We start from the raw sequence: 144,179 nt of genomic DNA on the forward strand, positions 1-144,179 counted from the left end.
CTCAGTTTGGGTGTATTACAAGACAATCAAGGTTCACCACTTTGACCCCACCACCTCCACCAGGCTGGGTTCTGAGAGCCAAATTTAGTACTTTCAAGGAATGATGGTGGGATCCAACATTTACACTGGTTACAAAAATAAGCAGTGGTACAAAAATGTTTTCTTTGTTAACTGGGAGTCCTGCATTCACTCCTCTGGGAGTTGTTTGGCCTCTTCATTTTGTCAGAGGCAGGCAGGAATCAGGGAGCATCCCATAGAAGTGATACAAGACTGCAAGGCAGGTCTAATGCTGGTCTTCTGCCTAACCAACCCCCTCCCCTGCAGGATGAGCTCTTGGGGTCTGGGTACTGGTAAGACTTCCCTGCTGGCAAACATCATGACTGGAGCTGGATTGAAGCATAGGCTAAGAGTTGGAGTCAGGTACTGGCTGGAAGCTCTGTCCAGAGCACAGGCTCCAGGCTATATACAGAGCACAGGCTGTGAGCTGGACAGAACAAGGACTGGACAAGGTCAAGATAACACAGAAGACCCGGAGGCCAATAGGCAGAAGACCTGAAGGCCACTAGGCTAGGCAGAAGACCCAGAGGTCACAGGGCTAGACAAGTTAGAAGGCCTGGATGCCACAAGGCTAGGCAAGGCAGAAGGTCCAGAGGCCACAAGGCTGGCTAGGCCAGAGCTGAAATGACTCAATGAGAGGCACTGAGGGACTGGACAGACTGGGTAGACTGGGTTTAATAGGGATGAGGCTTGGGCATTGTGTAATCAGAGGGAAGGTAACTGGCAAATCAGTGAGCAAGGCTTACTGAGGCCCCTTGGTGATAGGAAGATTGCGCAGATCTTGGCACAGGGAGATTGCATTGCTTGTGAAACCAGGACACCTATGAGACATAAAAATTATACGTGTCAAACTTCCCAAATAACATCAGAAACTTAACTGCTCAAAAACAAAATGAAATTCATCCAGGGAGAAAAGACAAGTTGCAGGAAGCTAAAATACAGGAAGCTTTCTATTTTGTTGCGCCATTGCCAATAAATGTCATTAACTGGTATTGCTTTTACTACTATGATGACTCCTCTCTCTGCTTAGGCTCCTTCATTTTCAGTTTTTATATTATTTTTCCCTAAAATTTATCAATGTTTATTAGACAGACAAAAATGGGAGAAAATCAGTGAAAAAGTCATTTTTTTCTACTAGTTTTCTCCCAGTTTTGTTTTAATAAACACTGAGAAATTCCTGGGAAAAATAAAAACTGAAAATGAAGATCTTTACCTATGCTTCATGCCTGGTTCTGCTTTCTTTTTGATACTATATGAAGGTTGGACATCTTTTAATTACCTTTCTGGGAATAAAGATGGTAATTTAAAAAAAACCCAAATAGTGGTATAGTCTGCACTAATGCTATGAGCCAGGTGGTACCTTTTAGATGAACAATTTATTGAGGAATGGGCTATCCCTCTGAAAGTCTGCACTGTGCAGGGGTCATCCCCAAGCAATCAGCAGACCACAAGGTATTGCATCATCTGCCTTTGAGCATCATTGCAGGTTCCAGGTCAGCTGAGTATTCCTACTTTTTGCATGTCGACTTCTGAATTGCCAACCTTGGCTACAGAGATGCTTTAGAGCCTTCCAGGTGGTCCATTCCTCCTCTGCCCCTGCAGAAAGCTTCTTGTTAGCCTTAGAAAAGCACCCAACTTATTTGCTGATTTCTATTAACTGCTTTTCCATTTGGCAGGCTAACACAGTTTTCTCATTCTACTTAAAATGCTTGTAACATTGTTAATTGATTACCTTGTAACCTGCCCTGTGTTGCGCTTGGAGGTGGACCCTTGACTTGGAGCAGTGGAGAATGGCTCCCTGGTAGGGACCAGGGAGCACCTGCCCCCAGGGGGCAGAGCACAGGAGGAGACAGAGGCTAGGATGAGCTTCACCACTGGAAGCCCGAGGTCCCCCTGGGTGGAGCCCGTAGGGACCCAGGCCGCTTGGACTTAGTTGGGCCTCACAGGGTCTCCCGGAGAGGTAGTAGAGAGGCGCGCCCACAATCAGCAAGGGAGCGTGGTCGGACTTCACGATGTTGGCCTGGAGAGGCAAGGAAGGCCCAACCAGCGTGGGCGATGACAAGGCAAGGGACAGAGCCAGAATCAGAAGACGTGGTCAATGGCAGCCGAGGTCAGAATCCGAGGATCAGTCTGAGGAGTAGTCAACGAGGCAGAGGTGAGGTTCCGGAGGTCAGACGAGATCACAAGGCAGGCAGAGGTCAGGATGCAGGCAGCAGATAGGAAGGTCAAGGAACAGGCCGAGGTTAGTACCAGAGAGACAGTCCGAGGGTCCTAGCTGGGAACAGGAGGACGCTAGAACAGTAGGATACTGGAACAAGGCTGGAACAGTAGGATCCTGGAACAAGGCTAGAACAAGACTGGAACAAGACTGTGAACGCAGAGGCAAACTAGCACATAATACAATGCCGACCCGATTGCCAAGGCAAGGAAGTACAGGCAGGGACTTCCTTATATTGCTCCATCAATCAGGGCACGCCGCGGAGCTAGGACCCGCCTCAGGCCCTACAAGAGTCCGGGCGGTCCGCGCGCGTGTAGGGGCGTGGCCGACGCCACTGGAGACGCTGTACTCCAGCGTGAGGCCTGGTGCGCAGTGGAAGGCCCAGCGACCACCACCGTGGGATGCCGAGGCCTAGCGGAGCTTGCGGCTGCTGCTGGGGAGGCCGACCCGTGACCTGCAGATGAGCTAGCAAGGTGAGCAGACCTGTGCGTGGGCCAGACGTGGACGGGGCACGCAACACCCTGGGCTTAAATGAAAGGGCAAGTAATCAAATGAAACAAAATAAATACATTTTAGTAAAGTAGAGTTTCTTACTAGATTTCTGGAAATAAGGCATAGTTTTCGGCTTGTTAATACTGTACTTTTTGTCTTCAGGTGGAATTTCATCCTAGCAAGAGTGGCCTTAGTCACTCACTGCTTCTCTCCACTTTCCAGGGCCAGGTTCTTTCTGATCCTTTTTTAGCTGTTCAGATGATACAGTCAAATGAACCATCAGCACTATGGCAACAAGCTAATAAGAAATAGTTTCCAGTTTGCTAACGCATTGATTTGTCTGGCTCTGATTCTACAGCTCTCTCTCTGTCTCTGTCTCTCTCTCTCTCTCTAGAGTCAACAAAACATTGAAATGAGGTTTTTATTGCCATAGTAACTGCAAACTGTAATTACTAGTAAGCCTGCCAACTTCCTGGGGTCAGTAACAGAGAGAGGTGGTGTCAGTTATAGTGTGAAAATCTCTGTTGCACAATTTCATAGTGTGATGTGGCAGATTTGTACCAAAAAATAAGTAGTGAGTCTATTGCATTAAGAATAATCAATATTGCAACTCACAGCACACTCAAGAAGCAGGAATAAAGTCTCAATTGTCTCAGCAGACTTGAAAGCCATCACAATGAAACAAAAAAAATCTACAAGGAAAGCAAAACTATTGACACACTAACCACAGCAGAGAGCAGCACTACTAATATGACCATTTTAGCAATTTGTTTGAAATGCTATTGGAACTTGAATAGGTCTGACAGCAGAAATATATGTGTGCTTGTTTGCTGACCTAAAGGACTTATTGCTTGATCTATCTAATTTGACTAGTTCCTCAATGTTTTCTTTTTATTATATTTACAAACTCTCAACCTGAAAAGTGAAACAAAAGGCATTCAATTTTTGTGTTGTGAAATTTAAATGGCTGCTCTTTGAAGCAATGCACTGCCATACTCAAGCCTAATATACATAAGTACATATTTGCCATACTGGGTCAGACCAAAGGTCCATCAAGCCAGGCATCCTGTTTTCTAGGTCACTAGTACCTGGCAGGATCCCAAAAGATCGATAGATTCCATGCTGCCTATCCCAGGGATAAGTAGTAGATTTCCCCAAGTCCTAATAATGATTTATGGACTTTACTGCTAAAGTTTGCATTTAAATTTCAGCTGACCTAGGGGTAAAGCTCTTAAGGTTATCATCTATATATGAGATGTGCCTCCATTGACCATAACTTTTTCCCATCATCACGTGATTACACACATTTTGGGGTTGATTTTAATTCACTTCACATGCAGAATTCTCTGTTTCATGTGTGTATATCACACTTTGAAAATCATCCCAGGGTTTCTGCGTGTAAAAGTAAGAGTGAATCCTGATTTCATGCATACTTTTACCAGCAGTTGAAGTAGGTGCCTGGAGTTAGAACAGGGACAGGGTAACTTTGTGCATGTATGTACATGTGCATACCTCGCAAATTCACAAATTTTCGAAATGGACATGCATATAAGTAGATAATTCTAAGTGTGATAAAAAGAAAAGAAAGGGCAGTAATTCTAAGTGTGCTTTTCTTTCCTTCCCACCCCAATTCCCACCCATCTCTAAGCAGATTATTTGATTTATAGACTCTTATCCCATTTAGGACAAGCTACATTTTTACACCAAAAATCAAACAGCAATTTATCTAAAAAAAAAGGAAGTGACCTAGCCCTTATCAATAGATTAATTGTCCCCTTGCAGGCCTTTGTCAAATTGACATTAAATGCATCACATAAATTAAAAGAACTTTACACATCCCTATTCCATTAGCAACCTAAGGGGGGTCATTTATCAAAGTGCTATATGGTGTTTTCGCACGCGTTAAGGCATTCTCGCATGCAAAAAACGCCTTTAACGTGTGCGAAAATGCCATTAACGCATGCAAAAGCACCATAACGCATGGTATGATGCAAATGAGAAAAAGGGGAGGATATTGGGGCAGGAGTTTTGGCCAAGTGGGCCAAGTGCAATGTTCTCTCAACCTAGCTTGATGGACTCTCTACCTAGGTAACATCAAGCTAGATTGAGAGAACATTGCACAAATCTCATCTTTGGGTGAGTTTCCTCACTCTGAAGGTCATCAAATTTTCACAAGAAAGCACTGTTCTGTTCATACGTCTCACTTTGAATGTCAAGGTGGCCGCTAACCCATACACTAATACCTAAACCGCACCTCGAGTTCCTAGGTGGGCCTCCCATAGAGATATAATACCTATCTAGTGGGAGGGCATTATGGCTAGGTTCTCTCTCTCTCATAGCTAGGCTGACTCTCCAGGTGCTTAAAACAAGTTATTGCAATTTGCTGCTAAAATAGCACTTCACATAGGTATTAGCACCTATTACCATAAAAGACACCCCTTTTCCTATCGCATGTGATATTTAGTGCATTTTGATAAATCCAGGCCTAAATTAACTAAAAACACAACAATATTAAGATGCAGACAGCAGACCATCAATGAGATGGGGGCTTTGCAGCCTTTTACAATGAGTGCCAGTTGGTGTATATGTGCATCCGTGCAAAAAGATCAGGTCCAATCTCTAGAAGAAAGAGTGGCAGACATGGAGGAGTGAGTCAGCCAGAGAGGTATACAGAGACGACCTACAGGGACATAAGCAATTCTAGACTTGCAACCCAAGTGCTGCCTTGGAAGAGCAAGATCATCTGGACAGAGAGCATCAACTTCATGTAGCAGGAAATGATCCTATAGCTAGGACCTGCTCTCCAGGTCATGTATTAATGTCTCGCATCGAGGATGGGTCTCCAAGGGCTTATTCCCAGGAGGGAAGGGTTAGGTCCTCGTCATAGCTGGTGATTTGATTATTAGGAATATAGATAGCTAGTGGGTGGCTAGTGGATGTGAATATCGCTTGGTATCTTCTCTGCCTGGTGCAAAGGTGGCATATCTCAGGCATCGTGCTGGGGAGGAGCCAGCTGTTGTGGTATATATCAACACGAGCAACATAGGAAGGTGTGGGAGAAAGGTTCTGGAAGCCAAATTTAAAATTTTAGGAATAAAGTTGCATTCACTGAAAGGTTCTGGAAGCCAAATTTAAAATTTTAGGAATAAAGTTGCATTCACTGAAAGGTTCTGGAAGCCAAATTTAAAATTTTAGGAATAAAGTTGCATTCACTGAAAGGTTCTGGAAGCCAAATTTAAAATTTTAGGAATAAAGTTGCATTCTCTGAAATTATTCCTATTCCACATGCAGGGAGCTATATTAGATTAATTCTTAGTGGAATGCAGGATTTGGTGAGAGAGGTAATGGTGGTGGGGCCATTTGGCAATAGTGATCATAATATGATAAAATTTGAACTAATGATTGGAAGGAGAACAATATGTAAATCTACAGCTCCAACACTAAATTTTCAAAAGGGAAACTTTGATAAAATGAGGAAAATAGAAAAAAACTGAAAGGTGCAACTGCATAGATTAGGAGTGTACAACAGGTGTGGACAAAAATACCATCCTAGAAGTGTAGGCCAGATATATTCCACGCATTAAGAAAGGTAGGAGGAAGGCCAAATTGTTACTGGCATGGTTAAAAGGCAAGGTGAAAGAGGCTATTTTAGCCAAAAAATACTTCCTTCAAAAATTGTAAGAAGGATCCTTATGAAGAAAGTAGGAAACAACATAAGCATTTTCAATATATTTATAAATGATCTGGAAAGGGATATGAAGAGTGAGGAGAACAAATGTGCAGATGGCACAAAATTAATCAGAATAATTAAATCACTTGTGGATTGTGATAAATTGCAGGAAGACCTTGCAAGACTGAAAAATTGGGCATCCAAGTAGCAGCTGAAATTGAATGTGGGAAGTACAAAGTGATACATATGGGGAAAAATAACCCATGCTGTAATTACATGATGTTAGGTTCCATATTAGGAGTTACCACCTAGGAAAGGTCATATTGGATAATACATTGAAATTGCTAGCTCAGTGATCTGTAGCACTCAAAAAAGAAAACAGAATGTTATGAATTATTAAGAAGGGATCAGTGAATAAAACAGAGAATGTCATAATACCTCTGTATGGCTCCATGGTTAGACCACACCTTGAATACTGTATGCAATTCTGGTTGCTGCGTCTCAAAAAGATACAGTTGCATTGGAGAAGGTACAGAGAAGGGCAACCAAAATGATAGAGATGATAGAAGGGGTCCCCTTTGAGGAAAGGCTAAAGAGGTTAGGGCTGTTCAGCTTGGAGAAGAGAAGGCTGAGGGGGGTGGGGGTAGGGAGAGATATGATTGAGGTGTATAAAATCATGAGTGGACTAGAATAGGTCAATGTGATTTGGTTATCTACTCTTTCAAATAATAGAAGGAATAGGGAGCACTCCATGAAGTTAGCAAGTAGCACATTTAAATCAAATTAGAGAAAATTCTTTATCACTCAATGCACAGTTAAGCTCTGGAATTTGTTGCTGAACGATGTGGTTAGGGCAGTTAGTGTAGCTGGGTTTTAAAAAGGTTTTTGATAAGTTCCTGGAGGAGAAGTCCATAAACTGCTATTAATCAGTTTGAGTTAGGGAATAGCCGCTATTATTGGCATCAGTAGCATGGGATTTGTTTATGAACAAAAGAAGTTGCCATACTGGGTCAGACCGAGGGTCCATCAAGCTCAGAATCCTTTTTCTAACAGTGGCCAATCTAGGTTACAAGTACCTGGCAAGTACCCAAACATTAAGTAGATCCCATGCTACTCAAGCTGGTAATAAGCAGTAACTATTCCCTAAGTCAACTTAATTAATAGCAGTTAATGGACTAATATATCCCACTCTAGAAGAGCAGGATATATAAGCTAAGCGTTTTTTATATACAAAATAAAAATTAAAGAATTTTTTTGTGAACTATTAAAAGTAGATTTTAACTTGGGAAAAGGTATATGATGTAAATTGAATGCTTGATTAATGATACTGGTTGAAACCCATTTTGGGAAAAGGTATATGATGTAAATTGAATGCTTGATTAATGATACTGGTTGAAACCCATTTTGGGAAAGAGCCTAAAATTAAAACCTATAAGCATTAAAATTTCTGATACCATTTCTTCTCAAGGGAGATTTATATATTTGAATATTTATATTACTGAACAGACAGACAGGTATAGCTTTAGAGGCCAAGCCTTTGTAGGGACGTAAGGCCTGGACAGACAGGTACAGCATTAGAGGTCAAGCCCTTGTGGGGACATAAGGCCTGGACAGACAGGCACAGCATTAGAGGTCAAGCCTTTGTAGGGACATAAGGCCTGGACAGACAGGCACAGTGTTAGAGGTCAGGCCCTTGTAGGGACATAAGGCCTGGACAGTGGATGGACAGGCACAGCGTTTGAGGTCAAGCCCTTGTAGGGACGTAAGACCTGGACAGACAGGTACAGCATTAGAGGTCAAGCCCTTGTGGGGACATAAGGCCTGGACAGACAGGCACAGCGTTAGAGGTCAGGCCCTTGTAGAGATGTAAGGCCTGGACAGTGGACGGACAGGCACAGCGTTTGAGGTCAAGCCCTTGTAAATACCCAGAAGCTATTAACTGTACTTATACACTTCAGCTGATGACAAAGGAACTTGAAGAGCTCTCAGAAATAAGAAAACTGCTACTCAAGTCCAAATCTTCAATATCAACCTATGTTGACTTTGTGCCCTACAGTGCCTCTGTAAATTATGGGAACACAGAGGATGAACTAGAGTACAACTACCACCAGTTTTCTATAGCACTAGAAACATTAATGTTGGCATCTAAGAAACATCTAGGGAAAATGGCCCGTATTATGAAGGTCATGAAAACTATTGACCATATGAAATATGCAAGCTCCAAACATCTTAAGTCAGCTTTTTATGTTCTTGCATTCCAAATGTTGCAAAACAGGAAAAAGAATATTCTGTAAAGAAATGATGCACAAATACATGAAACTGAAATTAGAAATACTAGAACTAAACTCAGACAGGCACTGTGTTTGAGGTCAGGCCATTGTAGGGTCGTACGGCCTGGACAGTGGACAGACTGGCACAGCGTTTCAGGTCAGGTACATGTGCTGATATTATCTGGAGCATAGGAGGCAGTTGGAGCTGCTGCAAGGCTATCAATTGCTTTTATTCATCTTGCCATTCACAGGGAAAATTTGGAAACCCAAGCAAAGGCATGTTTATTTTCAAAAACACTAGCATTTCCATCAACTCTGGTGCTAGCCTTGAGCGGTAAGGGCTCATGATATGTCCTGTCATTGAAAATACACATTCACTGGGCACACTGGTTGGTGGACATGACAAATATTGCTGAGCCACTTTGGCTAGGTGTGGCCAGACAGTCGATTTGTGTACCCATTATGCCAGCAGATCTGTCTGCATGTCCTCTATGGGCTCTGAGAGATACTGTGTCACTGGCATTTGTGCTGGTGTCTCCTTTGCTTGGGTGGGCTGAGAGCCCATCATGCCAGCTGCTTTCTCTCTAGCCCGTTCCAGAACAGATGCTTGTTTATGGGCAACATGGCTTTGGCGTATTGAAGTGGAGGAGGAAGTACTAGCTGTCACTGACAGAGTGCTGCTCCTACTTGAGCTAGCACTACTCTCTGAAGTACCTGCTGTTTCCTCCTCTGCTTCATGCCTAATCCGTCTCTGCCTATGGCGCTTCTGTTCACAGACTTTGACTAACAGCAGGTTCTTCACAAATATGAGGCAATCGGACTGTAGGGCGAGTTTGCCTTTCACACGGGATCATAGACTGTGGTGAGCATGTATGTATGGTCTTCTGTTAAAGGTCTTACTCTCTCTTGCACCTGCTTCTGCAAAAAGTCCAGACAATGCAGTACCTCTGCTGTCATTCCCTCTTCCTGTTTAAAGCCCTCTAAATTTTTCTTCAGAAAATTAACTATAGGGATGATGTCAGCCAAGGTGGCACTTCTGGAACTCAGCTCCTCCATGGCATCCTTGAAGGGCTGCAGGATTTTTAGCAGCTGACTCATGACTAACCAATCATGATGCCCTAGGGGACTATGCATACCTATCTCCATTTCCAGAGAAAGGTCATGAAGGGGTGTCTGCTGCTCCACTAACCTCTGCAGCATCATATAGGTGGAATTCCATCGGGTGGCAATGTCTTGAATGAGACGCCTGTGAGGCATCTCCAAATCAGTCTGCTTTTGTCAGAGAACCTGCCCCGCCTTCACACTTCTGTGGAAGTGCACTGCTATATTCCTGCACTTGTGTATTAAGTCCTGCAGGTATTCATTCTCTTGGTGCTTGGACTCCAACCCCAAAGCTGACTTCACTACCAGGTACAGAGTTTGTGCAAAACATTGGATGTTCTGAAAGCCCCCGTCGGATATTGCCTTTATCATGTTTCCACCATTGTCTGTGACAAAGAACCCTGCCTGAAGAATCCTGTCTCGCTGGTGTAGCTGCCAGCCTGCCAGCATCTGTCTGATGCATGCTAGAATATTGGCTGAGGTATGGGCGTCGTCCATCAGGTGGGTGTGCAGTAAAGCCCACCTCCACCCTGATACTTGTTCACTAATAGAGCTGCTGCCTGCACATGCCTCAGCCAGGTCCCACCAGTGTACTATCAGGGAGAGGTAAGAGTGTGCAGCATTCAGTGTGGTCCAGATATAGCAGGTGAAATGCACACTCCCCTGTGCCTTAGTTAGCAGCACTTGGATGCGACTGCGACACTGGTTGTACAGGCTGGGGATGACCTTTCTGCTAAATGTGGTTCTGGAGGGGACTTTGTAATTTGGAATTAAGACCTTCAGCAAATTCTTGAAGCCCACATTCTCCACTATCTGCAAGGGCTGATCATCAAGGGCAATCATTTCCCCAATGCTCCTGGTTACAACTTTTGAGGTTGCCTGCCTCCTTCCCTGGGATAGTGTTACCGAACACCACCCCATTTCCTCTATGGTGGGTTGTCACTTCTGACACATGGCAGGGGGCTACTGGCCTGCCACCTGACTGCTAGAAGGGGCTGAGGGTGTGGGGTGACTTTGCTCCTTTTCAACTACTTTACGCTGACTGGAAAAAGGGGTTCCCTGACAGGTACTGCCACCATCCCCAGATGGCAGTACTGTTGGGTGTTGCTTCTGCATGTGATGCATCATGCCAAAATTAGTTAGATGTCCCATTTGCTTGCCTCTGCTAATAGCCCTGGCACAGTAATTACACTGAGCAAAACGCAGGTCCTCCGTCACTTTAAAGTGGCTCCAGATCGCAGATTTCTTTCGTGATCCCTTCTCTATAGCCTTGGGGTGGATGCTGGCACTGGAGCTGAAGTAATGGGTGCACCCTGTGAAGCAATACCAGGGGCATCAGTCACACTCTGTGCCTGCAATGACTGCTCTTCCTCCTCCTCATCAGTTTCATCTCTCCCCTGCAGCACTGAAGTGGAGGCTAAGACAGAACTAACTAATCCTCCTAAACCTTCTTCAGCTTTTACTTCTTCCATTTCTGATGATGAGAATCCCACACAAGATGATTCTTCATCGGAATCAGAAGCAAACAGTGCCTGCACTACATTTTCAATGTTAAGTCGAGTCTGTTGTTACACTGCTGCTTTTGGGTCTCGCCCTTTTGTCTTGCATGACTCAGCCTCCCCTTCCCTCACCTCCAAAACTACAGAGTCAGAAACAGGTGGTGGCAATGCATCATCTTTAAATTTCAGTACTTTCTGGATGGAACTGCCTTCCCCTCCAGAGATTTTAGATTGGAACAGGTTAATTTTTAACATTAATGGGGGACTGGCACTGGCTTTTGAAGTGCCTCCTCTGCCAGTCCCAATCACTCAACCACATCTAGCTTTCCCTGACATCATGGATTTAATGTCACTACCTACTAGGAATTTCAATTAAAAGAATTATTTACAAAAGAGGCCTACTGGGGATTTGGCTTCAAAGAGCACCGCTATCCCAATATATGTGAGTCTGCAAAACTGCCCACTGATGCCCAGTGCACTCCCTTGTTGGCTTAAAAGAGCACTGCTGTACCAATATATGTGAGTTTGGAAAACTGCCCACAGATGCAATGCCTTGATGTACACTACAACTGGGACCGCTGTATGTGCACACAACAAACTTGTAACTACAAAAGAGGCCTACTGGGGATATGGCTTCAAAGAGCACTGCTGTCCCAATATATGTAAGTCTGCAAAACTGCCCACAGGTGCAGTGCCTTGATGTACACTACTGTATACACACATAACAAACGTGTAACTACAAAAGAGGCCTACTGGGGATTTGGCTTCAAAGAGCACCGCTATCCCAATATATGTGAGTCTGCAAAACTGCCCACTGACGCCCAGTGCACTGCCTTGTTGGCTTAAAAGAGCACTGCTGTACCAATATATGTGAGTCTGGAAAACTGCCCACTGATGTCCAGTGCACTATCTTGGCTTAAAAGAACACTGCTGTACCAATATATGTGAGTCTGGAAAACTGCCCAGTGACACCCAGTGCACTGCCTTGTTGGCTTAAAAGAGCTTAGAGAGACAGTCTGAGTTCAATTAAAAAAAAAAAAATCTGCAGTTAAAAAAAAAAAGCCTGGCTGGCACAGCAGGAAAAATGAAGAAATATCTTTTTCAATGGAAAATTCTATCAACGTAGCTAGCAATTGAATATATCTCCCACCCACAACACACAAATCCTGCTTGCAGCCTACCCCAGGGGGGTAAGATCAGCAGCAAAATGACACTGCTAGCAGCTTGTCTCAGTGGGAGAGACAGTCTGAGTTCAATTAAAAAAAAATGCAGTTCAAAAATAGCCTGGCTGATACAGCAGCAAAAAGGAAGAAATATCTTTTTCAATGGAAATTTCTATCAAAGTAGCTACAATTTAATACAGATTTGAGACTCTCAGACTAGCTCTGAGTAAAGCCACTATCCACGGACTACCTCCCTGGACCACCCCCGCAAAGAAAGAGTGTGGCACGCTGCGTGCTTAATGTATAAATAGTGCAGCATCATCAGGAATAGCGTCACAGAGCACTGAGTGAGAGCGGCGATTGGCTGCATTAGAAAACTGCTTAGCTCTGATAGGTTGCATTCTTGTCTCCTTGCCAACCTGTCTGACCCACTCTTTGACAGGGCTGTGAGGTCAGTTATGACTCACAGGAAAGGGCTGGTTTTTCTTATGGATAGTCCCACATGGCTTTCTCCTATTTCAAATGGCCGCTAAGAAATCACTGTGAACCAAAAGAATGAAACTAATATGATATGTTTTATTGGTAGGGGATCGCCATGCATTTCGCGAACCCACAAATACAACGAATAGGGACTTATTCATTGCGGATTGCACATTTGTGGAAAAGGAATGCACATCCCTACAAAACGAGGAACAAATGGAGAATGACACAAAGAACAAGAGAACAGCACAAAGAACAAAGGAAAAACACAAGGAAGACCTGGGAGGGAATCCAAGGTGGGATCAGGCTGTAGCAGCAATCATCAGGTGGAGTGCAGGTGCCTCCTGCAAGTCGTGGGACCCCAACCTGGAATTGTTGTGGGAATGAAAAAGTCTGGATGCAGGCGCCTTCTGCAGGTCGTGGAATACAGACAGCTGGTACCTCCAGCAGGTTGTATGAGAGAAGTCCCAAAAAAAAAATTCTGGGGTCCAGAACAGAACCTGGGGCAAGGATAGTCCCACCGGGCACAAGGCTTCAGCAATTCTGTTGCGCTGCCATGTGACGGAGTGCTACTGGGAGCTCTCCAGTGTGGTACGAGGAGAGTATTTGCCATTGTGGTGAAACCAGTCCAAATCTGGGAGGCTAGCACAGGCAAGGAAAGTCCTTGAAGACTTGGAGCAGGTGTAAAGAATTGGAACAGACGTGAAGACTTGGACATAGACGAGGAAAGTCCTTGAAGACTTGGAGCAAACGTGAAGACTTGGAACAAATGTGAAGACTTGGGCAAAGACACAAAGGGGGTGAGCAAGGCCCTAAGGCACCCTACACAGCCCAGAGGCTGGTCATGGACCACGTCCCCAGTGCACAATACACAGCCCAATGGTTGGTCGCGGACCACGAGGGTAGTGGGACAGGCTTGGGAGGTCTCATAGCACAGGAGTGAAACAATCCCTTGGATCCTCCAGAGTCAGGACTGGATTCAGGAGCAGATAAAATGTGAAACTTGGATTAAAAGCAAGGAACCTCCAGAGGCACGGGTAGTTCAGGACCTGGAACATCAGGACCAGGACGAGACATCAGAAAATCAAGACTGGAACGGAACATCAGGACTGGAACAGAACATCAGGACTGGAACGGAGCATGCAAGAAGATCCATGGATGAAGATCAGAGATGCCAGGCAGGAGCTGGAGGCAAGGAGTCCTTGGGAGGACTAAGCCCCTTGCCGAAGCAAGGACTGAATGAGCAAGAAGCCCTTTTATAGGGCTGGAAGAAGGAAGACCCCAGGGAGGAGTCCAGATGGAGCCAGTGGGACCGCTCCCTACTGGCCCTTTAAATCTGGTGAGGAGACACAGGCCCGCCCCTAGAAAAAAGCTGGGCAGGACCCTGGACAGAAGCCATGCTGCCGCTGTGGAGCTGGGCCGCAGGAAGGCCCTGACGCTGGGAGGCGGCTTCCAAGCCGCAGAGCAACAGGTATCACCGGCGGCCTCCCGCCACGTAGGTGAGCCCCGGTGCGGCAACAGCTGCTGGAGAGTAGGCATCCTGGCCTGCAGGGAAATAGCAATGGCGGTGGTCCGGGCCGCGGAGCGGTGAGGGCATCGGTGGCTCTGTACACGGGAAAAGTGAGGTGATAGGTGGCTCATGGCACCGGCCACAGGCCAGATTGTAACATCATATACACAGGTTAATTAATTGTGTAGATCTGCTCGCAGCCATATTCATGCATATATGCTGCCATGCATATTTGTTTGAAAGTTATCCTCCCTGCATACAATAATATGTATCTGCCTATTTAAATTTATAGAGCTTGTGCATACTTTTATTTACTTCATTTGTGTTTGGAAAATTATATCACTATATATGTGATTTGAAAATCAATAAAGTATAAATTGAAATAAAAAAAGCAGTCAGATGGCTGAAATAAGTATGCAGAATGGCCAACTGTGCAAGCATCTGTTTTGTTCATGTTAAAAAAAACAAAAACAGAGGCCTTTGGAAGCCAGTAGGATGTCCCTAGTGACAACTGTGACCTTGGACTAGTCACTTCATCTCCCATTTCCCCAGGTACCCTCTTAGATCATAAGAATCTGAGAAAGGAATTCATTGTATCTACTGAATGTGCAATCTGTTCCAGTTTAGGTTGCTAACTAAGGGGTAGATTTTAAAAAGCATTTACTCGAGCAAAACTGGTTTTTGCTCGAGTAAATACACTTTTCTCAAGTAAGTGGGCTTTTCAAAATTGCTACAATATATGCCATTGAATTGTCCATAGGATTTACTCAAGTAAGTGCACTTTACTCGAGTAAATAGCTTTTGAAAATTGCTACGATAGTATGTCACATTTACATGCGTAACTCCTTTGAAAATGACCCCCTAAATGCAAAAATAACCATTTCACTAAGAACGGATCATCATTTTGTAGAAATGAGACCTTCAGATTGACTAGATGAGATTATTCTATGACTTCTAGTTCATACTTGTTGTGTTTACTGGTAAAATAGATAAATAAGTAAAATATTTAGAGAGGGGTAACAACATTTGGGATTAAAATCTCTCCTTTCACTTCTCAGATAATCAGGTGGATTGTGAACTGTATGCAGTTATAGGGTATTTATTTTTTTTACATTAGCATCAAATCATTGGCATAGATTGCTTTGTGTTTGTTTTAAAATTTTATGTATGCTTTATTGTAAACTGTTTTTATAATTTGCACTGGCCATGCGGTACATAAGTAAATAAATAAATTAAATAATCTCTACTTTTTTTATGTGTACATATACCATATATGAGAAATGCATTAGGACTAAGGGCAATTCTTTCAGGCACTGACAGCATTGAACACTGCCTTCCTATTGTTTGCTGATGCCAGAGTGACAGAAAGAAACCTCTGGGGCTTTGTATTCAGTTTGTAATTGCTCCTTTAATCAGAAGACCAATTAATTCCCAAGCTATATTTTTATCTCCTTGAGGAATCTTGCCAGTTTATTTTCAGGCATCCTGCCCAAAAATGTCGGTAGTCAGTGTAAGCATTCATTGGCTGAATGTGACTGCATGACATAGCAAGATAGTGCACTGAAGAAAAAAGTAAGCTAATGCAAATATTCAATTGGATTGAGAGCAGACTCAACAGAGGTCATAAATCCTCAAAAAATATCCCAATTCACTGATTTAACTGTGCAGAGTATTCAAGACAATCACTTCTTGATTTAAAAATATGCAAACATAAAGAGCACTAAACCATGCAAACTTTGGCGTGACATAGCTCTAATCACTCAGATGGGACATTTAATAGCTAGATTTCGGTGGAATTTACAACGCTGACCTAAATTCACAATTTTTCAACCCCTTTTCCTTGACGGACTTGGTTTTTAGCAGGATGAGCAGGCATTGAGATTCACAGAGGAAGAAAAATGTTCTGTGTGAAGAACTAGAAGACACATGGAACACTGGGAAAAGACTGGCAGGTGTCTCATTTCATTTTCACTTTATTCCATTTATGAATCGCTTTCCAGATAAAATCGCCCACAGCGATGTACAAACAGGATATATATATAATAATGGAAAGCAGCAGCAGACCTAGGAGTGAACTAGCTTGTTACCTCTTCTGGTTTCTTATCGATAATTTACTATCGAAAGCTATGCAGAATCTTGACAGCAGTCTTTTTAGCCAAGATGTATTGGCTTAACAAAACTGCTGCTTTATTAGAAATGATACTGTACATTAATCTTTTGGGTACATTTGACTTCTTTGAAGCACACCTTACAATTCTGAGAGACATAAAAGCTGAGATGCTATAAACTCATTGAGTAATAGTAAAATTTAAAGCAAAGATTTTTACCTGAAATAGGTATTCTCTGAAGACAGCAATTCTGTGGTCACACATGCGGGTGATGTCATCCAACTGCACGGATAAATGAACACATCAAACCCCCCCCCCCTCCAACCCCACTCCTAACCCTGTAATTAATCCGAAAAGCTCAGTTCCAGCAGCTGAGGAGGGGGTGGGCTGTGTGACTGAACTGCTGTTTTCAGAAAACACCTGCCATGGATAAGCAACTTTGCTTTCTCTGAAGACAGAGATTACCATAAACATGTGTATGGGACTCCTTATTTACTTATTTAACTTTAATAATTGTAATTCTACAAAGGAGGAAATATGAAGTACAAAGTAAACAGATAACAATTGGTATGGTTTCAGCTGCTGTGCAGCCTCCCCTTCACCAGGTGACCCTGAAGTGCATACCCTCCAGGCTGGCTAAGCTCCTCCCTCCTGCCTGCGTCACAACCAGACTCCAGCACTACACAAACTTGCCTTGGCTATCCCAAGATACTTCTGCATCGAGTCGCCCTTGGCTTCTTGCTCTAGCCACTCTTACCTTGCGGCTTACCCAGGCCTATCCTTGTCTTGCCTCGTGGTCTCTGGGCTTTCTGACCTCAGCCTTGCCTTGCCTTCTCTTGTGGACTCCGGGCCTTCTGACCTTAGCCTTGCTTTGCTTTCCTCATGGCCTCTCGGATTTCTGATCCTTTGTCTTGCCTTGTCTTGTAGCCTCTGGGCCTTCTGATCTTAGTCTTGCTTTGTGGTCTATCTAAGCCTCTCCTTGTCCTGCCCCTCAGGGATTTCCTGTATTACTGTGTTCAGGCTTTATGTTCCATGTTCTGTGTTGTCCTTCTCTCACCCTGTACTGTCTGTCCCTGACCAAGCCTCATTCCCAGTCTTACCTGCACTCTGTTCCAGTCCAAGCCTTGGTTCCAGTCTTACTTACAATCTGTTCCAGAACAAGTCTTGCACCAGCCTTTTACCTCCACCACAGCTGTCGATCATTCATCCCCAGGAGTGCTGATGATGTGCTTCAGTCATCAGGTAATGAAAAGAATCCTGCGGTGCTCTTTGAACCACCAGCTGTCCCCTGCTCTGGTTTCAGAAGAAGCGGTCCAAGCAAGTATGCCAGAAAGACGCTGATCCTACCCTCCAGTGTCAAGAAGTTTCAAGCCCAGCTCCCCAGCTGCTGCATGACTCTGAATCGGCACCCCAGCCAGGTAGAGATTTTAAGCCTGAAATCCTGCAGCCAGATCGAGGCGCTGTGGGTTCTCTCTTCCATCCTCAAGGAAACCCTGTGCCAGGGGTCCTACCTTCCACTCACCCTCACCAGTGGTCCAGTCTTCTCAGGATCCTGAGACAGCGGCCTTACTCTCCAGTCACCCTATGCCAATAGTCCTGCTTGTCGGGCACCCTGAGTCAACAGTCCTCTCATCCTTGCTCCCTGACTGCCCAGCAAAGGGCTCTTACCCAGATGCAGCCAGTCTAGCAGAGGGCTCCAGCTCTGATCCAGTCAGCCCAGCAGAGGGATTTTGCCCAGAAAAAGTCTGCCCAGCAGGGGTCGCCAGCCCACAGCCAGTCCACCCATCAGGGGGCACCTGTCCTGACAAACAGTTTCCCAGCCAAGCCTCGCCTTGTCTACCTAGCTATATCTCCCATGGAAATGGAACCCAGGAGGAGGGAGTCTTACGGGGGGTGGGGGATTACTGTTACAATTTCACCTGCTATGCAGCATCATTGTGCCCTGACTATGATGCTTCACCACCAGCAGAGGTCTCCTTGGAGCTCCATTCCATGCTATTTGAGCTCCTCAAACTCAGTCTGTGAGGCAGCCTCCTAGCCACCAAGAGTGAACCATGTCTTAAGCCTTGCCAAGCTTCTCCTCCTTGCCTGCACCATACCCAAACCTCAGCCCCACATAATCCAGCCTTGCCAAACCCTTCTCACTTTCAGATCAAGTCGCCCTTGGTTCCTTGCACTAGCCAATGTTGTCTTGCAGCTTACCCAGGTTTATCCTTGAATGCCTTGTAGCCCCCGAGCCCTCTTGTTTCTTGCCTTGCCTTATGGTTTAAGGTAGGGATGTGAATCGGGCTTCGGACGATTGAAAATATCGTCGATATTTTCAAAATCGTCAGAAATCGGGGGCTCCCCCAAAACGATAGGAAAACCCCACGATATTTTTCCGCCCTCCCCCTTATTTTGGGGGAGGGCGGAAAAAACGGCACACAAAAATAACCCCTAAACCCACCCCGACCCTTTAAAACTAACCCCTTAGCTTCTCCCACCCTCCCGACGCCCCCAACAACTTTTTACAGGTACCTGGTGGTCCAGTGGGGGTCCCGGGAGCGATCTCCCGCTCCGGGCCTTCCTCCCGCTCCCAGGCCGTCGGCTGCCACTAATCAAAATGGCGCCAATGGCCCTTTGCCCTTACCATGTGACAGGGTATCTGTGCCATTGGCTGGACCCTGTCACATGGTAGGAGCACTGGATGGCCATCTTGTGCTCCTACCATGTGACAGGGGCTGACCAATGGCACCGGTAGCCCCTGTGACATAGTAAGGGCAAAGGCTATCGGTGCCATTTTGATTACTGGCAGCTGATGGCCCAAGTGCAGGAGATCGCTCCCGGACCCCCGCTAGACCACCAGGGACTTTTGGCAAGTCTTGGGGGACCCTCCTGACCCCCAAAAGACTTGCCAAAAGTCCAGCGGGGGTCCGGGAGCGACCTCCTGCACGCGGCTTAAGGGTCTTCTTACTCCTTGCCTTGCTTTCTGGCCTATCTAGACCTTGTGTTGTAATTGGTGAGGTTTGGGTGGACCCTTGGACACTGTGGCAGCTGACCATGCCCACGGGGGGGGGGGAAGTCCCGTGAGGGGCCACAGGTCAGGCTCAGCTGAAGACACACAAACACAGAGATTGATCTTTTATTAAACAATGAGGTGTAGCCACCAGAAGTGGCAGTGATGAGTAGTTGAAGTAGCCCAGCTGGACTAGTATTCCTCAGGCGCTGGAACAGCGACTCCTCCGGTAGCAGTGCTGTAGTGGAAAAAACTGAGAATAGTGAGTACAGTGGAATATGCACAAGCCCCAGTATGGAGAACCCCAGGATAGGAAGATCTGGCCCTCGAGGAGCGAGTACCTGATCCCTGAGAGCCGAGAGGTTTGTAGGAGATGTACTCACACAGCTGTTCCACATAGGAGATAGCATCAGGGATGGAACGGAGGCAGGCCCTCGAGGAGCGAGTACCTGGTTCCAAGGAAAGCTCTGAGGTGAAAATGGTAGTACTCACTGGTGATGAAGGCAGCGAATCCTTCCAAGCAGAAGAGAAGGTATGAGCAGGCAGTGAGTCAGGGAACATGGGCCCTCGAAGAGCGAGTACCGGTTTCCTGATAGCGACCTGAAAAGCAAGTGAGGCCCCCGAGGAGTGGATACCCCGTTAGCATTAAGAGTCCAATAGTAGATTGGAGGAAGAGTAGCAGGGTATGGAGAGCGAATCCCATCCATAGGAATTCCCCTTGCTAACTCAAAGGCTAGCAAACAGTGTAGGCTTTAAATACCCGGGCAGCGTGACGTCATCACAGGGGGATGCCCCTGAGGTTCACGCCAAGTAGGAAATAAGAGTGAGGGCTGCACGGCACGCTCGTCCTAAGGTACAGACGGAGCATGGCGGGAGGCAGCACCCAAGCCGGTCCGGGGATGCCGAAGAGGATGGCAGGCAGATACCGTGGCAGCTAGGTATCCATCAACAGCAAGAGGAGGTGCAAGGAAGGTGCAAGGAGGTACAAGGAAAGAAAGGTAGGCAGAGTGAAGCCATCGGGAAGGGATGGTTGCAACACCTTGTCTTGCCCCTTGGGGTCTTCCTTGCCTAAGGCTGCCTTTAGGCCTTTATGTTCTATGTTCCACATTGTCCTTGTTTCGCCCTCCTGTATTAGTCTTGCTCCAGTTCAGTCCTTGTCTGCACCCAAACTCCATTTCCAGACCTTGCCTGCACTCAAGCTCCAGTTCCAGTCCTTGCCTACACTCAGCCTCAGTTCCAATCCTTACCTGCATTCTGTGCCTGTCCAAGCCTTGCTCTAAACTCACCATGATATACTGCCACAAAGCCCTGCTGGTCCCCAAAACCCAAGAGCTTGACTTGTGGGGGATGATTAGGCAGAAGACCAGCCCTAGCCTTGGCCTGCAGTTCTGCACCACTCCAAGGGTGGTATTCCCTACATCCAGCTAGGATCCGAGCTGTAACATCAATAGTGGTAGATGGGCGCCTGACTCAACTATGGCCTAACCAGGGCTGGGTTAATCTTTTAAGAGCTCTTAGGCTAGGTGGGGATGTTCCTGTCCAATGATATAGGAGTGGAAGTGGAGGGGTGTCTTCTTCTGAGCACATGGCACTTTCTTACAAGCTCTGCCTAACCTGATTGGCAGTGCCCCATTAAACATACCCTCTTAAAGATTCAGGGGTGGGCTGGTGGTGATTCTAGTTTACAGTGTTCTGACTGCTGCTGGTATGGGAACCCATGTGCATTTGAGGTGGTCAGGTATGGAGCACTACCGCTTAGGTTGTGATGTGCTTGTGATTAATACTGCCAGGAAAGAGAAGGAGATGCCCTTTTCAGCCTGGTGTACTCATGTAGCTGCCTACTTTACCTAATGGGAAATCCAGGTCTGACCCTAACATTATGGGCCTTGACATACCCTTCTAAGGTTAAACTTGATTGGGTATTTATCAATCATTTATTCGGACACATTTTAATCAATTAACATAGAAACATAGAAATGACGGCAGAGAAACACCAGTTGGCCCATCCAGTCTGCCCAGCAAGTTCCCACACTTATTTTCCCATACTTATCTTCCCACCATACTTATTTTCCCATACTTATTTTCCCACCAAGTTCAGGGCCCTTGTTGGTAACTTTTTGATTCAAATTTCCTGCCACCCTCTGCCAGTGATGCAGAGAGTAATGTTGGAGTTGCATCAAAGGTGAGCATAAGGCTTAATGGTTACGGTAGTAACCGGTGCATCAGGCAAGTTACCCCGATGCTTGTTTACCCAGACTGCACAGATCAATGCCTTGTTGTCTGATTGAAAATCCTCTTTTCCACATTCCTCCCTTCTGTTGAAGCAGAGAGCAACGCTATATATGCATTCAAAGTGAAGAATCAGGCTTAATTGGTTTAAGGTAGTAACCGCCACAATAAGCAAGCTACCCCCACGCTTATTTGTTTACCCAGACTGTGTAGTTAAGTCCTTGTTGGTTGTTATCTGAATGCAAATCCTCTTTTCCACATTTCCCCTTGCCATTGAAGCAGAGAGCAATGTTGGAGTTGCATTATTTGTGTGAAGGCTTTTTGGGTAAAAGTAGTAATCAAAGGTACTAGCCAACATTCCAGCAAGCCGCCCCCTTGGCTCTGCTCTTCATTCCCATCCTCTAGCCTTTATGGATCCAGAGTGTTTATCCCACGCCCCTTTGAAATCCTTCACAGTTTTAGTCTTCACCCCTTCCTCCGGAAGGGCATTCCAGGCATCCACCACCCTCTTCATGAAGAAATACTTCCTGACATCGGTTCTGAGTCTTCCGCCCTGGAGTTTCAAATTGTGACCCCTAGTTCTATTGATTTTTTTTCCAATGGAAAAGGTTTGTTGATTACTATAGATCATTAAAACCTTTCAAGTATCTGAAAGTCTTTATCATATCACCCCTGCTCCTCCTCTCCTCCAGGGTATACATATTTAGGTTCTTCAATCTCTCCTCATAAGTCATTTTATGAAGACCATCCACCTTTTTGGTCACCCTTCTCTGGACCGCCTCCATCCTGTCCCTGTCCTTTTGAAGATACGGTCTCCAGAACTGAACCCAGTACTCCAGGTGAGGCCTCACCAAGGCCCTGTACAAGGGGAACATCACTTCCTTTCTCTTACTAGATATTCCTCTCTCTTTGCAGCCCAGCATTCTTCTGGCTTTTGCTATCGCCTTGTCACATTGTTTTGCCGACTTCAGGTCGTTAGACACTATCACCCCAAGGTCTCTCTCCAGCTCCGTGCACTTCAGCCCTTCACCCCCCATCAGATACCGTTCTTTTGGATTTTCACACCCCATATGCATGACTCTACACTTCTTGGCATTGAATTTCAGCTGCCATATCTTCGACCACTCTTCCAGCTTCCTTAAATCCCATCTCATTCTCTCCACTTCTTCCGGCATGTCCACTTTGTTGCAGATCTTAGTATCATCCGCAAAAATACAAACCTTACCTTCTATCCCATCCGCAATGTCGCTCACAAAGATATTGAACAGGACCGGTCCCAACACTGATCCTTGCGGCACTCCACTTACCGCTCTCTCTTCAGAGTAAGTTCCATTTACCATCACACATTGTCTTCTGCCATCAACCAGTTTGCAATCAGGCCATTACCTCGGCCCTCACTCTTAAGCTTCTCATTTTACTCACAAGCCTCCTGTGCTGAACTGTATCAAAATATTTTCTGAAATCCAAGTAGATGACATTGAGTGATCTTCCTCGATCCAATTCCCTAATCACCCAATCAAAAAAGTCAATCAGATTTGTCTGACAGGATCTTCCCCTGGTGAATCCATGCTGCCTCTGGTCCAGCAATTCTTCTGACTGTAGATAGTTCACTATTCTTTCTTTCAGCAGTGACTCCATTACTTTTCCCACCACCAAGGTGAGGCTAACCGGCCTATAGTTTCCAGCCTCCTCTCTGTTCCCACTCATGTGAAGCGGGACCACCACCGATCTTCTCCAATCACTCAGCACCACTCCCGTTTCTAGGGATCTATTGAACAGGTCACGCAGTGGACCCGCCAACACATCTCTGAGCTCCCTCAGTATCCTGGAATGAACCTCATCAGGCCCCATGGCTTTGTCCACTTTCAGTTTTCCTAGCTCTTCCCTTACATTCTCTTCTGTAAACGGAGTTTCATCTACTCCACTCCCCTCTAGTTTCTTGTTAACTAGTGATGGTCCTTCTCCAGGGTCCTCTTTAGTGAACACCGAACTGAAGTATTTGTTTAATATTTCTGCCATTTCTTTGTCTCTTTCCACACATAGATCTTTTTCACCTTTCAATTTCATTATAGCACTTTGGACTTTTCTCCTTTCTCTGATGCATGTGAAAAATGTTTTGTCACCTCGCTTTACCTCTTTGGCAATCCTTTCTTCTGCTTGACTTTTTGCTATCTTGATTACTTTCTTCGTCTCCCTCAATTTCACCAGATATTCTTCCTTGTGATCCTCCCTTTGGGATCCTTTATATTTCTTAAATGCTGTTCTTTTAGCTTTTATTTTATCAGCCACCTCCTTTGAGAACCAGATAGGTTTCATTTTTCTCTTGCTTTTCTTTACTTTTCTAACATATAGATTAATTGCCTTGGTAATTGCGCCTGTTAGTTTGGCCCACTGTTGTTCCACATCTCTCTTGTTCTCCCAGCCTTCTAATTCTTCCTCCAGGTACTTCCTCATTTCAACAAAGTCCGTGTTTTTGAACTGCAAAACTTGGGTCTTTGTACGACTTCTCCGTATCCTATTTGTGATATGAAACCATACCATTTGATGATCACTGGTGCTGAGGTGGGCACCCACCCGGACATTAGAGACATTATCTCCATTAGTGAGCACTAAATTGAGTATAGCTCCCTCCCTCGTGGGTTCCATTACCATTTGTTTGAACAGAGCCCCTTGCAGGGCATCTACTATCTCTCTACTACTGTTAGATTCTGCAGAAGGGATTCTCCAGATTAAAATCTCCAACAATCACTACTTCTCCCTTCTTTTGGATGTCTTCAACCAGATCTCTGTCAAGTTCTTCCATTTGATATGGAGGCCTGTAATCCACTCCAATAAAAATGGATGCCCCATCATCTTTTTTTAGGTCGGCCCATAGTGCTTCTTCTTTACCCCCATCTTCCTTGCAGCTCAGATGCTTGGATATTGTTTTTGGCATAAAGAGCCACTTCTCCCCCTTTTCTGTCCTCTCTTAACAAGTTATAGCCCGGTATGGCCATATCCCAATCATGAGATTCTGTGAACCATGTCCACGTCTGCCTCCACCATTAGGGCTTGCAGATCTGGGATTTTATTGCCCAAACTGAGAACATTCGTGCTCAAAGCTTTCCAGCTTTTCTCTTTCGGGTTACTGCTTTTCTTGGACTCCTTTTGTGACTTATTTAGCTGAGTTTTGTTATCCACTTCATCCTTTTTCATTGCATTTATATTTGGGGGGTGACATTCTAATTTCCTTCTGCCACCCCAGCATCTAGTTTAAATGCCTTATGACATAGGATTTGAATTTATCTCTTAGGATCCTTTTTCCTGCCACAGATAGATGTAAGCCATTTTTGACAAACAGCTTTTTACTGTTCCATACACGGCCCCAGCCCCCAATATATCTAAAACTTTGTTCCTTACACCAAGGATTTGAGCCATACATTGAAGTTATAATATGGCTTAACCTCTCCTTCCCCTTTCCATGAACAGGTAACACTTCTGAAAAGGCAATGGTTGTTGCCATGTGACTAATCTGCTTCACTCGAGACTGGAAATCTCTCTGTACCACTTGGATGCTGTTTCTACAAGGTCGTTGGTTCCCAGATGGATGATAATATCAACTTTAGAGTCTTTGCTTTCTTCTTTGATCACTTTGACTATCTGAATAGCATTTCTGCTAGCAATGATCCTGGGAGGCTTTTAACTGTAGTGTTTCCCTCGAAAAGAGTTCCCAGATTAGTGCCTCTGATGACAAAATCACCCAGCACAATGAGCTTTTTTAATCACACTAATGCTCAAAATGAAATACAATATTTACAAAAAAACAATTACAACATAACAAAGTAAGAGGTCTATTTACTAAACCATGGTATTTTCACAGAGGGGAAAATACTGTGGGATTGACAAAACTGCAATCGGTGTTGCAGCTTTGTCAATCCTATGGTATTTTCCCGGACATTTTGGTTAGAAGAACTGAGAGGAAAAGTTTTGATGTCCCTTCCTACCTTGTCAGCAGGACATCAAGATTTGTGTGTTCCATGTGGATCCCTTCCATCCTGGGATTTGGAGAGAGAGTTTGATTGCGACATTGGAGAACTTTGAGTAAGACTAAATTGAGATCTATTGAGGACCCTCACTTGAAATTTTTACTCCTGGGGAGAGAGAAAATTGGGACTCTCTATTCATAGACAGTTTTGCCAATTTTACCGGCTTGGGAGGGTGTTTTTCCTGCCTACACAAGGATACTCTGTCCACTTGGGAGCCTCATTTGTCCATGCCTTGGAGGGTGAGTATTTTCCCCTGCCTGATAGTAAGAGACCCTTGTGCAGATAGAGGAAGAACTGTGAACAGAAGAGATAAAATCTATGGTGTTAAGACTGTTTTGAACTGTGCTATTTACTCATCTGATTCACCCTCAGTAAAGTTACTTTTGGTCACTCAAATAGAGTCTCCTGTATATGTTTGGTACCTTACAGCACTCACAGCAGTAAAAAGAGAAAACTACCCCCTGTCATTCTGGGTCTTGAAGGAGGAATCCCTTCCCCCACTACTAAAGAACTCAGACCCTGGGGAAAAGAGACTTGTGAGAGAGCTAATATGAGAGAGCCAGCCCTAAAGGATATAAAGTCTTTTATGGCCCCATTGGTAGTGAGTTGCTACCTGAAAACAGGTTTAGAGAAGGAATGAGACACACTACTTGTGCCAGTTACCGTAATACCAGGAGTGTAATTAGTCACGCCGAAAGAATAACACATTGTAGCCATTTATTTTTGTCCATCAGCTTCCCTCTGCTCCTTTGGACTTCAAGCTCAATCTAAACTGGACTCTTTTTGGGCTACAGTATCATCAGCTCTCATTAGTACTACCAGGGTTTCTTCATTTTATTTTTATCCCCTTACCAATTCAGTGACGGTCCTTAGCCAGGGGCCACAAACTGCAGCTCCCTCCAGATCCTGGCTGATGTGGATTTTAAGTCTGTGCACTGCAGCATCCCCAGAGTCCAGGCTGGCCTGAGAAGCAGAGGCTAGATCTGAGACTTAAACCCAGATCCTCCACACAGCAGTTATCATTTATTAAACAGGCACGCATCTATTGCAAGTATGCAACTTCTCTCCCTATCTACAAACTCACAATTATAGAATTGTTGTTACAGTTCACAGTGTAATGATTTTCATTTTGATAGAATGTGTTGCTGCTTTTGTTTAAGGTGTTTGCTGACCTGAGAAAATGTGCTGTTAGTAGTAAATGGAAAAGATGAACCATCATAAGACTGAGCAGAAAGGGCATTTTCAGTTTTTCTGTAATTATTGATCTATCATACCATCTAAAGCAGGCCTCAGACTTTGTGTCTCCAGTAATTATCAGTCGTTCTCACTTCTCCTATCAGACATTACAGGATCAATTCCAGTAAAGGGAGAACCCATTCCAGTAAAGGAGCAAATCGTTTCAGATATTCAAATACCAGCTCTCCTGCTAACACATGCTTGGGATTTATACAGCTTAATTGCTATGATAAATGCTAGTGGCAATGGAGCCTAACAATGTCTGGAAACAGAGGGTATTTATACTAAAGCATATTCAGCTCCAAGTAAATTAGTGAAACTAACTTCAAATGAGTTGAAAGTATCTGGCAGCAATCTTGTGGATCAACCCAGTTTGTCATTTTATTTTATTTATTTAGATTTCGCTTGCACTTTTCATTGGTAACTCAAGACAAGTTACAATTAGGTACTCTAGGTATTTTCCGTGTCCCCAGAGGGCTTAAAATCTAAAAGAGTCCTTTACCAAGCCGTAGTATTTGGAAACCATGCATTTTATTTCCTGGCTGTAAAATTCAGTGTAGAAAAAAAAAACCACTTGGTAACAGCTGAAAAAAACATGATGGTAGCGCCTTAGTTCGGGGTTGCCATGTTCCTAAAGGGCTGTGAGACTCCCACCCACCTCACCCTACCCCCGCAACCTCAAGAGGCACTCTCACTAGAAAAAAGCAAAAAAAAATGTTTTGAAGTCGTGTGACTCCCCCTGCACCCAAATCTAGAGCCATAACCACCAGCCTATGGCCGATTGACTTCATCAAGCAGGGGCGCCATCACTTTCAAAATGTGGTAAAGGATCCGCCAGCCTCCCTCCACCGATAGAGCTTTGGTGCCGAGGGGAGAAGAGCTGCTGAAGCTCTGGGGTGGGGGGAGTGGTGCCCTCCCAAATCCGGACAAAAGTTTCACCAACACTGCCCCTCGTCTGTGTGCGGAGCTGCAAGAAGCAGCATCGGCCTCCCAACCCCCGACATCAGGAGTAGCGCTCCTGCAGAGCAGTGTCAGCCTCCTCCACAGCATGTAGGGAGATCATGAGCCATGGGCCAAAAAAACAAACATCAATCTCCCACCCCGACCCAGCAATCAGAAGAAGTACAGCTTGCGGAGCTGCATTGGCTTCCTACATTGCCTTGGCAGTCAGAATGAGTGCGGTCTGTGGAGCTGTAAGAAGCAATATCCACCTCCCATCCCCGGAAGTCAAGGGGAGCCAGCCTTCAAAACAGCGTTGACCTCCTCCACTCCCCTCATTTAGGAAGAGCGTGGGCAGCAGACCAAAAAAGACACAAAGACCTCCCACCCTGCCCCTGCAGTCAGAAGAAGCACCGCCTGCAGAGAGAAAGGAGGAGCATGTGTGTGTATGTGTGTGTGTATGTGTGTGGTGAGACAGCAAAGGACCATATGTGTGGACTATAATTTGTGTATGATTGAGCATGTATGATAGACAGCAAACAAGCATGTGTGTGTATGGTATGTTGTTCGTGAGTGCATGTGAGAGAGAGAGAGAGACAGCACAGGAGCATGTGTATGTGTGCATAAACATGTGAGAGCAAGCAAATGACTGTGTGTGCATGATTGAGCATGTGAGAGTGAATGAGCATGTGTGTGTGTGTGCATAATTGAGATTATGTATGTGAGAGAGTAAATGAGTTTGTGTATATATGATTTAGCATAGGTATGTATAACTGAGCATGTGTTTGTGTGAGAGAGAGAGAACAAAAGAGCATGTGTGTGTATAATTGTGCATGTATGTAAAAGAGAAAATGCGCAATCATATGATTGCGCATATGAGAAAGCAAACGAGTATGTGTGTGATTGCGCATGTGACAGAGAGTGAAAGAGCCCATGTATATGATTGTGCATGTGAGAGAGAGTGAGCGTGTGTGTTTGATTGAGCATGTGACAAAGAGTGTGAGCGAGTGTTTATGACTGAGCATGTGAGAAGATAAACAAGCATGTGTGTGAATAACAATATGTGAGAGTAAATAAGCATATGTGTGTATATGACTGAGTATGTGAGAAAGCAAATGAGCATGTGTGTGTGATTGAGCATATGAGAGATAGAGAGTGAACATGTTTATGTGGTTATGACTAAGCATGTGAGAGATCGAACAAGTGTGTGTGTATGATTGAGCATATGAGAGACAGAGTGAACAAGTTTGTGTATGTTTGTGTGACTGAGCATGTGAGAGAGCAAACGAGCATGTGTGTATATGATTGTGCATGTGAGAGAGTGAATGAGCTTGCATGTGTGTGTATATGAATGAGCAATGAGAGTGAGAGAGTGAATGTTAGAGAAGAGAGAGGACAACATTTGTCTGCCACAAACATACCCCACTGCTCCCCTCCTGCTAATCCACGACAATCTCAGGGCATCTGGAAATCAAAAGTTCCCAAGTATGAAAAGCGGGGGCTTTCTTAATCCTTACTAGATTTAATTATTGGGTTTATTTAATGTATCTTCTGTTTTGAAATATTTTATTGCCATCTGGAAAAGTTTTATATGAGTTTTTAATTATTGGATGCTGTTCTATTCATTAGCTGTTTTGAAATATTTCTTTTATTAGTATGGTTTTACTATTATGATTAATGTTTTATATTTCTTGATTTTATTCTTTGATGTTTTATGAGGACTAGTGATGTTTCTGTTTTGCCCTTGTTGCACTGCATGCAGAGTCTTGCTTTTTGTGGTTTCCAGTTCATTTTTTGGCTGCCTGCTTCATTTTATACTTTATGATCTCTTTATTTTGTATTTAGTGAGGGTCTGTCTGTTTTCTGCACATGTGACAAAAATGAGGTATTCTGCAAGCTTATAGTTTCTGCGTAGGGATCTAAAGCAACCTGGTTTGTTTTGTTTTCCTAATAGGAGATATACTGGTGTTTTAGGATCTGGTTTAATATTTACAGAGTTGCCTTTTCACAGGTAGGATTGTTATTGTTTGAGTGCTGGCAGTTAGGGCTGTAATGGTATGGGAGTTTATAATATTGTAATTACATGACTTTCCCAGGGCTAAACCCACACTCACATCCAACATACATTGTTAAAGGCCTAATACGATATAGGTTCCAAGTGTCTTATTACAAGTTTTTTGCAGGGTTGGCACCACAGCAGTGCATGTAAATATTATATTCATGCTGTAAGTGATATTTTTACCTCAGAAAGTCCTTTCTCATGTAAAATCTGTTATTAAAAATGCAAACATTTTAATTGTGTGTGGGGATGGCGCAAACCGGGCAGGAAGGGGCTGCAAGGCCTTAAGGTTCAGCTAGGGTGCCTAACACCCATTCACTGGACCTAAGGAAGAGTAAAAGGTATGATTGGTTGGAAGATGACTATGGAAGATGAGAGAGGGGGAGGGTCAGGAAGAGGATTTGGGGGCGAGAGAGTTTCAAGAGAACAAGAAAGGATGCAGCTGTTGAGGGGAAGGACAAGGGGGCCAGATAGCTGGAGATGGTAAAAGGATCCATCTCAGTGAGGGGAAGATGGAAGACAGGAAGGGGGCAATAGAGGGGGAGGTGTAGGATTGGCACAGAGGACTGGAGGGAGCGAAGGGGGATGAAATCTAGATGAGTGGATAGAGAGGCAGAGAGAAAGAGAGAAAGAGAATGAAGAAAAGGGAAAGATCAGAATTAGATAGAGGTATAGAGGAGGAATTGAATAAGACAGGAGGAGAGAGATGAAGTGGAAAATGAACAGGAGACTCTGTTATATGAGTTAAGAGCCCAAGAAGAGGAAAACAGTATAAAGAGATGAGGACCAAAGTGATTAAAAAAATAAAACATCCAGAGAGCAAGGGTAGAAAAAACCATTTCATATTCAGTTTAGTGAATGAAATATGTCAACTTTGGGAATGTTCAGCTCATGATCTCTTATTTTGCACAATGCAAGAAGAAACATATTTCTGTTTCTAGTTCTCTGGCGTTGCATGGCATGCAGAGTCTGACTTCTTGGGGTTTCCAGTTAAGTTTTAAATGAAGGGTTATGGTTCCATGATCCCTATACTGGTTCCAATTGAGCTGTAATCCCAAAGGAGCAGGAAGAAATGCTGGGTCAAAATGAAAATAAAAGCACCCTACATTTAACAGAGTTTCCCGGCTCGTGGTGGAGTAAGTAGGTGCCCTGTTTTACTTGGCCATTGATTCCAAATGGCATGGCTACAGATCTGCCCAAACTCCCCTTTCCAATACATGGTGCCCCCAATCCAAATGCCTGCCAACTCTTTCCCCCCCCCCCCCGGCATTAGCAGCTAGCCACCTCCTCCCATTCCTCTGACCTACTCTAGCTCACGACCCTGATCATACCTTGTGGGCTAATAAGGTCCAGAGCGTCCCTAGGCTCTGAGCTGGGCTCTTGCTCTAGTCAAAATGGTGCGAGCCATCCGTCATACTGGGCATGCCCCCTAAAATGCACTACTAATGAGGTGCTTTACATAGCATATGCATGCAAAGCAGCTGATTACCATTCCAGTGTTATTTGGGGTTAAATAAAGCATGGTATTTAAAATACTGCATGTTATTGCTGTGTTAGGTTTTTAATGCACAGTAAATACTGTTTAATGTGTGTTAAACACCTAGGGGGCCGATGCAATTAAAATGCGCTGAAAGCGGGTACTGAATACTCAGCACCCGCTTTCCTAACAAGCCCCCAGGCACCCCTCCTAGGGGTGCCATGCAATATTTAAATTAGGGGTTGCGTTGTCAAGGAGGCGCTAGGGTTGCTTGCGCGCCCCTAGCGCCTCCTTGAAAACGGGGGGGCCGCGAGCAGTTGGCTGTCGACCGGTTTAGAAAATGGCGCACAGTCAGGGGTTCAGGAAACAAACGCTTGTTAACTGAGTGTCCGCTTCCTGAACCTGACTGCAGGCACTTTTTTTCAAACTTTTTTTTTTTTTTTAAATTTGTTTTAAGATTTTGTTCCTCCTTCTTAATATCGCAACTATATTAAGTAGGAGGATGTACAGAAAAGCAGTATTTTCTGCTTTTCTATACAACTTTTGAGAGTGCTCAGCAATTAATGCCTGCTTTAGGCAGGCCAGGCATTAATTTTTGGGCGTAAAGTTTTTTTTTTGCACTGCGGGTGATTGCTAATCGCCTCATCAGCATGCATTTGCATGTGGTGAGCGCTACTAGTTTCACCGTGTGTTGGACGCTCATTGGGGAGGCGCTAATCCCCTTATTACATAAGGGGATTGGGTAGAGCCTATACAACCCGTGACCAACTGCGGGTTAAACAGTGCGCTCGGCTGAGCACACTGTATTGCATCGGCCCCCTTATGTGGTTTAGTAAACAATCCCTAAGGGGTAGGTTTTAAAACGTGTGCATGTGCGTCCATGTGCGCGTGCCGATTTTATAACATTTGCACGCCGATGCGCGCATGTTCTAAAATCCATGAGCCGCGGGCACAAGTATGCCAGGTTTTATAATGCGCATGCACATATGCGGGCGGCGGACACAGGGGGGCCAAATTTTGTAAGAGTATCCACGGCAACGCAGTCGGGCCTCCCTGAGTTCCTGACCCCTCTATCCAACCTTCTTTCCCTTTCCCCTCTCACCCCCACCCCTAACCCCTACCTAGCTACTCCTAATTTTTTTATTTTTTTTACTCACTGCTCCTTGGGAGCAGAAGCAATTTACGCGCGCCGGCCGCCACCGGCACGCGCTTCCCCAGGACAGCGTACATTGCTCCCGGCCCACCCCTTTGAAGAGGCCTGGCACTCGTGCGCGCACCGGGCTTTACGCGCTTGGCTGGGCCTCTTTGAAAATGTGTGTGCTGCGCGCAAGGCCCGGCCGCGCACGTAAACCCCGGGATTTACGCGCGCAGGCCTTTGAAAATCCGGCCATAAGTGTGCGTCTGAGGCAACGGAGAGCAAAGTGGCTTGCCCAAGCACCCAAGGAGTGGCAGCAGGATTTGTCTGCTGGCTTCTCGAATCACAAAGCTGCTCTTCTCATACTTTGTAAAATGCTCTCTTTATTCAGCATGGGCCACAGAAGCTATTTTCCTTTTCCAAATGTAGTAAATCTCATCCAATATCATCTATAACAGTAAAAAAACATATTTCTTATAACAGACCCACTGAACCTTTTATAGATATTTTTACTTTCTTATAGGGAAGTGGGTTGAACACAAAATTGAAGTGGTAGAGAGTACAAAGGGAAATTTAAAATTCAAAGCTCTCTAAAAGAGGAATCCTGCTGTGGTTTAATTTTTAATTTATAGTTACAATGTGAAAGTTGTAGGGTCAGACTGAAACAGCTGACATTTGCTTGCAACAATGGAGCAAAAACAATGATGCATCAGAGGTTTCAAGTTATGTTGTGAATATTGTTGCACAGTCAGAAGTTGCCCAGTCAGAAGTCATGATATATAAGTTGCCCAGTCAGAAGTCATGATATATAAAAGCCAAACTGAGATTAGGTAAAGTAGATTGACTGCATGATGATGATGTTGGTGATGTCTCTCACATTTCTGCCCTCTTACTGTATTTCTACACTTGGCAAGGTCTTGGAGTGAGATTAAAGTCTTGGTTAAAAAAAATTCCAAAAAATGAGGTATTTACCTATGCAGTGAATTTTGGGTGTTACCGCTTTTCACGTTTCTTCAAAAACTTGGATTGGTTCCGGACCTCAACTCTGTAAAGTAAATACTACGCAAAAAAAAATCTTAAAAAATGATACAAATCCTTTAATGTGCACAAATTTTATTGCACAGAAGAAAATATTGTAAGGACATAACAGAAATCATGCATACTAAAAGGTGCACACACAGCATTGTAGTGCTTTTCTGAAACTCTTCTATCTGGCCTCTGAAGATTGTTCTTTTCATTATTGTGTTGCTACCATGACAATATCGCCCATCAGTTGCTATTATATTCCTAGTTTACTGAATAAAACGTTTAGTGTGCTAATACTTCTATGAGCATAAACTGGTTGTTTGTCCATAATTTTGGTTTCTATCATAAGAAAAGCTGTTTGGTGGGTTGTTGGGTTTTTTTTAATTAAAATGTGGATAATGCTTGCTGCCAAAAAGATATTATACCGGTGAGCAATATTCAAATTTCTCCTCACAACTCTGCTCAGTTGTACCTCACTTCTGACCCATTATGACTTCTGACATTCTGGCTCTGGGTCTTCCTTAAACAGAGACTTCTAGTGGCATGCAGCTTCTGTGACATAGACAAATGTCTGCTAGGGAGTAGTTGCGAGTATTAAACTGCTTCACTTAAGAGCTCAGTAGAAATTTTGAATCTTTTTATTGGTGAAATACTGGAGTACTAATTCTCTGCCTGGGTTGATTCAGTTCTAGCTGTTTTGGCTTCCAGGAACTGAAAGTGGCTGAAGATTGGGTTTTCCTGAATATTTACTGTGGGTAAAAGGGAATATTGACTACTATTCAGGTAACTTTCAGTCTTCTGACAGTTATTCCAAAGGGCTTGCACAAAGACGGAGCATGCAAGAGGTGAAGCCCATCTATAATTTTCAGTATCAGGCTCCCCTTTGCCTCCTCTCCCCTTCCAATAATGGCTATTCACCCGTCTTTATTCACCTTTCCAAGGTCTCTATCCCCAATATATTTACTTCAGCTCAGAGCAGGAGCAAATCCAACTAGTTTCCCTTCTCGCCACATACTTTCTATTACTTTCTATGTGAGGAAAAATGTATTTCTGAGCATTTCATAATGAACTGAATGTGCCTATTAGTTTCTGTTTGTCTGTATTCATATGTAAGGGGGGGGAGGGGCACAAGGTTTCTCCGCTTATTAGAGCGGATGCAGATCTCTAAAGATCTCTACAAGCAAGTGGAACATTATGGTATTGTGGAGGTATAGTGACAATACAATAGCAGGAGCTGGTCTGCAGGGTGGTGGCTCCTCGGAGCCAATAGGCCTGAGGTGTGTTTGATTGTGTCCGGTTTTTCGTGCTGTCAGGAGACCTTCTTCCCTGCAGATTCGGTGAGTGGTTCATTGAACAACAGAGTAAAAGAGGTGTGTGAGAAGAAACTGGCTAATGCCCTGGAACTTGACTGGAAGAGCAACAATCCCCTCTGGAGAAAAAAAAAAAAAAGGGAGCCTGTCTGCTCGTGGTTTCTGAAGATGTTTCTATTCGGAGAGAGAGAGAGAAAATAAATCTGAGAGACCCCAGAAGGTTTGGAAGATTTTTCAAAAAGCATCCTCTCTGTAGCCACTTGATGTGAACTGCAACTTGCTGCTATCCTTTTGCATCATTTGGTTTTTATGGACTGGTCCTGCATCGGTTTTCAGTAAATAAATTATTTTGTGCCCGTGCAGCCAAACCCTAGTCCAGACATTTGCTGTATTGAGCTGTGGCTGTGCTTGCTGACAGAGAGTGCTGGAGATCAGAAGAGGGACATGAACCATCTTCAGAGGTAGGGATCTGGAGCATGTCTTCTCCCATCCAGCACATGTCCTGGGTATGGAAAATGCCGTTCCAGTCCCTACCTTCTGAGACACCCTGGTTACCACCACAGATAGATACCGGGACCACACATATTGTGTGTCAGGCATATGTTGCTTAAACGTGCATAATTTGTGCTATGAGGATAGCAAGTGAAGCAGATACATAGTGGTAGAGAAGTGACAACTAATAACATGGATATAAAATAATATAATGAAAGCTTCTAATAAAGATTAAACAGTTTATGGTAGGACATTAATATCAAGTAAATATAGAGTAGTAATATAATCACAAATATAAATCACAAGCAAATTTCAATCAAATTGAAAGTGAAAGAATAAACTTCAACTGGTTATTTATAAAAACTTGGCATGACTGTGTTTTAGCTCACCTGCTTGCATTAGGGGCAAACTTTGTTAAAGTTTTTGAACAAATAGCCCAGAAATGTGGATTATTGGGAGGGGGGGGGGGGGGGGAGGCTGAACCTCCAGGACCCAAGGCACAGGAATAAAAATCTCTTCTCTAGGTGCACTTAGGGTGTAATGGTGGTTACTTAGGTGTAGGTGCAGAATAAAACAGCAGCACACACTGGTTGGGTGTTCCAAAATTAACTTTACTAAATGTCTTCTGGTTTATCTTATTACATCTAGGTTCTTAAATTACTTCCAAAGACAGTTCCTCTTCCTCAGACGGGGTCCTGAGTGGGGCTCACCTTTCAGGGATTGGACTGGTGAGTATCACAGCTGGACGAGGGGGGCCTAGCTGTAAGTTAACCCTCTCCCATCTGAGGTCCAGGGGTGTAACAGTCCTCTTAAACTTCCACAGTCCTCTTTTTTTCCATGGGTGGAGGCTCTGGTGGGGATCTCCAGCTATTCTAAATCTTTTACTCCAGATTCTTCCTTTCATTGGGCAGGTAGGGTAACAAGGCCAAACTTCCTCCCAAGAAAAAACCAAAACAGAAAAAATACAAAGTCTCTCTACAAAATACCAGCAAGGGATTCTTCTGCAATGAGCCACCACTGAGTTGTGAGATTGTGCCAGGAGGTCTTCCTCACCCCCGGCCCTCCCAGGGAAAGGATTCCTCCGTGCCCTTCCCCGAGCCAGGGACCTCGTGGAGATTCCACCACTCCCAAAACTCACTGGGAAAAATCAATATTGGAGACGACCCCACCAGCCAGGTTGCGTACTGGAAGGGATTAATTCTTCCACCTATGCAGGGAATTGTGAGGACTGGTACTAACAGCGCCTCTCAAAATTCATCTAACCCTGCCGCACCGCTTTCCCACTCTGCATACGTTTATTTAGGCTGGGCTGAGCAGTCCAGCAACCTCCCAGGTGCTGCTGTTCAAGGAATGCTCTGCCCCCCGCCCCCCTTCCCACCTAGCAGTCATTTTTTATGGGTTATCATAAGGCTTGGGGATAACTGCACGGAGTGGCAGTAACATGCGGGTAACAGGCATGGAGCGGCAGTTACTACCATAAGAAACTCGCTGGGCAGAGTAGATGGACCATTTGGCCCTTTTCTGCTGTGATTACTATGCTACGATGTGACCTCCAGTATCTTAGCCCAGGTTTTCAGCTCGGGTAATCTAGCAGTATAAAAGATGGAAATGTTTGCCACAATGCTGCAGAGTTTTCTAATTTCTGCTACAGAATCTACCCTTCAGCTGCTGCAGGGATCTATGTGACTGTGCCTTAACCCTTATGCTCTCTGTTGTCTGACCTTATTCAGGGGGGGGGGGGGGGGGGGATGGGAGGGAACAGCACCAACAGTGCCTAGGGGTAGTAAAACCCTAAATCCATTACTGGCTGGTTTCCTTCCTGTTTGGCTGCCATCAGTCCCTTCCCACTCTCAATTCTTCTCCAACATCTTTTTGGTCCCTGTCACCCTTTCTTTCTTTCTGCCTGGCACCTATCGCTCTTTTTCTCTTTCATCTATCACCCCTCCTCTTTCACCTTCTCGGCACCTGACACCTTCCTCCCTTCCTTTTTGGAAGCAATCATTCCTGGCTTCTGTTAACTCCTATCAGTCCATTGTTTTCTGGTTCCTTTCAACAGCCATGTTCTCCGTAATACCTACAATCTCTCTCATTGCCTCATCTCTCTTTGTTCTAGAACAAGATAGGAGGCTCCAATGGAGTAAACTCTAGAGCAACAACTGAAAATATTACTTCATGGTGAAGGTAGTGAACCGGGGCTGGGATTAGGCGCCCTAGGCGAGCCTTCTCCCTTGTGCCCCCCCGTGCGCTGCCAGCCCCCGGTCTTGGCCCCGATTCCTACCTCATTCTCGATCACACCCACCGACTGTGTAGTTTTCTGGGTCACGAGCAGGTTGGGCACTGCTCGCGGCCCGCCAAATCTCCACTCCTCTTTGCCACCGCTTGCGGCCCCATATGACTCGCACCCAGTGGTGCACCAAGGGTCTCCGGCACCCGGGGGCCAATGCATTTGTGTGCCTCTCCTGCATCCCCCCCCCCGTAATCCTTCTTGTACTAATGCTTAAGGTCACAGAAAATCTGTGGTGTCTCTAGACAGAAGAATGTTTTTTGGGGGGGAAACCAAAATGACATTTCTTCATCACATCCACCTCTATAGCATGGATCCTGCTTTAAAATTGGTTATAAAAAAAAAGTGTTAATAAAAAAAGTCCAAAGGGTCTTCTGCGTAATTTTAAAAAGCTGATGAGTTTCACACTTCTAGTAAAACTACTATAAAATTATTTGATAGCCTCATTCAACTAATTCTATATGGATTATGAGAGTGAAGTCTGGAATATATAGGAAGGGACAGAATGTCAATACAAATCCTGCACCTCCAGTTCTCTAACTCTGTGCATCCACTGAAATTCCCCCAAACAATGGAGCTTGGATGTTTCCCTTACAGCTCATCATAAGAACATAAGAAATTGCCATGCTGGGTCAGACAAAGGGTCCATCAAGCCCAGCATCCTGTTTCCAACAGAGGCCAAACCAGGCCACAAGAACCTGGCAATTACCCAAACACTAAGAAGATCCCATGCCACTGATGCAATTAATAGCAGTGGCTATTCCCTAAGTAAATTTGATTAATAGCCGTTAATGGACTTCTAAAAGATATTTTCAAATTCTGGTGTCACCTCACAGTAACAGCAGCACAAACACCTTCCACTGACAGACACATTGTGAACTAGCACAAAACCCCGCAAAAAAAGACACTCAACATCTATACTGCAATCCCATCATAATATAACAGTAATAACACCAAGGACTCAAACAACAATAAGCCTACCTGTGAATAAGCAAGGGTAAATATTACACTGGGTCCTAGAATACCAATACACCACTTACTGAGAAAACAAAACAAACCCGATTGCTATAGATCCCTATACAGACACTACATGCTAGCAGAATATCTCATCATGATCGCACACGCAGAGCAGAGACAGACCCTCACCAAATACAGAATACAAAATAAAGGAGCACAAATTAGAAAAAACTGAAATGGAAACCCCAAGAAGCCAGACTGTGTATTAACAATGGAAAAACAGAACCACCATTCCTCATAAAACAATAAAATCAAGAAACATAAAGCATCAGTTATAATAGTAAAACCATACTAATAAAATAATATTTTAAAACTACTGATAAATAGAATTTTTATTAATTAAAATCATATACATTTTTTACAATTTCCCAAACATCAATAAAATATTTCAAAACAGCACATATATCAATTAACACCAATAATTAAAACTAATAAGGATTTTAAAAAGCCCCTGCTGTCCATACATGGGAGCGCTTGATTTCCAGTCACCCTGATATTGTCGAGGATTAGGAGGTTATCCTCTCTCTTTCACACATACTCACATGTGCATTCTCTCTCACACATACTCTGTCACATACATACACATTCATGCTCTTAAACCCCCATAACCTCTCGCTCTCACAGACACTGACACACTCTCAGGCTGTAAGACACTCTCTCCCTCTCCACACACACACCCCCTCTCACACTCTTACTCCCCTGGATTTTCTCATACACACTCATGCTCTCACTCTCACTCTCACTGGCTCCCTCACATACACACAAACACACACACCTAGGCAAGCTCCCAATCATTCTCACACTGACCCACAGGTAGGCTCCCATTCATTTTCACACCACTCCCTCCCCATCCCCCAGGCATGCACACATTCATTCTCTCACACACAGACCCCAGGTAGGCACCAATTCATTCTCACACACACATACACCACACACAGGCAGGCACCTATTCTCACAGATACAAACTCCAGGAAGACATCCATTCATTCTCATACACAGACATACCCTCAGGCAGGCGCCCATGCATTCACACACATACACCCCCAGGCAGACTCCCATTCATACACATGCACATACTAAAGGCAGACACCCTCTCTTTCTTTTGCCAGCAACCTCAGAGCCTCTCTCATTCCTCTGCTGCCACTGTCACTGCTGCCACCTGACTATTGGGGAGGTGCTTATTGCTGCTACTGGCACTGAAGCCCATTCTGCTGCCTCCTCTGTGCTGGCCCCATGGGCTTACACTTCCTCCATGCTGATCTCGTACATTGTGAGATCCGCATAGAGAAAGTGCTACTCTTGCACATTCCCAAAGATTACATGTGCCAATCAGTAAAAAGTAAATTTTTTTTTTTACATTTGCTATCTGATCTTAGTTTTCTAATCGGTTGGTCACAGGCTTTTTTTTTCCCACCTTCCCTTTCTTATTTTTATGCCAATTCCTTTTAGGGGATAGTGAATTACCTATTGTACGTTATTGTAAACCAATGTGATATCTCTTTTTGAAATTAAATTCAGTATATAAAAATCGTAAATAAAATAAATAAATAAATAAATATTGTCTTTTCTTTTCTATTTCTTTTCTTTCCATCTGTCTTCTTCCCTCAAACACACAGTCAGGTTCTCATTCTCACATGCTTTCTCTCTCTCTCTCACACACACACACACACAGGCTCTCACTCTCACATTCTCTCTCACACAGTCTCACTGGCAGATGCTGTCTGACTCTCACACACACACAGGCTCTTTCTCACTCCCACATGCTGTCTTGCTCAAGCACAGGCTGTCACTGTCACATGCTGTCTCTCTCACACACACAAAGGCTCTCAGATGCTGGTCTCTACAATCATTCAGGTCCTCACTCCCACACACAGTCTCTCAACTCACTCTCACACACACACACACACACACACACAATCTCTCAACTCATCTCATATACGCACACATACACACTCTACAGGCCCTCAGCCTCTCTCTTACCTCTGGGCCTCCTCTTCACGGGTCGCCGCAGGATTGGCTCTGCAGCGGCCCTGGTCTTCTCGGGCTGCCCACAATGTGGGATTTGTGGCGGCCTGTAAACGCTGCTCCTCTTCTGCACACGGCTGATGTTCCTTCTTCTTCCTGCCTGCGTGGCTCTGGCAACATTTTTCTTCCGGGGCCACGCAGGCAGGAAGGAGGAGGAGGAGGAGCACCTGCAGGTTTAGAAGCGACCTTTTTCTTTGGGCCGTCGTGACGGGAGCTCCACCACGGCCCTGCCGATCTTCTTGCTGTGTATATCCGGCATACAGCACAGCAGTAGTTCACTGCTCAGCCGCCAGTGGGATGAAGTCCACTGGCAGCTGCATGAGCCTTCATGTCAGCCATCAGCGGCTCGGCGCCCCCTAATGCTCGGAACTCTAAGTGATCGCCTAGTTTGCCTAGTGCTTCCACTGGCCCTGTAGTGAACAGCTTTCAGAGGAAGTAGTATAGACATTAACAGTAGCAGAATTTAAGAAAGGATGAAATAAGGCACAAAAAGTGGAAGAAAACATGATATCATGGCATGCATCAGGAAGTAATTTGGGAAGAATAGGTGAGTCCTGCTGTCCTTATCTACTGCCATCTTCTTATGTCTGAATAGATTGCGCCTTCCTGACAGTTCTCAATGCCCTTCTCCTGTCCCTCTTTCCTTGATTCCTGTCATCCCTTTTTCCTTTTCTTACATCCCTAGCACTTCCCCCCAAGCATCTATCACTTCCTATTTTAGCTTGGCACCCTCCCTCCTTGACTCTATTAATCCGTTCCTCATGCACTTTGTGATTCTAATAAATTCTATTCTTCCCTCCCTGTGTCCTGTCATCCCTCCCCCTCTCCCACTAACCTTCCTCCTCCCTGATTAATTCCATCCCGTTCCTTCACGCGTTTCACCATTTCCCTCTCTTCTGTTACCCCTGCACCCTCTCCTTCTTTGACGCCTGCCTCCCCATTACCTCTGGTTTCTAACCTACAAACGCCCATCCTGTTCCTATTCCTCTTCTACCTGCTTCCCTGTAATGTAGCCATATCGAAAGTACATATACAACTTTTGATGAAGGGTGACATGAAAGGCCTAAGGAAAAATGATGAATCTGTTTATCATAAAATAACCTTTCATGTGTGTTTTAAAATATTACTCATCAGGGACTCTGACCCTAGCTTTTTAATAAATAGTGTATATAATTAATGTTTATTATACATGCTTCTGTCAAGTTCAAAAGTCTATATCTGGTACAGGGGAAATAACATGGCAATCCATGCACCCAAAAAGATCTATAGAACTAGCAATTTACAAGACTTAGCACCATAGAAACTGCATTTTGAGACTGGTTATTACACTCTGGCAGTAAGCATAATGACAGTTTTATTTTATCATTATTATTTGTTTTGCAGAACACTAGAAAGAGGAAAAAAGGAACGCTATAACTTTCATCCTCCTTCAACTTTAATCCCCTCATCCTGTCATGTGGCAAGCATTTCTTCTTTCCAGAGAAAATAACACTGTTTGAACAAAATGTAAGAAACTCAATGTACTTGATCTAAGTGCCAATGGACCAAAATCAGATTTTTTTGTTTGGTATATGTCACCTGCATGGAAGGGGTTAATACACTGAAAAAACCAGAAGTAATCAAACTAATTGGTTAATTCAACTTTGGTCTGGTAAGTGAAGCCTTTCTAAGATGGATATCTGCACACGTCAAAGAGGTTTGAAGTAGGTTTTATGGGCATAATAACCAAGACCATTGGCCTTCAATTCTGCAAAATTTTTGAATCACATACATGACTTAATATCTGGATATATTCACCTTACAGCATTTTTGAGGGATATTCAGTCCTGATCTATGGACCATGAATATCCCCAAAATATTTTGATCTCTGGAGATTGAATATCTTAAAAGAACAAAATTGTAATTGTTGTAAAGATGTTTGGTAGAAACGTGTCAACAATACTATATATTGATCAAGGCCTAAAAAACATATTCAAAATTCGCAGGAGGAAACCACCAGAGACACATTATTATTTCTTACAAACATGCCCACACTCAGTCATCCAAACACATCAGTATCCTTTCATCAAAATCTTTTCTTCTATTCTAGTGCATAATAGCCCTAATTAAATGTAACAGTTTCCCCTATTTTAACAGTGTGTTCACATTTTTGCATGCATGCCCAATGTTTTTCTTGTGGGGCATCGCGATATTTGCTGTTTAAAGCATTCTGCATTAGCAATCAGGATTCAGTCACTTTCTACACATGTAACTCCATGTTCACATATGCACTTCTTGACATCACACATAAGAATTGTGACTGCTGTAGATTTTTCTGTACTGAACATTAGTTGGAAGTTACAGATTACAAGATTTTTAAATAAATAAATATGGGCCCACAGTTTTCCAAACTTTTAGGGAGATCAAATGACACATACACACTGCACAGATACATAAGCAAACAAGACTTAATTGCACAGAGAACTCATAACAATGGGAGATAATGTAGTCCAAGAAATGTAGCACATCCTGCTCAAAGGTACACTTTTCAAGTTTGGCATATAAGAGATTTTTCAAGCCTCTGCAGCACTTGTTTCACATGCTCATGATGTTGTACCAGGGAGTGTGTAAAAATGAGAATATCATCCAAATACACTAAGACATGATAAAAGAGAAGGTCTTTGAAGATCTCATTGACCATGTCTTGGAAGATGGCAGGGGCATTGCAAAGGCCAAATGGCATGACAAAGTATTCATAATGTCCATCTCAGGTGTTGAATGCTATCTTCTACTAGTTACCTTCCCATATCTGGATGAGGTTGTAGGCTCTTCTGAGGTCCAATTTCTTAGATTTATACTCATGCAGATGGTCAGAGAGTTCTGTAAATAGGGGCAATGGGTATCGGTTCTTGTGGGTTATGACACTGAGGTCCTATAGTCAATGGAGGGCCTGAGGGAGCCATCCTATTTGCCTACAAAGAAGAATCCTGCCCCTGCAGATAATGACAAAGGACTGATGAAACCCCGCTCTACGTTTTCCTGGATGTAAGTGGACATGGGTGCTGTTTCCGGAATGAACCGTGGATAGACCCTGCCCCTAGTGGCATCTTACTGTTGTGTCCGTCGCTGTCCGACGTCTCTGCTCTGCCCGCCTTACCTCGTTGGCAACTCCCTTCGGGGTTGATGGAAGGCTAGCTGCTGCGGCGTCTCCAGGCCATCCTCCTCCGGCATTTCTGGACCGGCTCGACGCTGCAAGCCGCCATGTTGACCAGATGCCTAAGGACGCCCGCGCGCGGCCCTACTGATGTACCTGTGTTGGCGCGAACCTCAGGGGCATCCCCCTGAGTTGATGTCACCAGCTCCAGATATTTAAGGTCTCAGTTTTCGCTAACAAGATGAGTTAGCATGGGATTGGTTACCTAGCTTCCTCCTGGTCGCTGCGGATGGGATTCGCTCTCCGCAACCCTAGCTACTCTGCCTCCTCAGACTTCATTAGAGGTACCCGCTCCTCGGGGGCCTCGCTTTCTCTTTCTCTTTGCAGGTCGCAGTCCGGAACCGGTACTCGCTCCTCGAGGGTCCATGTCCTGGACTTGCTCCTGAATACCACTTCTGCTAAGAAGTCATCGCTGCTTACAACATTGTGAGTTTCCATCTATCTTTTGGAGCTTTCCCTGGGTCCAGGTACTTGCTCCTCAAGGGCTTAATGTATACCATCTCCTGGGCTGCCTTAAGAGACTATTGTGTGAGTGTTACCATCAAGGACTTGTTCCAGAACTCTGCATATCCTATCCACTCACTTTCTTAGTTTCTCTACAGCTCAGCCACCCTGGGATTGCTGTTCCAATACCTGAGGGACTATAGCCCAGCCGGGCGCTTCCAGCTCACTACTGCCACCTCTTGTGGTTTACTATATTGTCTAATAAAAGAACTAGTGTGTGTCTGTCTCCTACACTAAGCCTGACCAGTGGTCCCTCTCGGGATTTCCCCTGAGGGCGTAGTCACCTGCCACTGGTCCAAGGATCCACCCACAACTATTCTAAATAACTACAGATTGCTAATACCAGCTTTATCAACAGAGCTTTCTGACAGATTGCTAACTCCCAGCTTTCTCTACAGAGCTTTGTTAACAGATTCACATCAGATTGCTACTCCTCACGGAGAACACATCAGATTGCTAACTCCTCACGGAGATCACAACAGATTTACAACACTTACTTGGGAGCAGGTTGATTGGGCAATCATAAGACCTGTGGGGTGAAAGTGTCTCAGTGTGCTTTTTGCTAAAAACATTAGCAAAGGCTGCATATTGAGAAGGAAGGCCTGGGTGGTCAAAGACCTGAGTTCAGGCAAGAGGTATTGGCACAACTTGGGTAAAAAATGTTGCTGGCAGGAGGGCCCCCAGTGGACAATCTACAGAGCCTGCCAATCTATAGACAAATTATGGAGAATCTACCAAGGCCTTGGATAGAACGTAGAAGGAGATAGGTAAGGTGACCAAGGACAACTGTCCAGGGAGGGGTTCACCATAAACAGAGGATATGGTAACTGGTTCATCCAGTATCACTGTGAGAAGGTCATATGGGTGAACCAGGGCCTTGTCAATAAAATTGCCACCGGCACCTGAGTCCAAGAATGCCTCAGTATGCACCTTGGTATCATGGGAGGTAAGGAAAACTGGCACAAGCAACTGAGAAAAGGATGAGGGATGGCCTAGGGTTGTCTCTCCAACCAACCCTAGGCTTGGAAGCTTCCTCTCTTCTCGGGACAATGGCTAGTGAAGTGCCCCTGAGCAGCACAATAGAGAAAGAAGTTGAGCTGCTGACCCCTCTGCTTTTCTTCCTCTGTGAGGTGAGACTTGCCAAGTTGCATGGGTTTTTCAGGGGAAGTAGCAGGTAATGCATCTGTGGTAGGGACCAGAAGCTGCTGAAACCTCGGCACCAGCCTGAAGCACTGACAAGAAGCCTCTCTTTCTTGAGCTCACTCCTGGAAGTGGAGGTCCACTCATATGGCCAAGGTGATGAGGTCCTCTAGTGTGGGTGGTAGGTCCTTAACCTCTAGCTCATCTTTGTGCTGTGCCAGGCCTTGCTAAAAGATTACAGTGATACTATCTTCATCCTAATGGAGTTCAGAGTCCAGAGTGCGAAATTGGATGGCGTAGTTGCCCTCAGTACAGGTGCCCTGCCTGATACAGAATAGTTTCATAGCTGTGGATGAGGCCCAACTAGGCTCTTTGAATACCTGCCAAAATTGTCGGAGGAAGTTGTCCAACTTCACCAGCGTGTTGTTTCATTCCCAAAGAGGTGATGCCCAAGCTAGGGCAGGACCTGCCAGGAGAGACAGCATAAAGGTCACGTTTGCTTGGTCCAAGGGAAAGCTGGTGGTCTGTAGCTCAAAGTGCATCCTGCACTGATTGATAAAACGTCAGCAGGCCCTAGGAACCCCATCGTACCTGGGTGGAGTTGGGAGATACGACATGCGTCCCAGATGCCGGGAAGGAGTGGCTGGAAGAAATGCCAGTGCAAGTGAAGGTTCGTGAATCTATATGGATTCCATTTGGGCTGCCAGTGTTTGGAGTATGCCGGACATATTGTTGAGCTGGTCTTGCTGCTGCTGAACCTGGAGGGCCAAACCTGAAATAGACTGAATCGGGAACAAGTCCACCAAGCTCATGGCATCAGTAAACTGTCATAGATGTGGACCCTTGTGCTGTAGTGTAGTTGACGTAATCTAGCAGGTGAACCTACTAGGCCCAAGCCAACAGCTGATGGACTAGCTCTTACTAGAACTGGAACTGGAGCTTCACCTATACCAGCTCCGTTCCCTGCAGGTTGAGCTCTTGGATTCCAGGGGCAGGCAGGGCTTAGGCAAGAGACCCATAAGAAGTGGACAGAGTTCAAGCCTCAGGCAGAGGTCAGAGCTGGCAGCGAGCAATAATAATTGGGTCCAGACCAAGGTCAAGGCAGGCAGCGAGCTATCAATATCCAGCTTCAGACCAAGGTCGGGGCAGACAGTGAGCAATCAGTATCTGTCCAAGCTGGGGTCAGGGCAGGTGGCAGTCCAGAAGAGTAGTCTGTATCCGTAGCAGAGGTCAGAACCAGGAATCAGATAGAGATGGACGAACAACACAAGATAAGGCACTGGGTACCAAGACAAGGCAGGGTAGACAAGGCAAAGTACCAGAGAGGCAGGACAAGGCAAGATAACAATGAGGCAAGGCAGAAAGGTAACAAAAAGGCAAGGCAAGACAAACTAAAAGGCACAGAGACAAATAGCAACACGTACTGCAACGCAGGAGGACCTGTTGCTGAGGCAGTGAATCAGAGTACAACAGGGGTTTAAATATCCCGCTGCATGATGTCATCCAGAGAGTTTTCCCCACTGCGGGGCCTATATCACTAGCGTGGGCATGTGTGCACCTAAGGGGCAGTGTTGGGAAGCAGCAAGAAAGGCATCCTGGGGCTTGATGTCAGCATCTTGCGACATCAGGGTGAGTGAAGCTGGTCAAACTTTTCACAATTCTTGAGATATGATATATGAATTTGTCTTCCATGTGTTTACTATTGGAAAATTTCCAAATTTGCTGCCCTCTGTGTTTCCCTAATCACTTAAGACTTTTGAAAAGTACAAAAATTCAGATATTCAGATTTACAAAAATTATTTTTAGCCAAATCAAATCTTTTAAAAACTATATGTAACAGGAAATATTTATGTAACCCTCCTTTTAACAGGGTACATAAAATGATGGGAGGAATTACCTTTTTCTGGAAGAGTCTCTCTCCCAAATTTATGCAGTAGGTTCAATGTGTTGGCAATGCAGATGGTGAAATGGACCTGAATAGCGTGAGTGGGGGTAGCTCACCACTCTTCTGCTAACTGGACAGGGAAAGCACCATATATCTTCTCTCTGTGAACTCTAGCCCCATACTATCCATTAGTGCTGGCTCAAAAAAAGCATAAACAGACAGCATTTTCAAAATAGCAACTCTTAAAACTTTATTCCTGGGTTGTCCAGCCAGCAACTATGTACGCATTAGCATAAGGAAAAATCGTTGATACTAAATAATCAGAATTAATGGGAAACAACAGACAGGATTAACATCTTCTTCCCCACACAAGTTCTCAGCAACATAAGGTTTACATTCCATAAAACAACAAAATCGGGGAATAACTAGTATACAATCAATATCGAACAATAACTAGCTATGTAACTTGATGTTTACTGCAGAATGTAACAGAAAATCAATTTTACTGATAAAATGATGTACACTTTATTCAATCTATAACTGTATAATTAATAGGGATGTGCAGACCAAAAGTTTAAGTTCATAAGTCCATAAGTCGAAAGGGGGGGTCATTTGCGGTCAATATGGACATATGGAGAATTCCATAAGTTGAGTCTATGTCCATATGTGCAAATAAAAATTTAAACCCCTCACCCGCCTTAATCCCCCCCCCCCCAAGACTTACCAAAACTCCCTGGTGGTCCAGCGGGGTCAGGACACCATTTCTGAACTCCTTTGCAAGGAGCACGTGAGGTCGGCGTCACGTCGGAGTGACGCGGCGTCACGTGATTCCCCTCGGGTCCGCTCCCGGACCCTCGTTGGGCCCCAAAAGGCACTTTTTGGCCAGCTTGGGGAGGTCAGGAGGCTTTTTGGGCCCAAAAGGCACTTTTGGCCAGCTTGGGGGGGCCTCCTGACCCCCCCAAGCTGGCCAAAAGTGCCTTTTGAGCCCAACGAGGGGTCCGGGAGCGGAACCACGATGGACCACGTGACGTCGGCGTCACGTCGGAGTGACGCGGACGTCACGTGATTCCCCGCGCGTCCGCTCCCGGACTCTCACGGAACTTTTGGCCAGCTTGGGGAGTTTTGGTAAGTCTTGGGGGGGGGGGATTAAGGAGGGTGAGGGGTTTAAATTTTTATTTAGATCAACAATCGCGATTTCCAACGTATTCAACATAGCTATGTTGAATAAGTTGGAAATCCGATCATTTACGCCTCATCACTTTTTTAAGTTAAAAAAAAAAAATAAGTTGCGTTTTACATTTAAGTTCAAAACTAATGCACACCCCTAATAATTAATAACTGTATATGTAAATACATTTTTATGATAGAGATAAGACCTCAGTATTGGCAAGAGATCTGAAAAATCAGAAACTTCTTGTTGGCCAATTGTTACAATCACTGGTCTTGTACTCTCTAATTTTTAATTTTTAATAAAATTGCCTGAATTACTTTACTTGACTTGATTTTAATTGTTGACTCTAATTTTTAATTTTAATAAAATAGTTTAAACAGAATATGTATCTCTGAATAATTCTTTTGACGGCACTATTTGATCTTGATATAATTGTAACAATAAAACACTTCAATTAAACCATGTCCATCGTAATTTTTTGTCTCCAATTTTCCACAAATTAATTTCACTTGAAATGAAAAGATAATTTTGCTTTTGTGGCTTCTCAATTGTGACTTTGTTGAAAAATGTCTTGACTGTAATGTTACAATGTTCATGGGACAATATTGACACCTCTACAGCTGAATTGACTTGCCTGGGTGTTGAATGAATGTCACAATGAAAAAGGAATCGTTTTTCTTCTCAATTGTAACTTTGTGACAAGAAAGAAAAAAAATTTTGTTGCAATGTTTTAAAGCAATATTAAGCGCCGTGACAGCTAAATTAGCTTGACTGACTCCTCAGACGATAGCATATCCAAGCTTGCTTGACTGACTCAGTAAACAGCTCAAGCTCTGCAGCAAAACATACGCTGAAACTTTACAATATTATTTCAGTCTCGTTGTTTTTAAACACCGGAACGGATGGTATATATCACACTGTCTCAAATGCATTTTAATAATGATCCCGACAAATTTTGGAAACGGCAGAACACTTATCTTATTCTTTGTGGTGACTGCCTTTGCTGTGAATTTTAACCATTCTGCTGTGCCTCTGACCCGAAGGTCTATTGACCGCCGCCAACGTGGCCGACGTTTCGCCAAAAAACGCTGCTTCAGGGCAGACTCTAGAATGAAGTAGCCAACAAAGTTCATCAATTAAGTATTTATAGAAAGTTTTCAAAGACGGTAAATATACCTGAAATACAGTTTGTAAAGAGAGCCTTCTTTTGCAGTTGTCTGGTTCAGACTGAAACCTTTTTTCAAAAACATGGCCGTGCTTATTTTAAGCAACTGATTGGCTTAAAGCCCACCAATTTGTGCTTACGATTAGGTGCTGACAATGTGTTGATGTCATGCAAGATTTGTACAACCACAACGTTCACTTTAATAATGACGTGCTGACGTCATTATTAAAGATCTGAAAGCCGTCATTTTCGTTGTAAATCATTTATCTTCCTTTTCCCCTTTGATCACTGTATATGAACAACCATACACCATTTGTTGTAATTATCATTGTGCAATGTATTAATCTGGTTCAATGTATTAGACTGTTCCATTCAATTTTAGAATTGAGGCTGGTGGGTTCTTCAGATCTTAACTTGAAAATCCATTCTTGCTCTTTTTTAAATAGCTGTCTTTCTCTATTGCCTCCTCTTAAATCTCGTTTAATATGATCAATTACAAACCATTGCAACTCTCTTACATCATGATTTTCTTGAAGACATTGCTGTGAAGAGGTGCGCACCGGCGCCTAAAGGAAGGCTGGAGCAGAGAGCAGACCCTGGACAGCAGCACTCTCCTGCACTTCGCCGCGGAGATGGACGAAACAGGCAGGCAGGCTTCAGGACGGCCTCCTGTCATCCGGCGAGGACCCCGAACATGATGACGTGGCTCCCTGCCGCATAGGCCGACCTGGGGCGGCTCCAGGCCGCGAAAAGGAGGCAGGCAAGCACGGCCTCCAGGCCGTGGTTCTCAGCGGTGGCTCAGGGCTGCAGCAAGATGGCGCCAGCGGCGGCCCTGCCGCATAGGACCCGGCATGCACATCAGGAAAGGCAGCTGCTCAGCGGGGCTGGTCCTGCTGAGCAGGATAGAAACTGCTGCGGCCTTCGGGCCTCAGGAGACGGGGTCAGCAGCATCCTGCCGCAGGACGAGGCTCAGCTGGCGGTGTCCCCAGCCTCATGAGGAAAACCAGGTGAGAGGCCTGCTCGCGGAGAGTAGCTCCGTGGGCAGGAATCATAACACCACCCAGGAAAGAGATCTAGGCATCATAGTGGATAATACATTGAAATTGTCGGCCCAGTGTGCTGTGGTGATCAAAAAGCAAACAGAATATTAAGAATTATTAGAAGGGAATGGAAAATAAAACAGATGATGTCATAATGCCTCTGTTTCACTCCATGGTGAGACTGCACTGTGAATTCTGTGTGCAATTCTGGTCACCTCATCTCAAAAAGGATATAACTGCACTGGGGAAAGTGTAGAGAAGGGTGACTAAAATGATAAAAGGCATGGAACAGCTTCCCTATGAGGAAAGGCTAAAGAAGCTAGGGCTGTTCAGTTTGGAGAAGAGAGGACTGAAGGGGGATATGATAGAAGTCTACAAAATCATGAAAGGAGTTGAACAAGTTAATATAAATCCTTCTAATCCTTTTAGACATATCAGCGGCGTTCGATACCGTCAACCACGCCATCCTCCTGAATCGTCTATTAGACATAGGCATCTCAGGACAAGTCTACAACTGGTTCAAGTCTTTCCTTAGCGATAGAAGTTTCAAGGTCAGAATAAATAATAAAGAATCACCACCAACAAATTCATCACTTGGAGTACCTCAAGGATCCTCCCTGTCCCCCACCCTTTTTAATATCTACCTCCTCCCCCTATGCCAACTATTAACAAGCCTCAACCTTATTCACTACATTTACGCGGATGATGTGCAGATCCTGATCCCCATAACGGAATCCATCACCAAATCACTCTCGATCTGGAACAACTGCCTACATTCTATCACTAATCTCCTCAACAGTTTAAATTTGGTCCTCAATGCTAAAAAGACCGAACTCCTCCTCATTTCCGCCTTCCAAGATAACTATCAGTCACAGGCCCAACATAACCACGCCCTCTCTCATACTCAAGTTAGAGACCTTGGGGTTATACTTGATAACCGTCTTAACCTAAAGAGTATGATTAACACTATAACCAAAGACTGCTTCTTCAGACTACAGGTATTAAAAAGACTCAAACCCCTTTTATATTTCCACGACTTTAGGACAGTTCTTCAATCATTGATTTTTGCCAAAATAGACTACTGCAGCGCGCTCTTCACAGGATTACCCAACTCATCCATCAGGCCTCTCCAGATGATACAGAATGCTGCAGCTAGAATCCTGACAAGCACCAACCGGAATGATCATATTACACCCATCCTCCGAAATCTACACTGGTTACCAGTCAATTACAGAGTCCTTCACAAATCTTTAACATTAATACACAAATTCATCTATAATCTCCTTTATCTCGACCTTGAAATTCCATTAAAACTCCATACTTCTAACAGGCCAATGAGAGAAATATCCAAAGGAACGCTACAAGCCCCTCCAACCAAAGTCACACGACTCATCGCATCCAGGGACCGAGCATTTTCGACAGCAGGCCCAGCCATCTGGAACAACCTCCCTGCAGAACTTAGGCTGGAACCTTGCCTGCTAACTTTTAAGAAAAAACTCAAAACGTGGCTGTTCCGCCAAGCCTTCCCAGAACCCTGGGATACACATTAGGCGTTATCTACCCATGATTAATGGATCCTCCCCTCCTCTGAATACCTTGACAGCATGGATACCGACTCTAACATGTGGACTATCTCTAGTCTGGACTACCTCTAGTCCGGAATTTGTTTCTCTCCCTTTAACTTAACTTTATATTTCTCTTCTAGCTTCCTAAGCTTCCAAGTTCACAGTCCTCGTTGTAATGTAACTTTGTTTTTCTTCCTTTATCTAGTTATTTTACCCCTGTTCGATGTAAACCGTCCTGATATGGTATTTTAACCATGAAGGTCGGTATAGAAAAAATGTTAAATAAATAAATGAAAGGAGTTGAACAAGTTAATATAAATCTGTTATTTACTCTCAGATAACAGAAGGACCAGAGGGCACTCCATGAAGTTAGCAAGTAGCTCATTTAAAACAAATCAAAGAAAATTATTTTTCATTCAGCACATAGTTAAACTCTGGAATTCATTACCAGAGGATGTGGTTACAGATGTTAGTGTAACGGGGTTTAAAAAAGGTTTGGATAAGTTCCTAGATCAGTGGTCCCCAAACCTGTCCTGGAGGGCCACCAGCCAGTCGGGCTTTTAGGATATCCTCAATGAATATGCATGAGAGAAAATTTGCATGCACTGCCTCCATAACATGCAAATTTTCTCTCATGCATATTCATTGTGGATATCCCAAAAACCCGACAGGCTGGTGGCCCTCCAGGACAGGTTTGGGGACCACTGTCCTAGAGGATCAATCCATAAACTGCTATTATGGTAATTAATAAGCAATAATAGCTTGTGATCTATATATGGGTGCTTGCCAGGAACTTGTGACTTGGATTGGCCACTGTTGGAAACAGGATACTGGGCTTGATGGACTCTTGGTCTGACCCAGTATGGCATTTGTTATGTTCTTATGTTTGACTCTTAGTAGACTGTAAAACTATAAGAAATGCCTAACTAATACTGAGAGTTTATGAGATCAAAGTTTGCTTAATAAAAGCAAAACAATTTTTAAGAGTCTTATTAAGCACTGGCATTGACTTGGCTGATGGATCTCTGGAGGGAGTCTCTGGGAAGTTAGATTGCATATAAATAGCTGATTGTTCACAAAAAAAAAAAAAGCAAGCTGTTTGTGTAGGCATTGTTTATTTCAATTCTATCAGCTCTTAGCTCAGTACTCAGTGGTATTCCAGTACCTGTAAATCTCAGCCCACACAGTGTAAAGAACAGCACACTTGTGTAATATTGTGGAAGCATTTACCATTAACTTTGAGAACAGGACTGGAGCTCAAGTGCTGCACAATCTCTTTCCAAGGGCCGTGGTTGCTTGGAGCTTAATTTCTAATTTTTTTTATCTGCATTCTTTGAAATACACAAAAAACCAAAAGAGATTAAAGCAACAGCTGAAGGCGACCTGTGAGCAATAGCTACTTAGGATTTCCATTTTTTCAGCAGCTCATGGCAGACTTAAAGCTATAAGTATCCTCTCACCTTGATTTCCCACTGCATACAAGGGTAGAAACTATTCGGTTTTCATGGAAACAAGTCTAAAATATTATGCACCGACCAGGAAGGGAAAGAAATAATTTCATGGAATTCTCCTCCTCCAAATCCATCTTATTCAGGGGCCTTTTTCTCCCCCTTGACCTCAAGAATTTGCTCTAGTTCACTCCCTTTCACATCTGTGAATGAAGAATTTGGCTTGGCAACATGGTTGAGATTTGTTGTGTCCGTCGGTTTCTGACTCCCTCTCTCCGCCCTCCTTACCTCTTTGGCGCCTCCCTCTTCATCCGCGGGAAGATTGGCTGCCGCAGCGTCCTTCTGCCGGACCGCTAGACGCTGCAACCCGCCATGTTTCCTGGAGGCCTAGGAGCGCGCCCCGACTGAAGTACCGGCAATGGCGCGAATCTCGGGGGAGTCCCCAGAAGATGACGTCACCTGCGACGGATATATAAGGTTTTAGAAATTGCTAACACATTGAGTTAGCAAGGAATGTCTTCGGACTCGCTTTGACTTTCCAAGCTACTCTGCCTCCTCGGACTTACCAGGGGTACCCGCTCCTCGGGGGCCTCGGTCTCTCTCTTTAGTTTAGGTTGCAGTCTGGAACCGGTACTCGCTCCTCGAGGGACCATGTTCGTGGACTTGTTCCTGTATTACTTCTGCCTGGATGTCATCACTGCCAACTACATCTGTGAGTTACCATCGCTCACTCAGAGCTTTCCCTGGAACCAGGTACTCGCTCCTCCAGGGCCTATACATTCCAGCTCCTGGGCTTCTATGAGACATTGTGTGAATGTTATCATCTGGTTCGGTATATGAACTCTGCATACCCTGCCTACTCACTATAATTCAGTTTCTCTACAGCTCAGCCTCCAGGGATTGCTGTTCTAGTATCTGAGGGACTACAGCCCAGCCGGGCTTTCCAGCTTACTACTGCCACCTCTGGTGGTTCAGTATACTGTCTAATAAAAGATCTAGTGTGTGTCTGTCTCCATACTCTGAGCCTGACCGGTGGTCCCTCTCGGGATCTTTCCCCGGGGGCATGGTCATCTGCCACCGGTCCAAGGATCCACCCACAACTCTCCTAAATAACAACAGATTGCTAACTCCCTAGCAGTTTGCTAACAGATTGCTAACCCCAGCAACTCCGTTAATAAGATTTCCTTAAATTTTACCTGGATCTTTTCTATTGGGGATAAATTCCCTTCCTCTATATTTTAATTCAAATGAACAGAATATGTGTCTGTTTCAAAAATCAGATATAGTTTGGGTTCCAGGAATATCATTGCATAGTACTAGCTTATGGGTTACAAATTTGCCTGACAGTGGAGTAATTCTTAAATGCACAGTTATTGATTTTGCAAGGCAATAGGAATTAATTCCTTCACATCCCAGAATAGTACAGCACAACCTTTCAAAATGCTACAGTTTTCTATCACAGGCTTGAAATTATTAGAGCTCCTTTCCAATACACAGGTGGAGGACAAAGTTTTTAAATGCGTACATACATATGGGATATATTTTTGAAAATTTTACTTGGGCGTTCCATGTGTAGATTTATAAGTGGATTGTCAGCCATCTAAAATTACGTACTGTATATATGTTTTTTGGAAGCAGAAGAAAGGTTTTCCAGAAACATGTTATGAATCTACACGTGTACATTTAATTTTCCAAAAACTATATATGTCACCAACCTACTGATAATGCACATAAGTTATGTCATCCTTTTGAAATGAGTAATGTTATGTGCATACAGTTAGAAGTCAATTTTGAAAGGGTTTAGCTGCCTAACTTTGGAAGTGTAGGCACCTAAATCAGTCCTTTGAAAAATGACTAAGGTTAAGCACCGAAGGAATGAATTTTAAAAGCATTTCTAGTGCTAAAAGCCCATATGCGCAAATACAAAATAAAGAGATTATAGCATAAATAAAAACATATGACAAGAACTGAACTGGAAACTGCAACTCTACATGCAGTGAAATATTGGAAAAAAAGAAACATCACAATTTCTCATAAAATAACTAATAAATCAAGAAATATAAACATCAATCGTAATAGTAAAACCATAGGGGTAGATTTTCAAATAGCGCGAATTGGCCTACTTTTGCTGGCGCATCAGGCGCAAGCAAAAGTAAGCTGGATTTTAGTAGATACGAGCGGAGCCGCACGTATCTGCTAAAAACCTGGATCGGCGCGCGCAAGACTATTGATTTTGTAGAGCCGGCGTGCGCCGAGCCGCGCAGCCTACCCCCGTTCCCTCCGAGGCCGCTCAGAAATCAAAGCGGCCTCGGAGGGAACTTCCTTTTGCCCTCCCCTCACCTTCCCCTCCCTTCCCCTACCTAACCCACCCACCCGGCCCTGTCTAAGCCCCCCCTTACCTTTGTTGGGGGATTTACGCCTCCCGGAGGGAGGCGTAAATCCCCGTGTGCCAGCAGGCCTCTTGCGCGCCAGGACGCGACCTGGGGGCGGGTACGGAGGGCGCGGTCACGCCCCCGGACCGCCCCGGGCCGTAGCCACGCCCCCGTACCCGCCCCCAAAACGCTGCCGACACGCCCCCTAAACGCCGCAACGACCGGGCCCGCCCCCGACACGCCCCCCCTCGGAGAACCCCGGGACTTACGCGAGTCCCGGTAGGCCTATGTAAAATAGGCTCACCGGCGAGCAGGGCTCTGAAAATCCGCCCCATAATAACTAAATAATTCAAAACATCTGATAAACAGAACCTCCAATATTTAAAAGTTCATTTAAACTTAAAAACTTTTTATAAAATTTCCCAGCCACCAATTAACACCCAATAATTAAGGATTTAAAAACCTCCAACTCTCTATACTTGGGAACTTTTGATTTTCAGTCACTCTGAGATTTTCATGGATTATTGGGGAGTGGAAGGAGGATGCACAAACTTTCTTCTTTCCCATATGTATACACACACTCCCCCTCTCTCCATAGATACACTGACACACCCACTTGCTCTATCACAAGTTCTCTCCACACATGCTATCACTGCCACATACTCCTTCTCAAACATATGTTGCCCCTGACACTCTCTCTCATACATGCTGAACAAATTATTGTTATAAATGGAAGTGATGAGCCTCTGCTGGGCAGGAAGGGTGGTCAAGGGAAAAAGAGGGTGGGGTTCACTGCATTTGTATACTGCATGTGAGTACCTACCACCAACTTGCTAAGGTGATTTTGGCTTCTCTTTTTTTAAACATAAAACATTTCTGACTGCTGGCTTCTCTGGCTGCAGCAGCCAATAGCAGGAGAGGCAACAGAAAACACAGGCAATGTGAGGGAACAGACAGCCTGAGGGAGGTAACCAGATCAAGGCTAGACCTACCTGTCACAGGGAGGGAGACAGCAGCAAAGCTATAGTGGGCCTGTGGGTCACCAGGGTTGTGCTAACCATGGGGGACAGGATGGGAGTTCGGAGACTGAGATGGCTGAGGGACTGTGGCGGGAGGCATTGAGGGAGGCAGGCAGGGTGGCAGCAAGGCAACTTTACCTTTAGGCTGTGGTTGGAATGGATCGCTACAGCAGTGGCCAGGGTAGGAGCCAAGGTTGGAGGCTCAGGCAGATAACTGGCAGCAATGGCACCATGGCATGTGTCCTGAGTCTAGCTCAAGGGTGGATGATGTGCTCCAACTATGCAAGCAAAACATGAGACAGCCCTGGCAGGTGGGCCTTGTAGCTGGCTGGAGTCTGTGTGAACCTTCAAGAGAAGGATCTGTCTCTCGGTGAGCAATCAAGGTGGGAGGCCGAAACTGCTGAGTTGAGAGAGAAGATGCTGGAAAGAGACGATTGAATGCTCAAACTAGAGCAAACACTCCAGGTGAGCAGCACAATTACTCCTGGAGGAATTCTGCACATAACATTTTAAAATTCTGCAAAATTCTGCATACATTATATTGTTCAAAACACAATATACATCAGTCTTTAAGTAATTTAACTTAACATATAATACAAAGATGAAAAATTCAAGATTTTGAGCAGAATTCTAGAAGGACACTGTAGTAGTGTCCCTTCCATCCTCTCTCCCTACTCCCCTGGTCAGACCCCTTTCATTCTGCCCTCTCAGTAACTTTTCTGCTCTCCACTATCTCTTCCCTCCCCTTCCAGGCTCAACCCCTTCCACTTTCTCTACCCTGCTGCCCTCCACTCCTAGAATTAGACCACTCTTCCCATACAGCCTGTCCCAGTCTCACACATACACACACACAAACACACACAGGCAACCTCCCTTTTTCACACACACACCCCCACATCCTTACACAGGCTTCCTCTCTTGCACACTCATGCACCCCTGCACATAACTCTCTCGCACACACCCTCAAACAGGCTCCCTCTGCCCTTCACATACACAGCCCTTTGCATAGGCTTCCTCTTTCGCACAACCTCCCCCCCCCCCCCAATCCCTCTGTCCTTCTCTCAAACACACACCCTCACACAGACTCCCTCTCTCTTGTGCACACACATGCACACTCACATAGACTCCCTCTTTCTATTGCTCACACCCCTCCCCCCTCAGATAGGCGCCATCTCTTTCTTGCAAGCACATGCTCACACAGGTTTCTTCTTTCTTTTGCATACTCATACACCCCTGCACATAGGCTCTTTCTCTCTCTCACTCATACACACCCCTTCCATGTATTAAGAAAGGTGGAAGGAAGGCAAAATGATTACTGGCATGGTTATAAGATGGGGTAAAAGAGGCTATTTTAGCCAAAAGATCTTCATTCAAAAGTTGAAAAAAGGATTCTTCAGAAGAAAATAGGATAAAGCATAAGCTTTGGCAAGTTAAATGTAAGATATTGATAAGACAAGCCAAGAGAAAATTATAAAAGAAGTTGGCCATCAGGCAAAAACTCCCAATAAAAACTTTTTAAAATATATCTGAAGCAGAAAGCCTGTAAGGGAGTCGGTTGGACCATTGAATAATCAAGGGGTTAAAGGGGCACTTAGAGAAGATAAGGCCATTGTGGAAACATTAAATGATTTCTTTGCTTCAGTGTTTACTGAATTGGATGTTGGAGAAATACCCGTTCCGGAGAAGGTTTCCCTGGGTGATGATTCTGATAAATTGAACCAAATCACGGTGAATCTGGAAGATGTGGTAGGCCTCATTGACAAACTGAAGAGTAGTAAATCACCTGGACCAGATGGTATTTACCCCAGGGTTCTGAAAGAACTAAAAAATGAAATTTCAAAACTATTAGTAAAAATGTGTAACCTATCATTAAAATCATCCAATCTACCTGAAGATTAGAAGATGTCCAATGTAACCCTTATATTTAAAAAGGGATGCAGGGATGATCCAGGAAACTATAGACCAGAGAGCCTGACTTCAATGCTGGGAAAAATTGTGGAAATTGTTATAAAGAATAAAATCCCAAAACATTTAGATCGACATGGTTTGATGGTACACAGCCAACATGGATTTACCTAAGGGAAGTCTTGCCTCACAAATCTATATTTTTTGAAGGGGTGAATAAACATGTGGACAAAAGTGAACCGATAGTTGTGGTATATTTGGATTTCCAGAAGGCGTTCAACAAAGTCCAGCATGAGAGGCTTCTAAGAAAACTAAAAAGTTGTGGGATAGGAGGCAATGTCCTTTTGTGGATTGCCAGTTGGTTAAAAGACATGAAACAGAGAGTAGGATTAAATGGTCAGTATTCACAGTAGAAAAAGGTAAACAGTGGAGTGCCTCATGGATCTGTACTTGGACCCAGCTTGGCTGGGGAACCCCCACAGGACCAGCCCAGGACTGCAGGAACAGTCTAGACTAGGGTATCTTCTGCCTATACCAGCCACCTTCCCCGCAGGTTGAACCCTTGGGTTCTGGTGGCCGGCAGGACTTGAACAATGAAGAGACCTAATGCTAAAGCTGGACTGCTTCTATGCCCTAACCTCACCACCACTCCTTGTCACCACCATTCCCCCTCACCACTCCTTTGACGCCACTCCTCACCACCACCACTTCTCCTCGCCACCATTCCTCCACCACTACACAAAGACAAACTGACAAACTTGACAAAAACATCCACACACAGATAAAGGCAAGAGACAAAAGGTAAAGGTAAACAAATTTTAACACTAAAACGGACAACTCACTCAGAAACCACTGAACTCCAACTCCACCAAACTCAAAGTATACACCTCCTCTCTTCTTTCTCCCATACCTGACACACCCTCAAAGATGCAGCTGCAGGAAGCTGGTATATATAAAGAAAGAAAATAATGCGCTAGGTGTAAAATGACATGCGACGTGATTCTGTGTTATGTGACACGAAAAATTAACGCGAAATTCACAACTTACCTACATGATGCAGTATATCAGAAATTTCCCTAATCATGTCCATTTTTTATCACGGATGCTAAGCTGCCTTATTTCTGCTTTATTTATAGCATTTTGATGATTCTAGGCCATAGTTTACTAATTATATTGTTAAGATACCTGGACAAATTTACAGGTCTATCGAGTACCGAGCGGTAGGAAGAGCTGCTTTAGTGCCTGCGGCACCCGCGGTTGCCGCACGCACAGTGCAGCTCACCTACCGCTCGATCCTGAACACTAATTTTATTTAAATGTAAACCGCGTCCGTGAAGCCTTAGGTCCGCGCAACCCATTTTACTGAATAGAGCGCCTATACAGTATCCTGGGTGTGCGGGCCTAAGGCTTCACGCCACGCTGGTATCTGTCATTTCAAATGTCATTTGAAATGACAGATACCAGGGAGGAGGGGAGAAGAGATGACAGCGGCGAAGCAAAAAAAAAGCGAAAAAACCAAAAGCAAAAAGTAAGTCGCTTCGCCGCTTCACTCTTCCCTCCTCCCGGAGCAGGGCGCGAAAAGCAGCCTTGCTCCGGGAGGAGGGAAGCGGCGAAGCGACTTACTTCTTGCTTTTGGTTTGTTTTTTTTGCTTCGCCGCTGTCAGTGTCCCTTCTCCTCCCGGAGCAGGGCACGAAAAGCAGCCTTGCTCCGGGAGGAGGAGAGACACTGCGGCGAAGCAAAAAAAACCCAAAAGCAATTTCGGTTTTTTTTTTCCAAAAGCGACTTACTTTTGGGATCTTGACAGATCCCAAAAGTAAGTCACTTTTGGACGCCTGCACAACCTACTTTTTTGAAGCCATCAGCAGGAACACGATCAGCTCCTCCCGACGAAGACAAAGAAGGCCGCCTGCACGGGGGAAAGCGTGCAATTGGCCGCTCAAGACGTGGCGTCACATCCCGTGACGCCAAACGTCGTGACGTCACGTCTTCAGCGGCCAATTGCACGCTTTCCCCCGTGCAGGCGGCCATCTTTGTCTTCGTCGGGAGGAGCTGATCGTGTTCCTGCTGATGGCTTCAAAAAAGTAAGTTGTGCAGGCGTCCAAAAGCGACTTACTTTTGGGATCTTGACAGATCCCAAAAGTAAGTCGCTTTTGGAAAAAAAAACCAAAATTGCTTTTGGGGTTTTTTTGCTTCGCCGCAGTGTCTCTCCTCCTCCCGGAGCAAGGCTGCTTTTCGCGCCCTGCTCCGGGAGGAGGAGGGACACTGACAGCGGCGAAGCAAAAAAAAAAACCAAAAGCAAGAAGTAAGTCGCTTCGCCGCTTCCCTCCTCCCGGAGCAAGGCTGCTTTTCGCGCCCTGCTCCGGGAGGAGGGAAGAGTGAAGCGGCGAAGCGACTTACTTTTTGCTTTTGGTTTTTTCGCTTTTTTTTTGCTTCGCCGACCCTTTAAAATAAATCCCCCACCCTCCCGAAGCCCCCCAAAATGTTTTAAATTACCTGGGGTTCAGTGAAGGGGTCCCGGTGCGATCTCCTGCTCTCGGGCCACGGCTGTGTTAAAAGAAATGGCGCCGGTGGCCCTTTGCCCTTACCATATGACAGGGCAAAGGTAGCGCCGGCGCCATTTTGGTTCTTGTCACCCGACGTCACGAGTGCAGGAGATCGCTCCCGGACCCCTGCTGGACCCCCAGGGACTTTTGGCCAGCTTGGGGGGGCCTCCTGACCCCCACAAGACTTGCCAAAAGTCCAGTGGGGGTTCGGGAGCGACCTCCTGCACACGGGCCGTATTGCCAGTATTCGAAATGGCACCGGCACTACTTTTGCCCTCACTATGTCGACATAGTAAATTGATATTCCTTAGGTGTTAACCATCACATTACCAAAATGAGGATTATCCTTTTGTACTCGGGAGAGCAGTGGACCCTTGGGCCGGCCTGGAAGGAGAGAGTCTTACTAGGAAGGCCGGGAGGCGGAGCTGGAGCTGGAGAGCTCTGGGGCTGATATAAGCTTGCGTAGAGGCACAAAATGGGCCATTTTAGAAAAGCGGTCCACAGTGACCCAGATTACCGTGTTTCCTTGCGACTGGGGCAAATCCACAATAAAATCGGTGGCGCAATGCATCCACGGTTCCGTGGGGACTGGGAGTGGCTGGAGCAGACCCCAAGGGGTTCCACATAGGGGTTTTTGCTTGGCACAGGAGGGGCAGGAGCTTCGTAGGTTCGAACGTCTCTCCGTACATTGGGCCACCAGTAGTAGCGGTTTAGGAGTTCTAAAGTTCTTTCTTGTCCAGCATGTCCGCCCGTTAAGGAGTCGTGCGCCCAGGAAAGTACCTCCTTACGCAGAAGTTTGGGGACTACGGTTCTTTCCCGGGACGTGACTATCGTGGAGGCTAGTTGAACCTTGGCAGGGTCTAGGATGTATTGAGGGGGATCTTCGTCCTTATCCGGAGCAAAGCTCCGAGACAGTGCATCAGCTTTGACATTTTTACAGGCGGGTCGGTACTGAAGGGAGAAGTTGAAGCGACTGAAAAAGAGGGACCATCTAGCTTGACGAGGATTCAGTCTCTGTGCTTGAGAGAGGAACTCGAGATTCTTATGGTCCGTGTAGACTGTTATAGGGTGGAGGGCTCCCTCTAGCCATTGTCTCCACTCTTCGAACGCTAGTTTGATGGCTAAGAACATAAGAAAATGCCATACTGGGTCAGACCAAGGGTCCATCAAGCCCAGCATCCTGTTTCCAACAGTGGCCAATCCAGGCCATAAGAACCTGGCAAGTACCCAAAAAATAAGTCTATTCCATGTTACCATTGCTAATGGCAGTGGCTATTCTCTAAGTGAACTTAATAGCAGGTAATGGACTTCTCCTCCAAGAACTTAATAGCAGGTAATGGACTTCTCCTCCAAGAACTTATCCAATCCTTTTTTAAACACAGCTATACTAACTGCACTAACCACATCAACTGCACTAACCACATCCTCTGGCAACAAATTCCAGAGTTTAGATCTCTTTTCATTATGTCTCCCCCTTCAGGAGTGTCCTCTCTGTGGCAGATCTTAGTTTCACCCACAAAAAGGCAAAACATTTTCCTCCAACTCCTCTGCAATATCACTAACAAAGATACTGAACAGTTAGAGCCCTAAGACAAATCCATGAGTCACTCCACTTACATTTCTCTCCTCAAAGTCATTCCATTTACCATTACCTTCTGTCTTCTATCACTACTAGTTCTTTGGATCCACCCATAAGCTATTCAGTTTATAGATGAACCTTCTTTGCAAGACAGTATCAAAAGCTTTGCTGAAATCCAAGTAAACCACATCCAGCACATGTGCTTCATGTAATTCTCTGGTCATAAGAACATAAGAACATAAGAAAATGCCATACTGGGTCAGACCAAGGGTCCATCAAGCCCAGCATCCTGTTTCCAACAGTGGCCAATCCAGGCCATAAGAACATGGCAAGTACCCAAAAACTTAGTCTATTCCATGTAACCATTGCTAATGGCAGTGGCTATTCTCTAAGGGGTAGATTTTCAGACCACGCGAATAGGCGTACTTTTGCTGGCGCATCAGGCGCAAGCAAAAGTACGCGGGATTTTAGTAGATACGCGCCTAGCCGCGCGTATCCGCTAAAATCCTGGATCGGCGCGCGCAAGGCTATCAATTCCGTATAGCCGGCGCGCGCCGAGCCGCGCAGCCTACCCCCGTTCCCTCCGAGGCCGCTCCGAAATCGGAGCGGCCTCGGAGGGAACTTTCTTTTGCCCTCCCCTCACCTTCCCCTCCCTTCCCCTACCTAACCCACCCGCCCAGCCCTGTCTAAACCCCCCCCTTACCTTTGTCGGAGGATTTACGCCTCCCGGAGGGAGACGTAAATCCCCGCGCGCCAGCGGGCCGCTAGTGCGCCGGGACGCGACCTGGGGGCGGGTCCGGAGGGCGCGGCCACGCCCCCGGGCCCGTCCTTGGAACGCTCCCGACACGCCCCGAAAACGCTGCGTGGTGCGGGCCCGCCCCCGACACGCCCCCGACACGCCCCCCTCAGAAAACCTCGGGACTTACGCGAGTCCCGGGGCTCTGCGCGCGCCAGTAGGCCTATGTAAAATAGGCTCACCGGCGCGCAGGGCCCTGCTCACCTAAATCCGCCCGGATTTGGGCGGATTTAGGCGAGCAGGGCTCTTAAAATCCGCCCCTAAGTGAACTTAATAGCAGGTAATGGACTTGTCCTCCAAGAACTTATCCAATCCTTTTTTAAACACTAACTGCACGAACCACATTCTCTGGCAACAAATTCCAGAGATTAATTGTGCGTTGAGTAAAAAAGAACTTTCTCCGATTAGTTTTAAATGTGCCCCATGCTAACTTCATGGAGTGCCCCCTAGTCTTTCTACTATCCGAAACAGTAAATAACCGATTCACATCTACCCGTTCTAGACCTCTCATGATTTTAAACACCTCTATCATATCCCCCCTCAGCCGTCTCTTCTCCAAGCTGAAAAGTCCTAACCTCTTTAGTCTTTCCTCATAGGGGAGTTGTTCCATTCCCTTTTTCATTTTGGTAGCCCTTCTCTGTACCTTCTCCATCGCACCTATACAAATATATGAGATTCATTTGACATGATCTGCCTGTGCTTTGATTAGACAGGAGATTACTTAAATCCTAATAAACAAAAACCATGCTGCCTTAGATCTTGCAATCCACCAGCCTATAGTTTCCAATTTCCTGTTACCACTTATGAAGAGGGACCACATCCGCCCTGCTCCAGTAATGCGGGACCATGCCTAATTCCAAAGATCTATTAATCCTTCAGCTGATCAGCCAGAACATCTCTAAGCTTCCTTATTATCCTAGGATGCACGCCACCCAGACCCATGGCTTTGTCCATTTTCAGATATGGCAGCTATACACAGACACTCTCCTCCGTAAATGGGTTATCTACCCCGGTCTCATGTGTACATCTGACAACTATCATCAGTCCTTTTTTTTAACACCTTCTTCAGTGAAAACAGATTTAGCTTTTCTGCTTTTTCCTCATCTTCTCTGAATCTTGCAATAGCACCTCTGGCCTTCCTTTTTTCACTAACTTACCTAAGAAAATTTGTCGCTTCATTTTATATTATACATCCCTATTTCAGATGTATGACTACATATGTGATACATAGACCAAACCACGATGTACCCGCTCACTAAGGCATATTTAACCCCGTCTTGGACTAGGTGTTATTAGCTCATACACTATTTCAAGGGCTCAGTTAAAGGGATCCATTTGTGAGTTACTAATGGAGGAGAGGGCACTATTATTATTATTGTCATTTGCATCATGCTACCAGATGTAGACACATACATAAGAGCTAGGAGCTCTTTGTCTCCTATGCTGTAATTACTTTCAGCAGGCGAGAATTTCTTCGAGTAGTAAGAACAAGGAAGTAACTGTCCTGCCGGGGAATACTGGCTGAGTACGGCCCCGACCGCGAGGTTAGAGACATCCACTTCAACCACAAACGGTCGCTGGGGATCAGGGTGACGCAAGCATGTGTCGGCTAAAAAGGCTTGTTTGAGGTCCTCAAAAGCTTGGATAGCTGAGTCTGGCCAGGATTTAGTATTGGCCCCCTTGCGAGTTAGTGCCGTGAGGGGAGCCACTCTGCGTGAGTACTGAGGAATAAAATGCCTGTAGAAGTTGGCGAATCCTAGAAAATGTTGCAAAGCTTTTAATCCCATGGGGCGAGGCCATTGGGTGATGGCTGAGACTTTCTCAGGGTCCATCTGGAAACCGGTCGAGGAAACTATATAACCCAGGAACGGCAGGGATTCACACTCGAACATGCATTTTTCCAACTTTGCGTATAGGTGGTTATCCTTTAGGACTTAGAATAGATTAGTACGTCATCTAGGTATACTATGACGTAGGAGTTTAACATCTCCCTTAGCACCTCATTCATGAGGTTTTGGAAGACGGCCGGGGCATTGCAGAGTCCAAACAGCATTACCATATATTCATAATGCCCATCCCTGGTGTTGAAGGTCGTCTTCCATTTGTCACCCCGGACGGATGCGGACCAAGTTGTAGGCCCCTCTGAGATCAAGTTTGGTAAACAGTTTGGCTCCTTGTAGCCGATCCAGGAGCTCCGAGATCAGGGGGAGAGGGTAACGGTCTCTTCTAGTTATGGCGTTTAAGCCTCGATAGTCTATGCATGGTCAGAGTGACCCGTCCTTTTTAGCCACAAAAAAGAAACCTGCTCCAGCAGGCAAGCGAGAGGGGCAGATGAAGCCCTTAGCCAGGTTTTCCGTGATGTATTGCGACATGGCTTGGGTTTCCGGGAGGGACAGTGGATACACGCGACCCCGAGGAGGTGTCTTCCCTGGCAGTAAGTCGATGGCGCAGTCGAAGGGTCAGTGTTGAGGGAGAATCTCGGCCTTTTCTTTGGAGAACACCTCGGCCAAGTCCATGTAAGGTGCGGGCGGCATTACAGAGACGCTATGTAGCGAGACTTGAGCTGCTGGGAGTCCCTTGATACAATGGGAGAAGCAGAATGGGCTCCATTGCGCCAGTTGGAGAGTATCCCACTGGAAGATGGGAGAGTGATGCTGCAACCACGGTAAGCCGAGCACAATGGGGTGCACGGCTTTTTCCAGCATGAGGAAGATGATCTCTTCAGAGTGAAGAAGGCCGATCTGGAGAGTCAGGGCGTTGTCGACTCCAAAATGGTTCCTGGAAGCATGGTGCCCCGAATGGAGGTGACACGTAGCGGGAGGTATCGAGGTGTGGTTGGCAAGCGTAGCTGGCAAACCAAGTCCATGACTATGAAGTTCCCCTCCGCTCCTGAGTCTATAAATGCTAGAGTATGGAAATACCCTCCGGGGTACCTTAAGGTCACGGGAACAGTGCATTGAGGAGCTGTGCCGGCACAACCTAGGAGTAGCTCCCCAGAACCTCCTAGGCACGAGCGTTTTCCGGCCATTCTTTGCATTGTGCAAGGAAGTGCCCCTTGCCATTACAGTAGAGGCACAATCCTAGAGTGCGGCGTCTTGTCCGTTCTTCAGAGGAGAGCGGAGAGCGACATATTTGCATAGGTTCATCCGAGGCGGAGGCTGTGGCGGGCGTTCTGGGCGTGGTCCTGAGAACCTGAGGTGGAGGAGGAGGCGGAGTCGGCATCATGGGATTGCGGAGCGAACGTCCCTCCTTGGCCCATTGTTACAGTCTACGGTCAACTCGACCCGCCAAGTCAATGAGGTTGTTTAAATCATCAGGGATATCTCTGGCAGCCAGTTCGTTCTTGATACGGCTTGACAGGCCCTCAAGGAAGACCGCCTTCAGGGAGTCCTCTCGCCAACACACTTCTATGGCGAGCGTGCGAAACTGTATGGCATACTCTGCCAAAGTCCTAGAACCTTGTCTTAGTTGCAGCAGGTTGGAGGTAGCTGTAGAGTGGCGGGCTGGTTCGTCGAAGGTCTGCCGCAGGTTCAAGACAAACTGTTCCAAATTGTGTAGGAGGGGATCAGCTCGTTCCCACATGGGAGAGGCCCAATCCAGAGCCCTTCCGTCGAGTAAGGAGAATATATATGCCACTTTCACTGAGTCAGTAGGGAATTGCGCGGGCAAGAGTGAGAAGCGAACATAGCATTGATTGAGAAAACCACGACAGGCTTTATGATCCCCAATGAAACGAGTAGGAGCCGGAAGCTGGGTAATTACTGCTAGACTTGCGGCAGGAGCCGAGGGTGTTGCTGGAGATGGCTCTGGGGCCGTGGCCTCAAGCCGATTCGCCAGCCACTCCACAGTGGCGGCGAGGGCCTCGAGACACTGTTGCTGCTGTTGCAGGCGCTGTGCCATTCCCGGTATGGCTTGTAAACTAGGTGTCTCCGCCGGGTCCATGGCCTTGCAAACTGTTGTACTCGGGAGAGCAGTGGACCCTTGGGCCGGCCTGGAAGGAGAGAGTCTTACTAGGAAGGCCGGGAGGCAGAGCTGGAGCTGGAGAGGCGAGGTCTTCACCCTCGTGGACCCAGGGTCCCCCCAGGAGGAGCCCGTAGGGACTGGGCCGCAGGGACTACTACCAGAGGCCGGGGCGCTGGTGGCTACTGGCTACTGGGGCAGACAGTGTTCAAGAGTCTTAGGAACAACCCGGAGTCAGGAACCAGGTATCAGCAGCATGACCGGAGGGCTGAGGCAAGAGAAGTCAAGAGCAGGTCCGAGGTCATGGCAGGCAGCGATCAAGAGTATCAGGAACTAACCAGAGTCAGGAACCAGGTGTCAGCAGCAGGACCGGAGGGCTGAGGGAAGAGAAGTCAAGAGCTGGTCCAAGGTCGTGGCAGGCAGCGATCAAGAGTATCAGGAACTAACCGGAGTCAGGAACCAGGTATCAGCAGCAGGACCGGAGGGCTGAAGCAAGAGAAGTCAAGAGCAGGTCCAAGGTCGAGGCAGGCAGCGAACAAGAGTATCAGGAACAAACCGGAGTCAGGAACCAGGTATCAGCAGCAGCAGAACAGGAACGCAACTAATTCGCAGAAGGAACCTCGTTGCAAGGCGAATCAAAGGAGCCAGACGCCCGGTAATATACTCTGCTGGCGTCTGACGTCACTCTCCGAGGGCGGTCCGGGACTTCCGGGTACGGGGCCTTAACTGCCCTGCTTACGCACGCGCGCGCGTGGCAGATGCGGTAGGCAGAGTTTAGCATGGCTTTCGGCGGCGTCCCCAAGAGGAGATGCTGAGACCATGCGGCCTACCGAGCCAGGGCAGCTGTGTTCCGTACCACAGTCTGGAGGAAGGTAAGCGGACCCGAGCCCGACCGAGGAGGAGGTGGTCGGGAGCGCAACAATCCAATGCAACTATTGTGGAGCTTTTATTCAGAGGGAGATCATCTGGAAACTTAGGGCTTGCCCGATTTGTTCACAGCTCGCTTCCTTGAAAAAGGAGCTGGCTGAAGTTAAAGCTCAATTAACTTCAATGAAGTAAGGCTCATCCTCTTTACAATATTCGGGAAGTAATTCCCCATTACCACAGTAAAACCAAAAGTCAAGGTTAAAGAAATTTACAGTCGGCTCAGGCAGGATAAGACCTGTGACCCACAGGCACCCATTCTTAACAACTGTGCAACCCACTAGTCTAACCCCCCCCCCCCCCCTCACACAGGGCATTAGGGAACTCAATAAACAACAAGATTACAGAGGGCTCTGGTAGAATTGATGCAGAGACACACACTGTATCAAGTGCAACAAGTACAAAAAGCCTTCCCTGTAATAAATACTGAAGAAGCTCTTGAGAAAAAGATTGAAGTGTTATCTGAAAAGAGAGAAGAAACCCAATGCATACAGGAATTCCAGATCAGTAACCAAAGGAAAAAGCCAATTGTGCTGGATGAATCTGTCATCAAAGGCACTAATCTTTCCCCTTGCACAAATGCAAAAGGAAAGGGAAAAGTGGATAACAAAACTCAAGTAAAGTCACAAAAGGAATCCAGGAACAGCAGTAACCTGAACGTGGAAAGCTGGAAAGCTATGAGCACAAATGCTCATAGTCTGGGCAATAAAATCCCAGATCTGCAAGCCCTAATGGTGGAGGCGGACTTGGACATTGTTGCTGTCACGGAGACGTGGTTCACAGAATCTCATGATTGGGATACAGCAATACCGGGCTATAACTTGTTAAGGATGGACGGAGCGGATAGGAAAGGGGGAGGCGTGGCTCTTTACATCAGAAACAATATCCAAGCATCTGAGTTGCAAGGAAGATGGGGCAATGAAGAAGCACTATGGCCAACCTAAAAAAAGATGAGACATCCATTTTTATTAGAATGGTTTACAGGCCTCCAAACCAAAAGGAAGAGCTGGACAGAGATCTGGTTGAAGACATCCAAAAGATGGGAAAGAAGGGAGAAGTGGTGATTGTTGGAGACTTTAATTTGCCGGATATAGACTGGAGAATCCCATCTGCTGAATCTAACAATAGAGAAATAGTGGATGCTCTGCAAGGAGCTTTGTTCAAACAAATGGTAATGGAACTCACAAGAGAGGGAGCTATACTCAATTTACTGCTCACTAATGCAGATAATGTCTCTGATGTGCAGGTGGGCACCCATCTCAGCACCAGTGATCATCAAACGGTATGGTTTAATATCACAAAAAGGATATGGAAAAGAAGCACACGAACCCGAGCTTTGCAGTTCAAAAACACGGACTTTGATGAAATGGGGAAGTACCTGGAGGAAGAACTTGTAGGCTGGGAGAACGAGAGAGATGTGGAACAACAGTGGACCAAACTAAAAGGAGCAATTACCAAGGCAACTAATCTATATGTTAGAAAAGTAAAGAAAAGCAAAAGAAAAATGAAACCTATCTGGTTCTCCAAGGAGGTAGCTGACAAAATAAAGGCTAAAAGAACAGCGTTCAAGAAATATAAAGGATCCCAAAAGGATGAGTACAAAGAAGAATATCTGGTAGCACTGAGGGAGACAAAGAAAGTAATCAAGAAGGCAAAAAGTCAAGCGTAAGAAAGGATTGCCAAAGAGATTAAGGGCCTCATTTACCAATATTGCATTAAGGGGTGTTTCCCATGCAAATGAGGCTTTTTTCATGCAGTGGGGAAACATCATATGACATTTCCCCACTGCATGATAAAACACCCAAAGCATCATTGGAGAGAGAGAGAGAGAGAGAGAGAGAGAGAGAGAGAGAGAGAGAGAGAGAGAGAGAGAGAGAGAGAGAGAGAGAGAGAGAGAGAGAGAGAGAGAGAGAGAGATGCTATAATGTCTCTTCCCTAGACAGCTATTTGTATCCCTATGAGAGGCTCACCTAGTAACTCGAGGTGGGGATTAGGTATGAGTGTAGGGGGTTGGGGGCCACTTTAACATTCAACATGAGACGTACGAACAGAACAGTGGTCTCTTGTGAAGATTTGATGGCCTTCGGAGTGAGGAAACTCACTCCAAGATGAGATTTGGGCAATGTTCTCTCAAACTAGCTTGTTGTTGCCCAGGTAGAGTGTCCATCAAGCTAGTTTGAGAGAACATTGCCCAAATTTATAGCAAATCTCTCTCTCTCTCTCTCTCTCTCTCAAAACACTGAAACAGGCTGTCCAGAAATGATGTGAACCGTGATAAACCTTTACCAGCCTCTAGTACACAACGTATCACAAATGAAAGGGTTGTAGCTATTGGCTGCGTTAGGAGCCACGCTAACACTGCGGCTGTTTCGCGCACACGATAACTTTACATATGCTCCGCCCCCTGAATACAACATTTGCATTCGCAAATCGTGTTAGCGCGATTTGCGGATTTATCTCCTGCGGTAACTCCTTGGAAAATGACCCCCTAAGAGAGGTGACAAAACATTTTTCAGATACATCAGTGAAAGGAGAAAAGTTCAAAGTGGTATAGTGAAATTGAAAGGTGAAAAGGATCAATGTGTGGAGAGAGACGAAGAAATGGCAGAAATATTAAACAAATACTTCAGTTCTGTGTTCACTAAAGAAGACCCTGGAGAAGGACCGTTGCTAGTTAACAAACTAGAGGGGAATGGAGTAGATGTAACTCCATTTACAGTAGAGAATGTATGGGAAGAGCTGAGGAAACTGAAAGTGGACACAGCCATGGGGCCTGATGAGGTCCATCCCAGGATACTGAGGGAGCTCAGAGATGTGCTGGTGGGTCCGCTGTGTGACCTGTTCAATAGATCCCTAGAAACGGGAGTGGTGCCTAGTGACTGGAGAAGAGCGGTGGTGATCCTGCTTCACAAGAGTGGAAACAGAGAAGAGGCTGGTAATTACAGACCGGTTAGCCTCACCTCGGTGGTGGGAAAAGTAATGGAGTCGCTGTTAAAAGAAGGAATAGTGAGCTATCTACAGTCGGAAGAATTGCTGGACCAGAGGCAGCATGGATTCACCAGGGGAAGATCCTGTCAGACAAATCTGATAGAATATTTCGACTGGGTAACCAAGGAATTGGATCAAGGAAGAGTGCTCAATGTCATCTACTTGGATTTCAGCAAAGCTTTTGATACGGTTCCGCACAGGAGGCTGGTGAATAAAATAAGAAGCTTAGCAGTGAGTGCCAAGGTGGTGACCTAGATTGCTAACTGGTTGATGGACAGAAGTCAATGTGTGATGGTAAATGGAACTTTCTCTGAAGAGAGCGGTGTTGAGCGGAGTGCCGCAAGGGTCAGTGTTGGGACCGGTCCTGTTCAATATCTTTGTGAGCGACATTGCGGATGGGATAGAAGGTAAGGTTTGTCTTTTTGAGGATGACACTAAGATCTGCAACAGAGTAGACACGCCGGAAGGAGTGGAGAGAATGAAACGGGATTTAAGGAAACTGGAAGAGTGGTCAAAGATATGGCAGCTGAGATTCAATGCCAAGAAGTACAGAGTCATGCATATGGGGTGTGGAAATCTGGAAGAACTGTATTCGATGGGGGGAGAAGGGCTGATGTGCACGGGGCAGGAGAGAGACCTTGGGGTGATAGTGTCTAATGATCTGAAGTCGGCGAAACAATGTAACAAGGCGATAGCTAAAGCCAGAAGAATGCTGGGCTGCATAGAGAGAGGAAAATCAAGTAAGAAAAGGGAAGTGAATGTCCCCTTGTACAGGTCCTTGGTGAGGCCTCATGTGGAGTACTGTGTTCAGTTCTGGAGACCGTATCTCCGAAGGGACAGAGATAGGATGGAGGCGATCCAGAGAAGGGTGACCAAAAATGTAGAGGGTCTTCATAGAATGACTTATGAGGAGAGATTGAAGAATCTAAATATGTACACCCTGGAGGAAAGGAGGAGCAGGGGTGATATGATTCAAACTTTCAAATACTTGAAAGGTTTTAATGATCCAAAGACAATGACAAACCTTTTCCGTTGCAAAAAAATCAGCAGAACCAGGGGTCACGATTTAAAACTCCATGGAGGAAGACTCAGAACCAATGTCAGGAAGTATTTCTTCACGGAGAGGGTGGTGGATGCCTGGAACGCCTTTCCGGAGGAAGTGGTTAAGACCAAAACTGTGAAGGATTTCAAAGGGGCGTGGGATAAATACTGTGAATCCATAAAGTCTAGAGGATGTGAATGAAGACAAGAGGCAAGGGGGTGGCTTGAGGGAATGTTGGCTACTACCTGGAGATGAATATCCTTATTCAATAATGCGACTCCCAACAGTGTTCTATGCTTCAACGGCAAGAAGAAATGTGGAAAAAAGGATTTGCAACCACATAAAAGCAGGGGAGTAGCTTGCTTGTTACGGCGGTTACTACCCCAAACCAAAAAAATACCTGATACTTCACTTTCAACGCAAATCCAGCATAGCTCTCTGCTTCAATGGCAGGGGAGGAAATTTTGTCAATTCACGCATATCCAGCATAGCCCTCTGCTTCAACGGCAGGGGAGGAAATTTTGTCAATTCACGCATATCCAGCATAGCCCTCTGCTTCAACAGCAGGGGAGGAAATTGTTGACAATTCACGCATATCCAGCATAGCCCTCTGCTTCAATGGCAGGGGAGGAAATTTTGTCAATTCACGCATATCCAGCATAGCCCTCTGCTTCAACGGCAGGGGAGGAAATTGTTGACAATTCACGCATATCCAGCATTAGAGATGTGAATCATGTGCCCGATCGTCTTAACGATCGGGTTCGGCTAGAGGGGGGAAAAAATCTGATCGTGGGTGATGTGGGTGATGTGAATCGGAATTGGTTCCGATTCACATCGTTATTTTTTTTGTAGTGAGGCCCGACCCTTTAAAATTAACCCCTTACTTTCCCCCACCCTCCCGAACCACCCCAAACCTTTTTACGATTACCTGGTGGTCCAGTGGGGGCACGAGGACCGATCTCCCGCTCTCGGACCATCGGCGCCATTTTGGCTGCCACTCAAAAATGGCGACGATGGCCCGATAAAAAAAAAACCCACCCGACCCTTTAAAAATGACCCCTTAGCTTCCCCCACCCTCCCGAGCCCCCCAAAACATACCTGGTGGTCTAGTGGTGATCCCGGGAACGATCTCCCGTTCTCAGGCCGTCGGCTGCCACTCATAAAGATGGTGCCGATGGCCCTTTGCCCTTATCATATGACAGGGTATCCGTGTCATTGGCCGGCTCCTGTCACATGGTAGGAGCACTGGATGGCCGGCGCCATCTTTAAAGATGGTGGCGGCCATCTTTACGACGGCGGTGGCCATATTTAAATACGGCGGCAGCCATCTTTACAAAGGCGGCGGCCATCTTTAAAGATGGCGCCAGCCAGGCAGTGCTCCTACCATGTGACAGGGGCCGGCCAATGGCACGGATACCCTGTCATATGGTAAGGGCAAAGGGCCATCGGCGCCATCTTTATGAGTGGCAGCCGATGGCCTGAGAACGGGAGATCGCTCCCGGGACCACCACTAGACCACCAGGTATGTTTTGGAGGGATCAGGAGGGTGGGGGAAGCTAAGGGGTCATTTTTAAAGGGTCGGGTGGGTTTTTTTTTTATCGGGCCATCGGCGCCATTTTTGAGTGGCAGCCAAAATGGCGCCGATGGACCGAGAGCGGGAGATCGGTCCCCATGCCCCCACTGGACCACCAGGTACTCGTAAAAAGTTTTGGGGGGGTTCGGGAGGGTGGGGGAAGGTAAGGGATTCGTTTTATAGGGTCGGGGTGGGTTTAGGGTTTTTTTTGGTGTGCTGGTTTTCCCCGCACTCCCCCCTCCCCGATTTACGATTTTTCACGATAAATCGGGGGAATTTCTATTGTATCGCGACTCTTAACGATTTTTGACGATTTAAAATATATCTGACGATTGTTTAAAATCGTCAAAAAACGATTCACATCCCTATCCAGCATAGCCCTCTGCTTCAATGGCAGGGGAGCAAGTCTGATATTTCACTTTCAAAGCAAAGCCAGCATAGCTCTCTGCATCAATGTCAGGGGAGGAAGTTTGACAATTCACACATATCCAGCATAGCCCTCTGCTTCAACGGCAGGGGAGCAAGACTGATACTTCACTTTCAAAGCATAGCCAGCATGGCTCTCTGCTTCAACGGCAGGGGGGAATGAAGAAAGATGGATCTATATTCAGGCAACAATCAACAAGGACTGAATTACATAGTCTGAATAAACAGATAAGCATGGGTGTAGCTTGCTTATTGCGGTGGTTATTACCCTTAACTAAATTAAGCTATTTCACTTAGTTGCAGGTCCAACACTGCTCTCTACATTAATGGTGGGGGTGGAAGGGAAATAGAATAAAAAAAAAAAAAGGTTACTAAGAACCAAGAGAAACAGATAAGTATGTGAAAGGAAAAAAAGTGTGAAAGCTTGCTGGGCAGACTGGATGGGCCGTTTGGTCTTCTTCTGCAGTCATTTCTATGTTTCATTTCATTTCTATGAGTTTGGTGATTTTTGTTGATGGGTTGCACACTATTTCCTTCTTGTATTCCCCTCCCCAGTGAGTCCAGGATGCCCCACCAACCCCAGTCTGCAGCACTATTTCATTTCTTTTGCTAACAGGTCCTGACCTTCCTACCAGCTTAAGGCAGAGAGAAAGAGAGAGAGAGAGAGAGTTCTATCAAACTAGGGCAAGAGTACATTGAAGAAATCTCTTCTTTGTGTATCTTTCCTCATTCCAAATCACATCAAATGTTCACTGATGTATACAGTGCTGTTCATACCTCTTGACTGTGCGTGTAAAACTGGCCCCCAAACACTAGACCGCTTCCAAAAACCTCACCTCAAATTATTAATTATTATACAGTGGTATAAATAGATAACAAATATGTATACCACCCTAGAGACTCTCTCTCTCTCTCTCACATTCCACTCCATTCTATTCGCTCTTCCCTCTCCTGCCCAAAACAGGATTTGTAACAAATATCACAAATCCCAATTCAGACATATTGTACAGCTTAACACCAGGAAAAAAGATGTAATTTCCAGTATTAAAGCATGCATTACACTATCACACCCAATGTTAAAACAACCCTCATTTCATAAATCCCACCAAACTCCTCCCCTTTTACTAAATTTTCAAAATTTGCATACACATCTTGCAATGCAAAAAAACAATGCACATGTTAGGGCGTTATTGCGAGCTTTAAGGCCCTAACTCCTAACGCATTTTGATGAATGACCCGGATGGCTTGTTTTCTTTGACCAGAGATACTTGGGCTCCCTGCTAGCCCCAGTCTTCTGTTCCACAGTGCTGATTTTTTTTTTCAGACTGCAGGGCCTGGTCACCCCTCTGGCCTTACTGCTTTGTCTTTGCTGCCTGCTCTACTGCTTATATCTTTAGGTTTATCTGCCTGCTTGTCCTGCCTATGGCATCGTTTCTAATGCCAGTGTCACAGACAGGAAGGACAGATAGACAAAAGTAAAAAGTGCTTTTTTTATTTCATAAAAATTTGCTAACAAACAGGATTTTTAATTAATTGTTTTGTAATTACCATCAGAATTACTTACAAAAATGTTGGTTACTACATAATTTTTTTTTTTTGCTGCTTACACCAGAAGCTGAGTGTCCAGGATAAAGTGATCAGGAACAACCATAACACCAAATTTCTATTAAACACAGACTTTGTGAGTTAGCTTGAGGTTAATGCATACTGCTCAAAAGTGTTTTTAAAAAAACAGAGAATGCATGTATGCATGGGGAATGGGGGACATTAATTCATTGAATATTCTAAGACTGTATCCAGGCTATTATAGGAACATTAATTTTTGTCTGATTTCCCATTTTATCGTAAACAGAGCTATATGTTTTCTTTGAAGCAGCTCCATTTCCAGTTGAGAAAAATCCCACAGAAATTCTGTTACCTGCTGTGGTTAGTGCTACTAAACGCACAGTTCTCTAAGCCTCCTCCTCTCTTTCACTTTCTCAAACTGTAAAGAAAAAACAAGAATAATTCTGGAGAAGTCCTTTTCACCCAAGGATCCCTTCTGCATCTGTCCTTGTTCAGTGTAAGGCCCTGTATGTCTGCAAATGTTTCCTTTTGTAAAAAAGAAACTAAAGGTCATTTTGATCTGAAAGGCACAATGCTCTTAAATCTAAAATCAATAGAAGCAGTTTAGTTTTATTTCAGTCTATATTGTCCTTTTCCTTTTTCCACTGAAAATGGATTCCAATAGAGTTATGTAGAATAAGTTTACAAAAATATCTAGTATGGATAATCACCCGTAATAACAGTTCGCATTTACTGTATATTGCACCTTTTATCCAATGCTGTACAATTAGCATACATCAGAAACATGTGACTAGATTTTGGCTTTCAAAGGAGAAAGCCAAGAAGGAACAATGGAATTATAATAATTAGGCATTTTATGGTACAGTAAATTGAGACTTGGAGTGATAAAAAGCCTTGTTCTGTGTCACACAGAGTCTGGAAAGAACAGGAGTTTAATTTACACTGCTTAGGATTTCTGATCTAACCATTACATCATATCTTGCCCCAAGGAGCTTTGTCTGAATGCACAAATTTCCATCCTGGATGCATGTCAAGAAGCTATTTTCTAAAGAAAACTACAATACTAATCAATATAGAAGGTAATTTTCAAAAGCTTTTCTGCAGGTAAAACAGTGTGTTATCTGGAGAAAAATTATCTACCGAACATGCAGATATGTCATGTCTATGAGTAAGTTTATCTGGACTGATTGGAGGCATTCCTGAAGGCAGAGCTGGGGGAAGGTTTGCACTTCCATACATACTTTTGCATTTTTAAAAGCATAAATGCAAATTTTCTCAAAAACATTCTGCAAAGTTTAGTAGGTGTAATTGCGTGCAGGTTGATTTGGTGGGATAAATTTCAAAATGGACTTATGTGGGTATTTTCTGGCTATCATAATTACCTCCTAAAACACAAAAGAACTTTAAGTTTTTTAGGGGGAGGCTCTTAGTAAATATTGGGAGGCAAAAGAGAGAAAATGAGCCAATCCGAGAGCAATATTCAAAGCCACTTATGCCAGTACAACAGTGCTGCTTTACCCCCGTAAAAAGCCATGTTGATTACTGTCCACTCTATATGTGGGTAAGTTTACCTGCATAGTACCACTATACCTTCAGTAGGAGGAGGCCATCCTGGCAGCAAAGTTGAAGCAGAGTTTGTAAATGTGCAGGTAGGTTTGCAAATGCAAACATGCACTGCATATTTTTTACCTGCAAAAAGTATTAGTTCAAATAGCAGGCCCAGATTGGTGTGGGCACTTTTTTTACCTTGGGCAATTTTCAAAGGGAAACTTTTTCCTTTGAAAACTGGTACAAAGTCTGCCAGTAGAAAAGTACCCACGGACTCTGCAGCTGTGCGGTTATTTTACATTTCTACCTCTCTCTCAGTATGTGGTAAAGCTCTTTTGGATCTCGTGGCTTCCAAACGCCTTCACCTATTTAAACAAAAGCCACATGGAAAATGTGACAGTTATGAGCCTTCATTGAGGAAGATAAATGTATCAATAAAACTTGTTTTTATCATGACACACATCTGTGGAAAACAGAAATCTTTGAAACAAGACAGAGAAACATTATTTCAACTGTTCATGCTACAGAATTCTACAGTGTAGTACATATGTTATGAATATTTTACAGACAGCTGTTAAAACTGAGCTGTGCAAACTCTGGCAAGAAATAAAAAATCCGTTAACTGGCTATTTGCATTTGTTTTCCTTTATTTTGACTGTGGTTGGCTGGTTTTGATTGTTTATTGTGGGTCAACAGCTTATCTAAGATACATACTACCTTCCAAATGCCATTGACCTGTATTTGGCAAAAATCCTAGCGTGTTTGGCCATGAACAGAGATTGAAAGGGACCATTCTAGAACATCTTGTCTCTGTTCTTCTTTTCACTGAAGGTTGTATCAGCAAAGAGTACACTAATAATAATGACTAACAAATCATTTTTCTTGGTTTGAAAACATTCAAGAGATTACCTGTTGGATCTGAAAATGCTAGTCCTTTTATCAAAGAGAAAATTTGATGATTCTATGGTGTTGGCTTGATACTACAAAAATGTTCACCTTTTAATTGCTGGTTCAAATCCAAATTGTAATGGAAGGTGGGGGTGTGAGCCCTTAGTGCTGTGGCATAGTTGAACCCCTGAGGCCTACGCTGGCAGCTGGGGAGAAGACCTGATAACTGGCCAGACTGGAGCTTAACCTCCCCCTTGAGTTGAGCCCTTAGGTTCTGGTAGCCTGCAGGATTTATTTATTTATTTATTTATTTATTGTTTTTGTTATACCGAGTTTCATGACAGGCATCACATCAACCCGGTTTACAATTAACAAAGTGTAATTAACAAAGTGTAATTAACAAAGTTTACAATTAACAAAGTGATTTAAGCAAGGTCCTAGGATAGATTACAAGGCAAGGGTCTAAAACACATCGGAGATAGAGTAGACAGCAGGCTTACGAGAGACAGAGAAAAGTCAAAGTTGGGGCAGACAGTGGGCAAGAATAATCAGGTCCAGACAAGGGGTCAGATCCAGTCAGCAGGCAAACATAGTTGGGTCCAGGCAAAAGGTAAAGATCCAGGAGCAACAAACCAAGGATGGCGGTGGACACACAGAAGACACTGGATGACACAACAAAGAAGACAAGCTGGACAGACTGGGCTAGAAGACAAGCATAGCCTGGAAGGCAAGGCTAGATGAGGCTGAAGATGAGGCTGGACTGGAAGGCAAGGCTGGATGAGGCTGGATGAGGCTGGACTAGAAGGCAAGGTTGACGAAGCTGGACTGGATGACAAGGTAAGATGAAGCTGGGAATTCAGGAATACTGTAGGCAGGAGACCCATTGCTGAGGCAAGGTAGGGACATCAGTCAAGCCCTAATATAGGCCAAGGTGTGTCATGTCATCAATGGGAACTACGGCCATTTCCTGCTCTAGGCCCTTTAAAAAGAGTGACATCAGGTGCATACTTATGGAGGGAGCCAAGATATGGGTGGCATGGTGGTATGCAGGGATGTGCTTTGTTGAGTTCTTGCTGGGCTGGAGTCTGACAGTGTTGGGGTGAGTCCAAGTGGCTCACGGACCTTCCAGCAAGCCACGGATCCTAACACAAATCAGGAGGATAGGGATTGAGTCACAACTATAGTTTCCCTTATTAGATCACAACATGTAATTTTCATAAATAGCCACTGTCATAAAAATGTATATTCAGGAGATCTTTGATGCAGACAAACATCCATTTGGCTCAGCTTGTAATAAAGATATTTGAGCCATGGAAAAGGTAGATCTACCAAAAATGCTCTATTATGTTAGGGCTGGATGCCATGGTCCCCTGGTTGATAGAGTTGGTGCAAGAGTATTAGGGACCCTAGGTGAACCTTACAACCTTACGCCACCCCTCCTCTGAAGACTTCCACACACATGCAATTAGAAATTATGCATTTATAACTGATTTTATATGATAAAGAACATCCAAAGATAAAAATATCACTTACAACATGTATATTATCTTTACATGTGCTACTGTGATGCAAATCAGAAAACCCTGCAAAAATGAATCTTAGAACCAATATGGCATTAGTCCTATAGTAAGTGGCATGTGGCACATGTTGGGTATGGACTTGGCCCTCAGAAAGCCTTTAGTAAACTGAATTACAATTATAATTGTAAACCTCCAATACCAAAACAGCACTAACTTCCAGAATTCAAACAGTAACAACCCTACCTCTAAAAAGGCACATTGGAAATATTACATCAGGCCCTAAAACATCAAAAGACTTCCTATTAGGAAAATAGAACACGCCAGGTTGCTATAGATTCCTACACAGAAACTACACACTAGCACAATACAATAATTTGTGGTATCCATCTTTAATCTTGTTGGTTATGTGGGTTTTTATAAACCTTTTGTTAAGCAGTACAAAAAGCTTTTGTTGGGCAGTACAATTTTAGTACTTCTGTAAGATATGCAGGGCAACCTTCATGAATTGCTCAAAATGTCAGTGTTAAGATTTTAAACTTAATTCTCTGCTCTCTGAGAAGCCAGTGTAAGGACTTCGAGACGGGGGTAATATGATCCATTAAGTTGCTATCAGAAACAAGTCATGCTGTTGCTTTCATCAGTAAGTTGTAATGCTGCCACATGACACTTAGGACTAGATTCAACATTTTGCTATAATTTTTGCATGAATAGCACCTGTGATAAAAAAAAAAAGGGGGTGTGGTAAGAGTAATTTTTCAGTTACTACAAAGTGTGCTATTTTAGTGCTTTGCATAGGTATTTTACTGCAATGTGATAGGCAGTTCCATGATTTTGGCTATTCCTGGAGAGAGAGGGAGAGAGACTGACTGACTCTATAAGGTTCTCATATTAGTCAACTATTTATATCACTATAGGAGGGTCATCTAGTAACTCGAGGTGAGGTTTTGGTGGTTGTCTCTCACCCTAGCTTGATGTACTTTCTATCTGGGTGCTATCAAGCTAGGACTACAGTGCATTGTAGAAATCTCATCTTTGTGTACCTTTCCTCATTTCAAACCACGTCAAATCTTCACTGATGTATACTGTGCTGTTTGTACGTCTGCCTGTGCATGTAAAACTGGCCCCAAAATCCTAGACCACCACCAAAACCTCACCTCGAGTTACTAGATGATCTCCTACAGTGGTATAAATAGTTGACTAATAGGAGAACCTCATAGAGTCTCTCTCTCTCTCTCTCTCTCTCTCTCTCTCTCTCTCTCTCTCTCTCTCTCTCTCTCTCTCTCACACAATATTTATCACAAATCCCATTTTGGGCATAGAGGTAGATCTTAAATAAGTATTTGTGCACAAGGCTGCGCAAAATTGGCAGCCTGCCTCCGCAGGCATAACTTGCACAGGCCGCAGTGCCGAGGGACTCGGGACTGACCCCGTCCCGGGGCTTTGCGCGCGCCAGTGGCCTATGCAAAATAGGCATGCCTGCACACGTAAATCCGGCAGGATTTACGCACGCAGGGCTTTTAAAATCTACCCCATTTTGAACAGCTTAATGCCAGGAAAAAGGTGTAGTTATTTCCAGCGCAATATTACACATACTTCATTTTATTAAACTCCTCCCCTTGACTACATTTTCAAAATTTGCATAAGCATCTCACAATGTAAAAATTAATGCATGTGTTATGCTTCTATTGTGGGCGTTAGGGCCCAATGCCCACAATAATGCCCTAACACATTTTGATGAATGACCCTGTTAAGTATGCCCAAATACAAGTTGTTGTTGCGGTTCTGGCTGCGAGCGCCACGACCAGACCCTTACGTCCATGTTCCTGGACCCGTTCCCGCTTTCGCTGGCCTAGTTCCTGGCCTGTTCGGCGGCGTCCCTGCGAGGGCCGTGCCGCCGGGAAGCCTTCAGTGGACGCCCTGTCTCTAGGCGTGCGCGCACGCCACTTGGGCGCTTTTCTAGGCCATTTCCCGCCAGTGGTGACTACTCCCAATCTCTGACGTCAGACGCTGCGACCAGGGCCACCCAGTCTTTGCCTTGCACAACAGGGCTTATCGACCGGATCCCTGTTGCGCAGTGCCCCGGAGTGACCTGCCTTGCTTATCGCTCCGTTCCTGCTTGCCTGCTACAGTACCTGCTTGGTTCCTGCCTGCCTGCTACAGTGTCTGCCTGGTTCCTGTTTACCTGCTACAGTTTCTGTCTGGTTCCAATACCTGAGTCTTGCTACGGTTCCTGTCTGGTTCCAGTACCCGAGTCTTGCTACAGTTCCTGCCTGGTTCCAGAACCCGATCCCCGTTATAGTACTGACCTACTGTCCTAGTCTGGTTCCAGTTCCCAGTCCTGATCCACTACCGCCTAAGTCCCAGTGGCCAGGCCCCTAAGGGCTCCTCCCGGGGGGGCTTCGGCTTCCAAGGGTGAAGCCACTTAAGTCCCAGTGTTTGGGCTCCTACGGGCTCCTCCCGGGGGAGTACCAGCTTCCAGGGTGAAGAGCACCTCTACGTCCAGCCAGAACATCTGCCTCCCGGCCTGCCATATACTAGAGATATCGACTATCTTTTCCCAGGCTCTTGCAGGTCGGCCTAATGGTCCACTAAACAGAAACTCCCATAACAGACTGCAAGACCATGGACTCGGCAGATGCGCCTGTCCCTTTGGACCTGCCTGGGTTGGCCCAGCAGCTGCAGTATCAAAAACAGTACCACAAGGTCCTTACTGGTTCGGTAGGGGAGTTATCGGCCCAATTGGATGCCAGGGCTTCGTCTGCCCCAGAACCAGCCCCCGAGATTCAAGACTCCTCAGTGACTCAGCTGCTGGCACCCTCTCGCTACGCTGGAGATTTAAGGACCTGCCGCGGCTTTCTGAACCAATGTTTTGTACGGTTCTCTGTATTGCCTCGGCAGTTCCCTTTGGATGTGGCGAAAGTGGCGTTCATCCTGTCCCTGCTTGATGGGAAAGCCTTAATATGGGCTTTTCCCCTTTGGGAAAACAATGATCCTTCGCTAACGAACTTACAACAGTTCATCTCGAAATTTCGTCAGGCCTTTGATGAGCCCACCCGAGTAGCCACTGCTACGTCTGATCTGCTTCAACTCCGACAGGGAGCTCACTCCTTGGCAGATTATGCTATGGAGTTTCGGACTTTAGCCCAAGAAGTAGGTTGGCAGGATGGTAGTCTTAAGGCCATCTTCTTGGAGGGTCTTTCCGGACGCATAAAGGATGAGATTGCCGCTCGAGATCTGCTGGAGGACCTCAATGCCCTAATAGAGATGGCTGCCCATATTGACCACCGCCTACAACAACGGGCCAAGGAGCAGCACTCCTCTCGCCATAGTCCTGCCTGTGTGCCAGCGAGACCTGTATCTTCTCCCAAGATTTCTCGTCCAGATGTTCCCACCTGCGAACCTATGCAGTTGGAATGGGCCCCGTTTCTGCTGAAGAAAGGCAACGTCGCCGTTCGTTGAAGCTGTGTTTATATAGTGGTCAGAAGGACCACTTCTTGGCACGCTGCCAGGAACGTGTGGAAAACGCCAAAGCCTAGGAGGTCGGGAAGAGCTCCTCCTAGGTTGTGCTACAGCTCCTCAATGTACTGTCCCTGTTACCCTGGAATATCCTGGAGGTTCATTTGAGATGATGGCGTTCCTGGATTCGGGAGCCGGAGGTAATTTCATCCTGCAGGACCTGGTCTCCCAGAGGGGACGCTCCTTCCAGGACCTGTCCTGATGTCCATGGTACCCATTACTGTCCGCACCGGGGTGATCCATTCGGAGGAGATAGCTTTCCTAGTGTTGGATAAGGCTGTCCACCCTGTGGTGCTAGGGTTGCCATGGTTACAGAAGCACTCGCCCACGATCCAGTGGGATACGTTACAGATTGTCAAGTGGAGTCCTTTCTACTTAACTAATTGTATGAAAGTGCCCAGGAGTCCCGCACTTCCGTTGATGCACTCTGCCTTAGGTCCTCCTGCACCTTATGAGGACTTTACGGATGTATTTTCCAAGACCAAGGCAGAAATCCTTCCGCAGCATCGTCTGTATGACTGCGCTATAGACTTGTTATCTGGTACTATGCCTCCCCGAGGAAGGGTTTATCCCTTATCATTACCTGAGACCCGGGTCATGTCCGAGTACATTTCAGAGATTTTGGCCAAGGGCTTCATTCGCCCGTCCAAGTCGCCTGCAGGGGCAGGCTTCTTCTTTGTCAGCAAGAAGGATGGCTTGCTGAGACCGTGCATAGACTATCGAGGCCTAAATTCTATTACTAAGTGAGACTGTTACCGCTTCCGCTAATCCCGGAGCTCCTCGATCGGCTCCAGGGAGCAAAGATTTTCACAAAGTTGGACTTACGAGGAGCATACAACTTGGTCAGAATCCGTCCCGGAGACGAGTGGAAGACCGCGTTTAATACCAGAGACGGGCATTACGAGTATCTCGTGATGCCTTTTGGCTTATGTAATGCCCCGGCGGTGTTCCAGCACCTTATGAATAAGGTGTTACACAACCTTAGGAACACCTGCGTAATCGTCTACCTCGACAATGTGTTAATATACTCCCAGGACCTGCCTTCACACTGTCAGCATGTCCGTCAAGTGCTCCAAATACTTAGGGAGCATGGCCTGTACGCGAAATTGGAAAAATGCAGCTTTGAGAAGACATCCCTGCCATTCCTGGGCTACATAATCTCTGCAACAGGCTTTCAAATGGATCCTGAGAAAGTGGCGGCAATTAAGCATTTGCCCTGACCTAAGGGCCTTAAAGCGTTGCAATGCTTCCTCGGCTTTTCCAGTTTCTACCGTCACTTTATTCCTAACTACTCCCGCATCGTGGCCCCGTTGATTGCTCTCACCCGGAAAGGGAGCCAACGCGGTGGATTGGCCTGTTCCCTCCTGCCAAGCTTTTGAGGCTCTTAAGGAAGCCTTCTTGTTAGACACCTGCCTTCGTCATCCGGATCCAAGCCGGCCCTTTGTGGTGGAAGTTGATGCCTCCAATGTGGCCGTGGGGGCTGTACTGAGCCAGTACTCAGATTCTGGACAATTGCTACCCTGTTCATATTTCTCGAAGAAATTCTCTCCAGCAGAGAGCAACTACTGTGTTGGAGATAAGGAGTTGCTAGCTGTGAAACTTGCCCTGGAGGAATGGAGACAGTGGTTGGAAGGAGCCAACCATCCGGTTACGATTTACACCGATCACAAAAACCTAGCATTCTTGAAGCAAGCCCAACGCCTGAACCCAAGGTAAGCCCGGTGGTCACTGTTTTTTGACCGTTTCGACTTTACCTTATGCTATCGACTCGGCTCTAAGAATGTTCTGAGGTCAAAGAGACCCCTGACGCGCCTCAGTTTATTTTGGATTCTGTGAAAGTCAGTCTAGCAACAACTATGGTTTCCTCCCAAGGGAAGACCGTCGTTCCACGTCGCTCTCGGACAGCAGTTCTCACTTGGACCCATGACTCCCTCACGGGGGGCCATGCTGTTGCGGTCTCGGTCGCCACGCTGGCGCCCGAGGCCTTACCTTCTTCCCGGGTCTCGGGGAGCTGCCGCGTTCCGCGGCCTCAGGACCCCGGTCGCTGCGTTCCTCAGCCGTTCCGGTCCTCCGCGGGCCTGCAGGGTCTTCGGGCGCCATGCACCGGCTCCCACGCTGCCGCTGGCGTGCCCTCGCGGCCAGCCCCGCCCCCAGGCGCGCGCGCGCGACTGATCTCTGCTTTTAAAGCAACCAGCGCGGGAAAACCCGGCTCCTCCCTCCTCTGACGTCAGACGCTGCAGGGCTATTTAAGCTCTGCAGTCTCTTCCTTTCTTTGCCTTGTAACGAGGTTCTCTACTTCCTGTAGTTCTAAGTTGCACTCCTGCTTTGCCTGCTACCTGCCTTGACCTCTGATTGCCTGACTCCGCTTTCCTGCTACCTGCCTTGACCTCTGATTGCCTGACTCCGCTTGCCTGCTACCTGCCTTGACCTCTGATTGCCTGACTCCGCTTGCCTGCTACCTGCCTTGACCTCGGATTGCCTGACTCCGCTTGCCTACTACCTGCCTTGACTCCGGTTCGTATTTGACCTGCTTGTCTTCAGCCTGCCTTGACCTCGGACCGTGATCCCGACTTGTCTGCCCAGACTCCAGTCCGGATTCCACTCCTGGGTTTCTTCGTTCTCACCTAAGTCCCAGCGGTCCGGGTCCCTACGGGCTTCTCCTGGGGGGACCTCGGGCTTCCAGGGCGAAGCCTCCTAAGTCCTAGCAACCCGGGCTCCCACAGCTCCTCTGGAGGAGTCTCGGGTTTCCAGGTGAAGATCCTTTTGCCCAGTGGGAGTTCTGCCTACCGACTGTTCCTTCGGGCCGGTCGGCTCAAGGATCCACATCCGGATTTTCTCCAGCATAACACATGCAGGCCGTAAAAGGACCTTAGACTTGTTGAACAGATTCTACTGGTGGCCGATGGTGAGACAAGATGTCCAAGCCTTTGTGAGCTCGTGCCCGATTTGCGCCGTGCAAAAGCCGCTCATCGGGAAGCCCAGGGGCCTGTTGCAACCATTGCCCATCCCGGTGGAGCCTTAGATACACATCTCCACCGATTTCGTCGTGGACCTTCCCATCTCAGAAGGTAATTCGGTCATTTGGGTAACCGTAGACCAATTCTCCAAGATGGCGCACTTTGTCCTCCTGCCAAAGCTGCCTTCTGCACCTGATTTAGCTAACCTTTTTGCCCAGCATATCTTTAGACTTCACGGTCTCCCGCAGGATATAGTCTCCAATCGAGGACCACAGTTTACTGCTCGTTATTGGAAGGCACTTTGCAAATGCTTCAATGTGCAACTTTGTCTTTCGTCTGCGTTCCATCCTCAAAGTAATGGGCAAACAGAATGAACTAACCGAACCTTGAAGACTTTTCTCCATTCCTTCGTGAACGAACGCCAAGATAATTGGGCCAAGCTACTCCCATGGGAGGAGTTCTCGTATAATAATCACACGCATGCTGCTACTGGAAGTTCACCTTTCCTGGTCGTTTATGGGAAGCAACTTCGACCGCCCTTGCCTTCACCTGAACCTAGTGCACTCCCAACAGTGCAACTTTCAACCCGCCAGCTTCTTTCCTTGTAGATGTCCATCCAGGGAAAGAGCCATAAAGCCGCCCAGTCCACCAAGAAATGGGCGGATAGCCATCGTCAGCCAGCACCCATCTTCCTCCCAGGAGACCGTGTCTGGCTTAGTACCAAAACTCTACAGCTACATATTCTGTCTCGAAGACTAGCTCCAATATTCTATGGGCCTTTCCGAGTTGCCGAACGAGTGGGAGCAGTCTCGTACCGACTACGCCTGCTCTCCTCCATGCGCATACACGATGTGTTCCATATGTCATTGCTGAAGCCTCTTGTTTTATCCAGATACCACTCCCGGGCTCCTGAACCATCAGACCCTTCAGTACCGGATGAGGTCACATATCAAGTACGTGAGGTCTTGGATGTCCAGTTTCACCAACGCCGATGGGAGTGCCTACTTGCCTGGGAGGGTTGCGAACCCGAGGATAATTCTTGGGAACTGGCCCGTAACATCCTTGACAAAGACTTATTACGGCAGTTCCATCTGGACCACCTGAGTAAACCCGGACCTGCTAAGAGAGGGCGTAAGAGGGGAGGTACTGTTGCGGTTCTGGCCGTGAGCGCTGCGACCAGACCCTTACCTCCAGTTTCCTGGACCCATTCCCGCTTTCGTTGGCCTAGTTCCTGGCCTGTTCGGCGGCGTCCCTGTGAGGGCCGCGCCGCCGGGAAGCCTTCTGTGGACGCCCTGTCTCTAGGCGTACGTGCGCACCACTTGGGCGCTTTTCTAGGCCATGTCCCACCAGTGGTGACTCCGCCCAATCCCTGACGTCAGATGCCGCGGCCTTGATAGGCCGGCCACGGCCACCCAGTCTTTGCCTTGCAACGGGCTTACCTACCGGATCCCTGTTGCACTGTGCCCCGGAGCGACCTGCCTTGCTTATCGCTCCGTTCCTGCTTGCCTGCTACAGTACCTGCTTGGCTCCTGCCTGCCTGCTACAGTACCTGCCTGGTTCCTGTTTACCTGCTACAGTTCCTGTCTGGTTCCAGTACCTGAGTCTTGCTACCGTTCCTGCCTGGTTCCAGTACCCGAGTCTTGCTATAGTTCCTGCCTGGTTCCAGTACCCGAGTCTTGCTACAGTTCCTGCCTGGTTCCAGAACCCGATCCCCGTTACAGTACTGACTTACTGTCCTAGTCTGGTTCCAGTTCCCAGTCCTGATCCACTACCGCCCAAGTCCCAGCGGCCGGGTCCCTACGGGCTCCTCCTGGGGGGGCTTCGGCTTCCAAGGGTGAAGCCACTTAAGTCCCAGCGGTTGGGCTCCTACGGGCTCCTCCCGGGGGAGTACCAGCTTCCAGGGTGAAGAGCACCTCTACGTCCAGCCAGAACATCTGCCTCCCGGCCTGCCATATACTAGAGACATTGACCATCTTTTCCCAGTCTCCTGCAGGTCGACCTAAGGATCCACTAAACAGAGACTCCCATAACAGCTGTTACTATAATCGAACACAGAAAGAGCAATAGCTCAAATAACACATCAAAAATCACTAAGTTCTAAAATATGCTTAAGATGCCATAGCATCCTGAACATAAAGCCATTTTTTGCAACTAGTTTCAGTTGAGAAAGAAACTTAAATCACAGATTATAAATCCTAAATTCTGGATGGTGTCTAAGAAAGGTACAACATTCCCATCTATGGTCAACTGGAGGATATTAAGATCAGTTTTATTATGAGAAATTTTTATGGCCTTGGTTTATTTAGGTTTAACAAAAGGCCCTTTTTGTTCATCCATTTCTTGATGGTGTCTAAAGTATAATGGACAAAATTGTAAGTTTTTAGACTGGAAATAATAGTTGGATAGCATCCACATACATTTTAAAGGCAATGCCTACTTCCTGTAACAGTGCACATTATGGGCACATATATACATTAAATAGGGAAGCTGAGAGACAGGATCCCTGTGGAATGGCTGAAACCACTGGAAACTAGTCAGAGAATCTCTGGTCTACATGAACCTGCTGAAAGCAACTTACCAGAACTTAACAAATCCAATTCAGGACCACTCCTTCTATCCTGATTTCTTTCAAAAGCTCTTTCATGAACTAGTGAATTAAAGTCAAAAGCTACTGACACATCCAAAAAAATTACAATTACCAGCTGTTTCTGATTGATATTTTTCTAAAATTAAGTTGGACACTGATACTAAAATGGTTTCAGAACTATTCCTACCTCAAAAGCCACACTGTGTCTCATGCAAAACATTATTTTCTTTAAGAAAAGAGTCAAACTGTGCTAGAAATTGTCAAACTGACAATCCAAACTATGAAATATTTCATTTTCCAAGAATCAAAGATAGAAGAGGAGGTCTTCTATTGATTGGCAAAAAAGAACTTAAACTTAAACCTTATAAAGTAGAAATAAACTCTCCTAATGAAGTTGCAATACTTAAATCACAGACACTAAACATTGGTCTGATATAAAGTCCACCTGGAACTCTAAAAAAAACAAAAAACTGTTCTTCATTAATTGAACTCTTTACTAAATCTTTCCCAAACCCTGAATCAACAATAATTTTAGGTGACTTCAGCCTTCATGTTGACAACTCACAAAAAAACAAATGCATGTGAAATCTACCTAGATACAATGGAAGCTATTGGATAGAATCAATTTGTAACCAAACCATCACACAAAGTTGGTCATATTCTTGACTTAATATTTGCAAATAAAAATAAATGCCAAATTTCATTATCTCATAAAACTATACCATGGTCTGGCCACCAACTGATTAAAGCTGATATTACTCTACAAACTTAACAACAATCATTTTCAAACAACTTTATAACCATCAAATACAGAAAAAAAAATAGACTATGAAATTATTGAAGAATGCATCAAAAAATAATTATAGGAACTAGACATAAACAACTCTTGTTCACCTCTAGATCTCTAGCAAAAAATAATATGAAATAGCCAATGACCTTTGCCCTGAACAAAAAAAAAATCCAAATAAATAAACATAATTCAAAAACAAATAAACCCTGGTACAATGAAAAACTATGACGAAATAAACAATTTCTTAGAAAATATGAGAAACAATGGAGAAAAAAATCCTTCTACAGAACAACTAAAAAACTACAAAACTAATCTAAACAAATACCGTGAACTAATTAACAAAACAAAAAAACAATATTATGCAAACCAAATACGTGATGTTATCTTCAATTCCAAACTACTCTTCAAAACTGTATGAAACCTCATCAAAGATCCATCATCAACTTCATCTAACTCTTATGAATTTACTAAAGAATCTTGCAATGAATATGCAAACTTCTTATTACAAAAAATAAACTCTATAACATTTAAATTCCAATCCAACAAAAATGTTTTCAAACCTGAAAATAATATTTCTCAACTAATATGGACATCTTTCGACACTGTATCCAAAACTGAAATTAATCAACTAACCAACAAGATGAACCCTGAAACCCACCCTCTCAGTCCAATTACTGAAAACACCCTAAAAAAGGTTAACGCCTGAAATACACCAATAATAACAAAAATTGTAAACCACTCATTATCACAAGGAAAAGTTCCCAATCTATCTAAGCAAGCTATTGTTAAACCTACCCTAAAAAAATACATCTGGTAAAACAGATGACTGGGATAATTACAGACCTATATCAAACTTACCTTTCATTGCAAAAATTTTAGAAAAAGCAATTTTAAATCAACTGGAAAACTTCCTTGATGAAAACAAATGCCTACATCCAAACCAATTCGGCTTCAGGAAAAACTGTTCAACAGAAAAATTATTAATTTTTTTGTCTGATAATATTCTTAAAGGTTTTGATAATAATGAATTTTACATTCTAATTCTCCTTGACCTAAAAGCTGCATTTGACACTGTTGACAATGCTCTTCTCTGCAATCAAATAAAGAATATTGGAATTGGCGAAAATCTATATAACTGGTTCTCATCATTCCTAGAATATAGATCCTTTCAAGTCAAATTAGGCAATCAAACGTCAGACCTCTTTAACATTGACACAGGAGTTCCTCAAGGTTCAGCTCTCTCAGCAACTTTATTTAACATTTATCTCCTTCCAATTTACACTTTATTAGCAAATTTAAACACAAAATTCTTTATTTATGCTGATAATATTTAATTTTAAATTCCTTTTGAAAAAACCTTTGAAAGAAAAACAGCAGCTATAACAAAATACATTAAATCTATCCAAAAATAACTCTCTGTATTGAAATTGACTCTCAACATTAACAAAACTGAAAGAATTTGGCTAAGAAAAGAAAATACATCTCCAAATCCACCCATTCTAAACATAGAAATAGCCAAAATATCAACTGCTGATGAAGTTCATGATCTAGGAATCCAAATTGATGAAAACCTCAAAATGAAAAACACATTTCGAAGATAATCAAATCTGGTTATGCCAAACTCAGAATGCTTCACCATCTGAAACCTTTGCTAACCTTCCAGGACTTCTGCACAGTGTTACAAACTCTATTTTTTTCTTATCTAGACTACTGCAACTCCCTATTGCTAGGCCTCAATGCAAAATTAATTAAACCTCATCAACCACTCCAAAATGCTTCTGCCAAAATTCTCACCAGAACTGGAAAATGTGATCCTATCACTCTCACCCTGAAAGAACTTCTTTGGCTTTCAGTAACCTTCAGGATTCAATACAAAGTGTTATCAATTATTTTCGATATCATCAATAATATTGACTCATCTCTGCCCAGAATTTCAATACAACTCTACAATCCAACAAGAGATCTAAGATCCCAAAACAAAGGTATTCTATCAATACCTTCCAACAATATTACTCATCTAACCCAAATCAGAAATCGTATGGTTTCTATTGTTGGTCCTAAACTCCTTACATAGTCCACTAAGACTAACAACTGAAAAAAAGAAATTCAAACAAGATCTCAAAACATGGCTCTTCAAAAAAGCCTATGAACTCACCTGAAATTATTCAAATCAATTTAGTAAAAAGACTGATCTTACATTTACTTTCCTTTTCCTTTTATAATTTCTTAAATCTTCCATTTAAATAATTCCTTGGAATTATTTTCCATTGTTGAGTAACTCTCATATTTTTTATATCTTCTTTCACATTTTTATTAATGCAATTTGAAATTTATTACTTTTCTACAATGTAATTTAATGCTTTATTTGTGATCTACCTATGGAATGATGGTATATAAAAAGCAGAATTAAATAAATAAATACACAGAACCATTTTCTCAATTATTTTGCATTGAGGGAAGAATGGAAACTGGTCTATATCTAGCGGGATTGTCTGGTTGAAAATGTAAGTTCTTTAAGAATGGACAAAATATAGCCTTTTTAAAGCAGGAAGGAAACACTCCCTCAGACAAAGACATATTAACCAATTTACTCAGGGTATCAATAAATGATGATTTCAGCCCATTTAAGAGCCAAAAAAGGACATGAGTCCAATAGGCAAAATGATATATTTAACTTGGATAGGACTGGTTCAATTTCCATTATGGTAACGTACTCAAAGGTAGCCCATCTTGTTGAACAATCTATATCCAATATCTGTTCCGCACTATCCCCACGGTATCTCTGCAAACCTTAGTATGAATTTGCTCTAGTTTGGAAACTATTCTCAAGATCAAAATCGTTGAGCATATAGAAAGACATGGTTTAATGGAATACAGTCAACATGGATTTACCCAAGGGAAGTCTTGCCTAACAAATCTGCTTCATTTTTATGAAGGGGTTAATAAACATGTGGATAAAGGTGAACCGGTAGATGTAGTGTATTTGGATTTTCAGAAGCCATTTGACAAAGTCCCTTATGAGAGGCTTCTAAGAAAAGTAAAAAGTCATGAGATAGGAGACAATGTCCTTTCGTGGATTACAAACTGGTTAAAAGACAAGAACCAGAGAGTAGGATTAAATGGTCAATTTTCTCATTGGAAAAGGGTAAACAATGGAGTGCCTCAGGGATCTGTACTTGGACCAGTGCTTTTAAATATATATATAAATGATCTGGAAAGGAATATGACGAGTGATGTTATCAAATTTGCTGTTGATACAAAATTATTCAGAGTAATTAAATCACAAGTGGATTGTGATACATTACAGAAGGACCTTGCAACACTGGAAGATTGGACATCCAAATGGCAGATGAAATTTAATGTGGAAACGTACAAGGTGTTGCATATAGGGAAAAATAACCCTTGCTGTAGTTACACGATGTTAGGTTCCATATTGGGAGCTACCACCCAGGAAAAAGATCTAGGCATCATAGTGGATAATACTTTAAAATCGTCGGCTCAGTGTGCTGCAGCAGTCAAAAAAGCAAACAGAATGTTAGGAATTATTAGGAAGGGAATGGTTAATAAAACAGAAAATGTCTTAATGCCTCTATATCGCTCCATGGTGAGACCACACCTTGAATTCTGTGTACAATTCTGGTCACCGCATCTCAAAAAAGATATAGTTATGATGGAGAAGGTACAGAGAAGGGCAACCAAAATGATAAAGGGGATGGAACAGCTCCCTTATGAGGAAAGGCTGAAGAGATTAGGGCTGTTCATCTTGGAAAAGAGACAGCTGAGGGGGGATATGATAGAGTTCTTTAAGATCATGAGAGGTCTTGAACGAGTAGATGTGAATCGGTTATTTACACTTTTGAATAATAGAAGGACTAGGGGTATTCCATGAAGTTAGCAAGTAGCCCATTTAAGACTAATTAGAGAATATTCTTTTTCACTCAACGCACAATAAAGCTCTGGAATTTGTTGCCAGGGGATGTGGTTAGTGCAGTTAGTATAGCTGGGTGCAAAAAAGGTTTGGATAAGTTTTTGGAGGAGAAGTCCATTAACGGCTATTAATCAAGTTTACTTAGGGAATAGCCACTGCTATTAATTGCATCAGTAGCATGGGATCGTCTTAGTGTTTGGGTAATTGCCAGATTCTTGTGGCCTGGTTTGGCCTCTGTTAGAAACAGGATGCTGGGCTTGATGGACCCTTGATCTGACCCAGCATGGCAATTTCTTATGTTCTTGTGTTCTTATGTTTACAATATTGAGAACATTTATCACTGTCTATAGCCTTTGTGTTCCTTATTGTACCTGCTGGCATAGTTAAAAGGGAAACTATCTGATACAATTCTTGTGGGTGATTTAATGAGGAATTTAGTAGGTTAGAGAAATAGGATTTCCATGATTCAAACCCAGCCAGGTAAGACCTACATGCAGCAAAGTAGCTACCCTTAGCCATATCAGAATCATGTTTCTTCCATGATCTCTCTGCATATCACATTGATCTTTTCTTCACTACAAGGGTCAAATTATACCTTGGGACCTGTGGTTGGAGTAATGGAAAATATACATCCTTTAAAGGTGCAGACTTATCAATGACTTTAGTTAATGAAGCACACAGAGAATTAACCAGGGATGAAGCAGTATCAGCGGACAATGTGTCTTCAACTAACTTCCACTCATCCTTAAGTTATTGAAGTCCATATCCACCCCCTCGACTGACAGTGATAATCCTTAGCTTAAATAACAGCTGAAAGATGAAACTGATCAAAAAATAGACAGACCATCCTACCTCTGTAGCATATAAGTCCATGATAATATTTTTAGAGCCCAAATCAGTAGGAATGTGAATCGTGTTCCATATCATCTTAACGATAGAAATTGTGTGGCAGGGCAAGAAAATCATGTTAGGCACGATTTTTTAGTTAAAAAATCGTTAAAAATCGTTTTTTCCGATTAGTGCGCACTAACTGAAAATGATACAATTTGACACTTTTCAGGTCAGTTAAGGTCAGTTTAGGAATGAATATGTATTCCTATTGGCTGCCCTCTTATTTATTCATGTTAACAAGGTTCCCACTGACAGTATATGGGGGATGGGAAATGGAAACAGTTGGTAGCTTGACAAAACAAGTAATGTGATCAGTCAATGTGACTAGAACTTGTGCCCTAACCCTGATACCAGGGGTATTGTGATCTTCCTGCACACAGTGCCCTATCCCTATTAATACCAGGAGTGTTGTGATCTTCCTGCACACAGTGCCCTAACCCTGGCACCAGGAGTGTTGTGATCTTCCTGCACACAGTGCCCTATCCCTATTAATACCAGGAGTGTTGTGATCTTCCTGCACACAGTGCCCTAACCCTGGCACCAGGAGTGTTGTGATCTTCCTGCACACAGTGCCCTATCCCTATTAATACCAGGAGTGTTGTGATCTTCCTGCACACAGTGCCCTAACCCTGGCACCAGGGGTGTTGTGATCTTCCTGCACACAGTGCCCTATCCCTATTAATACCAGGAGTGTTGTGATATTCCTGCACACAGTGCCCTAACCCTGGCACCAGGGGTGTTGTGATCTTCCTACACACAGTGCCCTATCCCTATTAATACCAGGAGTGTTGTGATCTTCCTGCACACAGTGCCCTAACCCTGACACCAGGGGTGTTGTGATCTTCTTGCACACAGTGCCCTATCCCTATTAATACCAGGAGTGTTGTGATCTTCTTGCACACAGTGCCCTAATCCTGGCACCAGGGGTGTTGTGATCTTCTTGCACACATCCCGGTATCAGGGATAGGGCACTGCATGCAGGAAGATCACAACACCCCTGGTATTAGGGATAGGGCACTGCGTGCAGGAAGATCACAACACTCCTGGTATTAATAGGGATAGGGCACTGCATGCAGGAAGATCACAACACCCCTGGTATCAGGGATAGGGCACTGTGTGCAGGAAGATCACAATACCCCGGAGGAGTGAGGGTCAGGCAGCTCCCCCCTGTCTGTGAAGCCAGCCTCTCACTAGTAATGCAGGGAGGGAGCTGTCTCAGACTTCACCATCCTCCCCCCCCCTCACCCACACACCATTCACTAGCTGGGACATGGGGGAAGTCAGGAGTGAGGGTCAGGCAGCTCCCCCCTGTCTGTGAAGCCAGCCTCTCACTAGTAATGCAGGGAGGGAGCTGTCTCAGACTTCACCATCCTCCCCCCCGCTCACCCACACACCATTCACTAGCTGGGACATGGGGGAAGTCAGGAGTGAGGGTCAGGCAGCTCCCCCCTGTCTGTGAAGCCAGCGTCTCACTAGTAATGCAGGGAGGGAGCTATCTCAGACTGGTATCAGGGATAGGGCACTGAGTGCAGGAAGATCACAACACCCCTGGTATCAGGAATAGGGCACAGGTTCTAGTCATATTGACTGATCACATTACTTTTTTTGTCAAGTACCAACAGTTTCCATTTCCCATCCCCCCAACCATCACCTCAGTTGGAACCTTGGTAACATCAATAGATAAGAGGGCAGCCGGCCAATAGGAATACATATTCATTCCTAACTGACCTTTACTGACCTGGAAAGTGTCAATAATTTGTATCATTTTCTGTTAGTGTTCCTGAGTTTCCATTTCCATTTCCCATCCCCCCAACCATCACCTCAGTGGGAACCTGGTTAACATCAATAGATAAGAGGGCAGCCACCCAATAGGAACACATATTCATTCCTAACTGACCTTTACTGACCTGGAAAGTGTCAATTTGTATCATTTTCAGTTAGTGCGCACTAACTCCCGTTAAATGCCCGTTAACTCCCGTTAAATGCCACGATTTAACACGATTTAACGATTTTTAACGATAAATCGTTAGAATTTCTATTGTATTGTGTTCTATAACGATTTAAGACGATATTAACATTATCGGACGATAATTTTAATCGTTAAAAAACGATTCACATCCCTACAAATCAGTGGGTATTAAAATTAAGTCAGTGGTATACATCTTACGATGGGTAGGGAACATAACCAGTTACAATAAACCAATGTATGAAATAGTGTCCAGTAAGTCATGAACTGTTTTCTCAGCAGAACAATCTACACTAATATTAAAATCCCCTATTATTAAAAGTTCCTTATAGCGCAGGTGTAAGGAATAGAGAAAGTTTAATAAACTCTCCACTGGGGTTCCCTTAAGTTCAGTGGGATGATATATCTGAGCAATAGCCCAGCTTCCAATGAAAACCACTAGGCTCTTACTCCTCTGATCAATTTTATGTTGCATACATCATCAGGGTAGCAACGACTTAGAAATCAAAATTAACCCAACCCCCCCTTTATGATTACTTTGAGCAAGGTGAAAAAAGGCATATCCCAGAGGACATACCTGATTTAATATCACCAAATCAGCATCAGAATGCCAAGATTCCAAAATCAGGAATAGGTCTGGCTTAAAATCTGTCAGCAAAGTAAATAAAATTATTTGTTTTTAATGGAACAGGCATTGATATAGACACAACCTAAAGACCTTGCGAGGCTGAGTCTATTTGTGGGAGAAATGTTTATAATGTTTGATGTAACTGATCCATCTGGTTGACTTCGAGCTCTTTGTACATACGAGTGAGTTTGTTACATTTTCCTCGACCAAGCATAACTGATATTACATTAGAACTACATTCAGTGTTGAGTGAATCCATATCTCCCTTAAGAGTAAAACTATCGAGCGTGTTTAATATCACAACAAAGAATAAAATCTTTCTTGAAAATTGCAATTCGAAACTGTGGACAAGTTGGCATAAAAGTAATTGCTAGGAAGCGGTCATTTGGAGGGGACCAGCCATAGAAAAAGTCACCAGAGATATGTCCTTATCAAAAAGGACAATATGATCCACAGGCAAAGGTTACTATTAGCAGGGATGCCCTGTTAACTTAATAAACCATGAGAGAACAAATCATTTGAGGATAAAATTCTAAATCTGATAAAAACTAGTGATATAAACATAAAGGGGCAGATTTTAAAATGTACCCCTGATTTTATAACATATGCATGTGCAAGTGGGTGCACACTAGTGCACCTTGCGCACCGAGCCCTCAGGGAGACCAGCTGACTTTCCCTGTTCCCTCCCCATCTTCCCCAAACTCCCCCGCCCTTTCCCCCCTACCTTTGATGATTTCTTGTTTTTGTTTTAAAACTTACTACAGCCCTGGGGAGGCCTCTGGCCCTGCCCCGACCCTGCCTCTGGACCACCTCCGGAATTTACGGCACATAGGGCTTTTAAAATCTGCCCCACATGGTTTAGTCAGGCATGTTTCTGCATATTATTGTGCACAATACACATACACACATGCTCACACATATACACTCTTATGTATGCTCCCTCACACTTACATTCACACCCACTTGCCCATGCTCTCTTACATACAGGGACACACTCAAACTCTTGCTATCTATCTTCCCACTGCTCCTCCTGGAATGTGCAAGCAGCAGCAGTAGCAGTCTTGTATTTGAACAAGACCCACGGTCTGGATGCCTCCTCTCGCTCCTGTTTGAAACTCTGCAGGCCCAACCAATGCTGCTCCAGCTCAGTGCTGCTCTCTTCCTGCCTTTGTCACATGGGCCTAGTCACTATTCCTCTTTTGGACCATGCAGGTGGCTGACTCTGCTCCTGCTCAGTGCTCCTCTCTTCCCGCCGCCATCATACAGGCCCAGCCACTGCTATTCCTCTCTTCAGCCACATTGGCTCAGCCAATGTTCCTCTTTCTCCAGACTCCTTTCTTCCAGTCCCATCAGGTCAATCCCCTTCTGTCAGGGTGATGGGGCCTCCTTTTTCCCATCCTGCAGCCCATGCAACATAACTACCTCCTCCATCAGTGGGGGCAGGAAAGAGGATGCCTCATTGCCACCGTCCTGCCATCAGGAAGAGTCTGGATAATTGTTTCCATAATTCTGAGCAGGGCCAGTGGAAGCACTAGGCAGCTGGCTCCAAACCTATAGCATTCTAGGTAGCCACTTAGTCTGCTTAGTGTTTCCACTAGCACTGCTGGTTGGTAGACTAATCTGGGAACGCAGGAAAATGTAATCCCAATATTTAAAAAGGGCTCCAGGGTGATCCAGAAACTATAGACCAGTGAGCCTGGATTCAGTGCCAGGAAAAATCATGGAAATTATTCTAAAGAATGAAATCACAGATCATATAGATAAACATATAGATAGCCAACATGAATTTACCCAAGGGAAATCTTGCCTCACAAATCTGCTACATTTTTTTGAAGGGGTTAATAAACATGTGGATAAAGGTGATCTGGTTGATGTAATGCATTTTAATTTTCAGAAGGTGTTTGAAAAAGACCCTTATGAAAGGTTTTTAAGAAAACTAAAAAGTCATGGGATGGAGATGATATCTTTTTATTTATTTATTTATTTATTTATTTGTTTGTTTTTATATACCAATATTCAACGTATGTTATCACATCGGTTTACATAGAACAAGTTGAAAAAGGTTTCAATTCAACAGGGTGTAATTATATAGAAACATAGAAACATAGAAATGACAGCAGAAGAAGACCAAATGGCCCATCCAGTCTGCCCAGCAAGCTTCACACATTTTTTCTCTCATACTTATCTGTTTCTCTTAGCTCTTGGTTCTATTTCCCTTCCACCCCCACCTTTAATGTAGAGAGCAGTGATGGAGCTGCATCCAAGTGAAATATCTAGCTTGATTAGTTAGGGGTAGTAGCCGCCGCAATAAGCAAGCTACACCCATGCTTATTTGTTTTACCCAGACTATGTTATACAGCCCTTATTGGTTGTTTTTCTTCTCCCCTGCCGTTGAAGCAGGGAGCTATGCTGGATATGCGTGAAGTATCAGTCTTCTCCCATGCTGTTGAAGCAGAAAATTAGTAGGAGAGCAAAACAGGGAGAGAGGGATTTAAGATAGATAAGGCTAATAAAGAAAAGCTGATAAAACAAATCAATCAGGTAAAGAAAAACTTGAGGGAAGGGTTTCTTTTATATTCATTTAGGCATATGGAGGATAGGCATTCTGTATTATTTTAGTCAGCTAGGATTGATGAGTAAGTACGTTAGATGGATAGGGGGAGATTATAGATTGAATATTTCGTGGAAATGGGTTAGTGTTGGAAATCAGATTGCAGGAGTTAGCAATCTGTTGTTGTTTGGGATAGTTGTGGATGGATCCTTGGGCCGGTGGCAGATGACCACGCCCCCGGGGGAAGATCCCAAGAGGGACCACCAGTCAGGCTCAGAGTTTGGAGACAGACATACACTAGTTCTTTTATTAAACAGTATATTGAACCACCAGAGATGGCAGTAGTGAGCTGGAATGCCCGGCTGGGCTGCAGTCCCTCAGATACTGGAACAGCGATCCCTGGAGGCTGAGCTGGAGAGAAACTGAAATATAGTGAGTAGGCAGGGTATGCAGAGTTCATATACCGAACCAGATGGTAACACTCACACTGTCTCACAGAAGCCCAGGAGCTGGAAGGTGTAGGCCCTCGAGGAGCGAGTACCTGTTCCAGGGAAAGCTCTGAGAGAGCGATGGTAACTCACTGAAGTAGTTAGGCAGTGAAGACGTCCAGGCAGAAGGGAATTCAGCAACAAGTCTGGGAACAAGAGCCCTCGAGGAGCGAGTACCGATTCCAGACTGACCTGAAAAACAAGAAGAGAGCGAGGTCCCCGAGGAGCGGGTACTAGGGATGTGAATCGGGCTTCAGACGATTGAAAATATCGGACGATATTTTCAAAATCGTCAGAAATTGGGGGCTCCCCCCAAACGATAGGAAAACCCCACGATATTGATCGTGGGGGTTCTCTTATCGTTTTGGGGGAGGGCGGGAAAAACGGCACACAAAAATAACCCCTAAACCCACCCCGACCCTTTAAAACGAATCCCTTAGCTTCCCCCACCCTCCAGACCCCCCAAAAAACTTTTTACAGGTACCTGGTGGTCCAGTGGGGGTCCCTGGGAGCGACCTCCTGCACTCGGACTGTCGGCTGCCACTAATCAAAATGGCGCCGATGGCCCTTTGCCCTTATCATGTGACAGGGTATCCTTGCCATTGGCTGGACCCTGTCACATGGTAGGAGCACTGGATGGCCGGCGCCATCTTTTGCTCCTACCATGTGACAGGGGCTGACCAATGGCACCGGTAGCCCCTGTGACATAGTAAAGGCAAAGGCTATCGGCACCATTTTGAATACTGGCAGCCGACAGTCCGAGTGCAGGAGGTCGCTCCCAGACCCCCGCTGGACTTTTGGAAAGTCTTGTGGGGGTCAGGAGGGTCCCCCAAGACTTGCCAAAAGCCCCTGGTGGTCCAGCGGGGTCCGGGAGCAATTTCCTGCACTCGGGCCATCGGCTGCCAGTAATCAAAATGGTGCCAATAGCCTTTACCCTTACTATGTCACAGGGGCTACCGGTGCCATTGGTCAGCCCCTGTCACATGGTAGGAGCACAAGATGGAGCCGGCCATCCAGTGCTCCTACCATGTGACAGGGTCTGGCGAATGGCATGGATACCCTGTCACATGGTAAGGGCAAAGGGCCATCGGCGCCATTTTGATTAGTGACAGCCGATGGCCCGGGAGCGGGAGATCGCTCCAGGGACCCCCACTGGACCACCAGGTACCTGTAAAAAGTTTTTTTGGGGGGTCGGGAGGGTGGGGGAAGCTAATGGATTAGTTTTAAAGGGTCGGGGTGGGTTTTTTGTTTATCAGCTCGGGCGCAGTCAATAAACAAAACCGCGATCGGGCCCGATGGAAAAAAAAAACCACATGTGAATCGGAACCGGAATCCGAACCGATTCCGGTTCCGATTCACATCTCTAGCGGGTACCCCTGGTAAGCCCGAGGAAGCAGAGTAGTTCAGATAGAACGAACCCTTATCCTTGTCCTTCTCCTTGCTAACTTGATGTGCTAGCAAATACTGAGACCTTAAATATCCGTCACGGGTGACACCATCTTTGGGGGATGCCCCCGAGGTTTGTGCCATTGCCGGTATTTCTGTCAGGCCACACGCGCGCCGCTAGGCCTCTCAGGAACATGGCGGTTTGCAGCGTGGAGCCGATCCAGACACGCCGGAGGGCCTCAGCAGGAGGACGCCGCGGCAGCCAATCTTCCCGCAGACGAAGAGGGAGGCACCAAAGAGGTATGGAGGGCGTCGGGCACTGACGGACACAACAGTTGGTGAGTGTAGTAGGGGGTTTGTAGGTGAGTGAAAGGGAGGGAGGATAGGATAGTGGGTGAGGGAGGAGTGAGTGTGAGTTGGGTGTGATTGAACTCATGATGCTGTGAATGCCTTTTTGAAGAGCCATGTTTTTAGTTTCTTTTTGAAGGTTTGTGATGTTTGTTCAAGTCTTAGGTCAGTGGGGAGGGTGTTCCATAGAGGGAGTCCTGCCTTGGAGACAGCACATTCTCTGGTTGAATTGCGGTGGGCTAGTCTTGGAGATGGAGTTGTGAGAAGACCAGTGTTTGTGGAGAGTAGATTCCTATGTGGGTTTTGGAATTGAAGTATGACATTCATCCATTCTGTTTTTTTATTGTATAATGCTTTGTGGATGATAGATAAGGTTTTATATTGTAATCTACAGAGGATCGGTAACCAATGAAGCTCTTTGAGAATTGGTGTGATGAGGTCAGACCACTTGCTGCTGGTGAGGGATTGCAAACTGGTTAAAAGATAGGAGACAGAGAATATAATTAAATGATCAGTTTTCTCAGTGGAGAAAGGTTAATAGTGGAGTCCCTCAGGGATCTTTACTTGGACCAGTGCATTTTAATAGATTTATAAATGATCTGTAAAGGGGTATGACAATTGAGGTGATCAAACTTGTAGATGATTCAAAATTATTCAGGATAGTTAAATCACAAGTGGATAGTGATAAATTGCAGGAGGAGCTTGCAAGACTGGAAGATTGGGCATCCAAGTGGCAGATGAAAGTGCAAGGTGATGCATATAGGGAAAAATAATACATGCTGTATTTACACGATGTTAGGTTCCATATTAGGAGCTACCACCCAGGAAAGAGATCTAGGCATCATAGTTGATGATACTTTGAAATCGTCGGCTCAGTGTGCTCTGGCAGTCAAAAAGCAAACAGAATGTTAGGAATTATTAGGAAGGGAATGGTGAATAAAACAGAGGATGTCATAATGCCTCTATATCGCTCCATGGTGAGACCACACCCTGAATACTGTGTACAATTCTGGTCACCGCATCTCAAGAAAGATATAGTTGTGATGGAGAAGGTACAGAGAAGGGCGACCAAAATGATAAAGGGGATGGAACAGCTTCCCTATGAGGAAAGGCTGAAGAGATTAAGGCTGTTCAGCTTGGAGAAGAGACGGCTGAGGAGGGATATAATAGAGGTCTTTAAAATCATGGGAGGTTTAGAATGGGTAAATATGAATCGGTTATTTACTCTTTCAGATAATAGAAGGACTAGGGGGCACTCCATGAAGTTAGCATGTATCACATTTAAACTAATCAGAGAAAATTCTTTTTCACTCATCTCACAATTAAACTCTGGAATTTGTTGCCAGGGGATATGGTTAGTGTAGTTAGTGTAGCTGGGTTTAAAAAAGATTTGGATAAGTTCTTGGAGAAGAAATCCATTGCCTTCTATTACTCAAGTTGACTTAGATAATAGTCACTGCTATTACTGGCATCAGAAGCGTGGGATATACTTAAACTTTGGTTACTTACCAGGTACTTGTAGCCTAGATTGGCCACTGTTAAAAACAGGATGTTGGGCTTGATGGACCCTAGGTCTGATCCAGTATGGCAATTTCTTATATTCTTATGTTCTTATAACCAACCTAAAGTTATCCAGGTACATATAGCTGGATATCAAAAACCTAATCGGTTATGTTTGAATATAGCTGGTTAATTTTTTGTTATCCGACCTTGTGTGGCTGGGCAACATGCTACTCTAACCGGATATCTTTATAATACATACGGTGGCAGCTAGTCCCCCCTCTCGAAAGCTTGATACTGATTATTGCCAGGCCATCTCCTACTCCCACCCTCACTTACACTGAAATTTACATTTCTAGCGCTGCCACTGTCAGAGAACTGCCACTGTGAGATCAGCCCTGGAAGTGCTGGGAGCAGGACAGCAGATCCTTCACTTCTGGCACAGATAAAAAAAGGTATTGGACAGGATGGGGAAGGTTGGGGGAGCAGGTGCCATAATTCATCATTGTGGGTAGGGTGGGGAGAAGGCAAAGAGACAGCTGAACAGAGTTTTTAACAACAGGGACCAGCAACCAGGGACTAGGGCCTGGCATATAAACCATTTTAAAACTTGAGGCATTTCCTCAAGTTTTATAATGGTTTGGGGAGAGGGGGAGGGGAGAGGAGAGGAGATGGCCTGGCAAGGCTTGAGTATCATGCTTTTGGGGAGGGAGAAAGGGGGTTGGCCCCCTATAGTCTGTACCTTTACCTTGTACCGCAATAACAGATAATCCTGATATTTGGCTAGGTTACCCAGATATCTCACCCTCTCCCTGGAACACTCCCAAAACACCCCTTTTTTATCCAGCTAAATTACAGCCAGATAACTATTTAGACGGATAACTTGTGAATTATCTGTTTAAATGGCTTTTGATTATGGACCTCAAAGCAAATATTCATTACAAATTGAGAGTCCGTTCCCCCCTGCCAAATGAAACAAACCTTATTTGTCCTTATTTGTTACATTTGTTTTAAATGAATGCATCGGGCCTAGGCCCAAGACCAGGGCCTCACCTAGGGCATAGGCTGATGTCCAAACCAGGGCCATGGCCTAGACCTGAGTGCAATGCCGGGGTCTCATTGTATCACAACACAGAGGGTTATATTCTAAATTCTTCCATATCTATGAAGTTAACAACACACATAGAAGAAAATGTATACTTCACAGTATCATTTTTATATTTATCCAAAACAAGATATCATATCATCTATCTAAACAATTAAAAACTATCTATCTCATACATCCCTACACATCCAATCATCCATATATTTATTTATTTATTTATTTATTTAACAGTTTTTCTATACCGACATTAAAATACACATCATATCGGTTTACATGATAACAAAAGGTGGAAATTATAAATAACAGGGGGTGGGGGAGGTGGAGAGCTAGGAGTAACTGGGGGTCGGAACGGGAACCCCAACAAAAATAGAGGAAGGAGAGAAAACAAGAGGAACGGTAACGTCTAAGTATCTAAGTAACACAGGTTAAATATAGTTCAAGTGGAAAAATATATATGGTTAAATAAAGGTGTAGGGGTGCAAAAATACAAGGGGTGCATGAGTCCAGAATTAGAATGTACAAAATATATGGTGAGATTAAATGTGGGAGTACAAATATATACAGGGGGTGCGGGAGTACAGAATAGTGATGAAAACCGAGAACCGGAGGGTCGTGGAGGCAGGTATGGAAATATGCATGGGAAATGAAGCGGACCGGGGGTAGTAATAATAACTGGAGTGTCAGGAAGTTAATCCGGGAAGGCTTGATGAAAGAGCCACGTTTTTAGCAGTTTTCTAAATTTGAGAGGGCAGGGTTCCATACGAAGATTGGGTGGTAGGTCATTCCAACGCGTGGGGCCGGCAATAGAGAAGGCGCGGCTTCAAAAAAACACATTTATAAATATTCCTAATTAGTTATACATTCAATTACAAAATTTCAATAATTACACAAACTTTTTTATCTTCTTTATTCTAATTTCCAATATGTATTTTTTTCTTGATATAATCTTCTTTTATGAACCAAGTCCCTTCTTTATTCTAATTTCCAATATAGATTTTTTTCTTAAAGTAATCTTCTTTTATCAACCAAGTCCAGCAAAGATATCTTCGTTTAACCCTCTTTCATGAGGGTGTCCTCAGGGGCTAACTCGGAAATATCTATTAATTTCTTCAAATCTTGTCCATTTTACATGAAATATATAATCTCACCAAATCTAAGCCATCATTCAAAAACTTTATATCAAGTAGTTATTGCCCACGGCTCTCCGCAGAATCCATAGCCTTCATACAATCCACCTCTTCAACACCTTGATTCAATATGTTTAACCGGAACTGACGTCATCCCTCCAGTGTAGCCAGGCTGACACTGGGCCCTTGACCGATACCTGAGCCCCTCCCAAACAATCATTTACCTGATCAGTCAGGTATCCATGTAAGCGGCCAGGCTATGTCCAGTGATTGGGCTTTGACCCAGTCCCAGGCCCAAGTCCCAGTCCCAGGCCCAGGCCCAGGCCTGGTAACGTGGCCTGGCCCAGAGTACGAGTCCTGATGTTGGAGCCTTGACACAGACCCAGGCTAGATGCCAGGGGCAGAGGCTGGGTCTCAATGCTGGGGTCTGGTTGGGAGGCCTGTCTTGATGCCTGGTCCTTGGTCTATGGTCAAGTCAGGCTGGGAGACCAGGTCTTACAGCAGCTCTGATGATGTCCTCATCTTTCTTAAATAACTACAGAGGATTACTTCCAGTGAATGGCACCAATTTAATTTGTGGCATTATATAGCAATGCTTACATCAAAATGATGCCATCTGCTGGGGTGAATGTGCCAGGTTAATTAACTCTGGCATGACCCCAGCAGATGGTGTCAGTTGAAGGAAAGAAGAAAGAAAAGGATGTTGTCTGAGCTGCTATGAGGCCTGGTCTCCAGGTCTGGGTCTGACCCTAGGCCTAGGCCCCAAGCATCAGGACTGGGCCCACTGGCCGGGCCCTGGCATTGGGACCTGGCTTGCAAGCCCCAGCATTGAGCCTGTGTCCAGGTCAAGGCCAAGGCATCAGGACCTGGCCTCCAAGCCCGGCAGCAGCATCGGACCTGGTCAGAGCCGAGGCCCCTCTATCAAGACCCAGCCTGGGGCTGAGGTCACGGTGACTAACTTGTCCTCAGCCTACACAAGGCTGAGGCTTTGGCCTGTGTCTAGGCCTTGCTGGCAAATCCCCACTGGACCGGGTAAGTCGGGGCTGGGGGGATTCTGGCCCCAGCATTTTTCCAGGTGGGTGGGAGGAGGGACAAGAGGCCCCATTTTCATTTTTTTTGTCCGTTTTTGGGTTTTGTTTTTTTAAATATTTGATTCATTTTTTTTACACGAATGAAATGAATCAAACATTCCACAAACCAAAATTTGTGGTAAAAAAAAAAAAATCCCGAAAATGAATTTTTTCCCTGCACACTCCCATCACCCATCTTTTTAAAGGTGCAGGATTGCTGGCATTAGGATTGTAAAATGTAATTACCACCAGCCTGCTCTGCACCTCCAAGGAGATGGATGCAATGGGATGCTGCCACTCAGGAAAGTGCTGCTGAGAAAGAGGAAGCAGTACTCCCTTCATAGCAGAGTGAAGAATGCGCTACTTTTATGGCTTCATACTGCATCTCCCTTTGGCTCTTGCATTCTCAGGGGCGGTATTGTGATATCCCCCCTCCCCAATCCTGCTTACACTCCCTGCTCCTGTGTCTAGGAATGCCTGTAAGGTAAATTCTGCTTGTGCTGGGGAAAGACAGCCTACATCCTTTTGAAAATGGACATGTACATGCTTTAATAACTCTCCCAGCCCATAGATGCCAGAATGGGGTGGGCCACCCAGACCCTTACCCAACTACATTTTGGCCACTGGAAGCACTTTTGCCGTAGTTCTCTGCATGTCTCATGCTGGTCTTGTGAACAAGCAGATCAGCATGGAATACAGATACTGCGTGGGCGCCTGTATTATCATGCTGATTTTCATGTCTGAGTCTAGCACAAGATATGCAGAGAACCACGTGGTGCCGCCAGCAAAAGCATTTCCCCAACAGAGAGCAAGCCAACCTGGAGGCTTGCTGGAGAAAGGGGAAGTCCAGAGACTGGAGGCTTGCTGGAGAAAGGGAGGGGTCTGAGGTTGAGGGCTTGCTGGAGAAAGGGGGTGGGGTCTGGAAGTTTTCTGGGAAAAAGAGGGGTCCAGAGGCTGAAGGATTGCTAGGGAAAGGAGGTGTCTGGAGGCTTGCTGGAAAAAGAGAGGGTCCGGACTGGGTAGGGGGCAGGCCAAGGCTGGAAGTTGGAGGAGTCCATGGCTAGAAGCTGGCTGTTGGAAGGGTCATCCAGTGCTGTAGGTTTGCTGACTGGGGGGAGAAGGGCTGTGTTCAGGGCTACAGGCTGACTGGTTGCCTGACTTGATGCTTTGCACAGTGGAAAGAGAGGGAGTCAGGGAATACTAGTGCTGGGCAAGTGAGAGAGTTGGTCATTGCTTCTGAGCTAGGGGAAATAAAGTACCACAATGGGGAGGGAAGCAGAATGTCTTATGTTGGAGCCATCAAGCCCTTGTTGTGGGTGTTGGAGGTGAGTGCTGTGTAACAAAACAACACCCTCCCCTCAGTTCTCCACAAGAGCAATGAAAGGAGCTTGGCAGCTACAACATAACACCCTCCTCTCCTCTTCCAAGAATGGCTATGGAGGCTTGGCTTAAGCGTCAGAGAAACTTTTTTTGTTTCTAGTTTTCCAGTTTTGTGCTGCGTTCAGAGTCTGGCTTCTAGGGGTTTCCATTTCAGTTTTTGTCTGCACACTTGTAATTTGTGGTCAGCCATTCTATATTTGGTGAACGTCTGCTGTGTTCTGCAAGTATAGCTGAGCTGAGGCATTCTGTTAGTATGTAGGGATCTGTAACTGTCTTGTTCATTGTGTTTTCCCAGTAGGTGGTACATTGGTGTTGTAGGGCCCAGTGTAATATTTGCCGTGCTGCTTTTCATAGGTAGGGTTCTTGTTGGAATTCTGTGAGTTAATGTTGCTATGGTATGGTAGGTTTGCTACAAATGTCTTGAGCAGTTTTTTTTCTCTTTTTTTTTTTTGGCAGGATTTTACATTTCACAATATGCCTGGTAGTAGAGGGAGTTTGTGTTATTGTTACTTAGATGACAATAGAATTTGAATATTTTTGTATGATGAGATGTACAGGGAAATATCCTGCTCTGATCCCTTGTTGGAGGTATATATATATATATATATATATGTGTGTGTGTGTGTGTGTGTGTGTGTGTGTGTGTGTGTGTGTGCTTATAAATTGGGTGTTTCTGTGGATGCAGAGTATATAGTTATAGAACTGGAGGTTCAAGATTTATATTGGGTGTCTCCCACATTCAATGACAAGAATGAACCTCATTCTTAAGGTAGAGTGTGATGGGTACGATCTCAATCTCTCAAATTTACTGCTAGTGCTTCTCTTAATACTTGTATTGTGCAAAACAACTTTTTTTCTGAAGCTTGTACAGTTTAATATATATACAAGCAATATACTGAAGTGGCCTTGGAAGTTCTTTTTAACCAGGTGTATGGTGGCCAATTTAGTAGGGATGTGAATCGTTTTTCTGATGATTGAAAATATCGTATGATATTTTCAAAGTCGTCAGAAATCAGGGGCTCCCCGAAACCGATAGGAAAACCCCACAAAAGTGTTTGTGGGGTTTTTTTATCGTTTTGGGGGAGGGCGGGAAAAATGGCACACAAAAACAACCCCTAAACCCACCCTGACCCTTTAAAACAGCTCCCTTAGCTTCCCCCACGCTCCCAGCCCCCCCCCCCCAAACGTTTGAAAATTACCTGGTGGTCCAGTGGGGGTCCCGGGAGCGATCTCCCGCTCTCGGGCCATCGGCTGCCACTAATAAAGATGGCACCAATGGCCCTTTGCCCTTACCATGTGACAGGGTATCCATGCCATTGGCCGGCCCCTGTCACATGGTAGGAGTAATGGACGGCCGGCGCCATCTTTAAAAATGGTGCGGGCCATCCAGTGCTCCTACCATGTGACAGGGGCCAGCCAATGGTAAGGGCAAAGTGCCATCGGTGCCATTTTTATTAGTAGCAGCCGACGGCCTGAGAGCGGGAGATCGCTCCCGGGACCCCCACTGGACCACCAGGTAATTTTTAAACGTTTTGGGGGGGGGTCGGGATGGTGGGGGAAGCTAAGGGAGCTGTTTTAAAGGGTTGGGGTGGGTTTTTTGTTTATCGGCTCGGGCACAGCCGATAAAAAAAAAACCCGAACAGGCCGCATGAAAAAAAATTCACGATGTGAATTGGAACCGGAATCGGAACCGATTCCGGTTCCAATTCACTACGTTAGTGGAACTGTTTCTGTATCCTTAGGCCACATTTTCTTGGACTCTGATTACATCTCTAGGTACTTAATGATCTTCTCTCTCGCCATACATAGTACAGAATAGTTACTTAGTACTGACATTTCTATTGGTAATGGTGTTTTTGTCATTTCTCCTTTACTTACTATGGGGCCGATGCAATACAGTGCGTTGAGCCCAGTGCGCTGTATAACCCGCAGTTGGACACAGGTTGTAGAGTCGCTAATTAATCCCCTTATGCAATAAGGGGATTAGCGCCTCTACAACGCACGTCCAACGTGGAGTGAAACTAATAGCGCTCATCACATGCAAATGCATGTAAATGAGGCTATTAGCTATTCACTCCCTATGCAAAAAAAAAAAAAAAATGTACGTCTAGGATGCACATTTTAGCGATCAGAAATTAATGCCTGCCCGGAGCAGGCGTTAACTGCTCAGCACTACTAAAACTAGTACAGAAAAGCAGAAAAAAACTGCTTTCCTGTACTGCCTCCTACTTAATCCTTGGGATATTCACTGATATGTGACAGTAAAGGGACCAATCCGCAATAAATGAAGGAGTGAATAAATTAATATTAAGTACCCAATGCTTTAATATTGATTTATATACTCCTTCTGGTGCCAGTAGTCAGGTTGGGAGAATGGACGCTGAATTTATCAGCGTCCATTTTCCTAAACCCTGCATGTGCGCTGGTTAGGAAAATAGGACGCTGATAAATTCAGCATCCGTTTTCTTAACCGGCAGACAGTCACCGACAGTGAACCTCTCTCCGGCTTGCGCTGTCGAGGCGCTAGGGGCGTGCAATCGCCCCTAGTGCCTCCTCAACAGCGTGAGTCCTAATTTAAATATTGCATCGCACCCCTAGGAGAGGTGCCTGGGGGCGCGTTATGAAAGCGGGCGCTGAATACACAGCGCCCGCTTTCAGCACAAGTTTTTTGCATCGGCCCCTATGTCTGGTTTTCTAGCATCAGCTTATTGGTTGATCTGGGAATGAATAATTATACACTAAGCTGTAAATGAAGAATACATGTAGGGAAGAATGAATAACTGTCAATGTAAAGTCAGAAATTAATAATTGGAGCTGGGGACGAAGCTGAAGTTTGGTTGATATTCTTGGAGTTCCCCCTAACCAAACAAAGTGTTCTGCTGCTCCTGACACAACTCTGGAATTCCTCTTTTTATCCCAGCTAAACGCGCACGTTCTGTAGAAGACTCCACGTGCGTTTAGTTGGCCAAAGGAGGGAAATTTTAAGCCAGGTCTATTTACTTGAACAAATGGCTTTTAAAATTGCTCTCAAGGAAGATACTTTTACAGCTGTGCAAGTGGGATAAAGTTTATGGGCTAGATTTTAAAAGCCCTGCGCGCGTGTATATCCTGCCGGATTTAAGTGCAGAGGGCACTCGCGCGCCAGCGCACCTATTTTGCATAGGCCGCCGGCGCGCACAAAACACCGGGACGTGAATAAGTCCCAGGGCTTCATAAAAGGGGCGGGAGGGGGCGTGTCCAGGGTCAGGGGACGGTCTGGGGCGGGTCCGGGGGCATGGCGACGGTTCGGGGGCGGGCCGGGAGGGTGGTCCCGAGTCTCCCAGCACTACAGCCTGTGCCGCGGGTTGCCAAGGCGGCGCGCGCAAGTTACGCCTGCTTCAAGCAGGCGTAACTTGCACAACAAAGATGAGGGGGGATTTAGGTAGGGCTGGGGGGGTGGGATAGATAGGGGAAGGGAGGGGAAGGTGGGAGGACGCAGAAAGAAAGTTCCCTCCGAGGCCGCTCCGAAATCGGAGCGGCCTCGGAGGGAACGGAGGCAGGCTGCGCGGCTCGGCGTGCGCAGGCTGCCAATTTTGAGCAGCCTTGCATGCGCCGACCCTGGATTTTATAAGATACGCACGGCTACACGTGTATCTTATAAAATCCGGCGTACTTATTTAAGATCTACCTCAAAGTATACTTTTTACCCCGAATTTACAAAGGAAACTTATGTGTTTGATTTGAAAACTTGTGGGTGAGCGCTGCGATACATGCACAAAGTTACACCTGCCCTTAGGAGATCATAATGGGCCAGATTTTAAAACTTATGTGCAGGCATAGATTTGTGCGTGCAACCCGGCATGCACAAATCTATGCCCAATTTTATAACATGCGCGCGTAGCCGCGTGCACCTTATAAAATCCGGGGTCAGCGCACGCAAAGGGGGTGCACACTTGTGCACCTTGCGCGTGCCAAGCCCTAGGGGAACCCCGATGGCTTTCCCCATTCCCTCCAAGGCCTCGGAGGGAACTTTTTTTTGCCTTTCCCCATTCCCTCAGAGCGGCCTTGGAGGGAACTTTTTTTTCGCCTCCCCCCCACCTTTCTCTTCCTTCCCCTTCCTTCCCCTATCTAACCCAACCCCCAGCCCTACCTAAATCCCCCTACCTTATATCAGCGGGTTACGCCTGCCTGAGACAGGCATAACTTGTGCGCACCGGCAGCTGCCGGCGCGCAAACCTCTGGCACAGCCGCCCCCAGCCCACCAGCATGCCCCCAACCACGCCCACGGACCGCCCATTTTGGAAAGCCCTGGGCATACGAGCGGCCCGGGGCTTGCGTACGCCGCCGAGCCTATGCAAGATAGGCTCGGTGCGGGCAGGGGCAGCTTTTCGGGGGTTACGCATGTATGTTACGCTTGTAACCCTTTCAAAATCTGCCCCAATGTGTGTAGGTAAATTTATGCGCATACTTTTTTAAATCAAAAAGAATATGTAAAAGTTCTAACACCGTGTGGCACTGTGAGTGGTCGGTGGCTGGAAGAAAACCGTCTAAGGATGGACTCTAGCTGTTTTCTCATAAGCTTTTTATTAATCTAAAAAAATGTAACCAAACCAGTTCTGCTTACTTTAGCATTTCTCAAACAAGGGACATGCAGTATCGGCCTTCCCTAATCTCCTTTCCTTCCCTGGGGCTCCCCATGTTCTCCTTAGGCCTAGCTTCTTATCCCGTCCTAAGGAGAACATCCTCAGAGCAGAACTCCCTTCCTGACTGTGGCTTAAGGTAGACCAGGCTCCTGGGCTTTTAAACAGAATCTAACATATACTCCTTTACAAACCGCCCCAGCTTTGCCCCCAGAACAGTTCTCCTCAGTTTGTGTAAAAGTTCACACATAACTAGATTACAAGCACACTTTTATGCACACTGAGACCTGTTTTTTTTTTTAATACAGCCATTTAGGCACATAAAACTGGGTTTTATGCATGTAAATGGCTTTGAAAATTCAGCCCATAAAATGCAAAACGGTAAAAACAGAGCCAAGAAATTGGCATGTTGATATTTTGAAAAATGTAGGTAGTACTGCTGTTTTATAAATCCTAGGAATACTGCAGTGAATGCTGTGGTTTTGTTCACTGGCTGGAGCTTTAATTGCTAAACATACATTCATTTCATTTTGGTTTACAGTCAGTCTCAATTCATGGGATTGTGTCTAGCTCTGAATTTTCTAGCTTCAAGCTTTTATATTAGACAATAACTGTTAAAACCTTTTGTATCATTTGGAATAGTTTTCTTCCTGGTATTTTGATATTTTTTTTCATTTTATCTGTCTCATTGTGTCTCATAATCATACCCAAAGGTGCATCTTGGGATTTTATAAATGAATCTCTTCACAGAGTAGGAAACCATTTTCATTTCATGAGGAAAAGATGAGGAAATGCTTTTTAAATCTCTTGTTCCCTATTGTGATGCTCCTAAAATTAGATGCATCTTTCTCATTTGAAAGGTTAGTAATTAGCTGAGATTAATTTTGGCTTTGCTTCATATCACATATGTATTGCTCTGTGGGTAAAGATTTTATATGCATGTATGAAAAAACAACAATGTGTGGGGCTTTAAAGGTGAATGAAGCCATAACTTGCTACAACCAACAGATGTGTTTTTTAGGTAGCAGTCATCTGGACCTGCAAAGAAACCAAATAATTATTGAATTGTTGCTTAGGAGACTGATGTCATGAATACAAAATACATTTTACAATATTATTCTTTACATTATGGGCTAAAATCCTAAAAGACCTAGTGCCTGATTTACTAAGCTTTGTTTTCCCCATAGTCAAAGAGTGAGAGAGAGGCCTTTGTGAATAAGGCTGTTAATCACCTTTCTTACTGATAAGAGTAAAATTAACTCAGACAAGTCAGTCATATATGAGTAAGTGAATTTTCAATCCCTGAAAATATGCACGTACGTACTTTCATAGTAAAAACAAATTTGGCTAGATAAAAATGAGGCATTCTGGTGGTGTGTATTAGATATAAGCATGTAGATGATATGTAGTTAATGCACCTAGCTATACAACTTGGTTTTGCATCACGTAAAATGTATACGCATAACTCTGCACTGAATCTTAAATGCCAAGTATTTGACTACTCTTCAAATTTTTGTAGATCATTTATCATTCTGACTACTCCCTCAGGGATGTCTAGTTTGTTGCAGATCTTTATGCAGCCACTAAAAGGCAAACTTTTCTAAGTCCTCCCCTATATGCACAGAACTGGCCCCAGAAACTTAGTACAGTAATATTCTCTGCCTGTTGAGAAGGTGGACCCTTGAGCCAAGACGAGGTTGTCGCTTCCACCAGGGAAGGACCCCTGTTGGTCCTCGTTGTCGGGAGGCAGTTTCGGAGAAGATAGGACCTTCACCTATACCAGTCCTCGTTCCCCGTAGATTGAGCCCTTGGTACCGGGACCAGCAGGACTTAGGTGTGGGTCTCTCTCTCAAAGTGTTGAACGGGGAGACAAGAAGCAGAAGCAGTGTTGGACAGGCCAAGGGTCGAGGCAGGCGGCGGACGAGCAGAAACAAAAGTCTCAGAGAAATGTATGTCTGTTGCAGAAAACAATGACAACAGTATTTATTAATATTTGTCTACTAATAATTCTCATTTTGAAGACTAAAAAAAATGCTAGTATTCAAATACTGGGCATTAAAAGTCAGCTTTACATCTTTTTTTTAATAGCTGATCTCATACTATATTTTTTCTTATATGCCATGTAAAACATTAATCTCCTTACTCATTTGCAGCAGCAATGTGGATAAGAGACACATATCTACCTTACAGTTTTAGATAGTCCTCTTGGAGATGATGTATTTTAATTTTTAATATTGAAAAAATCAGTTGCAAGGTAGAGAAGTCTATAATAGTAAAACGTTTCAAAGTGCTAGCTCCATACAAATACTTGTACATGACTCCTAGAAGACTGAAGCAAATATCAGAAGCATTTGTTTCAACTTAATTACTGCTCATTTACTTCATGCAGCTACTATAAAAATGGTGTCAAGTATCTGCACACACAGATTGCTAGAATGATCTTTGATGCTTGCCAACCACTGAAACTGTGTCTACTCATTAAATACTTGAAGTCTCTATGGCTAAGTGCAGAGATTTAGGCTAGGATTCATCAAACTATTGCATGTGATAGGAAGAGGGGTGTATTTTATGGTAATATCCTATTTATCTCAAAGTGCACTATCTTGGCACAGGTATTACCATAGAGTGCAATGACTTTTTCACACTTTGTGGTGTGAGAGAGAGAGAGAGAGCGAGAGAGAGAGAGAGAGAACCTAGCTATAAGGGTCTTATAGTAGTTAGGTATATACCTCTATATGAGGCCCACCTAGTAACTGAAGGTGAGGTTTAAGTAGTAGTGTAGGGGTTAGGGGCTTGATGTTACTCAGGTAGAGAAAGCTAGGTTGAGAGAACATTGTACAAATCTCATCTTTGTGTGAGTTTCCTCATTCCGAAGGACATCAAATCTTCACAAGAGTGTACTGTTCTGTTTGTACATCTCACTCTGAATGTCAAAATGGACCCTAGCCCCTACACTACTATTTAATAGGGATGTGCAGAGCAAAAGTTTAAGTTCATATGTCCATATGTCCAAAGGGGGTCCCATTTGCGGTCAATATGGACATAAACAGAATTCAATGAGTTGAGTATATGTCCATATGTGCAAATAAAAATTTAAACCCCTCACCCTCCTTAATCCCCCCCCCCCCCCCCAGACTTACCACAACTCCCTGGTGGTCCAGCGGGGTCAGGACGCCATTTCTGACCAACTTTGCAAGGAGCACGTGACGTCGGCGTCACGTCGGAGTGACGCGGCGTCACGTGATTCCCTGCGGGTTCGCGCCGGAACGCTCGTTCGGCCCAAAAGGAACTTTTGGCCAGCTTGGGGGGGCCTCCTGACACCCCCAAGCTGGCCAAAAGTTCCTTTTGGGCCGAACGAGGGTGCCGGAGGGAACTCGCGGGGAATCACGTGACGTCGGCGTGACGCAGCGTCACGTGATTCCCCACGAGTTCCCTCCGGCACCCTCGTTCGGCCCAAAAGGAACTTTTGGCCAGCTTGGGGGGGCCTCCTGACCCCCCCAAGCTGGCCAAAAGTTCCTTTTGGGCCGAACGAGTGTTCCAGCGCGAACCCGCGGGGAATCACGTGACGCCGCGTCACTCCGACGTGGCGCCGACGTCACTTGCTCCTCGGAAAGGCTTTCAGAAATGGCGTCCTCACTCCTCGCTGGATCACCAGGGAGTTGTGGTAAGTCTTGGGGGGGGGATTAAGGAAGGTGAGGTGTTTAAATTTTTATTTTGGATCAACAATCGCGATTTCCAACTTATTCAACATAGCTATGTTGAATAAGTTGGAAATCCGATCGTTTATGTCTTATCACTTTTTTAAGTTAAAAAAAAAAAATAAGTAGCGTTTTACATTTATGTTCAATACGAATGCACACCCCTACTATTTAAACCTCACCTTCAGTTACTAGGTGGGCCTCATATAGAGGTATAAATACCTAACTACTATAAGGGCTTTATAATTATGTTCTCTCTCTCTCTCTCTCTCTCTCTGATATGCCTTTGCAATTTCAAAAGCCAGCTCACTTAGACAGAACTCCTCCCCCTTTTCCAAATTAGCATCACACCATGCGTTAAGGTGTTTTTCGCATGCCTTAATGCGGCTTGGAAAATAACCCCCTTAGGTTGCTGGTTTAGTCTATTCATTAATGGCCAATAGTCTTGTTGGCAAAGTTGAAGGTGAACCGAAACTGCATAACCCACTTGTCCTTTGAGATGACTCCATGAGACAGAGTTGAGGCACACAGACTGGGTAGTGTGGTGAAGCTTACACTGCTACCGTCCATCCCTGTATCTGTTCTGTGGATACGTGGAGGACATTTGTTTCCAGTGTTGTTCATCCTCAGTTTGGAATGAGCATTAAAGTCAATGGAAATTTTAAGAAAAAATATCTTTAAAAAATTGTGATGACTGTCATACTGCAGAAATCAAGTAGCTGCAAAAAAAGAACTTATTATCCGAACAGTAAATTTGAATTAGCCAAGCAAAATTTGGATGGTTTACTTTTCTGTAAGGAAAAAAAAGGGTCGAAACAAACTATTACAAGGGATACCTACTAGCAGAAATACACTGAAGCAAAATGTGTTTGCCACTGGCTGTGTTAACATTATTGAGTTGGTTGTTTAATGAATTTTATGACTCAGTCAGTCAGTTGACCATGTATTTTTATTTCCATGTATTGATTTCCTCTAAACCAAATAACAGAAGTTGAGTCCAGGCTGAACAGCCACATCCCAGCATGGAGAGGCCTCCCCAATGCACCAATGCGCTGCCTGTGGAAAGATGTCACCAATAATTCTTCCATAGCAGGACACCGCTGCTGAATACTGTGACATGCGGCCTCCATAGGCATGCATGCCCACCCCCTTAATAGATTTAAAGGGACCACAAGGGGAAAAGCCTGTGGCCCCTCTTGATGACTTCACTAAGAAGGCCTATAAAAGGCAATAGGTCGATTATCCTGTGTAGTGTTAGTTGCCACTCCAAGTTCCTAGTCTTCATTCTTGTGTTCCTGGTCTTGCCTTGGCAGTTCCTGGTCTTCTTTCCTGTGTTCTTCATCTTCATCCTGTAGTCAATCTTCAGTTCTTTGTCTTTGTGCTATGGTCAGACTTTGGTTCTTCAGTATCTTCTCCTGCCCTTCTGTGCTGTTTTTATTTTATTTTTTTTATTTAAAAAATATATACCGTCGTTCATATTTATATCACAACAGTTTACAGGGAACAAAATCATTCAGGGAAAATATATCAACGTATAAAATGTACATTATTAGTCTAAAAAGAAACAAAATACAATAACTTAAAAGGAAGTATGCATCATAAACAAAAGTAAAAAGTATTTTGGACTCTCGATGTTAATGACCTTTTTTTAGATCGTCCATATAGGCTTGCTCAAAGAGCCAGGTCTTTAGGTCTTTCCAAAAAATTTTTATCTCTGTTTCAAGTCTTAGCTCTGCCGGCAAAGGGCCGGATTTTAATACCTACGCACGGGCATACATTTGTGTGTGCAACCCGGCATGCACAAATGTACACCCAATTTTATAACATGTGTGCGCAGCCGTGCGCATGTTATAAAATCCAGGGTTGGCTTGCACAAGGGGGTGCACAATAGTGCATCTTGCACACACCGAGCCCTTGGGGAACCCTGCTGGCTTTCCCTGTTTCCTCCTCGGAGGAAACTTTCCTTCCACCCCCCAGCCCTACTTAACCCCCCTAACCTTTATTTTATAAGTTGCGCCTGCCTCTGGGCAGGTGTAGGTTGTGCGCGCCGGCAGATTGTCGGCGAGTGATCCCGTGGCACAGCAGCAAAGGCCACTGTGCTGGAGGCCTCAACTCTACCTGCGACCCACCCCTGCCCCGCGCACTCCCATTCAGTAAAGCCCTGGGTCTTACATGCGTCCCGGGGCTTTATGCGAGCTGCCGGGCCTTTTGAAAATAGACCCGGCGCGCGTAACCCCCTAAGCGCATAAATTCTCCTGGATTTACGTGCATAGGGCTTTTAAAATCTGCCCCATAGTGTTCCAAAGACTTTGCCCTAAAATGGAATAACTCTTTCTCGAACCAGGGCCAGATGTGCCGTATTAATTGAAGGGACGTGAAGTAGACCGTTGTTTGCCAATCTCAGTGATCTGTGTGGGGTGTGTAAACGAATTGAGAAATTTAACCAGGCAGTTTTCTGTCCGTGGATTGCCTTGTGAAGAATACAACAGGTTTTGTACCATATTCTCTGTGTGATTGGAAGCTAATGTAGGTTTATCAGTATTGGTGTGATGTGTTCTCGTTTCTTGCAATTGGTTAAAACTCTGGCTGCAGAGTTTTGCAGTACCTGAAGAGGATGCAAAGTGGATTGTGGAAGGCCTAATAGTAGAGAATTGCAATAGTCCAGTGAGGAAAATATGAGAGCCTGTAGCACTGAGCAGAAATCATTAAAATCTAGTAAAGGTTTTAGCCGCCTAAGCACTAGCAGTTTGTAGTAACCTTCTCTTAATTTTGTGGAAATATGTTTTTTAAAATTTAGTTCAGTCGCTAGTTATTCCTAAATCTCTAACTGATTCTACAAGTTTTATCTTGATATTATTTGGTATATTTAATATATTGTTAGTAATATTTTTTTATTTTCTATCCAAAAGTATGATCTCAGTTTTTCCATATTTAAAGCGAGTTTCACATGGCTGAGAAGTTGTTTAATTGTGGACAAATAGATAGTGATTAGTTTGAAAGTCTGTTCTAATGTGTTAGTGATAGGGATGAGTATCTGTATATCGTCGGCATGAATATAAAAGTTCAGACTAAAGCCAGCCAGAAGATGGCAAACTGGCAATAGGTAGATGTTGAACAAAGTTGCTGACAAGGCGGAACCTTGAGGTACACCGGTATTAAGCTCGATCTTGTCAGAGAGTGTATTGCCTATCTTAACCCGGAATGACCTTTGTTGAAGGAATTATGTAAGCCAATTAATTGTGATATTTATTAATCTGATTTCTTTCAGTCTCCTTGCCTCTCTGCCTGCCTGTCTTGTCTTCCTTTGGATGGATCTCTGGCTCTGATATCAGCTTGCTTGACTTCGACTATGAGTGAACTCTGCCTGTCACTGACCACTGCTTGTTTCCCGACTAGGACTGAACTCTGCCTGCCATTGACCACCACCAGACCTTAGGCCAAGCCTGAATGCCACCTGCCCTGACCGCTGTCTGTACTTGTGCTCTGCCTGGCCCGGATACTGCCCTGTAGGGGTGTGCATTCATTTCTAACGTATTGGTAATCCGCAACGTATAGGGCCATATTCTGGCCCTATACGCGCGCCGGCCCCTGTCACATGGTAGGAGCAATGGATGGCACCGGCCATCCATTGCTCCTACCATGTGACAGAGGCTGACCAATGGCACTGGTAGCCCCTGTGACATAGTAAGGGCAAAAGCTATCAGTGCCATTTTGATTACTGGCAGCCGACGGCCCGAGGGCAGGAGGTCACTCTCGGACCCCCGCTGGACCACCAGGGACGTTTGGTAAGTCTTGGGGGGGTCAGGAGGGTGGGGGGTTGTAGTTAATTCAATTTTAGCCAGGAAATGAATAAGAATGAATGCATTAACGTATCGGGGGTCCCCCTTGCCGAATGCAACGTATCTGCCCCCTGACGAATACAAATTCCAAATGCAAGGTATGGTGTCCCTCTGCACATCCCTACTGCCTTGTGACTCGACCATCCCAATGAATCTCCACCTCATTAAGAGAGGTCTGCACCTGAGTCTTGCCGGTCCCGGCACCCAAGGGATCAACCTAAGGGTAGCTCCAGTTGGGCTTCTGCCAGTTCTGCCAGGCGATGGTGGAAACCTGCAGGGTTCCTCTCTGAAGGTAGCACCAACTTCACCTCAGTCTAAGGGTCCACGTCCATGACAGATTGCTGAGGTCATGGACCCGGTGAACTTGTCCACGCTAAAGGCAATTCTTGATTTAGTCTAGAAATTCAGGTACTACAGATCACCTTGAAACTGGTCGTCACAGATATTAATCGTCTCGCTGCACAGATAGACACCTTGGCTATATCTCCTGTCTCACCTCCACCAGTAGCAGTACCAGTGTTGGTCCCAGCAACCAATCAGCTGATTCTACAATTACCAGCTCCGCCTGGTAAGCTGGAAACACCCAGAAATGTTGGGGTTTGTTGAATCAGTGCCATATGCGCTTTGCACTACAAGCACCTCTATTTCCAGATGATCTGACCAAAACCACCTACGTTCTGTTGCTGTTGGATGGAGCCGCACTGGCATGGCCCATCCCCATCTGGGAATATGTGAATCCTTTGCTAATCTACAGCACTTCATAGACCTATTCAAGATAATCTTTGAGGAACCTGATTGGATGACTACTGTAGACTCTGCTAAATTCCATCTCTGCCAGGGCTCCAACACCCTGGCAGAGTATGCCATTGAGTTTCAAATCCTGGCCACAGAGCTGAACTGGGATGAAGTCAGCTTGCTCACAATTTTTTTAGAAGGCTTATTGCCACAAATTATAGATGAGATTGCTGCCAAAGAAATGTCCACTTCACTGGAGGCGCTCATTGACCTCACTGGGAAAAAAGATAGACGACATCAGTAAAGCACTCGAGAGAACTTGCAACAGGTAAGAAAATACTGACTTCAGTCAGATCTTTCTACCAATCATCTTTTCCATTATTTTCGTGATTGGAATAATCAGCAATGGATTGGTTATCATAGTCATGGGCTACCAAAAAAAATCAAGGACCATGACAGACAAGTACAGGTTAAGAACATGCCATCCTGGGTCAGACCATCAAGTCCAGCATCCTGTTTCCAACAGTGGCCAATCCAGGCCATAAGAATCTGGCAAGTACCCAAAAACTAAGTCTATTCCATGTTACCGTTGCTAGTAATAGCAGTGGCTATTTTCTAAGTCAACTCAATTAATAGCAGGTAATGGACTTCTCCTCCAAGAACTTATCCAACGTATCCATCTCTTGGTGGCTGATCTCCTGTTTGTCTTCACTCTGCTCTTCTGATCTGTGGAGGCAGCTCTGGGCTGGTAACTTCAAAGATTTTCTGTGTAAAGCAATCAATGTTATTTATACTGTCAATCTGTACAGCAGTGCACTGATTTTAGCATTAATAGGCCTAGATCCTTATGGATAGAAATTCCATGTGACAGATAAGAGTATACCAGTGGGTGTATACTTTTGGTCACCTGACAAAGTGAAGAAACAGACTGTGAAATGCCAGCCGAATTAAAAAAGCAAATACATTTGACAACATAATAATAATGGGACGTTTCAACTACCCCAGTACTGAAGGGGTCAATGTCTCATCAGAACATATTAGAGAAGTTACATTTCTAGATGCCATAAATGACAGCTTCATGGAGAAATTTGTCCTAGAACTGAGAGGATAGCTACTTTAGATTTAGTCCTCAATGGAACGCGCAACTGGGTGTGAGGGTTACACTGGTGGGGCCCCTAAGCAATATTTATCATAATGTTAATGTATTTATTTAAAAAATCAAATTTGATATAATCACTGGAGTAAGGACATTAAGTAAATCTATTATACTAGCATATAACTTTAAAAAGGAAGACTGTGATAGTATGTAGAAATTAGTTAGAAAAAACTAAAAGGAGTGGTTACTAGGTATAGGATAGCCAAGCCAATCTTCATAAGCTGGAGGCAGGAACCACAGTATTGTGGCAGTATACTGCTAGTTTCTTTTTGCAGTGTACTGCCACAATACTGGCTTACCAGAGAGGGCTCAGAAGTGCCTTCTCCTGGAAATGCAGGGGCGTCTTGATCTTAGATGGGCTCTGCCTCTTATCCTACCAAGCAGAAACCCACCCACAGAGCACTCTCCCTCTGTGATGTTTAAGGTGGAGAAGGTCTCTAGACTGGTCCTGCACAAGTAAAGGAGGGGAAGTAGGGTCACTCCCTTACACAAGGGTTAAACGTTTGCAAGAGGCATGGACATTGTTTAAAAATACCATTTTGGAAGCCCAGATAAAATGTATTCCATGCATTAAAAAGGTCAAAGAAGACCAAATGACTGACAGTGTGGTTTAATGGTGAGGTTGTTGTGTCCTTCGTTTGCAGACGGCTGTAACCGCTCTGCCTTACCTCTTTTCTTTCCTTTTCCTCCTCCTTGGGCAAGATGGCTGCCTCTGGTGCTGAATGCTGAAACCCTCGGCGTCTCCAACTCAGCATGGGTATCCCAGTCTGCCATGCTCCTTCCCATGGCGCATGTTGCCTATGCTCTACGATCCGGTGCTCCAACTCCACCCACCAGGCTCAGCCTTGCCCGCACTGCGGGTTCTTAGCTATCTTGAACATCTGGGTGAGACTTCTACATCTGAGACTGTCAGAATGTATTGGCACCTTGCGGACTTCAGTGCCTTTCCTTTCTGCCTCATACCATTTATCTACAGCAGTTCAATAAAGCTTTCCACCTATAAGTGTCTACTCTCTGAGGTTAGCCTATTGCTGTGGTTCCCCACGGGGCCTCTCCCAGTGGGAGGAGTCATCTCCACTGCGACTAAGGGTCCACACAATGCCACAAATAAAACAGAGGTAAAGAAGGCAGTTCAAGCTAAAAGGGCATCATTTAAAAAATAGAAAGCAAACCCAAATGTTGAAAATTGACAAGAGTATAAGTAGAAAAGTTATTAGGCAGGCCAAGAGAAACTTTAAGAAAAAGTTTTCCAGTGAGGCAAAAACTAATAATAAAAACTTTTTCAAGTACATTTGAAGCAAAAAGCTTATTAGGTAGTCAGTTGTGCCACTAGATGACTGAGGGGCAAAAGAGGCACTCAGGAAGGCCAAATGAAATATCAGAAAAACTGAATGAATTCCATACTTTGATCTTTACAGAGGAAGATGTTGAAAACATTCCCATACCTGAAACATTCTTTAAAGTTGGAGATTATGAGCAATGAAAAATTCTGTTTCAATGAAGGATGTAATAGTTCAGATTAATGAAGAGTAACAAATCACCAGGACCACCCCAGAGTTCTAAATTTCTAACCTATTACTAGTAATCTATAATCTATTATTTAAAATAGCCATGATTCCTGAACTGTTGCGAGCGCAGAGGCGCGGTCGCTTCTGACGGGAGATGTGAGCCCTTGGATCACCACGTCACTCAGGGAGGAGCCTCAAGAGCGCAGTGAGAGGTGAGCCAATGCAAGCATGGGCAAACAAGAAACAGAAAAAGGCTGAAGCGGAGACAAGGAGGTAGAAGGTCTGACCCTCTACAGGACCTGCACGACCCAAGAAGACCAGCAATGCAATGAGGGTCAATGAACAGTCCTCCGACCATTCCAAGCCCTTTCGGACCTGCCGCTGGGTAATGGCAATAGACGGCAGGCCGGACAGAGGAAAAGGGCAGACGGAGGCCTTGGAACATGGAAGACTCTTGGACGTAGACATAGGTGAAGACTTTTGCAAGACATTTCGATGAAGGTTCAGGAGCAAGGTACTGCAGACAAAAGTATACAGGAGCAAGATCAAGTACTGGGTTGAGACTGCGATGCAGCTCGCCCTACACAGGTCACTCAGGGGCTGGTCATGGACCACACTGGGCTCAAAGCAGGCTCTAGATGAGGTGTGAAGTAGATGAGACTGGAACATGGCGAAGATCCCGAAGAGGCCTGCATCGGGGCGCGTCCTACACAGCCGCCTGTGGCTGGTCGCGGACCATGCTGAATGGAGCAGGATCAAACAGAGTCTTTGGCATGGACAGATGCGATGTAAGGGGCTTCAAAGACTGAGACAAAATTCAAGCTCCAAATACAAATACAGGATACTCAGACAACTTGGAGTTCAAGACTCAAGAGACAAGCAGAAGTCTTCCAGAGGTTTGCACTGCGGAGGTGAAGATGGCCTTGTACCATGAGGCGCCCTACACAGCCCACCCGTGGGCTGGTCACGGACCACGACAATGGTATGCCAGGAAATTGGACATCAGGGAGCCAAAGACTGGAGCCAGAGGCAGAGACAAGGCATCAGGAAGGAACATCGGACATCAGGAGGTACAGACGAAGGACATCAGGAACACAGAGACATCTGGAGGCACAGACGAAGGACATCAGGAACACGAAGACGAAGCCGTCAAAGCAGGATAAGACCATGGAGGACCTGGACCGAAGAAAGGACACAGGTGACTGTGAGACTCGATCCGAAGGCCCTGACTGAAGGCAGGCAGGGCCCTTTTATAGGGCTGAAGCAGGAAGCAGTCATCAGGTGGGGCCCGGGGCATATCTGGCTATGGGGTCTTTAAATAAATTGAAGAGGTGCGCGCCGGCGCCTAGGAGGAGGTCCTGAAGAAAAGCAGGACTATGGACCTCAGCCTCCCCCTGCCACCCAGGGGGGATTCCAGCAGCGGCTCCATGCCCGGAGAGGCAGGCAGATGTAGGGACAGCTCGGTGGCGGCGTCCATGCCCTGAGGGACAGACAGGGGCTGCACTAGGCTGCAGAACAGGGCCTCAGTGATGGCGCTCCCTGCCGCTGAAGACAGCCAACTCGCGGCTTCCCGCCACAAGGGATAACGAAGTTGGGAGCGGCCTCCTGGCCGCCTAGGAAGTTGGAGGTGCAATGGTCCAGTTCACGGGAGCACAGCAGCAATGGCGGCCTCCAGGCTGCTTGGGGGGGGAGGGGGGGTCGGCAGCGCGGCGGTCCAGATGGCGGGAGCAGTGCAACTCGAAGAAAGGTGAGAGGCCTGCTCGCGGGGAGTAGGTCCTCGGGCAGGAATCGTAACATGAACACTGGAAGGTGGCCAATGTGATGCTGATTTTTAAAAATGACTCCAAGGTAAGCTGGGAAATTATAGACTGGTGAGCCTGATTTCATTGCTGAGCAAAATGTTAGAAACCATTCTTAAAAACAAAATCACTGGCATATAGGTAGACATAGTTTAAAAAGGAAAAATCAACATAGGTTTTAGGGGAAGTCTTGTTTTAGCAATCCTTTAGATTTTATTTTTTTTTGAAGGTGTAATTATGTAGATATAGGTGAGCCAGTTAATATAGTGTATTTAAACTGCATCAAGTTCCTAGTTAATTAACTCTGCAAATTAACAGATCACATATATTCTTCTAATGTTCTCGTGTATCCGGTTACTAAGTGTTGTGAGTGAACTGTTTAGTGGACCCTTGGGCCGACCTGTGAGAGACTGGGGAGAGGTGTACTATAGTCTCTGGTGAGTGACAGGTCGGGAGGCGGATACCAGGCAGGAGTTGGACGTGAGCTTTACCCTGGAAGCTGGTACTCCCCCCGGGAGGAGCCCGTAGGAGTCCAGTCGCTGGGACTTAGGTGAATCACCCTGGAAGCCGGTACTCCCCTGGGAGGAGCCCGTAGGAGCCCAACCGCTGGGACTTAGGAGATCACAGGAGCTGGAGCTGGAGCAGGCAGGCAGGGAACAGGAGACAGGCAGGAACTGAAGCAGGCTAGGTCTGAAGCAAGCAGGAACTGAAGCAGGACTGGCTACTGGAACCAGACAGGAACCGAAGCAGGACTGGCTACTGGAACCAGACAGGAACTGAAGCAGGACTGGCTTCTGGAACCAGACAGGAGCTGAAGCAGGACTGGCTACTAGAACCTGGAACCAAGCTGGAACTGAAGCAGAACAGGTTACTACAAGCAAGCCAGACAAGAGCAAGACTTGGGCACGGAGCGAAACAAGTCTCAGGCAGGAACGGAGTTGCTAACGCAATAGCGCACTCCGGGGCATGGAGTAACAGAGGACCGCAAGGAACCCTGTTGCAAGGCAAAGTCCTGGACTCCGCGGCGGCCTTACATAGGCTGCAGCGTCTGATGTCATCGATAGGGCGGAGCTACCAATGGCGGGAAACGGCCTTCATAAGCGTGGGTTGCGCGCGCGCGTGCGCCTAGGGAGAAGGCGTCCAGGCAGGCCTTCTCGGCGGCGTCCCCCCCACAGTGATGCCGCGAAACAGGCCGCAGACCCTCGGAGACGGGCCGGGACCAAGGAGGTAAGGGCCTAGTCGTGGCTGCCGCGACTGGGACCGCAACAACTAAGATTATGAACTTTCCCACCGAGCATTCATCAGTTCCTAGCTCCTTCTGTAATTAATTTGAATGCACCCGCAGCTGAATCGGTATTTTAGTTGATCTGTTAGCAAAGTTATAAAGTTCTTGCATCTCGTTCTGTAGCCAAGTTGATCTGTTAGTAAAGTTACTAAGTTTATTGTATCTCGTGTTCCTTGTATCACCCCCATGCGACTGTTCAGTTCTATGTAAACCGGTGTGATGTGTATGCTATACAGGAACGTCGGTATATAAAAACTAAAAATAAATAAATAAATAAATATTTGGATTAAGACATTTGACAAAGTCCACTATGATATGTTCCTCAGAAAATTACAAAGTCATGGAATAGGAGGCAGTGTTGTATTGTGGATTGGTAACTGGTGAAAAGATCAGAAACCGAGAGTAGGACTATATAATCAATTTTCCAAATGGAGAAAGATTGTTAGTGGAGTGCCACTTGTTACTGGGACCTATGTCATTTAGTATATTCATAAATGATCTAGAAAAGGGAATGATGAGTGAGGTGATCAAATTTGCAGATGACACAAAATTATTCTAATTTGTTAAAACAGCAGTAGATTGCAAGGAACTGCAGAAGGACCTTGTGAGACTTAGGGGGTCATTTTCAAAAGCGATCACTACATGGGGGCGGAGTCGGGGTGGAGTCAGCCCCGGAAGAGGAGGAGGCGGGGTGGCACCGGGGCCAACTCTGCAGAGACATCGCTGGCGGTGAATCCACTTCGCTCTCCCTTTACCGTCGGATTTTCTAAAGTCTGTGACCTTAGAAAATCCAGGCCTTAGAGACTGAGCAATTGAATGGCAAATAAAATTTAATATAGAAAAGTACAAAGTGAAACGCATAGGGAAAAATAATCCTAACTACAGGTTCACAATGGTGGGTTATGTATTGGGAGTCATTATCCAGGAAAAGGGCATTGGAGTCCATGAGAACAATACATTGACATCCTCAGCTCAATGTGCGGCAATGGTCAAAAAAGCAAGTAAAATGTTAGGAATAATGGGAAGACAAATGGAGAATAAAACAGAAAATAATCATCTCTGTATTGCATATAGTTCTGGCTGCCCCATCTCAAGAAAGATATAGCAGAGCTAGAAAAGGTACAAAGAAGGTGACAAAAAGGGGATGGAACATCTCTCCTCTGATGAGAGGCTACGCAGGCTGGGGCTCTTCAGCTTGGAAATGAGATTTTATTTATTGTATTTATTTGTTTGTTTTTATATACCGGTGTTCGATCTGGAATATCACATCGGTTTACATTGTAACTTGGTTTTAGGAAGGGGAGGGGGCCTTCCTATTTACATTATAACATTAAGAATGCTTCTTATTTAACATTTTAAATTCAAATTCAGAAATAGGGCATTCAATAACAATTATTTATTTATTTATTTATTTATTTATTTATTTAACTTCTTTTAATATACCGATGCTCAAGACAAGTCTTATTGTACCGGTTTACAATAAGCTGGGGGAAAAAAACAATTAACACGGATAGAGAAAGACAAAGTTACAATAAACAGGGAGTGTAAAACATGGTCATTAGAGAAGAAGTAGTTTAAACGAGAGCAATAACTCGGATAGCAAAACATATTTGGTTAACATGGAGGTGTTGAACTTAGCAGGTAATTAAATAAGCAGTGTCTAGCATAGGAAGGATCAGAGGAGGCAACCGCTGGGGGCAGTGGAAGAGTAGGGACTAGAAGGGATGGGAGGGAGGAGTAGAAAGCAGGGACGGAGGGTAATAGAGAGGTGAGAAGAATCAGTGCAATTAATCAGGAACGAGAACAATATGTCTTCAGCATATAGTATAATATCATATGATTAATTCTAACAGTAGCTTTAGCAGCAACGGTAACAAACGGGAACAACATTAAGTCCAACAGGTTGTTTTGTATCTTGGAATACAACAGCATAAATAGTGTTATCTACAATGGTTGAGATATAACTAAGATGGGTTACGGCAAAGCATTCTATAGGGTATATTATGGAATAAAAACATAAATGTAGCTTACAGTGGTTAGGCAATGGCTTTAAAGGATGTCCGTGAAGCGGAGGTAACTGTTTTTAGTGCTGGAAAGGGTGGTATGGAGCGTGGAGATGGCTAAGAGGGGATATAATAGAAGTTTATAAAATCATGAATGGGGTGGAATGGGTAAATAAAGGATGGATATTTATCTTTTTAAATAATAGTAAAGTAAGTGGACATTCCATGAAACTAGTAAACAACACATTCAAAACAAATCATAGAAAGTACTTTTTCACTCAGTGCACTATCAAGCTGTGCATCTGTTGCCAGAGGACATGATCAAGGCAACTAGCATAGTGAGGTTTAAAAGAGTTTTGGACAAGGGCCTGGATGAAAAGTCAATAGCTCATTATTAGGCAGGTAGAGTAAGAAAAGCTCTTGCTATCCCTGGGAATGAGTTCATAGGAATTTGATCTACTTTATGGGATCTTTCAGGTACTTGCAACCTTGATTGGCCAATGTTGAAAACAGGATGCTGGGTTTGATGGATCTTTGTCTGACCCAGCCTGGCAATTTTTATATTCTTGTGTTCCAAGAAGAGGTGAAGTGCAGTACACAGTGTAGGAGGAGATTTTCTGTCTGGCAACAAAATGGGGAGGAGATGACTGAGATAGTTGAGACAGGAGCAGCCAGACGAGGGATGACATTTTCATTTTATTTGCTATTAAACGTGGGGTGAAGGGGATGGCTGAGAGTGATAGGACCAGCCAGGTGAGGGATGAAATTTTTTTATGTAGGTAGGAATGGAATGGAATTATACATGTGTGGGGAGGGTAAGGGATGGGAGGGGGGAGCCCAAATCTGGTATTGAATTGAGACCAAAAAGTCTTAAACTGGTGCTGCCCCTACACTGCTAGCTTTCCCAACTGCTTTATCACACTGACTGAATACCTTGAAGTCATTAGAGGTGATGACCCCCAGGTCTATTTCCTGTTTGATGACTGTTAATTCTTATCCTTTAAGAAGAATTTAGTCCTAGATTTCTGCATCCCAAATGCATGTGTAGAGACTATGGAGTCTCCACTAGATGTCCCTAGTTCCCAGGCCTTGGGTAGACAGCTGCAGAGGGACATGCCATTCTGATCAGCATCTCCCCCAGAGGTTGTCTATAATTGGTTATCCCTTAGATACAAGAGGGGGCTAGTCTAGGTGAGGTTAGGGCATATGTAGTTTGCTTTCAGAAGGGAAGGATGTGAATCATGTGCGCTCTCTGAGTTAGGCCCTCAGTCTGACATAGGTAAAGAGAGGCACATTCCTTGCCAGTTCCTTTAATAGGTCACATATATAGAACACAATTTATTGAATAAGGTATACCCTCATAAGTGGGCCAATGTAAGCAGAAATGGATTTTTAAACTCTCTACAGAATCACCCCGGGGCATGAATGATGTCATCAATTGGTCTTCACTTATTTAAAGGGCTTTCTCTTTAGCCCTTTAAATTATTTCCCGGTTTCATTCTATTTGCTTTCTTATTGGTCCTTTTTGAATGCATACTTAGCTTTAAAAATGTCAGCATCAAGATGGCGGGTCCCTCTCGTATGCCGCATAGATCATTGTATTCTCCAACTTTGTAAGTTTTCAACTTCTTGACTGTTTATTGAAATATTCACGTTTTTGTGCCTAATATGTTTTTTCCAACCTTTCAGCATTTAAGCCCCTGAAGAAGAAAATCTTCGAAACACCAGCGGTGTCGGGCATTCCAGCAGAGCAGGGCCGATGAGCTCTTGGGCTCTAGCTTTCGTTCTTTTGGAAAAAGATAAGTCATTTATTTAAAAGAATACTATTTCAAGTTGGCGTTTGTTGATACCTTTAAGGATTTTCGAAAAAAAGTTAACAAAAATATACAAAAAAAAATTCTGCTTTAAAAGAGAGACGGTAGTGAAAAGTTCTGCTATAAAAGAAGTGGCAGTGTTTGTCACGCATTTGAAAAAAGGTTACCCTGTGATTAAAATTGAATGGGCAGTCACACTGATATCAGTGTACAAAAGTTAAAATGCTGCTAAGCAAAGGTGTACATTGGCCCACTTATGAGGGTATACCTTATTCAATGAATTGCGTTCTATATATGTGACCTTTTTTCTGAGTTATTGATACTATTTTGTCACATATTTTCCAGTTTTTTTGTGTTTGAGTTCCTTTATTTATAGTTTATTAGAGTTTTCACAAATCATATAACATGCAAAATGTCAAAGAACAAATTTGTGAATAACATAATCATTTCAAGTAACATTTCACCAAAATTTACTAAATGGGAGGAACTCCTATAGAAACTTTAAAGAAAATAGTAATTCTAAACAATTACATTTAGCTGGGTACAAATTTTTTTTTTTGCAGCAAATATCTCAACCTCTTTCTTTGTCTACCAAGAAATCTTCCAAATGGGCTGGATCTTGAAAGATAAATTTATTCCTTTGATGTACTACCACGCATTTACAGGGGAACTTAAGAAAAAATGTTGCCCCCAAGGACAAAACTCTAGACTTCAACAAAAGAAATTGCTTCCTCCTGAATTGCGTGGATCGTGACACATCTGGAAATACCTGAACTTTATATCCACAAAATAGAATTTCCCTATTTTTAAAGTATTTCTGCAGAATATTAACCTTATCTTTCTCTCTACAGAATGTTACTAGTAATGTGGCTCTTTGTGGTATGTCATCAATAGATGATTCTAGAAAAGAAGTTAAATTAGGGGACTTTTGTTGAATATTATCCATTCCTTCCTCTCCTTCCTGGGCCTTAATTCTAGAATTTAATACATAGTATATTTTTGAAATCGATTGATCATCAACATTTAATATTGACAAATTTTCAGTTAAATACTTTTTTTAACAACTCAGAGGCAGAGAGGAGTCTGGTCATGGGAAAGTTTAAAAACCTTAAGTTTTTTACTCTAATCTCATTCTCCAGGCTCTCCAACTGCCTGTGAATAACCAGGCTATCCTTAATAAAGGAATTATGTGTTTGAGTTCCTTTAATAGGGCTAGAAGGATGAAGGCTAGTAGGAAGAAGTGTTATTCTTCTTATTTCTGCATTTTTGACCTGGTCCATTCCTGGCAGGCTGTATCCATTGCCCAGAGTGGTCAGAAGGGACCGTACACCTTGTTGACCAGCATAAGAGGAGGTTGCAGCATCCTGCTGTGAGAAGACATCCTTATTCGAGTTTTTATGTTTTGTATTTTTCCACCTTTTGGGGAAAAGGAGAATTGCTCTGCCCCCTTCTTTTCCCTTAGCTAGAAACTTTAGAAACTGTTTACAGTATAGGCCTTTCCTCCTGGAGGTCCAGAAACTATCTGTTGAAGAAGAACCATCAAGGGAGAAAAAAACATCTGCACGCAACCAACAGAGTTTCCACCTTGGGACACAGGACACTGTCAGGAGAAGAATGGGATTCAACATGGACCTCAGGTATTTTTATAAGGGACCCCCATCAGTGTCAGGACAATCACTCAGCCACCTTGGCACAATTATCATTCTACACCATGGAGGATAAGTCAGTTCCAAGTCCCTGCCTGGAGGGACAAATCCATAGAGTTAGAGAGCATTAAAATCCTAGCTCATATAAATCTGTGGACACTGGAAGTAACTGTACACTTCAGGCCAGATTTTAAAAGCCCTACACGCGTAAATCCAGAGGATTTATGTGCGTGGGGGGGTTACGCGCACCAGTACTATTTTATAAAGGCCCGGCGACGCACATAAAGCTCCAGGACACATCTAAGTCCTGGGGCTTCAAAAAAGGGGTGCCTCCGGCACAGCAGCCATTTGCCACTGTGTCGGCAGGAGCAAAAGGTAAGATAGAGGTCGGGGGGTGGTTAGAATAGGGCTAGGGGGTGGAAAGGTTAGGGGAAGGGGTGGGAAGGATAGAGTAAGGGGGAGGGAATCCCCCTTGTGCACGCCAACCCCTGATTTTGTAACATGTGCACACCTTCATGCGCATGTTATAAAATCGGGCATCCATGTGTGTGCACCGGGTAGCACATGCACATGTACGCCCGTGCGCTTCTTTGAAAATCTACGCCTTGTTGTTTTGCAACTATTGATTCTTTTAAGAGGAATAATAGTAAACGTTAATTTCAACAGCTATCCAGTGAGTCCTGCTTGGTTTGTAAGTGTACCTGTCCCAAAGAGCTATGGTAATACTCACAAAGGGAATATCATTACTGCCTGGGCCAAGATGGTCTGCCCTCATCCCCAAAGAAAGGCCCCACACCTTGGGGATTGAAGAGAGGGGAATGAGAAGTATGAAGACAGCCCCATTTATAAATTTTTCTGTGTACCCTTGGAAACAGTGACAATCCAGAACAAAGGATTGCACGTGATTTTACATTTTCTTTGAATAAAGTATATGCAAGCTTATGAAAATGTGCCAGAGATTTCTCACAGAAACTCAAACTGTCATAGCATTGTCTAATCCTTGCCACAGAATGTATCCCTGAGTTACTGCAGGAAACAAGGACTGTGATTATACTACTTTCTAAAATATAAATGAATAATATTGGGTCATACTGAGGAACCACGAAGGTGGCTTCAACTGCACATCACTGAAAAGTGAGATGAGAAGAAAACTGCACATGGGTATATTTTTGTAGGTTTATTTCCATTTTGATATCTCTCTTGATCTCTCTTTGTAGTACTAATTAGCAAAATCCATAATACATTAATTAGAGAAATTACATCATGATCTCATAAAAGGTGCACGTCTCTAGTACGCAAAATTGTAAAAGTATATTAAATAGGGCCCAGAGAAATGAAAAGAGGCATTTAAGAGTTTGAAGGAAATAATTGTTTCTGTTGCTTTATAGTTCTTCTCCTTGCAAAATTACAGTGGAAAGAAAAATATTGATTACTAGACATGTGCCAAATGTGAATGCCTTTAAGAGGGAAATTTGGGAAAGAACAAAGGGAAATGTTTTAAAGTCTTATTGACCAGCATCACAGGAAAAGAACTTCTAGGAGGCAGAAAGTGGGATAATCGTTATTTTCTTTCAGTAAAGAAGACAGAATCATTCCCTTAAAGACAAACAGTTGCAAACTTTATCCTTCAAGAGCCCGTGTGAGTGTCCCTGTCAGACTCTCTTCAAGAAGCTGTCTATATATGTGCTTGATAGTGTCTTGTGATTTCAGGTTCTACAGCTCTTGGAGGCACTGAAGTAAATCAACATTTACAAACTGAACATATAATGTGTCTTACTTTGACAGCCACCAACTGAAGAGCAGCACTTTCTGCTCTACCAGTTGAAAATGAAAATGTTCCACTCTGTAAATTCAGTAACAGGCATTGACTGGAAATCACAGTATATGAAGCAGGTTCACAGTGTCTGACTTAGAATTCAATATACTAATTCATAGTTTTGTCACTGTAGCTGCTATCAATGAATATGTTAAATTCTACCATTAAAAGCAGCAGTACTACCTAATCCAGGTAGGCCAAGCGCACCGTTTAGCGCCCGTTTGGCCGCGCGGCCAATTCCACGAAAAGTAATAGCACTCATCACATGAAAATGCATGTTGATGAGCCTATTAGTTAGTTGCCCTGGATACTGAAAAGTGTACAGAAAAGTGTACAGAAAAGCAGAAAAATACTGCTTTGCTGTACACCCTCCGACTTAAAATCCCAGTGATATTAAGTTGGAGGAACCAAAAATTAAAAAAAAAACAAGAAACAATCTGTCTGCTGGTCAGCGGGTTAGAAAAAAGTACAATAAGTTTTACCAGCGGCCATTTTCCTAACCTGTGGCTGTCAATGGGTTCAAAAACCGATGCCGGTAAAATTGAGCATCAGTTGTCGGACCCGCTGACAGCCACCTCTATTGTCCCTAGCGGCTCTCCCGCACTTTTTACAGAATCGGCTTGAAAGTGCCTAAAAGAAAGGACATTACTTTTAACAATGTTGTCTTACCATAGGGGTAGAATTTATAAGAAGCTCGCGGGCGTACTTTTGTTTGCACAACCCTGCGCAAACAAGAGTACGCCCGATTTTAATAGATACATGCGTAGCCGTGCATATCTTTTAAAATCCGGGGTCGGCGCACGCAAGGGGGTGAATATTTTTGCACCTTGCGCGCGCTGCCCATTCCCTCCGATGCCGCTCCGAAATTGGTGCGGCATCGGAGGGAATTTTTTTTTGTTCCCCCCCCACCTTTCCCTCCCTTCCCCTACCTAACCCACCCCCCAGCCCTAACTAAATCGCTCCCCCCTACCTTTATTTTAAAAGTTACACCTGCCCAGGCCGGCTGCCGACGTGCCATTCCCCGGCCTGGGAGCAGTTTCGGAGGCCTCGGCCATGCCCCCGGGCCGGCACCATGCCTCCGACACATCCCCCAAGCAAAACCCCGGGACTTACGCACGTCCCGGGGCTTTGTGTGCGCCGGCAGCCTATGCAACATAGGCTCGGCGCGCGCAGGGGGAGCTTGGGCAGGTTTTCAGGGGGGTACGTTCGTATCTTATGCGTGTACCCCTTTGAAAATCTGCCCCATAGTGTGTGTGTGTGGGGAGGGCGGTGTAAACCCCCCCCCCAAGTCTTGTACATTCCTGTCCCCCCCCCCCCCAGACCCAAGAGATCGAATTACTCTTCTGGGGCAGGAAGAGGAAGAAAAGCCTGATGAGATACAACCTCCAAGTTCTGCCACCTTTTGCTTGCTTCATCACGCAATAAAAACTGCCAGCACAGCGAGCACGTTCAAAATTCGAGAACTAGTTCAAATGATCTCATGCTCATGGTGCTGGCAGTTTTCATTGAGCAGCATGTCATGTATGCCAGAGATTGCAGACTCCTCATCTAGTCGATTCAAAATATGAACTTCCCTGTTTCTTGGCTCTATTCCTTCCCTTTTATTGATTTTATTTGTAGGATGTGTTTCTTTTTTCCCTTAATATATTTTGCTACTCATATTTTTATACTTTTTTGAAATGAAGAGTTTCATCTTTTTATTATTGTAACCCCAACTCAATGTTGATCCCGAATGAGTCTCAGGGTGTACTCAATACCAAGGATGAGTCTCTGATACCACTACATTTTTTTCTCCTAGTGTTTCTCTGGCTGGAGGTTCCTCCAAGAACCTAGGCCTTACTTGTATGGGTCTTTAGTGAGTGTCAGTAATGAAGATGGATATAGTGGTAGTGTTCAGATTTAGATTTTATTGAATCATGTGTTCAATAATGATAATATGACACATAGTACACTTTCTTTTTGGTAAATCCACACTCCAGAAATAAATCTTTTTCTCTGTTACTGAGGTCCCAACTACTTCCCTGTTGAAAATAGGGGTTCCTTTAAATATTTCTATGCCCAAAGATCTTGCAGCTATTAACAAAACCAATGTCGTGCCTGTGGTTTGCAGAATACAAAGGGATTTTATGAGACTGTGTCATGTCATGTACTCTTAAAATAGGTATCTTAAAAATGAATGCTTTACCCAGGCTTATGTATATTTTCCAGCATGTTGCCTGCTATTTGCCTGACAGCTTCTTTGCTAATATCAATAACATAATTTCTAAATATATATTGCTTAATAAGCACTCACATATTAAATTACATACTTTATGGAGGCCTAAGGAGAGAGATGGGATGGATCTCTCCAACTTGCAGGTGTATTATTGGGCTGCCTAACTTCAGGGTGTTATGCTCAGACTTGTGAACCCTTGGCCGACGGGAGGATGGTATACCTTTCGGAGGATCTGTAGGTTCTCTCATCGGGTGGCGAGGCAGAGCAGAAGACGGGACCAGCTGAACCTCGGCACTAGAGACTGAGGTGACTGCAGAGGCAGATGAAGAGACGGGAATAGGACCTGTGTCTTCACCACTGGAAGTCTGCGATCCCCCCAGGAGGAGCCCGTAGGGACCCAGACCGCTGGGACTTAGGTGGACCTTTGAGAGGTCAAGGTATTGGTGCAAGGGCTGACTGGAGCTTTGCCCTGGAAGCCCGCGGTCCCCCCGGGAGGAGCCCGTAGGGACCCGGACCGCTGGGACTTAGGCGGGCCCTTGGAGACGGTAGTCCAGAAGGAGTCCTAGGTCAAGTGCCAGAGGGTCGTCGCTCACCAGTCCGAGGTCACACACACCGAGGGATCACCACTTGCCAGTCCGAAGTCACACACCAGAGAATCACCGCTTGCCAATCCGAAGTCACACACCAGAGAATCAAGATAAGCCAATCTGAAGTCAGGAACCGGGAACACCAAGACGTAACAGGAACTAAGATCCAAAGCTCAAGGAACTCACCAAAGAAAGCAGACTAGACAGCGCTGGAGGACATTGCCAAGTCAGAGAATGAGCAGAGGAAGCCTCCCTTTATACTTCCCCTGCTCAGGCTGATCAGGACCAGGTGAAGCTGGTTAAAAGGATCAGGTCCCTTTAAATCTGTGAAGGAGGCTCGGCCTCGTGCCTATGGATGGTGGCAGCCATCTTTGATTTTCCCTGCGGAGGAGAGACGCTGCTGGATGCCACGAGGGGGGAGCAGGAACGGCTCCCCCTGCAGTGAGCAGCACCAAGGGCCACGCCGGAGCGACGGCCTGAGTCAGTGCCCTCCCCCGGGGCCACGATCGTGGTCTGCCACGGCCGCGGAACACAACACAGGGAGTCATGGTTTGACTACATAAGGCTGTTAATATGCCATGGTACTCTTTGGAATCATATCTGGTCGAGAGGGTCGTTTTTTTCTAATTTACTGCTGCAGCCAAACAATCTCTGCAGGCCAGGTGGCTGGGATGGATCCAAGTCCTTATATTTCATATGCTGAAGCTGTGGAAGGCTGTGGACAGGAGCTTTAGGACTCCCTCCAGGTATGCTTTCTCCACTTTCTCCTCGGGAGGATTAACCCCTCATTGTCTGTCCACACTTACAGTAAAGATGTGATGAATTGGTGGAGGATGGGTCTGAAATTTGTGGGGCAGCTATGGGAAAAGGAAAGCATGAAATACAAGTCTTTTTCAGAAATCTGTCTTGAGTACGGGGTTAGAGAAAAGCCCTTGGTCTTTTATACGAGATTGATGGATGCTCTCAGGCAGCACGGGGGGGGGGGGGGGGGGGGGGGGGGCAGGGTTTCAGAATCTGCTATTCCATCCCAATTTCAGAGGGCACTCATTAAAGAAAATAAAGATATTCCCAGAAGGAGTGTCTCCCAGTTACTGTATGTAAAGCTATCCTTGGGTGCTTTCTTGCCAAGGACTTGCCCATTTGCCTGTATTGCACAATGGAGCAGAGATTTCTACCTGATTTTGGATGATGCAGATTGGAAGTTGATATGGAAGGCAGCTCCCAAAATTTAAATTCATAAAAGGAGGGTCAAATTAGTGGTGAAGCTCTTACATCATACTTATAGATATCCACTCTTTTATACTGTTTTTTTCTCCAGGGTCATCCAGGTTGTTGGAGGGAGTGTGAGCTTAAAGGATCCTATTCTCACATGTGGTGGGCATGCTCTATGGTCACAGCTTTTTGGAAAAGTGTTAAGGGGGTGATATATCAAATACGGGGTGGGGGTCTCTCTCTCACCGGAATTATCCCTTCTGGTGCAATAGGGTGATCAAAGGTTGGTCACCTCCAAGAGGATTTTAGCAGATCAACTGATTCATGCTGGCAGATTTACCACTGTGTTATTGTAAAAATCAGCCCCATCTCTAGAGGTGTGGCATAAACAAATCTATGATATCGCTTTAATTGAGAAACTGGAATTCATGTTAAAACATAATATGACAATGTATGACAGGATTTGGAATAGTTTGTGGAAGTACTAGGATAACGGAAATGGATAAATACCACTGTAGATGTGTTTGGAAAGGTCGCTGTTGTTAATCTTGAGATGGCAGGCTTAAGGAACTTTTCAATGCTGAATTTTAAAGTATCCTCACTATTACAGAAGAAGAATAACTTATTAATATGTCTTCTGACACCTGTCAGAAAAAGTTGCTCCTGACAGTAAACGCTTCCAGAATTTTGGACTAGTGTGCAAACCAAGTACACAGAAGTTAAGTGAGAAAGCTAGGAAAATACTAATTCCCTTGGCAACATCCTACTTGTGTGAATTGGGATTTTTGGCAAATTGCCACTATTAAGAGCAAATACCAATCAAAAATGAATATGGAGCATGAAATGAGACTGTTAGTCTCATAAATAAAGCCCAGTAGCAGCACTCATCCTTCTAATTGAAAAGCATTGACAGTTTTGCATTTGACAGTGGGTTATTTTTTCAGTGAAATAGTTCTAAGTATAATATTCTCTATAAACTTTGGGGCAGATATTTTTTTTAAACTGTGCTCCTAAATTAGGTGCTTAAGTCTGGTGCCTATTTTCAGCTGAACTTTGGTTCCTAAGATTTTGTTGCATTTGACAGCAAGGCTGCGGACCGCTGCGCCTACATCCATCCCCAAAGACAATGGGGTAAACACTGACTCGTGGAGAATGTACAGCCAACTGCTGTGCTCATCCAGCCTCTGCCCTCAGCAACGCTGGCCCTCGTGCACTGTGCTGTCCCTAGGCACATGCATGCACGATAGGGGTGTGCATTCGGATTGACCGCATTAGTAAAACGCAACTCATATTTTTTTTTAACTTAAAAAATTGATTCGACATAAACGATCGGATTTCCCACATATCCAACATAGATATGTTGGATATGTGGGAAATCGCGATTGTTGAGCCAAAATAAAAATATAAACCCCCTCACCCTCCTTAATCCCCCCCCCCCCCGACTTACCACAACTCCCTGGTGATGGAGCGAGGAGTGAGGACGCCATTTCTGCAATCCTTGGCGAGAAGCATGTGACGTCGGCGGCACATCGAGTGACGCCGGCGTCACGTGATTCCCGGCGAGTTCGCGCCGGACGGCTCGTTCGGCCCAAAAAGAACTTTTGGCCAGCTTGGGGGGGGTCAGGAGGCCCCCCCAAGCTGGCCAAAAGTTCTTTTTGGGCCGAACGAGCCGTCTGGCGCGAACTCGCCGGGAATCACGTGACGCCGGCGTCACTCGACGTGCCGCCGACGTCACATGCTTCTCGCCAAGGATTGCAGAAATGATGTCCTCACTCCTCGCTCGATCACCAGGGAGTTGTGGTAAGTCTGGGGGGGGGATTAAGGAGGGTGAGGGGGTTTAAATTTTTTTTTTGCACATATGTACATATACCCAACTCATTGGATTTTTTTTATGTCCATATTGGCCGCAAGTGGGACCCCCTTTCGGACATAAGAAATATGAACATAAAATTTTGCTCTGCACATCCCTGATGCACGACATCTTGGCAAGATTTAAAGGGACTCCAGTGGGAAAACCTCAGTGGTTCTTGATGACTATAATCAATGCTGCCCTACAAAAGGGCAGTTCTTCTACAGCAAGATGACTCGGCAATAGGTTGACTACCCTTGGTAGAGTTAGTTGTCTCAGAGTGTTCCTGGTCTTCATTCCTGTGCTCCTGATTTTCGTTCCTGCGTTCTTGGTCTTCATTCCTACATTCCTGGTTTTTGTCTTAGCAGCTCCTGGTCTTCATTTCCTGAGTTCTTTGTCTTTGCCCTATGGTCAGTCTTCAGTTCTTCATCTTCATCCTGTGGTGAGTCTTCTGTTCTTCAGTGTCCTCCCTGCCCACCTGTGCTGTTCCTCACCTCCTTGCCTGCCTATCTGTCCCGTCTTCCCTCGGATGGACCTCTGGTTCTGATTTTGGCTTGCTTGACTCTCGACTATGACTGAACTCCACCTGCCACCGACCACTGCCTGATTCTCGATAATGACTGGACTCTGCCTGCCACTGACCACCGCCTGACCTTAGAACAAACCTCAATTCTGCTTTCCCTGACTGCTGTCTGTCTTTGACTATGCTGCTGCTCCGCCTGCACCAGACCCTGGCCTGTGACTCGACCATCTCAACGGATTTCCACCTCATCAACAGAGGCCCACACCTAAGTCCTGCTGGACCCAGCACCCAAGGGCTCAACCTAAGGGCTACGAAGGCTGTGCATGTGAAGCTTCAATTGGGCCTCTACCACAGCTATCTCCGCCAGCTGATGGTGGTGACCTGCAGGGCTCCTCCTTGCAGGTTGTGCCAACTCCTCCTCAGTCCAAGGGTCCATATACACAACAGTTTTCATCTGAACATTCACATAAATTTAGGTTCCTAAAACTTAGGACCTAAACTTATGTCTGCTGCTCATTTGCCTAGTTTTAAAAATCAATGCTAAGCTTCTAACTTTGCTTCCCCAACCTAACTCCACCCTTGTAGCCTCCTACTTTTTAGGCTCTAAAATCAAGGTGCTTAGTGAAACTAGGAGCCCAAATGTAGGCACTCAGTCCTAGTACATTTTCAAAAAGGCCAATTTAAGAGCTTAACTCCAAATGTTAGGAGGCTAAATATTTTAAAAATATTGGACTCTTTAAGTTTAAAGTGTTTTTTGACAATTACATTTAAACATGCTTTTATCTTATACCATGAAATTTAGGGCGAGGGTTAGGCACACTGGGTTCAGGGCAGAAATTATGGAGTAGGCCTAGCCAGTGCCAAATGTCCTTTAGCTCTACCTCAACGATATTATTCAGTTTCTCCAAAGAGATCCCTTGTTGTTCTGGGGCCCTAGACAATTGCTCTGCATGGCCCCCTCCTTCCAAAAATAGCCCCCAACCCTGATGAAATCAATAAGTTTAATTTTACACCCGTCATGTAAATTTATATATTATTTTACAGGGTCATAGTAACAAACATTTAAGATCCCGCAGCTTAGAATATATGTACTTGCTGGCATAAACAGCCTTGCAGCTCCCATCATATCCCAAAAGAGTGATTGACACTTTTTTAAGCCTGGGGGAAAAATTGGTAAGCTAGGTTCAACACACTCTTTGTTTATACTATCACCTACCACTCTCAAACCCAGAATGTACATAGTTTTTTCACCCTGCCTCAGTATACCTTGTTCATTAACGTTCTCCCTTAAGTTCTATGTCAACATGTTATAATGTTATAATGTATTCCGCCCCTGAGGCGACAGTTCAGTTCCATGTAAACCGGTGCGATATGTATTGTATACAGGAACATCGGTATAGAAAAAAATAAAAATAAATAAATAAATAAATAAATAAATAAATAATAGAGCTGTGCCCATTTTATAAACACTACCTAAATGTTTTCATGCAAAAGATGCTTTTAAAGGGCAGTGTCATTTTTCCCTTGGTACTCCCCTTTTAAAAACTGTGTTGCCTTAGCCTAATCACTATATCAGTTTATACAACAATCACATCTCTCTTATCTTAAAGCATCTCTTTCATTTAATTCACAACTTTTCACCTTCTCTCATACTCATTCTGTTACATCTCAATGCTCACAGCTGCACTCCACAGGCTTTCTACATGGATACAGATCTGTCACCTTTGTAATACAATGCATATATCCATAGTATAGGGTGGCCCATGGAAAAGTAGCCCGCCTCCAATACCAGTGCTGGGAGGCAATATTCCTATTGATCGAGGAACCCCGGCACGACCATGTTCCGCATCCCAGCTGCATCAGGGGGAACAATGAACTCTTATCGTCTGCAAAACAGAAATGTTTATGGATATGGAACAGTGAGATAACATGGCAGCATTCTAAGTTCAGAAATATAATACCAACAGGAAGAACAAACCAAGCATGGAAAGTGCAAGATATCCTGATCTCTAATTACAAGTACAGGTTGACATGTTAAAAAAAAAAAATTAGAAATATATGTTTAATTAGAATATAATTAGAAAACCAAGCAGGAGAAATCTCAACAAGAACCATATGAACTTACCTTAAAAAACTCATATATGGAAGGGGGGAGGGGAATTAACCCCCGAGCTAAATTCAAGGACAACAATGACAACAAGCTGGTATCTGTGAAGATAAAACAAGTGTGTGTCATGTTGTGTGCTCAAATGCTACAGAGAAAGATGCGCAGGAGGACTGAGGCACTTAGAGGACTTGCCTTTGGAGGTAGAAGTGAAGGCAAAGGGAAGTGTTGTTAGGTATGGGACATCCCGGTCATCCAGGTGCTGCATTCCCTTTTGGTAGATGATTGGAAATCCTGCTCATTGATGGGAACATAATGTATATTGCTGGATGTGACAATGTGCTAGGTGGTGAGGAAAACAAATGTGCGATAGGATTTCCATTTCCCAGTAGAGAAATGTAAAGTTATGATGCTACACATTGTTGTATTGGACCTGAGCCATGTTGATTACAGGAAAATCCATGTTGGAGTGGGAGTAAAGTCCCTGAAAGCATGCCAGCTAGGCTACAGGGCATTTTTCCTAAACACGATCATAAAAAGAGGATTCATGTAAGGTGAAAGGTGAGACCAAGTTTGGCAGAGGAGGTGGCGAGTAATGTGGTACTTGACAGAGAGAGGACATAGATGGAGCTAGTTAACCAATCTAAGCTGCCATGAGGAATATCTTACCTCCAGCTCCATTCCACCGAGCATGAGCCAGTCCACCCAATCCAGCCTGTGCCTCCACTTCAGGCACAGCTTCTGGGTCTTCTTCTTCAAGTCCTCAATCTATAGGGCAACAAATGTAATGTGAGTGCCATACTGGTATATTACTAAGGATTTTTACTTGCTATGAGGTGAATAGCTGTACCTGACTCAATATCCCTCCACTAGCCCCCCCATGCATGTCCTGACCTTCACCATCCATGCCCCCACCCCCTCTAGACACCACTATTAGCCCCTCATGCATGACCTGACACTCCCCACACAATTATC

Source organism: Rhinatrema bivittatum, chromosome 9 (assembly GCF_901001135.1).
Source record: "Rhinatrema bivittatum chromosome 9, aRhiBiv1.1, whole genome shotgun sequence".
NCBI lineage: Eukaryota > Metazoa > Chordata > Amphibia > Gymnophiona > Rhinatrematidae > Rhinatrema > Rhinatrema bivittatum.